This window comes from Peromyscus californicus, unplaced genomic scaffold, assembly GCF_007827085.1.
Source record: "Peromyscus californicus insignis strain IS unplaced genomic scaffold, ASM782708v3 Scaffold_8__1_contigs__length_139910024, whole genome shotgun sequence".
NCBI lineage: Eukaryota > Metazoa > Chordata > Mammalia > Rodentia > Cricetidae > Peromyscus > Peromyscus californicus.
The window spans coordinates 84,868,175-85,012,353 of record NW_026294606.1 but is presented as its reverse complement, the minus strand read 5'-3'; the positions used below and the strand labels follow the sequence as shown (position 1 = coordinate 85,012,353).

At 48.0% G+C, this 144,179-nt stretch overlaps 1 protein-coding gene and 1 long non-coding RNA gene across 4 annotated transcripts in view; one reads left to right on the top strand and one right to left on the bottom strand.

The window, feature by feature from the left end:
* The window catches only part of Disc1 (DISC1 scaffold protein), a 213,547-nt gene extending 210,378 nt beyond the window's left edge, over positions 1-3,169 (top strand). Inside the window, exon 14 of the mRNA XM_052728611.1 lies at positions 1-3,169. This exon is cut by the window's left edge and continues 280 nt beyond it. The gene's annotated coding sequence lies outside the window, so the exon portion shown is untranslated.
* A 78,989-nt stretch (positions 3,170-82,158) lies between these two features.
* Positions 82,159-143,881, bottom strand: LOC128103746 (uncharacterized). Of its 3 annotated transcripts, XR_008215766.1 has the most exons (6): positions 142,685-143,881; positions 142,183-142,548; positions 88,449-88,526; positions 87,959-88,152; positions 84,314-84,588; positions 82,159-84,171 (listed from the first exon to the last, which is right to left on the bottom strand). It is a non-coding gene; the product is annotated as an uncharacterized LOC128103746 (long non-coding RNA). The 3 variants fall into 3 exon arrangements; XR_008215765.1 differs by having other exon boundaries at positions 82,159-84,588; positions 88,457-88,526; positions 142,685-143,651; XR_008215764.1 differs by having other exon boundaries at positions 82,159-84,588; positions 142,685-143,650.
* Between the last annotated feature and the right edge of the window lie 298 nt (positions 143,882-144,179).

Here is a 144,179-nt window from a genome sequence, read left to right as displayed (position 1 = left end):
CCCCCCAAGTCTGCTGCTTCAGGTCTTTCTGAGATTCAGGCCAGTGAGGTGGGAGGTGGGAGGAGTGTGGGGTGGGGCAGGGTGCAGGTGGGGACAGGTGACTCTTTTGAGCCAGTCTTTCTAGTTCCTACTGAACCTATTGTTCCCTTTGGTTCCAAGGAGTCACAGAACAGTGGGGTCATTGAGGCCATGTGCTCCATAACGGCATACTCAGGTCCCCGGGGCTTGCTCCTTGGGCCCAGCTGAGACTCCTGCTGGTGGTTGTAGGCAGGTTGTCCAAGCGGGCTCACGAGGTGCACTAAGAAAGTGTGTTAGCTAGTTTTCAGTTGCTGTGAAAAACCATTGGACAAAAGTAACTGAAGGGAGCGGGGAGGGAGGAAGGGCTGGTTTACTGTGGCTCACGTTTGAGGCTGCAGTCTATCACAGTAGGGGATGCGTGGCGGCAGGAACATGGGGCGGCCGGTCACACCGCATCCTCAGCCAGGAAGCAGAGAGAGATGAATGTTGTGCTTTAATCTCGTCCTCCTTTGGATTCAGTAAAAAATCCCAGTCCATGTGATGATGCCACCCACATTGGCTGTGGGTATCCCTCAGTTAAATCTCGTTGGAAACACCCTTACAGACATACTCAGAGTTTTGCCTTCTAGGCGATTCTGAGTCCAGTCAAGCTGATAATGGAGATAAACTACCACAAGAGGATACCTCAGAGACACACGTCTGTATGATAAGAACCTGGACTCACAACTCCGGCTTGAGAGCCAAGAACAACTCGGCTAGCCACCCTGTGAGAGGGCCTGTGTGATGGAGCCTGCCAGCTTCCATGCATTCTCAATATCCCCAAACCCGATGGACTTTGCATTTCTCCATGCAAACCTGTTCATTCCCCCAGTCTTGGGGTACATGATGCTGCACCCTCTGGGATGACCCTAGTGCACCTGTCTGTATCTTGGAAATCAAGCCCAACTTTCTCAGCTGTTGAGCTTAGCAGAGTCTGACATGTCTGCCCAGGAAGGCCTCTCTCAGGTGCTCTGCTGGCCTTTGTGTGGACAGGGATCGAGACACTCTTGCCCCACTCCGGGCCCTTGGGTCCACAGCTTTTAACCCTTCCTAATCACTCTGCCATTTCTGGAAGGCACCTGCCGCTTCTCCAAGCCTTCCATGCTGAGGACCACTTTGCCCTTAGTTGAAGAGAAGCCTGTTTGAAGACACATTTTTGCATATTTGAATAAGAAATATGTTTCGTTTGTTCCCAGATTTGATGTTTTGATAATGAACCACATTTCTGAATCATTTATAATTGTGCCTCTGAAAGTCTGGTGAACCAGTCACATGACTCCCAGAGCCCCCGAATCATTGACTTAACTCTAGTGAAGCAAAACTTGAAATCAGGACCACCTCTTGTTGCCAAGAATGTTCTTAACTTTGACACTTGAAAAAGCAGCTTTCCAGGCATGAGGCGCCCGACAGTTACCACTGGCCTGAGTGGTTTATGTTATTCTGACACCGCCATAACATTCTATGAGGTCATGGTGCATTTGAAAGCTTAAGGAACTGAGAAATCTCTGGAGTCCTGAGTACAGGGGAGGGACAGCTGAGACTCCTGGGCAAAAACTGGTATCAGCGTCAGGGCAGGTGAGTGACACTTCAGTCACGTGTTGTACCACACCTCTAGTTGTCCTCTGGTCTTAGAGTACCATCCGGGTTGGGTGTTGAAAGGCTGGTGTTTCCTGTGGCCACACCATCTTCTCATGACAACCTTTCTCTCATTAGCCACTGGAGCCCCAGGAGATCCAGGACCTGGGTGGATCCCCAAACTATAGGACAGGACAGGTTTTTATGGGGCCACATACAAATGTCTGAGGGAGGTTGGGGCTTGAGTTTAGACTGTTATGAGATGACCAAGACCCCAGCAAAGATCTGTGTTGAAAGCGTCAGCTTCTCTTTTTTGTAACAAATGACACAATTTCATTCTTCTTTAAAACAACAGCACATACACATATATCTTATAAATATTCTGTATTTCCTTATCCATTCATCTGTTGATGGACTGATTTCAGAACCCATCCATGGGTACTATCTGATTTCACTGTGATGTTCGGCAAGGGAGGCAGTGGCACATGGCCACCGTGCTGCAAAGCTGGACCTCAGAGAGCAGCCAGCTTGAGCATCTTCATTACCTCATCATTGCCAGGTCTAGCTCTTGAAACTTCACGGTATTGATCATTCCCCGGATCAGGTGAATATGTCACAATTGATTCCAGTTCTGCCTTCCTTCGTAATGAGGCTGGCTCCCTCCCCAGGAATGGATGTGGATGGGCAGCACACTGAGCCCTTCACAGACAGTCCTGTAATTGCACCTGAGGAGGTAGACTTTAGAGATGGTGTTCATGGGCCTCAGGAAGGCAAAGTCCCCTTCCTAAGGCTCAGAGTTGGTTTCAGAGGAGGATCATGGGAATCCTAACTACCACAGGCAGCTGTTCCTAACCAATGTCCTTCCTAAGTGCCTTTGATGTCCTCTCTGCATTTTGAGCTGTGAAACTCATTCACCAGCTAAAAACTGTGACTTTCTTGTGAATTCTGCCTGAGAGTGAGAGACACTGAACTCAGAGCAACTCAGAACCCCTCACCGCCAGCAAACCCCACTATGTAGCCTGGGCTCTGATTGGCTACAGCAACCCCACCCTCTGTCCACTGTTCTGACCCAGTCCTTCCCAATCACCCCAAAGATCATCCCAGGAACTGCCACTCACAGCCTCATATTGGGTGGGTTTTCTGGAAGCTTCCTGCGTAAGTGGTGCTTCTCAGAACATGTCCATTTACTATGGGCAACATGAACATCATGTACATGTTGATGTGCTGTGGACAATAGCAACTATACATACATTGGTCAGCACCCTCTTGTGTACATATTTGACTTTTATTTTTAATACTACCACTTTATTTGATCTTTGAATTTTGTCATATAAGTTATTGCTTTATTAAGTGTCCTGCTTGTTATGTGAAATAAAAGCTGATATATCCAAGCCATGGTGCTCCTTGGGGTCATTTTGTATTCTGGAGTGTAGATGATAAGAATGGGTTGGATTGTCTCACCTATCTGTGACAAGATAATTAATTATGTTGACTTACAGGAACCCAAGTATTTGCAATAAAGTCTTGTTGTAAAATCGTGCATGTGTTTATGTATTCAGATGCTAACAAATCAGAAAATCCTGTCCTAGACTTCTTGACTGAGCTGAAGATAAAAGTGGCCTCAGCAAGCTGGGCGGTGGTGGCGCACGCCTTTAATCCCAGCACTCGGGAGGCAGAGCCAGGTGGATCTCTGTGAGTTCGAGGCCAGCCTGGGCTACCAAGTGAGTTCCAGGAAAGGCGCAAAGCTACACAGAGAAACCCTGTCTCGAAAAACAAAACAAAAAAAAAAAAAAGTGGCCTCAGCATATGGGGAACTAGACAAGAGCCCAGTACATAGCAGGAGGAGAATCAGACTGGTTCAGGTGAGAAATACGTGAGAGTCAGGACTGGGAAGGAAGAAACGTGAGCCTGGTGACATTGTAAGTGGATAGCTCAAGACTGAGAATGGGGAAAGCATTTCAATTAACTGGCCAGAATTAGCTGTTCAAGGGAGCATCTCCCGATAGTCGTTCCTTTTCAGTAGGAATGAAATAGAGGACATGCTGGGGCACGGTAGAGCATGCCTGTAATCCCAGTGCTTAGGACGTGGAAGCAGGAGATAAAGGTCAGCCTTGGCTGAGAGAGAGAGAGAGAGAGAGAGAGAGAGAGAGTCTTGAATGATGGACATAGTAAGATAGGAGACACTAGAGATGGTAGGACATGTAGCTGCTTTCTGCCTCCCACATCCCCTTCAGAGCCAGTGCTCAGTCCGTTTCTAGGTGTGCTCTGAGATGTCCTGTTACACACACACACACACACACACACACACACACACACACACACACACACACACGTTCCTACTGTAGAAAAGGCTATGACCTACACAGACGACAGCCCAGAAAGTTCCTTGACGATGCTGGTTGGTTTTGTCACTTTGATACAACCTAGACCTTTGTAAAGAAGGATGCTCAGCTAATGCCTCCAGCAGACTGGCCTGTGGGCAAAGCTGTGGCGCATTTGATTAATGATGGAGTGGGAGCCTGTGCTACTGCGGCCTGTGCTGCTTCTGGGCTGTATAAGAAAACAGGCTGAGCAAGCCAAGAGAAGCAAGCCAGCAAGCAGCGTCCCGTCACCGCTTCTGCTTCTGTTTCTGCCTCCAGTCCCTGCCCTGTCTCCCCTCCGTGATGGAGTGTGACCTGAGAGTTGTAAGCTGATAAAAACTCCTTCCTCCCCCAGATCCTTTTTGTCATGGTCTTTCTCATAGCAATAGAAACCCTAACTGAGACACTGACTTCAGGGCAGAATGACTCTGTGAATTCATTAGAACCTGTCTTTGTGGTAGGGATGAGCCTGTCCAGGGCTACTCATTCCCTCAGTCATGAAAATGTTGAGTGCTGACTCCTCGAACTCTTGGTTTTAAATCTCCATGATAGATACTAGTCCTAACACATGGAGAGACTCCGATACCCAATTAGCTCACTCTGAGCAAGCTAGTTATGATTTATTCTTTACTATTTTATCCATGACAAGAAGTAAAAAAAAAATTTACAAAGATTCTTATGCAACATATATGTATGTATGAAATCCACACAAAAATGAAATTTCACAGAGCTGTGACAATATATTTTATTTGTTTTGAGGCAGGGTCTCATGTCTCCCAGGCTGGCCTCAAATTCATCATGTATTGGAGGATGACCGTGAACTTCTGATCCTCGTGCCTCCATCTCCAGAATACTAGAGTTACAGGTGTGCACCGCCACTCTCGGGGTTTGCATGGGGCTGGGGCTTGAACCCAGAGCTCCATGCATGCTAGGCAAGCACTTCCTTGCACCTGCTGAGCCGTGCTCTATCCCCCACCAGCAGAGTTTGCGCTCTTCGTGGTGTGTGTATTTCCAGTTTGCGGTGTGAATGCTGTTATTGTTGTTTTCATTGTACACAACATTTCATCAAATTGATCTGGTGTAACTTAGATGTTCTCATGTAATTGCACATCGAATTTTCCCAGTATACTGCTGTCAGAATCAGTGCTGCAGTGGCAGTCTTGTGGGATGCCTTCCTTTGAACTGTGCCCTGAGAAGTGCCCCCTGCATTGGATACCATTGCAGACTGGTCCCTGTGGTTTCCCACAATGCATTTCAACACTACCCCTCGGCTTGGTGTTTTCCCCTCACCCCCACTCCATCTCAATGAACTCTTTTTCCTAATTTTTGAAACATCTTGCATTTGAAAATTTTACTAATTGTATGTCTTTTTCTTTCCTCATAATTTCCCATCCTCTGCAGAGGAGCAGGACAAAGTGGTTGGTCCTGTTCACCAGGCTCAGCTTCTGTGGGGAGCTGAAGGCCAGCTGCATTCCCTACAGTGGGGGTGTCAGCTCCTGAGGGACAAGTCCTGAGATACCCACACAATTGTGGGGATAAGGGCACAGGCCTGGTCCAGCTGTTGCCGAGCCTGTAGTAAATAACACCCCAGACTCCATCTTTCTCTGCCTTGATGGAACAGTGGGTGCTGCCTGGATCAACAGTCTCCTCACGTATGTGAACAGGAAGACCTGGAGGGACAGTGCTAGCTAATGCACGCTGTGGAGAGAAGCTTTTCCTGACATTTGAGGTCCTGTTTTTTGAAAACTGAAGATGAAGGCTGGGAAGACAGTTCAGTCAGTAAAGTAAATATGAGGACCAGGTGTGATGACACAGACCTGTAATTCCAGAGTTGGGGGCACGACAAAGTCGGGTCCCCTGAGCTTGCTGGGCAGGTTGCCTAGTCTTCCTGACCAGTGTCTCAAAAATAAGGTGGAGAGTGACTGGGTGATGACAGCTGAGGCAGTCCTCTGGCATCCACAGCCCATGTATATATCTACATACCAACACACACCCCTCCCTGCTAACCCTGGCGATAACAAGAAGCTGGTGCGTGCTCTCAAAATACAAGAGGAGCTGATGAGCAAATACAGTGAGGCCAGAGGGAGGCAAAGGTTACGTTGTAACCATGGGAGAAAAGATTAACATGGCTTTTGTGTGATGGCAAGTGTCATGTAATGCCCAGAAAAATTATCTCTGATTTATGTCCCCAAAGCAAAGGAGTTAATGTTAAGGGTGTGGCTGTATGTCTTGCCACGTGAGGTTTTAACTTTTAAGGCTGAGCAAAAGGGTGGGCGGCTCTTCCTGGCTCTAGGACCTGTGGGTCCGCAGGGCAGTCAATGGCCACCTTCGAGGGCTTTGTCATGAATGGCAGCATCTGACTGTTTCATGCGCAGAAGGATCAGGGGTCTTCCAGACCGTGAGCAGATGCAACATAGTGTGTTGGTTTAACTTTGACCTCAGGTCATCCCTGGCACCACAGTAAACTTGTCCCTTGAACATTCTGGGGAAGGTTTCATGTGTCTGTCCCCTTAGCAAGAAGCAGGCCTAGGACACAGAAGGGTACAGTCACCAGACCTATCCCCAAGGTCAGACGGAGCCAGGTGCCGGGGCAGCTACAGACAGGCACGCTGCTGTAGGCTTGATCTAGAGCAGAGACCTCTGTGGGATTCTGGTCAGCCACCTGGGGAAGAGAAGACCGTGGGTGGGGAGGACTGAGGCCAAATCCAGCCACTCTCACTCCAGCTCCACCACTCCAGCCTTCTCTCCGATTGAACCTCTTTCTTCTAGTACCATCTATTAACTTCTGACAACCGTGGACATTTGAAAATCACGGTCATTAACTAGAGCTCTGTGACGGCCCTCAAGCTTCCCTGAGCTTCAGTTTTCACTCTGATGTGCTAGCAAGGACACACGAGTCTCTCTTCCCTTGGTCATGATGAAGTTCCTCTCTCCTTAAGGCAGGAAAGATTTTGTTCAGGTTACTGAAAGGCTCCCCAGAGTAGGAGGCACACTGACAGAGACACACTTGGTAGCCGTCCTTCCCCAGACATGGCTGGGAGCCGGCCAAAGTGTGTGGTTGGGTGTAATTTATTGTTTGGTTTTGAAGCACCATTGACGGTTGAGTGAGATTTTAATAATGTATTTATCCCCTAATCTGATAGTAAATGCCCCCATGGATGGACATAAGGACTGAAGGGACTGACCAACACTGGCAGCACTCCTGAGGACACAGGAGTTTGGCTGTGTTGCCTCTGTGGTATTTTACAATCACTCTGTGCTGTCCAGTGTGCCCACGTTTAAGGGCTCTCAAATTGTGCCTCTCTGCATAGACTCTGTACATTCACGGTGATTTTTTGCTCCTGCCTCTTTTCTGATGTAAACTCTTATTACATTTTTACTTATTTAGTGTGGGGGCTTGCATATGACGCAGCACATGGGGGAAGTCAAAAAGGGCAAATTGTGGGAGTCAGTCTTTTCCTTCTGCCAGGTAGGTCCTGGGGATTCAGCTCAGGTCAGCAGGCTTGGCAACAGGTGTCCTTACCCACTGAGCCAGCTTGCCTGCCCCCACCTAGTCATTACAACTCTCCTGGCTTTGAGAGCCTCTGGGAAGGACTGCACTGTGGGAGCTGACCTTCTGTGGAGCTCCCCTGCTGTCTGGGGATGGCTCTGCCATCTCCTTCCGCTGCTATTTCTACCTCGTTGCTGCTGGGAGCTCTCACAGTGCCCAGCACTCCCTTTGTCTCCTGATGCCACGGCCAGCCTTCCAGTTCGGCTGCTCTCGGAATGGCCACTAGAAAGGTCTTGTCCCCTCTGTCTAAGGCTGCTTTGGATTCTTGAACGGTTACAATAGGGTTCTCATGGTTTCTCTGCTTCAAATTTCTCAGACTTGGAGTTCACAGTCAAAATTACCTTTCTTGCAACCCTGTTCACAATAGTGAAATTATGAAACACATAAGCACTCACAAACACACTCTCTTACACACAAACATATACATGTACACAGTTAAGTTGTTTTTGTTCTATGTTTAAGACAGGGTCTCATTGTGTAACTGTGGCTGGCTTTGAACTTGCAGTGATCTGCCTCTCTGTGCTGGTGTTACAGGCATGCACCACCATATCCTGCACACATTATTATTATTCAGCTATAAAGAAGAGCACAGTTATGCTTTTTGATGGACAATAGCTGTATCAGAGATCATCATAAGGGAAATAAGCCAGACTCAGAAAGGCAGATACCACACATTTTTTTTTCTCATTGATTTTTTTCAGAAACATAAAACTATCTGTGTTTATATAGAGATAGATACATCTGTCTAAAGTACATAATGTGCTTGAAAGAAATTTTGTGTGAAACCCAGTAGTACTGGCATCTCACAATAGCCAAGTTATGAGATTAGTCTAGGTATCCATCAATGTGTGTATATATATATATCAATAAAAATTAATTAAAAACATCTTTCTAAATCAATGGTTAGATAAGACTCAAAACTCTTCACTACAGGAAAAAGTGCTGTTTGCTGTTGATCATTTCTGTATTCACGCCACCCTTGGACTTTCTGCTCGAGGTGTTCGTATCCCTCGCTGTTCCTCAGTGGTCCATCTGTTCTGTGGCCTCTGTTCACAGTTGTGCCATCCACTTTGAATCTCGATGTCCCAGTAGCTTTGCCAGGTTCCTTCATCAAGAGCGCTCAGAAAGGAAAACAGTCAAAGAAGTGGATTCTTTATATCTTCCTGCAATGGCTCTGGTTTCTCCTGGAACTAGAATACATAAAATAAGAAACGACAAACTTAGCGGGGAGAAGAATTCCTCCCCACAGGGGAGCCTAGCTCAGCGTAGTTAGACTCAAAGAAATCCAAGCATCTCAGGGAATTACATGGCACACACAGTAGAGTCCAAGTATAGCGAAGGAGCTGTGGTCGGACCTATGGTTAAGGTTTTTCAGTTTGACAAGCATTTTTTGGGTTCCCGTGAGGCACTGAGTGCTGGAGTCACGGGGAATCACGGTTGCATGCACTATCTCTGTGGTCTCTGCTTTCAATGCCTCAGATGTGCTATAAGACCCCCTCCTATACTTCATGATTATCCTCGATCATCAACTGTGCTGCACTGGCTTTAGGTATGCTTAGGAGACACACCTCTCTGTGTGTATCTGAGAGTGTTTTTCCAGAGAAGTTTAACGGAAGGGGGAAGGAATGCCCGGGGTCCTGTCTTGACAGAAAGGCGGAAAAGGAGAAAGCGAGCGTTCATCTCTCTTTCTTCCTGACTCTGGATACAACACGAACGGCCACCCAAGGAGCCTGAAAAAGGAGGAGCTTCTCCCAGAATCTACCAAAAGCCAGTAGCTTAGCTATAAAGGCTCAGCATCCATAAGCCCCTCTGCCTTCCATGGCTGACTGTTGCTGGGGCCAGTCTTGTGTGGGCCCAGCACAGGAGGCCACAATTGGTGCCAGTTAGTGATGGCAATGGTTGGCATTGAGTCTGGAGGACACCCTGTGACTCAGCGTCTAGCACTGTCTCTGGGCTGCTGCTGCAGTTCCCATGGAGGGCTGTTCTTCTCTCTGAGCCTGTCTGCCCTTGCCCACTTCTCCTTCGGCCTTCTCCTGTGGCTCACACGTGCTTTGCTCTATTCTGACTTTCCCTCCTCAGAGCCAGGCAGCTGTCCACACCAGGTGTGGCCTGGGGAGTGCATGGGCCGGCCCAAGTAGGTTTACACATGTGGGAGGCGGGGGGGGGGGCATTTTTGGGTGTGTTTGTGCAAGAGGAGAGGAGGGTGAAGGTGACTCCACATCCCAGCTGTGGACCCTCCAGTCCCTGGACCCTCCAGTGCCCTGCCCCATCCTCAGCAGCACATGACAGGAGGTTGGGAGGCACCAGTGCCCTCTTTGGGTCTGATGGCTCTGTCAGGAGGGTACTGGCATCATTCGGCTGGCACTAGGGTCCAGAGCCTCAGACCCTGCTTTCCCTTGCCCACCTCACACAGAGCATCATGTACGTGAGGACACGTAGAAGTTGCTTTGAAAATGTGAAGGTTCCATTAGATATATAAGGCAGTCTGCCATCTGAGAAGGGTTTCTATGTCCCCATAGTCATTACACACACACACACACACACACACACACACACACACACACACACACACACACACACACCACACCACACTCCATGCTCAAAAGGGTACTTTCAACTAGAAAATACATAACAGTTACATTTTCGGAGTTTTTTTATCCTGAGTTTTTGTTTCTAAAGCCAGGCTACCCTCTTCTTCCCACCCATCACCTTTCTCCTCCACTTGAATCTGTTCCTTCACTAGGCACTCTTTCTAACCTAGGTGATTGATTTATGCTTTAGACACCAGAAACAGTGAGCAGTGCCAGGCCTTTGGAATATCCAGCCTGTGACTGGATTTTACTCCAAGGCAAAGAGAAATAGGAAATACAGTGACGAAACAATACACCTAGTGACAACCCACTGAACTCATGACAAATAGTTTCTTGTCGACTCTTCTGGCTTAATCCTCACAGCCATGACGCATGGCACCCTCAGAAACCAAGACCTAAGGAGAAAGCCTTCCTTTGCGCTGCTTCTCACAGGTATTTATCACAGCAGTGAAAAGCCTGATACATTTTCAGACAACCAACATGATTGTCAATTGAGAAAATCACAACACCATCCCATCTCCGAGCGGGTAAAGGAACAAGAAACACCAGCATGGAGCATGGAGGGTCGGGCCATCACTTTTAACACATCTGCCTAAGCACACAGCGTAGCCTTCTTGTCAACCAGCAATCCTGCGGTGGGTGAATGCATGACCGTGTGTCCAAAGAGCAGGTGCAGCTGTGTGTGTGTCTGCATTATTTTGAATGGATCAAAGCTGCAAGTGGGATTGAGAATACCGCTGCCTCCATAGATGGCTTGTCCTGTGTGCATCGGGCCCTGGGGTCAATCTCAAGTCCTGTGAAAAGGCAAAACCCATCAAGAGTAGAGCAAATGCCGTGCAGTTTAGGGAACTAATCTCTATTATACACAGGAGTGTGGAGGAGTTTCACCAACACACCATCTCACCGTGCCGATACCAAGGTGATCGATGCTGCAAGACTCGCTGTCCACACCAAGCTTGAAATTAGTCGGATCAAGCGTGTGTGGTAGGAGCTGGAAAACAGATCTCTTTTGTGCTCAGGAGGGATTAATGACTGCACACTTATGATTCATGCACCTTTCTATATGAACATTATACTTCAATTAAAATCTTATTTAAAGGAAGCTTTTCCATGGTGAATACCCCCCCCCCCCTTGTTTTCATCTCTGAATTGATGAGCAATCAACACTAGGTCATCATCATCAAACAAACCCAGAATTCTCCATCTGCCTCTTCTCCTGGGAGTTTTTTTTCCCTCTCAATTGCTTCTATGCATGAATGATAATGTTAAGTATTTCATTTACATTTGATAGCATGGTCCTCACTTTTGAATATTTACATCCAAACTTCTGCTAGTGTATGGTATGGAAAGAATGTTAACTAAATTTGTCCCCCCCCCCCGACCCCCTTGACTAACTTGTTAATGTCCTACCCATAAAGATTCAGCACACAGGGCTACCACTGCCTGGGATCTGTGTGGTCCCCACCTCTAAACTTCTGTTATGATTACATTCAATGTGTTCACTGCTGAGTGACTTCTGCAACTGAAGAGTCTTCTCCCACTATTGTCTTAATATTCTTTCCTATTGATTATTCTGATTATGTTCAATAATACTTGAACTCTGTCAATCTAAAAGAATTCTGTCGATAGCCATTCCATCGTTTGTAACGTATTAGTATCATTATAGCCTTGAGTCTTCGAGTGTCTGGAATAGTTTCCATGTTTGCTAACTTTAATTGCTATTCTCATGACACTGTTCCACTGGTCTGTGCACCTGACCACCAGGGTGTTCTGTTTCTGCAGTCTGGCTCCTGTGTGATGATCACAAGCGTCCTGTAAACACTGCACTGTTGGGGGCTTACAGGTGATTTTCCAACCAACTTTCCCGTGTAATATCTGTGTGTAAATGAGAACCAATCATCTATGCTGTCTGCCTGACAGCCCAGGAGAGTCAGAATTAGAGAGCAGAGCAGTGGTTGTACCTGGTCAAGTGAACAAGATGAGGCGGTGGGAATGTTCTAGATCCTATTGGGTGTAGACAGCACTGAGAAAACTTGTAGTATGTTGGAAAATCTAAATTTTGTTCTTACTCTTCATCAGAATAACCATGTGGCTTGGAGAAGTCTCCACTAAGAGATAGTACACATTTTTCTTTGTGGTTTTGTATTTTTCTCATTTTTCCTTTGAAATGCTTTTTTTGTTTTGTTTTGTTTTGTTTTACAACATCTGTAACTATAATAGGGATGATTGCTGGAGGGCGTCTTTCTGTATGCTGTGAATATATGTTGCTCCCATTGGTTAATAAATAAGCTGCTTTGGCCTATGACAAGGCAGCTTAGAGGCAGGCGGAAAATCCAAGGAGAGAGACAGGAAAGAGAAAGTAGGAATGGCGGAGACACCAGACTGCCATCCTAGGAGCAACATGTAATGGGATGCAGGTAAAGCCACAGAACACGTGGTGATACACAGATTAATAGTTATGAGTTGAGTTAAACTATAAGAGCTAGCAAGAAGCCTGCCATAGGCCATTCACCTGATAATTAATATTAAGCCTCTGAATGATTATTTTATAAGTGGCTGAGGGACCATGGGGCTGGGCAGGACCTGAGAAAACTTACAGCTACAGATGATACTTGTCCATACCTCTTAAATGTATACAGATTTTTTAAATATATAACTGATTTTCATTTTAAGTTGACTCTCCCAGGAATTTGCTCTATGGGGCCAGGGTCTTACACATGCTAAATAAGCCCTCTATCTTTGGCCATGTCACCACCCTTTAATTTAATAAATCATTAGCCTGTTATTTTTTGGGTGTGGAGGGGGGGAGAATGCTGAGTGTCTTTTCTTTTACTTTTCTATTGCCATGACAAAACACAACGACCAAAGCAACTTTGAAAAGAAAATGTTTGATTTGAGGCTCACAGCTGCAGACTATCATGGCAGGTAACAGGCAGGCAGCAGGCAGCAGGTAGGCAGCAGGCAGGTAGCAGACAGGTAGTAGGTTATAGGCAGCAGGCAGGTAGCAGGTAGCAGGCTATAGGCAGCAGGCAGGTAGCAGGCTATTGGCAGCAGGCAGGTAGCAGGCTGTAGGCAGCAGGCAACAGGCAGGCGGCAGGCAGGTAGCAGACAGGTAGTAGGTTATAGGCAGCAGGCAGGTAGCAGGTAGCAGGCTATAGGCAGCAGGCAGGTAGCAGGCTATTGGCAGCAGGCAGGTAGCAGGCTATAGGCAGCAGGCAGGCAGCAGGCAGGTAGCAGGCTATAGGCAGCAGGCAGGCAGCAGGCAGGCAGCAGGCAGGCAGCAGGCAGGCAGCAGGCAGGCACAGCACTGGAGTTGGAGCTGAGAAGTCACATCTGATGATACAACCACAGGGCAGAGAGCAAGAGCTAAAACTGTATGAGCTTTTGAAACCTCAAAGTCCACCCCCAGTGACACACCTCCTCCAACAAGGTCACACCTCCTAATCCTTCCCAAATAATTCTATCAACTAGGCAGCAAGCGTTAAAATATTTGAGCTCAAACCACCATACTGAGTTTCCTATTTTTATGCTTTTGTTGGAATTTAACATATTCTGGATACACATCCTGTGTCAACTAAATAAGTGAACTTAGTCTTCTTATCTGTGGCTTGCTCATTTTTTTAATCTGTGTGGTTGTTTTGTCTGCATGTATGTATGTATACCAGACATGTGCAGTGCCCACAGAGGCCAGAAGAGAACACTGGATCCCCTGGAAAGTACTTGTCTGTACTCCACCCACCCCCAATTGTTCTAGAATAATGTCTAGGAGAATCTTCTCCAGCTAAGTAATTATGCTGCTTTGACCTAAAATCAATCACAGTGTGACCAAGCTATGCCATAAATACATTATGTTATCACTGTGGCTGTAGTTCAGTTTGTCTTTCGTCATTCTGTGTGTCCACATTTCCTTCTTTAAAAACAATTTATTTATTCATTTATTTGAGCAAGTGTGTGTGCACCTGAGTATATGTATGTATGTGCACCATGAGCACGAAGATGACCTGCTCCACTTCCCTACAGAAACCCCATCTGGATCAGAAAGAGCTAGAGATGGAGTCCCATGAGGGCGGAGACTCAGGCTATGTCCCCACAGGTCAGCATTCCTCTTGCCTCCCCACCTCTTTTTAAATTTAAATTTAAAGTTATTTATTTATTTGTTTGTTTGTTTATTGATTTTTTGAGACAGAGTCTTATTCTACAGGCTAGCCTGGAACTATGTAGCCCAGGCTGGCCTCAGACTCAAGGCGATTCTCCTACTCCAGCCTCCTAAGTGCTGGGATTCTAGACAAGTGTGAGCCACAGCTGGGCCAGGCTGATGTCTTATGACTATAAATAGAAACTAGAAAAACTACTCAGAAACATACTAGCTGCCAGTGGCTCTCTGTGTTGTTCCTAGGCCACATGGCATTAAATAGTCAAGCTCAGCAAAAGCTGCCTTGTCACATTGTCTGGCCTGTGTACGTGGAAAAGCTGGAGCATGAGAGCAGAGCCGGTGGCGATGCTGTGGTTCTGATATCAGCATCCTTGCACATGGGGTTCCAACTCCTGGATCCCTCCACTTCCCCAGAGGATGCTTTCTTATAGCTCCTTCGACAAGAGGATTTAGTACGCATTATCATCTTGTATTATCTGCTGGATAGTATTACACACCACCGCCCCCCGAATCTAAAAGGAAGCGACCACGTGGCTGCGAGGGCGGAGGCCAAGTTGGGGCCACTGGTGTAAGTGCAGTAATTTCTGCTACTAATTGAAAGGCATGGCGCTTGGAACTGGTGGGTAGGATCAGATGGCACTCAGTCCTGGGAGACAGTTTGTCACCAGATGCTCAGGATGTGACCGGATTATGGAGATGCTGTGGTCCAAAGAGCTCTTGCTCCAAAGAAAATCTCTGCTGGGGAAAGGGAATCAGAGTGACAGACTGTCATATTTCAATCTGAATATAGAGGGGGTTAAGAAATGTGACTTCTCTGCCACTCGGACACAGATAGACCTAAGACCACAGTTGGACCCCTGATTGTCTCATGGGGCTTTAATTTTCCCTGTACCTCATCTTTTCTACTTCTTTTCACTTTGTTCCTACTCCTTCAGAATGTTTTCCTCCACACGTTCAGTTCCTCTTACCTACCAGGTCCTCACTCCTCTTCTTCTCATCCTTCCCAGTCATTCCTCTCTGTCTTCTTCCCTCTTCCCTCTCCCCTCCCCTTCCCTTCCTCTTCCCTTCGCATCCTTCTTCCCTTCCCTCTGCTCCCCTTCCCCTTCTTCTCCCCTCCCCTCCCCTTTCTCCCCCTCCTTTTGTGTATGGGATGTGCTGGAGATTGGCTGGCTCACACATGGTAGGCAAGTGCTCCACCTCTAAACCCCACCCCCACCCCCGCCGTCTCTATTTTATAAAAAGATCTTCTATTCCTTTGTTTATCTTTGAGATAGAGTCTCATTTATCCCAGGGTGGCCTCAGACTCACTTGGTAGCTGAGGATGACCTTGAATTTCTGATGTTTCTCCTCCATCTCCTGAGTGCTGGGATCATAAGCTTGAGCTACTGTGTGGGGCTTCGTTTTAGAATTTTAGCTAACATTTTTCTTGTATTCTTTAGAAAATTACCTGATATTTCTCCTTCTAACTAAGAGGACAAGGATTTTGTCTTGTTCACCACTCAATTTCCTATACTACTGGCACTGTTGCTGCTCAGTAAATGAGTTACATAAGCGAATTTGAAAATAAAAAGCCCTGAACACTCATGGATGGTCTTGGGGGACAGTCATTGAGGGACCTGCCACTGCACTGTGCTGCTCATCCCCAGCCTGACCTTGCTGTCCCTGTCTGACCTTTTGTCTGCTGTACTGGTCCCCAGCCTGGTGGCCTTGGGAAAGGCCTCTCACCTCCAGCATTATCTCCCCGAGGCTGAATGAAGGAAAGCCGCCCTTCTCATCAGCACTTTGGGCTGTGAGACTCACACTCTATAGGGAGGTGACAGACACTAAGTTACCCTCTCCACTCTGGGGGACCCTAGACACTTGATTTAGGAGCCTGGGGCTGGGCTTCTGCAGATAAGCTGCTCTCTGAGGCTGTTTACAGACTCATCTCCATATTTCCAGCACAATCTGCTATCAGGCCTGCAGGATGCTCATAGGGCCTTTGTTCCCTGCTTTCTTTGACTTGCTAAAATCATGCTCTAGCTGGGGCCATCTTTCTGATGCTCTACAATGTGTCAGTTGCCTCCTGTGGAGTTTGGTGACTACCTGACCCTGTCCAGCCAACACTGGCTCATCTCCATCTCCCCACAGGGCTTTGGGGATCTTTTGTCCACCCTCCTGTCCCAGGAGCTCACCAGTAATGTTCCTAGGCTCTGTCCTTTCCATCACATGGCTGGCATTGGGAGGCTGTATCTCTCCTCTGCTTAGGGACTTCTCCAGTGCATTTTGTTGATGGAGGAAGAACTGGCTTTCTTGGCTATGTCTCTGTGGAGCTTTCCCCAGGATGGATTGAGTTGTCTTTACATTCCCAAATCTTTTCTTCTGTTCACTCTGGATAATTTTGGTCTACATTCTGGGGCTTATGATGTTGACAGTCTCTGCAACCCTTGTACTGCACTTTTCTTTCTTGGCTGTCATTTTCAACTAAACTGTGAAGCTGTCTCATTTTCCGATCACATTTTTCCTCCTCCCATTTCCAAACACAGTGACTCATGACATCCCTGGCAGTGACATATATTTTTGTTCTTTTTTTGTTTTGTTTTTAACAGGACTCATGTATCCCAGGCTGGCTTTGAGTAAGCCCTGTGAGTGAAGAAGACTACTTATTTCTTGGTTCACCTCCTGCCTCACCACCTGAGTTCGGGGACTTGAGCTATGCACCTCCACAGCTGGTTGGTTGGTTTATTTATTTATTTATTTATTTATTTATTTATTATTTTTCTGCTCCTTTTATTAACTTTTTTACTAACTTATTAACACAGTCTCTCAGTTTCTCTGGGTGTTGCAATATTGTTTCATTCTTGGCTTTTTGGACTATCTTGTGATCCTTAGTCATCTGGCATCTGGTCCTGAAGTGTGACATAGGGAAATGGGCCTGCCATTGGTGCCATGACTTCTGGGTGAGTACTTGGATGCCACGGAGTTGTCTGTGGATGCAAGAGCATTCAAGAAGCTCCTCTGCACACAAATTTCCCCCCTTTCCTCTCCCTTCAAGCTGATTCTCCCAGAAGCCCCCCAAAGGGAGGTCATGGACAGTACTGAGCCAACTCTTTTCTCCATGAGGTGTCCTCAGGAGTCTGTCTGCTCAGGGAAGACGGGCAGGATGACCAGGCCATGGACAGGCAGGGTTCCAGGGGAGGTTTGGTCTTGGAGAATTACCCAAGACACACGCATAGGGAGATTATGACTTCAAGGTCTGCCCTTCCTCCAAGAGCAAAGATACTGAGGTTTTTGTATAGCTGCAAGGCTGAGTGCCCTGGGATGCTGGAGATGTGCGTGCAGCCACCTGCTTCTAGGTTTTTCCATTTGAAAGATTCCTTTACTTTTTCCCCTTTATGTTATCCTAAATAAGAACTGTAACTATAGTCAGACTAAGAGGGTAGGGTAGGTCAGGAGAGGGGATGATAGCCATCAAAACACAAACACATAGTACCAACACTGACTAGTAGTAGCTTCTTGTCTGTGTGTGAACCCAGAAGCCAACTGTGCTAGTTCAAACAGTGCTTCTTTAAATGTCCAAGGTGTAAGAAGGGCACCCTTGGTGCCATGCCTATTGGGACATGAAGCTTTATTCTTAAGAATTTAGTATGTTTCATGAGTGTGCTAGGTAAAGTTAGTAAGATGAACCTAAAATCATACAAAGAAGTACTGTTTCATTCAAGTTATAGAGAGAATCGGGACTGTGCCCACACCTGTAATCCCAGCATTTAGGAAGCTGAGGCAGGAAGCTTGGGCCTCATAGTGAATATCAGGCTGGCCAGGGCTACATAGCAAGACCCTGTCTCAGAAGCTCCCCAAACAAGCCAGCCAGCAAGCAAACAAACAAAAAGGAGACAATGCTTGAAGCAACCAGAGATAATGTGTGGTAGGGGCTGGAGAGATGGCTCAGTGGTTAGAATGCTGACTGCTCTGGCAGAGAACCCAAGTTAAGACCCTGGAACTCACACCAGGAAGCTGTGACCACCTACAATTGCAGCTCCAGGGGACCCAATGCCCTATGCCCTTTGTGGGTACCGGTACACACATGGTATACACACACACACACACACACACACACACACACACACACACACACACACACAAACACAAACTAGGAAACTCAAGGCAGGCTGACTCCTCTTTAAGCAGACAGCCAAGCAGAGAAGGTTTGAATAACTATATAACTTTTTTCATTGCTGCAATAAAATACCTGAGAAAAACAACTTAATAGAAAAAGGGTTGATTTTGGCTCATAGTTCATGAATACAGTCCACCATGGGGGAGGGCATGGTTCATGAATACAGTCCACCGTGGGGGAGGGCATGGTTCATGAATACAGTCCACCATGGGGGAGGGCATGGTTCATGAATACAGTCCATCATGGGGGAGGGCATGGTTCCTGAATACAGTCCATGGGGGAGAGCATGGTTCATGAATACAGTCCACCATGGGGGAGGGCATGGTTCATGAATACAGTCCATGGGGGAGAGCATGGTTCATGAATACAGTCCATCATGGGGGAGGGCATGGTTCATGAATACAGTCCATGGGGCTGGGGTGGGGCGTAGGCATGGCGGCAGAAGCATGCAGCCACTCATCACATTCTTAGTCATGAAGGAGAGAGAGGTGAGTGCTAGTGCTCAGCTCACTTTCTCCTTGTTACTCAGCTTATACTCGAGCCCATGGCATGGTGATACCTGCTTGTAGGGTGGGCCATCCATCTCAACTAATCTAATCCAGAAAATGTAGAGGTGTGTTTCTATGGTGATTCTAAACCCCGTTAGATTGAAAACAAAGATTAACCATCACACCAACCCTTTTCTCTGTTTGAAATTCTGGTATACTATAAAGGAACAAGGTCTCACTAGTCTACAAGAGTTGCATTGGTGATACCCCAAAGAAAGGAGCACACAGAACAGAATATGGGGCCACATCGCAGTTTAACAGGGCAGCAAATACCTGGCTCTCCAAGCTGCTTGGGGAACTTGTCAACCCAGCTCCTGGCAGTCTGGCCTCTGGGGTGAGCATAGTGTGTCAGAAAACATTAGTCCAGGGGGGCTGTGTTTCAAGTGTCCTTTTGTTTTCTATACTGAAGCCTTTGCTGAACATATTTAAACCATCAGAATCTTATTCCAGTGCCTCTGACAAGAAGTGTTTAGATATATCAGAGGATATTCCTAAGGCGAGACCAATCTGCCTCTTTTCATGTTTTGTAGACCTCCTAATTCCAACCATTTCCCTCTGTCCACATTAAAGTGGTTTGCTGACTCCAGAAGGGGATGTGGCTAATCAGCATGGCCCTGTCCATCATGATTCTTCTCATCTTTCTTAGAAGAAACATACAAAAGTGTCAAAATTAAGCAGGACCCCCAGATGTTTTCAGTCAAACCTAATCGAGAAAAATGCAGAAGTGTGTTTCCATGGTGATCTCTACCAATCCTGTCCAACAACAAAGAGGGAAACTGAGCCACAGAGATGAATGGAGTTGTCCAGAGTCACCTAGAGAGTGACAGATGTCAAGACAAAGTCCAGATGAAGGTGACCTTGGAAAGACATGGGTGTCAAAACTTTTGTGTTCTATCTACCAGCGTCCAGCTCTCTCAAGCACAAGTAGATGTAGGCAAAATCATAGAATAAGCTGAAGTACAAAAAGTTTTCCTTTTTGTCTATGATAACCATTTTGATTCTTCTGTCTGTTGTTGTTTTTGTTGTGATTTTCAACTACCAAAGAATAATAAACTTGGAGTGATCTCTATTTGAAAGTAACGTCAGCCAACCTAGGACTGCCAAACACCAATCAAAACCTATGTTCTTGGTTCTTTAGTCAGTTCTTGACATCCAGCTGTCCCACCGACAGTTGCCACCGTTTCTCTGTCGTTCTGGCCTTGGCCTTGGATCTGACTATGGTGCATCTAGTGGCGGTGTTTCTTGCAGAAGAAGTTGGGTTGCTTTTCACAGTTCAAAGCAGCCTTCTGCAGAGTGGGCATGCCAGGCCTCCAGCCTCCAGGCCACCAAGACTGGCCTCATCTGGAAAAACAGTCACCTCTCCCTCTCATCAGCCTGCCTAAGAAGCTGAAATAGCACCTGAACTCTGTTTTCATTGATTAGATTATTTGTCCCCTAAGTTTCTTTGTGGCTGTCCCCCTTGATCAAGGGAGAGACATCCGAGACCCTGGAAGAGGAATTGGCGTCTCAGCTTGTAAAAACAAAAATAGTGAACAAGATGAAGGGAAATCAGAGTGCTTACTGTGCTCAAAATAGCCTGGCATCTGGAGAGTGTGACGAGGGGCAGGTGTTAAATGCCAAGACTGTCCCCGGGCCGCACGAACGGAATGGGACCACAGCTGTGGAGAGCAAAGATAATCCATTCACCCTTCGCGACACTGAGAACCAGAGGGAGGAGAGGCAGGAGGCAGCTTTGGGTCTGGGCTTCTGAGAGGATGGTGCCCTTTGAGGAACCTTTCAAGTTGAAAGCTCAGGGGCTTCAGTGAGTGTGACAGAAGCAAAGGAATAAATATCTGTAGACTCACACCAGCTGGGCTAGGTACCCCGCAGCTCTTCCAACCCCTGCCCCCAATCTCAAAGCATAAAACCCCAAGGAAATAACTCCCCTGCAGCCTTGCAGGTGAGTTCCAGAGTCACTTTTGTCCCTGTGAAACAAAGGCAGACATCTGGACAGCCAAGCAAATATGCTCTAAGGTTGGCCTGCTGATAATACAGGATCTCTCAAAGTTGCCTTTCTGGTTTTGTCCTTTCTAGAAGGTCACAGGCTTCCACTCAGGCAGGGTGGGGTCTTGTCTGATAGCCTTTTCAAGCAATTAGGCACAGCAGTAGACCAGTCACTACATGGGTGATCTTGGGTGAGCCAAGTAACTTTTCTGAAGCTTGTTGTCCTGCCATGCATGGGAGCTGGGGATGTAAGAGTGCTTGCCACCAGCGGGTTCGTTGAGGATGGAAGGGGAGCTGATGAGGAGCAGGGACCAGATAAACCTGGGGACCAATGCGTAGGGCTTAAACACTTGGTGTTATAATCTGCTTTCTTCCCTTCCACTACAATGACATTGATTAAATCAGCGTCAACAAGATGACTTAACAACCTATTGATTTGGGCAAGTCAGTAAAAGCAATCTATCATGCTGGTTGCTTGACATTTAACGGATGAAAATTGACCTTTTCCTCCTCGAGTTTCAGGCAATGATGTCACCTACATAATCCTAAACCCATGGCTTCTGCTGGGGTCAGAAAGAATAATTCATGAGAAGCACACTGTGGTGGGGGGTGGACGAGTACAGCCCAAAGCCCTGAGTGCTCCAGGGGCACAGTCTGGAGGGAGATGCTTGAAGCACTGCCTGTGTGCATAGACCCTGCACATGCGGTCCTCGGCCATGGGTTAATACAGTCCGTGTACTTTCCTTGTCAAAGCATCCACCAGCACAAGTACAAAGCCATAGGCCAGGCTATGCTCCAGCCTGGTGCCTCCTAAGTTAGGGTAAAATTTCTCTCCATGGAGGGCTAGCTACAAACAGTCTAAAGCCTTAGCTATAAAGCCTAAAGTTATAAACCTTGCCCACCTGAGAAAACTCTAGAGAGGGAATGAACTCTAAGACTATAAAGTGTTTCCCAGCTGTGGGATTCCAGGGAAGGCTAATCCAATGGGCTCAACTTGGAAGACCACATAAATGTCTATTTGGAACGGACCTCAATGGCTTCAGGCAAGGGAACTATTCCACCAAATCCTAGTTCCTACATGTGTTAAAGATGTAGTTAAAGAGCGGTTAACTGACTCAGAGAACATATGTTAGATCCCTACTAGGGTTGACACTGGCCTAATGGCTTAGGATTCAGCAGTGAACAAAACATAACCCAAGACCTCTGCTCTCCTGGAGTGTGTGCCTTCACAGGAACAGCCTGCATCCTAAGTGAGGCACTGGCATGGTGAGGGGTGATGCCCAGGGAAGTAAAGAGATTGTCAAGAGGATCCAGAGGTGCTGGAAGAGAGGGCAGGTACATTCTGAACAGGGCGGTCACAGTAGGTCTAGAGCCAAAGGAACAGTTGGGCAAAGTTGTAGAGCAGGTGTGGGGCAGACCATGCAGATAGGGTAGGAGGAGCCGTGGAGGAGACCAAATTGAGTGTGTGGAGGCCAGGCTGGAGAGCAGACAGATGAAGGCAGGGGGAGGCACTGTCAGAGGTCAGAGGGCATGTGTGAAGGGGCAGGGTAGTGAGGGAGAGCAGGCCAGTTGGGGCAGGACTCCAGATTTCAGGAGCTCTGTTTTCACTCTGAGTTGAACCAGGAGCTATTGGAATGCTCTGAGCAGAAGCAAAATGTGGTTTGAATTATGTTTTAAAGCATTACCCTGGCTGCTGAATTCAGTTCAGACAGAAGGAAGGCAGAGGATGAAAGGGGAGCCTGGTCAGGAGGCTACTGTCAACAGCCTAGGCCAAGCACACGTAGGCATTGGCATACAGATGTTTGTGCATACCTGCAAACACATGTGCACCCTCCCATACATGCACTCATACTTACAAACATATGTCTACCCACTGACACATGTACATACACATACACGCACAAAATAAAATAAGCTTTTGGGTGTTGTAGAATATTATTTTAAGGTGTGTTACTTTTGTTTATGTTGCATTTGTTTAACTCTGTGAAACTGTGTTAACTATGCCTGTCTAAAATACCTAATGGTCTAATAAAGAACTGAATGGCCCATAGTGAGGCAGGAGAGAGAAATAGGCAGGGCTGGCAGGCAGAGAGGATATATAGAAGGAGAAATCTAGGAGGAAAGGAGAAGGAGGAGGACATCAGGGGCCAGCCACCCAGCTACACAATCAGCAATGGAGTAAGGAAGAAAGGTATACAGAAATAGAGAAAGGGAAAAGGCAAAAGAGGCAAAAGACAGATGGGTTGATTTAAAGTTAAGGAAAGCTGACTAGAAACAAGCCAAGCTAAGGCCAGGCATTTATAATTAAGAATACACCTCCATGTGTGATTTATTTGGGAGCTGGGTGGCAGGCTCCCCCCACCCCCAAAAGAGTAAAGAAAACAATGGACAACATTTGGGCTTGTTGTTTAGACTTGTGAGTGACATGGAAAACCTTTTTCCTATATAAATGGTTAGAAACCAATAGCTACTCCAGGTTGAATGCCAGGGCATGTTTCTTTAAGAGCCACCCACCAAATATGTGGGGGTGAGCACTGTTTCTATAAGTCCCACACTCTTGCTGAGCCCTTGATGGGCATGGAGAATGGTCAAAGGAGACAGAACCTTGGTGGCCTGAGAAGCCAAGGGAGACCCTCAGAAAAAAAGGGCCTCTGAAGAGCCAGGAACCACAGTGGCTGTTACTGTTGTTAGCACGGTTGCCATTAGAATAAGGGCTGGTGACATCAGTGACGGGTCAGAGAGAATGTTTCCACTTCCTGTCTCCAACTGCCTGCACACCTCCCATTGAAGCTGGTCATGCAGATGGCTGACTGGCCTTGTGTCTCCTGCTTCTCTTCTGCTACCTTTTGCCAAGCCCCCAGAATGCTTTTCAGTCTTCTCTTATTTCTTCACTGTTGAGCTTGAATCGACTCCTTCACAAGCTCGGCTCCTAATTCTCCAGCCACCCATCGGTCACCTTATCGTGGAGTGGGAAGAACATTTATAAATAACATACTGGAATCACCCAAAGTAGCCTGACGAACAAATGCCTCCAACCTCCCACCCCACCCCTGCAGACATCTACATCTGGGCCCCACATGGCTGAAATAGCAATGTCCGAGTTCGAGTCCAACCACCAGAAATGTGAAACCAGGAAAAAGTGGCCCCAGGGCCAGCCAGAAGCAGCTATTACCTCAGAGCAGCGACTTAGAATAGCTGAGCCACAGGAGGGAGCTGGTCCCTCAGACCTCAGGGCCACTTTTCTTCTAAGGGGAGAGTGTAGTCTGGAACCACCCAGCAGCTGCTGTTTTAACCCCTGTGTCTCCCAGCAGTGGTCAGGGGGACCATTCCTACAACTCTGACTCAGTTGCTTCACTGAGGAGAGTGAATGTTGCCTTTGGCCTCCTGAGATTACCAACTACGCCTGGAGTTGGGGGTAACCCTGGGGTAGTGGAAGAGAAGGATGAAGAGGAGGGGAAGTGGGTGATCCGAGGACCCTGTGGAGATATTGCCCTGGTCTTTCTTCTCTTGGCCACTGAAGCAATTTTCTTCCCAGCTATGAGTCACTGTCCACTGCAGAGCACCCTGGGCAAAAAGCCAGAACCCTGAGGGACGGGGTGTGAGAAAGGCAAGCCTTCACTGTGAGTGCCACACCATGTGGTGCCTGGGCTTATGAAGAGCAGAATGATTCCGAGTCCTCAAGGACCTAATGACTTGGCCGTGGGGCTTCAGAGGGGCAGGAATTCAGCCCATGCTTTTCGTTGACCCGGCACAAGAAGTTGAGCGTGGGAGGACAACAAGGAGATACCCAATCGTTAATAAAGAGGTGCTGGGAAGCCGGACTCAGCCCTGAGAGGTCTGGCAGACAGGGGACAACTCTGGAGGCTGAGGGAATGGAATGTTTGTCCAGTTCTGGGGAGATGTTCTCTCCAGAATACTTCACAGAGAGAAGACACAGAAGCCCCGGAAGCTGAATAGAGAAAATAGAGTTCACTTGTGGAAAAGGAAGGCCACAATCCTGATGCACATGCCTCCAACTCCAAAGCTTGGTCCGGGTCTTCCCTCTTTTCCTCTTCTTGGGTAGCAGGGAAGGGTGTTTCCAGGTTAATGCCTTCAGAAGACAGCTGGACCCAGCAGTCACGTGAATCCCAGGATTCATGTTCCCCAAGAAGCAAACCCTGATTTGTTTTTTGACCTTCTGGAATTCCTGGTGGGTTCCCTCTGTACTCAGCTGGGTAGAATATCCCCCAGAAGTACTTTCTACTCTCCACATGGAAAAATCTTCCTTCTGAATTTTTTTTTCTTGTTGTTTCCTGTTACTTCAGGAAAGGAATTTTTCAACCTTCCAGGCTTGAGGGAGCCACCATTGCTAATGGAACTTACGAAGCCAGAGGCTGTTTATCCAGTGAAAGATCTGCCTCTTTGTTAATCCTAATTGCCCCTAATTGTTGCTGGAAACCTGGTCCTAGTGATGAGGAGGAAGCTGTGGTTGAGCTGTGACATCCCAGGAGGATGTGAACCTTTCGCCAACTATCTGGATCAACCACCACCCATTAGGCGCAGTGTGGTGTAATTACATTTTGGAAGGGCTTTGGACAGATGGATTTGTTCCTGTTTATAATCGAATTCTGCTCCATAAAACCTGAATTTATTTGATATCATCCTAAGCATGATGAGATGAACTGCCTGTTCATTTTTTTCTTTTTTCAAATTTTTTTCTCTGGAATCCACCCGCACTCCTCCTCCCCCGGCCCGATTTCTGTTACAAAAACATTCTAGGATGAAAGGCCAATAAGTCAGCTTTTAAATCTGGCTGTAAACCCAAAAAACCAACCAACATGAAGAGCCAGGACACTGGAGCTTTTGTCCACGATGACAAGATAACCCCAGAAACAAATTCTGCTCTAGTGCACGTTCAGTGTGGACAGATTTTAAAAATAGCGTGGACTGAGGAGGGGCTTCATTGACCTAACTCCAAAGCAAGAGGCATGATCTGGCCCAAATTTTAAAAATAGAGGACTGTCCAAGAATAATAGTACCTCGCTGGGAAAGACTTTTTATCTTAGAGAGTCATAAAAAAAAAAATAGAAAATAACATTTCTGCCAACATCTCCGGTTGCATGCAGGGAGTGGCTGGGTTTTATTGGTTCTTCTGTAAACCATGAGCAGACAGGGATGGCCATGGGTCAAGCAGGCTCAGGGGAAGCCGTGGGAAGGTGGAGACATGGAGGCAGAGGCGGACATCGCCCCTGAAGATTCAAGCATGGTTCAGGACCATGTGCGCAGATCCTCTTGGAACTTCTTTCTGGAGCAGCCCCGCTCTGTCCCCACAGGACCCTTGCAGGTGCCATCCCTCTGACATTGTCTTCCCCAGCCATGATAAGATGCCCCCCAAATCCAGTTCAGGAGGGATTTCTCCAGGATCCCACCTTTCTTCCTGAGCGAGTCAATGACTACCTTTTGTTTTGTGTATGTGGCTCCCTCAGACCATCTCCCACTGCTATAGTTCCTCTAACTCTCTCTCTCTCTCTCTCTCTCTCTCTCTCTCTCTCTCTCTCTTCTCTCTCTCTCTCTCTCTCTCTCTCTCTCTCTGTGTGTGTGTGTGTGTGTGTGTGTGTGTGTGTGTGTGTGTGTGTCTTTCTTGGACACTAGCATGTAAGTCCTGAGAGAGCAGAGTAGCAGACCTGGAGACGTGGAGACATGCTTTGGGCCATGCCCGCCAGGGATTCTGTTCATGATGTTAACTGCAGTCAGAAGGCCCACACTAAGAGTGGGAGGCATCATTCCCTGGGCTTGGGTCCTGGCTGCCTGAAATCCTAGCTGAGCACCAGCATTCATTGCTCTTTTCTTCCTGACTATAGATGTGATGTGACCTCATCAAGGCTCCTCAAGTCTTGACTTTCCTGACACAGTGACTGAACTTTGAACTGTAGCCCAAGGAAACCTTCTCTTGTTTACACTGCCTATCAGAATATTTTACCACAGCAACAGAAAAAGCAGTAAAGACAATGCCAAAGCCTTGAGTACCCAATAACTTGTCCAGAATCCCACCTCCCAGCACCTCCTCTTCCTTCCTCCTCCTCTTTTTTCTCTGCCTCCCCGCACTCAATGTGTGTAGGTCAGAGATATTTTCCACAATCTTTTCCACCTTACATTTTTTAGACAGAGCATCTCAGTGAACCTGGCGGTTTGGGCAGAGAGTCCCAGGTGTTTCTCTGTCTCAGCCTCCCAGCGCAGGGAGTGTGGGCATATGCTGCTGTGCCCAGCTTTTCTCTGGGTGTGAGAGATGAGAACTCAGGTCCTCATGCTGGAGCAGCAAGCACTTTACCTGCTGAGCTATCTCCCTGGCCCATCATTCTGCTTCTTGATAACCCAGTGACAGCAAGCTAAGGACTTTCTCCATAGATAATTAGCATGTAGCAAGCATGTGTTCTCATGCCAAGAAGTTGAGATAGAACAAACAAGAAGATACAAACTCTAAACTCACAAAAGACATCAGATATGGAAGGACATATGGCAGATGGTTTTAGGTTGTTTTCTCTGGTTTTAGGTAGTTATTTTGAATTTTATATATATATTGGTTTTTCGAGACAGGATTTCTCTGTGTAGCTTTGCGCCTTTCCTGGAACTCACTCTGTAGCGCAGGCTGGCCTCAAACTTACAGAGATCCGCCTGGTTCTGCCTCCCGAGTACTGGGATTAAAGGTGTGTGCCACCTCCGCCCGGCTTGAATTATTTTTGTATTCACAGGCTACTGATTCAGACCTACAGAGAATATGTAGTGGGATGTCTGCTTCCAGACCAAGTTACAGTGAGGGTTATCAGGAAATCAAAATTATTAACTAGGATCACCAGTGACAGTAGGAAAATTATACTCCCCAAATACAACCAGATGTGTCTACATTCTCTAGGTAGATGATGTTGACATTCACAGGCTAACTGTGACCGTGTTATTTTCTTCTTATTGATTATATATACACAAATGTATATTTCTTAGTTGGGGTTTCTATTGCTGCAATGAAACACCATGACCAAAAAGCAAGTTGGGGAGGAAACCTAAGGAAGTCAGAACAGGAACTCAAACAGGGCAGGAACCTGGAGGCAGGAGCTGATGCAGAGGCCATGGAGGGTGCTGCTTGCTGGCTTGCTTCCCCTGACCCGCTCAGCCTGCTATCTTATAAAATCCAGGACTACTGGCCCAGGGATGGCCCCACCCACCATGGCCTGGGCCCTCTCCAATTGATCACTAATTGAGAAAATGCCTTACAGCTGGATCTTATGGAGGCCTTTCCTCAACTGAGGCTCCTTCCTCTCTGATGACTCTAGCTTGTGTCAAGTTGACACAAAGCCAGCCAGTACAGTATGGTTGATTTTAAAAAGAAGCTACTGAGAATGGTATATTTCTTGTCAAAAGATTATCTTTTGAGATAGAATTCATATAAAATTAATCACTTGAAAGCAGATGACCCAGTGGCACCTCGTACATTCACACCATGGTGTCACCACTTACTCCATTTAGTTGTATGCATTTCATCATGCACCAGTGGATCCTATAACTAACAATCTCCATGCCAACAACCACAAAAAATCTATGTTTCATCTCTTTGAGTCTGTCTATTCTGGACATTATATGTATTTAATATATGGAGTCATATAATGTGGGAACTTATGAACCTAGATACTGTCATTCATCATACATTTTTTTTGAGGTTCGTCTGCCTTATAGCACGCATTGGTACATTTCATTCATGCCCAAATGATAGTCCATTGCGTTTATGTATAATGTCTTTATTGACCCTTTGATGGATAGCAAGCTGGTTCTGCTTCGTGCCTTTTACGAACAGTGCTGATAGAAACATGTGTCAACATGTACTTGTTTCACTCCATTTTTAACTTCTTGAGGTATGTACTTTGGGAATTAATTCTGTAGTCAGATGGAAATCCTAGGTTTATATTCCTCCTCTGTTGGGGAGGAGGCATATAAGTGTGTTGTGCATATGTATGGGTGTGAGTGTGCATGTGGCAAGTGTGTGTGTGGTGTATGTGTGAGTGTGCATGTGCACACACTCTCTTTCATTTGTGCATGCACTTGTGGAAACCGGAGGTCAACTTTGGGTATCTTCATCTGATTCGAGATCCTAATTAGTCTTAACAATAAAAGCCCAGAGTCAGATATCAGGGTGAAAACTGAAAGATCAGAGAAACGGAGCAGCCAGGCACTGGAGTTCTTACTTGTACAAAATCTCAGACCAAAATGGGGAGATCTTGTCTCTATGAATCCTCAGATTGAATGGCAGGACTTCTGTCTCCACCACCCTTTATTCCTGTCTCCACCTCCCAAGTGTTGGGATTAAAAGTGTGAGCCACTACTACCCGACTCTCTTTCTCGTTTAGACTGGTTCAGTTTCCTGTAGCCCAGGGTGGCCTTGAACTGCTGATCTTCCTGCTTCCCCCTCCCAAGTGCTGGGATTCAATGTGTGCCACCACTGCCTGGCCTCTGTGGTTAACTAGTGGCTAGCTCTGCCCTCTGATCTCCAGCTTTATTTGTCAGAACATAAAATATACACAACATTCATCTCTCACTCTCCACCTTAATTTCTGAGACGAAGGCCCTTCACTGAACCTGGAGCTCACTGTTTCGACTAGATTGGTTGGCCAGGAGCCCCAGGGACATTCCTGTCTCTGCCCCTAGCACTGGGCTTACATAATGCACACTACGAGGCCTGGCTTTATATGTGGGTGGGTGGAGGGTCTGAACACAGGTCCTCATGCTTGCACAGCACTCACTTGACTAACGGAGCTGCCGTCCTAAGCCTTGTGTTTAACGTCTGAGGCCAACTGCTGCATCGTCTTCCGCAGCCGCTATGCTATTTCACATTACCCCCAGGAGCATCTCTGTATCTCTGTATCCACGTTTCTCTATGTATCCATGCCAACATTCTTGTTCTGTTTTCTTTGGTTTAGTGGTCCGGGCTTGTAAGACTCATCACGGTTTTGATGTGCATATATCCAGTGACTGACTGTGCTGAGTATCTTATTGGCTATTTCGATACATCTATTTTTGGTAAATGTCTCTCAGCCTACTACCCATTTTTTAATTAAGTCATCTTTCTCTTTTTAAGTTCTGTTTTTCATCCATTTATTTGTTTGTTTGTTTATTTGTTTATTTATTTATTTATTGTGTGTGAGCATCCATGGAGACACACATGTGTTACGATGCATGTGTGGCAGTCAGAGGACAGCCTTTAGGAGTTGGTGGTTCTCTTTTCCAGCCATCTGGGCGCCAGGGGTTGAACCCAGGTCCTCAGGCTTGGCAACAGGCACCTTTACCTGTTAGCCACCTCACTGGCCCCTGGATGGTAAATTCTTACAAATTTTTGTAAGTATTTTCTTACAAAATTTGCAAGTATTTTCTCCCAGTCTTTATAACAGTGGTTCTTCACCTTCCTAATGCTATGACCCTCTAATACAGTTCTTCATGTTGTGGTGACCCCAACCATACAATTATTTTGTTGCTACTTCATGTCTGTAATTTTGCTACGGTTATGAATTTTAATATAGATATCTGATATACAGGATATCTGATATGCGACTCCTGTGAAAGGGTTACTTGATCTGCCCCCCCCCCAAAGGGGTTGTGACCCACAGGTTGAGAACCACTGCTTTATGGTCTGTCTACATTTTTGATTATTTCTACTTATTTCGATCAGTCTAACTGTGCTTCTAATGGCTTTACTGGAGTGTCCAGCCCTTGCCAGGGATGGCAGGCCCTGCTTTGACCACTGGGAACTTTCACCATGCTTCTGTTCCCCCGCACTAGCTTGGAACAAGGGGTCTGTTGTCCTCAGCCTCCTGGGGAGCCCCGCCCTGAGCCAAGGCTGGAAAAAGAAAGCACAGGCAAGGCCCCGCCCCCACAGGGGCATGCTCACTCTCTCCTGAGGTCTGAAGACTGCCCTACCCTCCTTCCCACTGGATGGAGCCTAAGTCACCACCCTGTTAAAAGTGAAAACAGCAATTGCAAAGAATCAGATAGGGGATGAACACTTTCCCACGCTCAGTCTGCCCTCTGCAGTGGACCTGAGGTCCACTGGGCCCCCTTGGTTCAGCATTAGGAGTGGCATGGAACAGGTTTCCTCTGTAGATTGCAGTGCTTGAAAACTGTCCCTGTGAGATAAAAGGGCACATGCTTCTACCATTTCCCTTCTTCCTTCTCGTCGCTTTCCACACACCCCACCATCTATGGTGCATCCATGTATGTGTGCATATAGATGTGTGTGTACACACATGTACACATATCTGCATGCCTGTGAGTCACTCCGCATAACTGCTTTTAACTGTTTAACTTCCCAGGACAATGTGAGCTGCTCCAGAGACAGCGGCAGGTGGGCTGGGGTCCTTTTCTTTCTCTTCTGTTTGTCTGTCTGTTTGCTTGTTTGCAGGTGTCACCAAAGATCAGCTGGGTCATCTCTAAATCACCAGAGAATGACCGAGGGAACAGACTGCTCCACTCTTCTCCCCCGAAGCACTCTGTTCTCTGCACTGGCTCATAACTGATGCCTCCAGGTCCCCCCTGCTCCTGTGTTCTGCCATTGTTCCACCAGGCCTGTTCATTTGGAGGCTCCTGGCCAGTTTGAGAGCCTCATTTCCCGGACCTCTCTTCTCTTCCTGCCTCAAGGTGGTGTCTCAAGACCCTTGTGGGCCTCAAACCATATTCACAACTTCTGGATTTATTTCCCACCCATAAGCTGAGATAAATACTTCTAATTTTAGACAGGAAGTTCTTAACTTCCCCTTAAAAATATATTGTACTTTGCTCATTTCCCTGAAAGGAAGGCCTTGATGATGCTTTCTAAGAACCTTTATAATAAAGTATTAAAATGGTAACTAGAAAACAAAGCAAAACAACCCAGGAAATCCTCCGTGGGGAATTCCATACAATCCTGACACCATGCATTTCTGAGAACAGCCAGGCATCTGGAACTCATAGCATGCAACATCTGCAGGTGCTGGGAAGGCCATCCTAGAGTGCCCGTGACAAGTCACTTTTAATGGAATTGCTTGGCTGCTCCAGGCACTCTTTGGGTAAACTGCACACGCTAAAAAGGTCTCCTGGACTACTGCTGCAGGATGAAGGGAGTTTCTTGTTGAACTTTATTTATTATGAACTTCATTCTCTTTTCCAGAAAGCATGTATCTGGCTTCTTCCAGGGCCACAGCTCACAAGGAGGGCTCACTATGCACTTTGGGAAATCCCAAGTGAGTGTCCCCAAATTCCACAGCCCAAGGAAACAAGAGCCAGCATTTGGCTGGCTGTGGATCAGGTACTCTGACCTTGCCCAGTGTGGGAATCAGACATCAGGGACTTGAAAGTTGTGTTGACGATGCATGCTGGTGATGGTTGCCAAATGGTGTGAAGATCTCTGAGCTGTGTGCTCAGAAGTGGCTGAGATGGGAGCCCAGTCCAGTGGGGCATGCCTGTAACCCCAGACTAGGGCAGCAGAGGCAAGATGATCAGAAGATCAAGGTTCTCTGCAGCTACATACATAGTTCAAGGCCATCTTTTGCTACATAAGACCCTGTCTACACACAATAAAAAAAAATGTACAAAATACAATTGTCAGTGCTGATGGGGACATTGGTGGGATTAAGGTGAAACCATATCTGGTTGTTCACAGATGTTTCCATCAATAAGGGGCAACCAATCAATTCTCATGTTTCCATCAAAGAAATCCTGCAATTTGGTCATCAAGATAACCAAGTCCAGGATGAAAGAAACATAAAAGGAAGCAGTCTAATGGGAAACAGGGGATGGTGTCCATCATACAATCCCACAGAAAGGCATAAGTGAGGAGATAGATATGCAAATGTATGTACGCATGTGTTCGGAATTTTCCAGAAGTATATCTAATGAAATGGGCATTGTGGTTACCTTATCTGTCTTAAGATCTGTCATGATGAGTTCCTATATTTAAAAGTGAGGTATAGGGAACTGGAGAGGTGGCTCAGCAATTAAGAACATGTCCTGCTCTTCCAGAGGACCCCAGTTCCATTCTCAGCACCCACGACAGGCAGTTTACAATCCCATGACTCCAGCACTAGAGAATCCGATACCCTCTTCTCGTCTCTACAGGCACCTGCATTCATGTGCACACACATGTGAACATAATTAAAAATAAAATTTAAAAAGTTTAAATGATAATAAGTAGAATGGAACATGACTTGGTTGTGGAGTGCTTGCCTAGCATGTTCAAGGCCTTAGGAGTGCTTGCCTAGCATGGTCAAGGCTTTAGGAGTACTTGCCTAGCATGGTCAAGGCCTTAGGAATGCTTGCCTAGCATGGTCAAGGCCTTAGGAGTGCTTGCCTAACATGTTCAAGGCCGTAGGAGTGCTTGCCTAGCATGGTCAAGGCCTTAGGAATGCTTGCCTAGCATGGTCAAGGCCTTAGGAGTGCTTGCCTAACATGTTCAAGGCCGTAGGAGTGCTTGCCTAGCATGGTCAAGGCCTTAGGAATGCTTGCCTAGCATGGTCAAGGCCTTACTTCCTCAGGGAAATAAAATGAACGAAAGCAATGGTAGACTTGGAAAATGAAGAGGACTACACAGTTGACTGATGCGTTCCCCTTCCATGGCTTTTTGTTTGAAATATTTGATACCAAATATGAAAATAATTACAAAATTCAAAATTTTTACAGCTCTTTTACTGTTTTCTAGAATATTTCCATCAGGAAAAGGAAAGTAATGATAAAATCAGATGCAGAGACAAGGACTTGATGGAACCTGGGGTCAACAGACTAGAGGACAATTCCAAGACCTCATGGCTTCAGGTTGCTGCTGTGGGATTCCCACACTGGGCAAGGTAAGAACACTTGACCCACAACCAGCTGAATGCTGGCTCTTGTTTCCCCAAGGCTGTGGAATTTGCAGACACTCTCTTCTGGCTTCCCAGAGGGGTTGGGGGAGCCTTCAGCATGAGCTGTGACATTTATAACTCCCGCTGGAATTTCCATGTCCCCAGCCTTCGCCTAGTCCAGGAATGAATCATGGCTTCTTAGAATGGTGAAGCCATTTTGGGAACAGCTGCCAAGGAGCAAATGCACTTAAAAATAGCTCTCCCTCCCCGAAAAATGAATTGCTTATTTTAAGAAGAAAGAGTGGCTTGAATCTGTCCTGCTTGCGTCTTTATCTTCCGGGCACAGTGCCAGGGCATCCGAAAAGGGCCTGCTGTCAGATGGGAATGCCATGTGCAGTACATAGTAGTGCCCATGATGGGGCTGGCATCTCTGGGCCAGGGCCAAGGGGTGAGGTCTGAATCATTTTCCTGAGACTTGTATCCCAGGAGGCCTGGACTGTGGGGTATGAAGTTCTGCTTCCCCAGTAGAACTGGCTTACATTACTTTCTTGTCGTCGTGACCAAACATCCATCAGGGAATAGCTGGCAGTGGGGGCATCTATCTACATTAAAGTGCTAATCAGGAAGGAGAGAGACTCGGGTGGGAAGTGGGACCAGGCTATGGCCCATAAGCCCAATGCCCATTTAAGTCTAGAAGGTTCCACAATGTCCCTCAAATAGCGCCACCAGGTGAAGGCCAAATGTCCAAACACATGGGGATGGCTCACCTTAGAATACTTCAGACTACTGGTCCCCATCGTGGACATGTGGGGTGGGCACAGTGGCCCAGAAGCATGCAGGAGGAAGGCACTGGACTTTGTTCTATCCTTAAAAGGGAAGCTAAGCTCTCCTGCCACAGATGAATGGGTGATGGTGTCTTGGCTCAATCTGTCAGGCAAGAAACTCCACTTGGCATCAGGGGACGCCCCGCCCCCAGCCCCACTGTATTTGTTTTTGTGTTGTGAGCGCTGTAGCCAAGCCATCAAAGAATGGGTACAAAGGACTGATGGCAACCCTGCTATACTGTGTACTGTGCGGTGGTGGAACATCCTGCGTGAATGCAAAAGGAACTGGGTGTCTTAGAAGGATGGGGAGGGGACAGTGGGATTCAGCAAGGTCAGGAAAGTAAAAAATGACCAAGTGGGAAGGAGTCCCGGTGAACTCTGGGTATTCCAGCCAGGCTCCTACCCTGAGGCCCCTCTATAGTGTGTCTGGAATAAACAGCGTGTTCTTCAGTGAGGCCTTGGGTTCTCTTGGGCAGGCATGTTCAGGGGCAGGGTCATTCTGAGCTGTGACAATTGATGTTGATGCCAGTGTTTGCTAATGTCTTTAAAAGGCCAAGACAAGCCCCAGTGGCCCGGGTTCCCAGGGACCCAACTGGGGTTTGGTCATAGACACAGTCATGGCCTTTTTTTCTTTTCTTTTGTTTTTCTTCACTTTGATTCTTTTCTTGCTTTCCACACTTCCACCTCCCCTCCTCTTTCTCTCCTTCCTCTTTTTTAACAGAGGCTTACATACCCCCCAGCTGGGGTCAACCTTCACTGTGTAGTGAAGGACGGAGCCCCCTTGAATTCCCCTTGCCTCAGCCTCCTCAATGCTGAGGTTGCAGACACCACCAGACCCATTTTATGCAACAACTGGGGTGGGACCCAGAGCCTCACACACGCTAGACATGTACTCTGCCAACTCCACTATCCCCAGCCTAGGTGGTTTCTTAGACTCATTAATTCATTGTAAGGAGATGGGGAAGTGACCTCGAAAACAGTCCAGTTAGAAAGAGCTATGGAGTTTGATCAAGAGTTAGAAGTGCTCCGTTTACAAAGACGAGCACGCAGAGCTCAGAATCTCTGACTTCGTGGCATCAGTAGAATCTGATGGTTTCAAAACAAAGCAAAGTTTACACACAGGACCAGCCAACCCACACACCCAAATGCAGTGACCTGAGAAGTCCACAGAATGGAAGGCAGTTCAGAAGTAGCGAGAGTCCCTGTGGCCTGGGACCAGGATTAGCACCTGCTGGTTCCACACAGAGAAAACCAGCTTGTAAAGTGTTTTTGTTTTAAAATTCTAAATGAAGTAAGAGTCACAGCTGCTGAGGGCAGAGCAGCCCCAGTTCAGCGTACCATGTGTGTTCTTTAATGGCACACCCTGTACCCTGGCTTCTGGCTTCTTCCTAGGCCAGGCTTGGCTTGCTGCAATGATGACATCTTTCTTACCCTTGTGTGCTTCACTGTGTGACTTGGCCTGGACACTCACTCACTGAGGGCCCTTCAAGGATAACAGCAGGACCCTGGGAGGGTTGAGGACTTGGTGACTGTCATGAACAGATGGTGGTCCTGTTCTTTCTTTGGGAGCAGTAATGACTTCTTCCCCTCCTTGGTCTGTGACTGTCCTGGGGAGGTCCCTGTCCCATTATGTTTGCAGACACTGGCATAGTGACTGCTGTTTTGGTTTTTTTTTTTTCCCTTCCTACTAAGACATGAACTAAAATTAAACCTGGAACACCGGAACGGGTAATTATTGAATGAGTTCTATGGAGTTACAAACACACATATCTGCTCGCCTAATGAGCAGACGGCCTGTCTGCTTACACAGCCGCGCAAAGACTTAGCCATCCCTGACTACATGAATAGAATACACTGCTCCTCCACTGGGAAGTGCACGGCGGGAGCTTTTTCACGGAGTGAACTTAGGTAGAAAAGGCATTTCAGTTTGGGATACAGAAAGAAAGAAACAATGGCCTAGGGTGTGGATCAGCAGGTGGCTGGCCTAGCGTGTCCAAGGCAGGGGGGTCCCAACTCCAGCACAGGAAAAAAAAAAAGTCCAAAAAAGAGATGCAGAAGTGTCACACCCAGGCCTGGAGGAGTGGCTCAGCAGTTTAGATCAAGAGCACTGGCTGCTCTTGCTGAGGACCTGGGTTCAGTTCCCAGCATCTTCATCCGGGCTTTACAACCATCTGTAATGCCAGTCCCAGGAAACTTAGTGCTGTCTTCTGGCCTGTATGGGCATCAGGCACACATATGGCACACAGACATGTGTGAGGGCAAAACACTCATACACACAAATAAAAATGAAAAAAAAATCTTAAAAAAAAAGAAGTGTTGAACTCATGTGAATAATCTAGGGAGATACATCAGAATGCAGCCTGCGGATCAGAGTGGGTCCATTCATGCTGACATGGGTGTCTGAACCAGTGTTGTGGCTGGAGATGAGAGATACAGCTCTTTGGTGGGTTTCAGCTCTTTGCCAGCTTGACTATCTAACAGCAGGGTGAACCCCAATTCTCCAATGATGATAGCCACGTTCTCTTACTTTTTACCTGGGGCATCCTAACAGCCACATGAGGCAGAGGTATGAGCCCTAAGCTTCTCAGCTCTCTAGCTAAATGAACAGAAGCCCAGAGAAGTTAGATCCTGAACAGAGATCCCATGAAGGAAAGAGGCAGCTTTCAGAGCACAGCATCTGAGCTCCAGTGTTGTGTGGTCAGCATCCCGTACATTTCACCTTTTTTTTTTTTTTTTTCTGGCTTCCACTATTTAAGAAACCAGTTTACTTCTTTTCATATGTATATATATATTTATTTATTTATTTATTTTATAATTAATTTAATTTTACATATCAGCCACGGATTCCCCCGTCCTCCCTTGTCCCACCCCCCAGCCTTCCCCCCCCAATTCCCACCTCCTCCAAGGCAAGGTCTCCCCTGGGGAGTCAGCTCAGCCTGGTAGATTCAGCTGAGGCAGATCCAAGCCCCTCCTCCCTACACCAAGGCTGAGCAAAATGTCTCAGCATAGGCCCTAGGTTCCAAAAAGCCAGCTCTGCATGCATCTAAGGACAGGTCCCGGTCCCACTGCCTGGGGGCCTCCAAAACAGTTCAAGCTAATCAACGGTCTCACTTATCCAGAGGGCCTGATCCAGTTCCATGGGGGCTCCTTAGCTATTGGTTCATAGTTCATGTGTTTCCGGTAGTTTGGCTATTTGTCCCTGTGCTTTTTCTAATCATGGTCTCGATATCTCTTGCTCATATAATACCCCCCCCCCCCTCTCTCTCTCTCTCTCTCTCTCTCTCTCTCTCTCTCTCTCTCTCTCCCTCTCCTCTCTCTCTCGCCGATTGGACTCCTGGAGCTCCACCTGGGGCTTGGCCGTGAATCTCTGCATCTGCTTCCATCAGTCACTGGATGAGAGTTCTATCATTTTACCTTTAAAGCAAGCATTTTCAAGTGTGTCTCCTTTAGGGTTTTCTCAGTTTAAAAATGTTCCATCTCTGTTGTAAACCTCACAGGAGTAGTAGAAAGTAGAAATAAAGAGGTTTTGGTAGTGGAGTAGTGTGGAGTAGAAAATGAAGAAATCAAGGTTTGACCAAGCTACATCCTCCCGAGGAATTCCCTTGAGACTACTGTGCTCAAGGCTTGATCCCTCTGCAGAAGCTCTTATTGGACATCTTTGGACTCTTTTGTGTAGCATGAATCTTAAAAGTTCTTATTAATAAAATCAAACCTGAGGTCAGTTATTGGGGTGAATGCTGGTAGATCAGAGAGACAGAACAAGCCACAGCTAACCTCACCTGGCCAACTTCTCAGCTGGTCTTGTTTCCTCAGACTGGAAGCATCTGTGTCCTCATATCCAAATGGCTCTCAGCTGAACTGCTGCTCGAAAGCCTGAAGCTTAAACAGCTAAAAGCTTAACCAGCCAAATACTTCTAGTTTCTGGTCCTCACGCCTTATATACCTTTCTGCTTTCTACCACCACTCCCTGGGATTAAAGACTCGCTTTCTGAGATTAAAGGTGTGATGAGTCACCATGCCTGTCTGTATCCTTGAACACATGGATTTCTGCCTCTGTAATGCTAGGATTAAAGGCATGTGCTACCACTGCCTATCCTTTATGTTTAATATTGTGACTGCTCTGTCTCTGACCCCAGATAAGTTTATTAGCATGCACAATATTTGGGGGAACACAATACCACACTTTTGAGTGAGAACAAGAAGCCAGGGGCCTAGAGAGCTGGCTGAGCAGTCAAGAGCGTTGGCTATGCAGTCGTGAGGACTGGGATTTGAATCCTAGCACCTGCATAACAAGCTGAACATTCCTGCACACCTGTAACCCAGGCTCCAAAGTAGGCGGAGACAAGGGGACCTCTTGAGATTGCCAGTTTCCAGCACAATCGGGAAAGCAGAGGCTGCAGGGTTCAGGGAAAGACTTCCTCTGCCTCGGAGGAGTAGATGGAGAGTGACAGAGCGGGACACCTGGTGCCCTTTTTATGGCCTCTGTGTGCATGCGCTCACATACAGACACATGGTGGTGGCAGCAAGCCACATAAATAAATAAATAAATAAATAAATAAATAAATAAATAAATAAATAAGAGAAGCTGAATATTCCCAAGCAGGGAAAAAAAAAACATCAAAATGCTGTCACATTGATGGAAAAGGAAAGTAAGAGATGAAAGGAGAGAGAAAGTGAGAAAAAAGAGAGGAGGGGGGATTGAAAGGGAAGGAACAGAAAGAAAAAGAGAAGGGAGAGGGGAGGGGAGAAGAGAAGAGGGGAAGGGAGGGGAGGGGAGGGGAAGAGGAGAGGAGAGGAAGGAGAGGAAAGGGGAAGGGAGCGGAGGGGAGGGGAAGGGAGGGGAACGGAGGGGAGGAGAGGGGAAAGGAGGGGAGGAGAGGGGAGGAGTGGGGAGGAGAGGAGAGGAAAGGGGAGAAGGACGAAGGGAGGAGGGAGGAGGGAGGAGGGAGGAGGGAGGAGGGAGGAGGTCCCTGGCGGCAGTTCAAGTTCAGCAACACTAATAAGGAGCAGATTGGAAGGCTTTGTGCCGTTTACATTTGTAGACGCTCTGTAATCACTTGTCAAACACAAGACTCTCCCCCAAAGCCAAGTTTTGCACATTTCCTAAACACATTTCTTTTTCTGGAGATGAATAGGGACTTTGGACAGGTGTAGAGTTTTGATAACTCTGTGGACTGTTGTAAAGCTTTTTATTTGTTGCCAAACATCAATCTGTCCAAGTTGGAGTTGGTTTTTCTCTTTTTTTTTCCTTACAAAACCTGAAATTTGAGGTGAAACTGTTCCCCGTCTTGGATCCTACTCCCTCAGGCTTCCTTGTTTTTTCCTCTCTCTTGTTTTTCCTCTTACCTGTGTTTATTTGTTGTGTTGCTTTGTTTTGTTTTGACACAGGGTCTCCCTAAGTGGCCTAGGCTGGCCCCTCACTCAGGATCCTCCTGTCTCAGCCTTCCGAGTACCGGGACGGTAGGTGCGAGCCACGATGCTGCCTTTTGCTGCTTCTTCTGTGTGCACTTTACCGATCCCCCTTGCTCTCTGCGCAGCTAAAGCACACGCGAGAAAACCACTGTCCTTGGCCTCGGGGAGGAAGGTGGAAGACAAGGGGAGGCGTGAATGTGCCACACACCCCATGTGCCTCAGCATCAGCCTGGAGGACGTGCCTGTGGGTGCAAGGATGGGATCACATGTGCCAAGTCACCACAGGCAAGACAGACATCCAGGAAGCCAGGGTGTGGACACAGAGGCCATTCCTGAAATGAAGTCATGGGCCTGGGAACGCTGTTTGAACTGTCCCACTAGGGACGTGGGGCTCAGGAACTTCTACCTGGAACAAGGCCAGGGCTGGCCACTCACCTTCCTGCTGTACTCCAGAGAGACCCTTTGGGGCACTTAGCTCCCCTCTTAGTCTCCTTTCTTGATTCTCTTCCTCTCCATCCACCACCCCACCCCAACGCTTTTAACACAAACCTTTGCAGTTTCTCCACTTCAGGGCAACTTCCCAAATTGTTCTTGGCACCCTCCCATGTGGATGGCATAGATCTTAATGAAATTTTGAGCACGTCTGTCCCTCCACTAGAGTCAGTCTTGGAGGGAGATGCCATTGGGTGACACAGTGATGGTGCACACCATCACACATTTGTCAAACACCATAGAGCATACAGTGCTAGGCATGAGCTCTAATGTACACTCGGGGTCTTGGGAGATCATGATATGGCCATGTGGACCCACTGGCGGCCACACACAAACCTCTCTGCTGAGAGTTGTCATTATGTGTGTGGCTATGTGTGTGCAGAGGGGCTGGGGGTATATAGTCACTCTCCATATTTTCTACTTGAAGCTAAAACTTCTCCGAAAAAGGAAATCTATTAAAGACCCCCCAGTCGGTGGTTCCCCATTGCTTATCAGTGTCAGTGCGGTGAGGATGAGGTCCTGAGTCCCAGACACCCAGCTTCCTGTGCTTGGAAGGTTCTGTTCTTCCCACTTGTAGTTCATCCTCAGCTCAACCTGTGCCAGCTCCTGAAGCTTTCCCTGCTTCTGGACTGGGCCAGGGAAGGGCCTCTCCATAAAGATTTCAGAACTGGGCGAGGGGGATGGTTAAAGCATGAGGATGAGGACCTGAGTTTGGAGCACCCCCATAAAGCCAGACATGGTAATGCCCCTCTATAATCCCAGTGTTCTTCAGGATAAATGGGAGGTGGAGACAGGAGAATCCTTGGAAATCAAAGGCCAGCTAGCATGGCACACATAGCAATGAAATAAGAGATATTGCCAGATGGTGGTGGCACACGCCTTTAGTCCCAGCACTTAGGAGGCAGAGCCAGGCGGATCTCTGTGAGTTCGAGGCCAGCCTGGTCTACATAGCGAGATCCAGGACAGCTCCAAAACTACACAGAGAAACCCTGTCTTGAAAAACTTAAAAAAAAAAAAAAGACATGAGATATTGCCTCAAACAAGGCTGAGAATGTGGATCAACACCCAAGGCTGTCCTCTGGCCCCCACATGTATGCTGTGACATCCCCCACATGCATACACACATCATACGCACACAAGAGAGAGACAGAGACACAGAGAGAGATAGACTTCAGAATCAACCAAACTATACACTGTACAATTAACTATTGAGTGTCTGTCTTCCATCCTGATGGCTGTTTCCAGCATTTAATGCAGAGATACTGAGTGGACGTGTGAGGAATACCTGAATAATGCAGCTTGGTAGTTACAAAGAACAGCCACATTAATTTCCTATTTAATCCAGTCAGTCACACTTGGAAGACAGGCGTATTTACTTTCTTTTATAAAGAAAGCTGAGTCTCAGGAATGCTAAGTAAGGCTGTGGAAGGTGGCGGAGCCAGGATTAAAGTCTGTGTATGTCAAATTCAACTTGAAAAATCCCTCCCACTATGCAGCCATGTCAATCTCCACCATTCAGAATTCATCTGGCACTTAAATACATTCTACACACTGGTTCTGAAGCTTCTGTGGGTGGTCGGGGACTTGCAAGTCAAGCTATTAGCTAGGGCACCTTGCAAAGTGTCCACATCTTCCACGCAAGCCTCAGGCACTTTATTATGAAGGTATGCCCATAAACGCGCAGTGTGTATACGCATGAGTGAAGACAAGTGGTGTACTGGCTTGTGGTTTTTAATCTACAAAGATATCATAAACATCCTGTGTATGTCCTGTGGATTCACAGTTGGCTTGCAGATTTTGCTAAGCATACTCCACATGGCAGGGGCCCCTTTTTTACAAGGTAAAAAATGATAGTCTGAGGGTGTTTAGACATACTGGGGAGGGAGGGAAAGTATGGAGCCCTCACCCCACCCAAGGGTTCAAGTAGAGGCCGGAGCAGCAGCAGCCTTGCAAGGGGCCTCTATGGAGGTGGATTGCAGCCAATGAAAGCTATCCATAGTAACAGTGTAACCATCCCGCCAGAGGAAAGACATTCCGGGGTGAGACAATGTGCTCCCCATGTGTCTATCAGACTGTTAAGACAATAGAATTTTCCCAGCGATCTTCATGTTGGGAAAAGGAAAAGGGTGAAGCCTGGTGCCAGCCAGAGGGGGACTTGTCTCCCAGGAAGAGATGTCACACAATTCTGACGACCTGTCAGAGCACCATGTATGCCAGACTGGAGCTGAGAGGATGACGCGTCAGGGACAGGCAGGCCCACACCTTGACCAGCACTGCTTAGCCACGCACACCTTCTCTATTTAGAGCGAAAACCTCTTTCAGGGCCTTGAAGAAGAGCTAGTGTATGTGTCAGTGGACCATTTGTTCCTCTTCCCAAGGTGGCCATTGAATAGATCTTTTCTGTTCTCATGATTGCTCTTCTCCTCTGGGGGGCTGTTTTGCTCAGGTGCCCACCCCTTGAGAAAGCACCCGAGTGGGCAGGAGAGGAGACTTATTTTGTCTCCTTGGATTTCTGAGGGCTCCCTGCAGAATCACATCCCAGCTCCGACCTTTAAGCACCCCTTCCTTAATACTAAAACATGTAAAGAGATCTAGGACTGTCAAAAATATCTTAGTTCCCACGAATCTGCATGAGTCACGGTGTAGCAAATCATCCTAAATTAGTGGTTTAAATTAACATATGTTTAATTTAAGCATCTCATAGTTTTTCTATGAATCTAAGGGTAGATTAGCCATGTGCCTCTGATTCTTTCATGAAGTTTCAGCTACACTAGCTGCTGAACTCTGGTTTCATTCAGGCAGGAGGTAGGGTTATTTCCAACCCATCATTTTCTCACTGAAACTCAGCTCCTTGATCAGAAATGATGTCATTGTTGGTGGGCCCTGGAATCCAACCACATGGGCCTCTCCATAGGGCTAACAGGTCATATGGCTTGCTCCAGGTCAATCATCCAAGAAAAGACGAGAATCACATGAAAAAGAAGCTACAGTGTATTTACAGCCTAAGCCAGGAAGTGACATTTCATCTTCTCACCAGATTTCATTCATTTTAAGTAAGTCAATAAATAAAGTCTTCATTCAAGGGGAGAGGTTGCTTAGGGAGTACCAGGGTAGGCATGTAGGTATACGAGTAGGGATGTACACTAGTGATGGAGGTGTAGAGACATTAGGAGGTCTGAGTATGGGAGTGGGGTATGGATACTAGGAAAGGAAGTGTGGACATTAGGGGGTTGGAAATGGAGATACTAGGGGTGATGGTCTGTGGGGGCATCTTGGGGTACACCTACCAACCCTGCCTTTAGTTGAGAGATGTCTTTGTTTCCTGCATTAGGCTTCCCAGCAACAAGAGGTAGACAAGCCACATAGGTTCTGACATTTCTGTGTGCGTGTGCATAGAAAGTATGTCATAGTCAGAGGACAACCTCGGGTGTTGGTGCTCATCTGCCTTCTATCCTTTGAGATAGGGTCTTTCATTGAACTGGAACTTCAGGTAGACTAAGCTAGCTGGACTCCACGCCTCAGTGATTCCCCCCATCTTTGTCTTCCATCTTGCCATTGCTGGAATTATAGGCAAGTGCCACCACACCCGGTTTTTTACGTAGGTCCTGGGGATCTGAACTCAGGTTGCCACATTTGCAAGGCAATCACTTTACTGGCTGAGTCATCGCCTAGCCCCATGAGTTCTGCACTCTTCCTATTGGGCTATAGCAGGAGGCTGGCCTTTTGTAGCTCTCCACTTCCAATGAGCACAGACAACAGCTTAAACTAGCCTGTCACCATTACATCCCACACATTGTCTCAGCTCCTGATATTGCCTGTATCCCTAGCTAACCAACCCCAGATTCCCATTTGCCTCAGCCTCTATTCCCACAGCCATTTCTGATGCTACCTGTGGCCTGCCTTATGCTTCAATTGAATAGGGCAGACTTAGCAAGAGGAGACAGAGTTACTTGTTAGGGTTGAGGATTTCCAGGAGTGCCAGAGAAAGGTGCTCATCAGGTGAAATGCCCAACACAGCACAGGACTGACCCACTGGAAACCCAGTTGACATCTGCCCGGTAGCACAGCCTGGCATCTGCTCCAGGAAATCCTGCTGTGCCCACCTGTAAAGGTGGAGAAAGCATGGCTTTACTGAGGTAACTGGCTTGAATTGCTCACAGGACACTTTGTTTATGTTAAGATGCTATCAAAAGGTGAGCTGATGGGCAGAGAAATCTCATTTGTAGAGTGAAGGTCTACATCTTTTGTGGGATGCTGAGTGTTTAACATATCCTGGCCCTGTTAGGACAGGCCTGGAACCCACAGCATCTCACTGTGCTCTTTGGGCAGAACTTTGGGGACCCACCTCTACCTGAACTGAATGTTATGCTCAACTGAATCTTACTGCCGGAATCAAGAGGGACTGAAGGAAGCCTTCTGGGGTCATCACATGTCCCAGTTCTCCCACGAGGGTTAATCGCCCACCTCTCACCTGATTGTCATCCCGACATGACCAAGGTCACTGAGAATAATGAAAGATTTAAATCCAGGCAGCTCAGAGCCTTATTTTGTACGTGACTTTACAGGGAATTCAGCAGCTTGGCTCTGCTAACGTGACGATCATGCTTAAGCTCTAATTAAATTTCAGATAGTTAACTATGGACACTCAGGGAACACACACACACACACACACACACACACACACACACACACACACACACACACACACAAAGCCATACCAGGCTTGCCTCAATGAGCTGGTCTTCAGGGACAGTCCCTTAAAGCTGTGTCTGAAGGTGATCTCCTCAGAGCTGTGTCTTGAGGTGACCCCTTAGAGCTTGGCTTCAGAGCTTGAGGCACCTCATGTAGACCTGAGCTATCTAAACTGTATTTTGGAAACAGGAACAAATGTTATGGGAAACAGATCCTCAGACTCTTTAAGACTACCAGATGGCCACCTAGGACATCCATAGCAACCTCCTCAGCTTCCCTAGTGTACCATAGGAAGCAGTCTCTGTGCCAGGTAATGTCAGGAGGCCAGAAAGTCCTGGCTTGCCTTTGGTTTCTTTTGCTGAGGAGTAATTTTTACCTATCTCCAGCCTTAGACTTCCTCCTTCCTTCTATGGGAGTCCCAGAGACGTTGCCAAATTGGGAACTGTGTAGACTGGTTGGTTGAGAGGGGTGAGATAGAGAGGACTGTAAGTGCTACCACACAGAGACATCCTTTCAGATGAATGTAGTGGCCCACAGAGGCTTCCTGGTAAGACCTTACTCAGGGTCAGAGAATCTGAGCTTGCTTTACCCAGCAGGGCTGCATAATGGGATGATTTGGCCACGGGCATGGTTACCAGGTGTCTTGAAGGGTCTACACTTGGCTGTACATTGTGCTTTGATCTTGAAAGGGGGTCTTTTGCCTCGCCCCTTGGCATTGTATAAAGAGCTCTTTGGAATAAACCTCGAGGCGACTGGGTATTGACCCAGGGCCCTCCCAAAGCTATCCTGTGTCTCTGTCTTTCTTATTGTCTCATTCTAACTTTCTATCTAATACTTCCTCATTCCTCTCTCCTCCCACTAAGAACTCTTCAACAGGTCGGAGCTGGACTCCAGACTCTCACAATGAAAGTGGATTAAAAATCATCTTCTGTTGAAGTTCAAATGTGAAATGTCCCCCACAGGCTCATGTTTTTGAACACTTGGTTCCACAACTGATGGCACCATCTTGGGAGACTGTGCAACCTTCAGGAAGTAGATCTCTGCTAAAGGAAGTGGGTCATAGGGGAAGGCAGGGGCGGGGCCTTGAGGTTTTATAATGCAGACACATTTCCGGTTCCCTCTGCTTCCTGACTGTTGATGCAATGTGGCCAGCCATCCCCCCTCTGCCATTATGACTAACAGCTATAATGGACTATATCTTCCTGAACTGGAAGCCAAAATAAGCCTTTCCATCCAAGCAACAGATAAAGTGACTATGACGTCTTCCTTAATGATTACCCTGATCCTTTATGATATATGCACCAATAAAGTTAGTCTATTTTCTAGACATAGTTTTCCTAAAATGTGTAGTGTTGCTATACCTCTCAGTTATCAACTTGGCACATCCCGTAGTCACCAGAGGGAGTCTCACTTGGGTGATTGCCTTGATCAGAATGGCCTATGGGATGTCTAAGGGGCATTTTCTTGATTGCTAGTTGCTGTGAGTCCACTGTGGGCTGTACTACTCCTGGGCAAGTGGTTCTGTTTTGTATAAGAAAACAGGCTGAGAAAGCCAGGGGAAGTAAGCCAGTTCCTGCCCTGACTACCCTAAGTGCTGGGCTGTAACCTGGAAGTGTAAACCAAGTAAGCTTTCCTCCTCAAGCTGGTTTGGTCATGATGTTGATCACAGCAACAGAAAGCAAAGTTGGGTGCTGCCGTGGCTCCCTTTGTCCTGCGTGCGTGCGTGGTTTCCATGGCTTCTCCTTCTGCCCCCTCCTCTGGAACAGCTGCTGGACTGGTGATCACTAATGCCTACCTCTATGTCAAAGTACCTAGGAATTCACACGAAAGCTTGTGAACATCACCCATGTACCAAACCAGGAGACAGAACAGTGGGTTCTGAATGGACCTAAGGGCTCTAACTGAAGTTATGAACTTTAATAGGGACAGATGATGTCCTTGAAGAAGATCATGGCTTTCTGCTCCCCTCAATCATGGTAATCCTTCTAGAAGCCTTTCTCCTCTCCCATGACTTCCTCCTTGGACAGTGTGAGGAGTTATGGGCTCATTTCCCTCATCCCGCCTTGTTGATGGCATTATTCATTGAGTATTTAGCATCTAAATTAAATGAATGCGTTATCACTGACAAACACATTTGTTTTACATCTCAGGCAACATACTGTGGCATTAGCATTTATAAAACATAAATAGCGCTGACATTCCTGTTCATTTGGTTGAGTTCAGGAAGGAGGCAGAGGAAATGAAATGGGGTTGTCAGGCACGGCCTGGCTCTGGAACTGCGTGCCTGCCTGCAGCAAGACCGCCTGCCACCCCGGGAGCGCTAGAACCCTGACACTATGAATCCGGTGGTGGAATTTAGTAAAAGGGCAAGGACATTTGCAGTCAGGAGACTTCACATTGGCTAGCAAGGAGGCCACAGAGTTCTGGTCCATATAATATAATACAGTGGAAAAAGGGTACCAGGACTCGGATTTAAGTCCTTGTTCAAGGTCTACTTTCAGGACCTCGGGCGATGACTCAGTCTATGAGACCTGAACTTGACCTCCAGAATCCATGTTTTTTTTTTTCTTTTAAAAAAAAGCCAGGCCTGGCAACATGCATTTGCAATCCCAATTCTAAGGCAGTAGATCCCTGGGGCTTGCTGGTGAGCCAGCCTAGTTTGCTTGGTGAGTTTCAAGCCAATGAGAGACCCTGCCTCAAAAACAAGGTGAGTAGTGCCTGAGGAAAGACAGCAATGGCTGACCACTGCTTACATGCACACATGCATGCGCGCACATATGCACACAATACAACAGAAAAGGGGAATTACGCACTCAGATTTAAGTCCCTACACACCGGTCTGTGGAATGTTTACTGCTAGTCCCTCTTCAGAGACATTGAGCATTGGATTTGAGAGGGTGGAATCCATTTTTCTCCCAACTGCCATTTGTCTGGTATCTGTATTCCAACTGTGAACGAAGCAGGCTGTCTACTAAAGAAACTGTGGACCAGTAGGATGGCAAAGGCAGGGGGAGGGAGACCTGCAAGTTACAGCCACCCCAAGCTTACTCACTGGGGCCTTGGCATCCACACAGGTGAGGACGATGATGAAAGGCAGGTATCCAGGAGTGTAGCTGTGCAGAGCAAGTGCTTCCCGCCTGTCTTGCAGTCATATGGTCCCCTCCTGGAGTGGAAATATTGTGGTGGGGGAGGGGAGCAGGTGTGTGATTTATCACAGGCGTTAAGTGAGATCAACCATACAGATAGCTGTGGAGCTGCAACTCCTGCAACTTTGCTTCATTGCTGGTGTGGATCTAGTGATGGAGTCGTTGGTTGTCTGTTTACACCCGCTCCGAGGGGTGCACAGGCTGGGCTGGGTAGCCGCACATTCCAGAGATTATTTGGAGAGTAAATATCTATGACGAAAGCATAAACAGATCTGGGACCCTCCAGAGTGGACTGTGGGAAATCTCCTAGTCCCTCTTTGGAGGTCATGTAGAACACATTGCCCTAACCACCTACCAGTTCTTCAGCTGCTGCAATGGAGAGGCCACCGAGCCATGTAAGGGTGCTTCATCCCTGAGAGGGAGATGCCTCCATGTCTTGGTGAGGAAAGGGAAAGGGACATCGACGACAAAAGAAACCACAGTCCATGAGACTCAAGCTCCCAACTCTATGGCCCTTGTCTGAGTTCTGCTTTGCCAGCCTTGGGAACAGTATCTTTTCATGTACCATAGAGAGGATAACTCCTACAAAAGGGAAAGACACATTTGCCCCTGAGGGCAGGGAGTATAGGATGCTGGGAGCTGTGGCTATGTCCATACCCCGCTGTCCTTGATGGACCTGATCTGAGGTGGAGAGCACTATTCTGAAAGTGGGATGATCCTGCTTGCTCAGAGGAGCATTTTACCCAAACCTAACCCTGTGGCTCAACATTCTGTTCTCCAGGTATTGTCTGTAGTAACAGATCCACTTGCGCTTCTGGAAGTCAGAATGCAGAGGCATCTTATAGAGGAGGGAAGAATGAGAGGCTGCCATTTCCCCCCGAGAAAGCTGAGCAGTGAGTGATCGTGGGGTCTGGCTGGAACCTCAGCACTGCACCATGGGTACCAAGGGCACCCCTTTATTTCGGGGCATCCCAAGAGACTCTTAGCCTGGATTTGGGCTCCTGAAACTCTTCATTGTTTTATCCTCTGAGACTCTGAGGGAAAGGGAAGCTCAGGAACTAAAGGGGAGAGCAGGGAGGTGGAGGTAGAGAGAGAGAAGTCAAGGTACAATGTTCTGGGCTGGTTCCTCCTGAGTCCACAGGGCTCTGGCCACTATGGAAAACTATGCCAGTGCCTCAAAAAGTGGAACAGCATTTCCACAGGATCCTACAGGCCACATCCATGTCTTCATCTTCCAAAGTAGGAAGCAGGAACTCAAACAATCTGTATACCAAAGTTCACAGAAGCATGGTTCCGGAGAGCACCACGGTAAAAGCAAACCCACCAATCCAACAGACCATAGCACAGTATAAGTGAGATGTCATAGGTATGTATGGTGGAATATTATTTGACCATAAAAAGCCCTGGCAGATAGATGAAGTATAACGATGTCATGATACTAAGTGATGTAAGCCAGACATAGAAGGACAGATGTGTTACAAACACACACACACACACACACACACACACACACACACACACACACACACACACGAGAAAGAGAGAGAAACAGAGACAGAGACAGAGAGAGACAGAGAAACATAGACCCAAATCAAATCATAATGGTTTCTTGCTCCAGTCATGGTAAACTGGTAAAATAAAATCTCAAATTCAGCATACCTTGGCTGGTGCCTGGCATAGAGACTGATAAGTATTAATACACACCATTGTTGTGGAATATTTAACTATGTGAAGATGTGTTTGGTTATGCTGCAGAATATTGCTTTAACTGTGTAAAGTTGTGTTACATTTGTTTATGCTGCATTTATTTAATGATGTAAAGATGTGTTGCTTTGCCTGCCTAAGGCACCTGATTGGGCTAATAAAAAGATGAATGGCCAAGAGCTAGGCAGGAGGGGCAGAGGTGGGGCTGGCAGGCAGAGAGAATAAATAGGAGAAGAGAACAAGGGAGAAAGAGAAGGAGACACCCAGGGCCGGTCAGTCAGCCAGGCAGCCGGCAGACAGACAGACATGGAAAAAGCAGGAAAAGTAGGACATACAGAAAAAAAAAGTGAAAGGTAAAAAGCCTCGAGGCAAAATGTAGATGAAGAGAAACAGGTTAAGTTATAAGTGTTGTTTGAATCTTAGATGGTCTTTTAATAAAAAAAAAAAAACCCAGAGCCAGATATCACAGCGAAAGCTGAAAGATCAGAGAAGCAGAACAACCTTACCTCTTACCTCTACGAACTCCTCAGCCTAAAGAGAGTGAGTTCCTGTTTCCTTACGCCTTATATACCTTCCTCTGCCCAGACATCACTTCCTGGGATTAAAGGCATGTGTGCTTCCCAGTATTGGGATTAAAGGTGTGTGCCACCACTGCCTGGCTCTGTTTCCAGTGTGGCCTTGAACTCACAGAGGTCCATATGGATGTCTGCCTCCCGAGTGACAGGATTAAGGGTGTGTGCTACCACTGCCTGACCTCTATGTTTAATATAGTGGCTGGCTCTGTCCTCTGATCCTCAGGCAAGTTTATTAGGGTACACAATATATCACCACAATAAGACCTAGCAAGAAATGAGCCTAAGCTAAGGCCAAGCATTCATAACTAATAAGATGTCATGATTTGGGAGCTGGTTGGTAGCCTAAAAGAAAGCCTGATTCACATTATTGTTCTGGCTTCTTGACTACTATTATTTATTTTATTTTATTATCACTTGTGTGTCGGGGGGTACCCTTCTTTTGAGTCAGGATTTCTCTTGTTCTTTCTGCTGGTGAGCTGTATAGTTCAGGCTAATGCACCATGAGCTTCTGGACCGTTCTTCTAGCTCCCTCCTGTTTCACCTTAGGAGTTCTGGGAGTACAGATGTGCACCACTGCACCTGGCCTTTTTATTGTTGTTGTTTGAAGCAGAGTTTCTCTGTGTAGTCCTGGCTGTCCTGGGACTCACTCTGTAGACCAGGCTGGGCTCGAACTCAGAGATCCACCTGCCTCTGCCTCCTGAGTGCTAGAAATAAAGGTCAGCTGCAGCTGCCTTTTAACACAGGTTCTGGGGATTGAACTTGGGTCTTCAAGCTTCTGTGGCAAATGCTTTCTCCTGTTGTCCTCCTCCCCCGCCCCTCACAACTGGTTTATTTTTATGTAGGGGGTGAACTGCATTTGATCTTTTATGTATAGAAGATTTATTTAAAAGTAAATTGCCCCTTTAAGAAAAAATAAGGTCGGTTATTAGATCAAAGCCAGAAATATAGATAAGCAAAAAGAATAAAGCTAATGCCATCTAAAATCTGATTAAGCTATCATAACCATTGTAATATTTGGTATTATTCTCAACTCTGCCTACTGTTTATGTATCTAGAAAATAAGACAATAATTTGTATAGTTTTACAATTGATTTTTTTTCCAGTTAGCTCATTTATTCAGCAATCATTTGTTGAGCAATTGCCATGTCAAGTTTTCCAGGCAAAAAGAACAGAAAATGCAAAGGCCCTGAGGCAAGTGACAGCATTAGAAATATCTTTTCACATTTCAGTGCATTTAGAAGCTTTTTCTATTTCAGCCCTTTAGAGTCAACACTTTACTCCCCTTTACAGTTGTAGCATAATTTATTTAACTAGTCTCTTACTTGGAGACATCCGGGTTGTTCCCAAGTTTATCTTGTCACGAACAATATGGCGTGGAAATTCTTGTTTACAAACCCTTAGTCACACCACTGTTTCGCCGGTTTACTGAGTGTGGAGCAGCATGCCCAGCAGATGGTCAGAGCTCCCACCATGCTTGTTGAGTAAGTAAATAAACCAATGATCAGCACCCTATTTCTAGAAAACACTAGGAGTGGAATTACTCAGAGTCCCTATAAGGCAACTCTGCTCTAAAAGCTGTACGCATGCTAATGTGCATTACCCTCCACCTGCTCTAAAAAGTGCCTATTGCATGAGTAGGGACCAGAGGCACAGAGTGACTGAGCACCTTGCTCAAAATCACATGGCTAGTATGTGGCAACGGGCTTCAAACTCCAGTTGTCCACCCCAGAGGCTGCGTTCATGCATTCAACCTACTCCCTGCATGGTGCAGGGGCCTGGGACGATCCAGCCCCTAGGGACTTACACTCAGTGACCTACCTCCCCTAGCTAGTGCTGGTCTCACTTCCCCATAGTACCATCAAATTATGACTCCAAAGGGCATGAGTCCATTGATTAGGTCAGAGCCTCACAAGCCAATCACGTATCCACCAGCTGGAAACCAAACTTAAGAGCCTTTGGGGGGACACTTGCTGTTCAAACCATAACACTTCCCAGTTGTTGAAGTCCAGGAGCTCTAGGAGGTGAGACTAGAGCTCTTTCTAGGACTCTTTGCAGATCCTCAGGATCCAGTGGGTTATGATTCCCAGTGTAAGCTGATGCCACCACCTGTGAAATATGTAATATGGACCAGGCTCAGCAAGAACATGACAAGGCTTCCATTCACAGTGACTCTCCAGACTGGCAGGCCAGAGCTACTATGGGAGAGGTTCCTAGATTAGTTGTGGGCCTTAGCCCAGCTTCTGTTACTGTGATAGGCTAGCTGAGACTGGTTAATGTCTAAAGAAAGTTTAGTTATTACGAAGGGTTTAATTAAAGATGGGCTTGTAAATGAACATCGGACACTGAGTTGTCTGTTCTCTCCAGGAGTTGGCGAGCCTGGAAGGGGCGGTCCCTCCAGAGTCATCGAAGCCTCAGAACACAGAAGACAGAAGATATGGTTAGCACATGGGGCTGCCTAGACTTTGTCGTCTACTCAGATTGGGGACAAAAGTGTTCTGTCTTTCTCCACAAATCAAAGGCCTCTGGTCTGAACTTCCTGTTTCTGTGACAGTGTACTTCTCTCAAGCAGGTAGTATCATCCTCACTGAAGACCTGAACTAGTAGGGAGGACCACCAAGCCCATCTCAGTGTCACGATGCTTAGATGCTAGTCTGAAACTTGGTAACTGCATCTGGACCACAAACCAAGTCTGTAACTTGGAAGACTAAGCAGCCATTGCTTGGCTCATTGCTCATTATCTGGAGTCTCTAACTTTCTTCTTCTTCTGTTTTAACAAATAAAATAAATATTCATTAGTTATTTGCAAAGTATGCATTATGCAAACCCAGTGGCTGTGTTTCAAGAAATACATTTAAGAAGCAGAATAAGCCCTCAATTGGCAGGGCTTCTATGTACAGTACTGTTAGCTTGGCTGGAAGATCCAAATGCTATCATTGTTCATGCCGTCAAGGCAGCAGCATTCCAGGCTTGAATATTCGCTGTAAAAGGGATGTGAACAGGAGATAGGAGCACCATGGATCTCAGACACAGATTCCAGGCTGCTTCCCTCCTTCAGACATTGCCTCGGTGTTTGACTTTGTGTGTAGATTCCCACAGTCCACCTCAGAAGTCTTTCCTTTGAGGGCATTCTCCTTCTCTCGTCTTGTTAAAATCTAGCCAGCTGTTCACAGGCCTTTCTTAACACGTCACTGAAGTTTCTCACAGTAGAGCCAGCAGATCACCTGATCTCCTAACACCACTATTCCTGGAACTTGGGGCACAGGAAGCATGTCCACCAAATGCTTGCCATGACAGCAGAGCTCACCAATGACCCAGCTACAACCCAAATTCACCTTAACCCTAACCCTGACCTGCCCTAGCCCTGACCCAACTTAACCCTAACCCTAACCCTAGCCCCAACCCACCTTAACTCTAACCCACCCTAACCCTGGCCCCTCTGTCTCCTTCCACCTGCCACTCAGCCACGGAGGCATTGTCCCTCGTGTTTTCTTTACAGCAGCATTGATTTCTTAGTCCTCGTTCTCAAAACCTCTCACAGGCAATGCTCACTAGCTGATTGGCAGATGAGGCTCCATCCTTGGTGGCTTAAGACAATTTCATTTCTTATCTATGAAGAATACACACATGAAGAGAGAGACCGTTGAAGGAAAAGGACCAAAATTCTGTGCCTATAAAATAGAAATGAGATTATTTATGTATTCACAACAGGCCACCTATTTTGAATATCATTAACATTTTAACTCCATTGTACAACTACATGTGTCAATTCAACAATCACTGAACAGAAATCTGATTGGATTTTCTCTCCTCTTCCTGGAGCACTGTATTAGAAGCCCTTTGGGGAATCTCTGGAGAAGCAAGGAGGAAGGTGAATAGTTTTCCCTCCTGCTCTGAGGCTTATGAAATGCCAGGCTTAGTCCCAGTATTGGTTTGAGAGGGTCAGCTGGAGCTGGCCCCTGATGACCATGGTCTTAAATAGCTGCTGACCCAGCTGCAGAGCAAGCTGATGCCATGTTCCAAGTTCTATGGGGTGATGTGTCTCTTTGCTAGGAATGCAAATGCATCTCTCACTTCGGGTATGGTTTTGAGCTTCTTTGCTAATACATATTCAAAATCCTGAATCAGGGGGTGCTCCATAGCATCTTCCTAGTTGTAGACCCTTGATGGGTCTTAGGAGATGTTAAAAAGCTGAGATAGTCAAAGTGGGGAGCAGGTACAGAAAGATGGAAAAAAGCAAGAAGCCTGTGGGTCAGCACAGGGAGGCCTGTAGTAGACATGCTCCTCATGGCCGTGAAAATACATGGCGAGAAGCAGTGGAAGGAAGGAAGGGAGGGAGGGAGGGAGGGAGGGAGGGAGGGAGAGAGGGAGGGAGGGAATGCATCTCCTAGGTGATTCTCAATCCAGTCAAGTTGACAAGGAAGACTAACCATCATATGGGAGCCAAGAACTGCCCTTTGTGGAAAGATAATGTTTTTTAAACACGAGGCAAGGTAAGACATGCCTCTGGTCCCAGGACTCAGGTGGCTGATGTGGAAGGATCATTAGGGTCCAGGGTTCCAGAGCAGTCTAGGCAACTTACAGGGAAGGGGTGGGGTATTAGGTTAGAAATGGGCCCAGGGGTAGACCTGCCCAACAACCCACTTTCTCTTGGTAGGCCCACTTCCTAAAACAGCACCACCAAATGGTGACCAAGTGTCCAAATACATGAACCTGTGGGGATGCTGCACATTCAAACCACAGTACCAAGACATTGTGTTGTCAAAAAGAACTCAAGGGAAGCATCTAAAATAGCCAGATGCTTCCCTTTCCTCCTCTGACTTTATGACTGCCACACACAGTGATTTCTATAAATTCAACATCTTAACTCTATGTTAGGATAATTCTAAAACCAGATTCCTATATGGCAGTTACAACCAGCCCAGACATTATAGACATGTCTTTTCCATAGTCTTAAGACTGAGAATTCAGGTCTCTCAACTTGCTTATAAAAATGATGTGCAACCGGTGGCCTCCAGGAAAGGTCAACTGAGAAAAGAAAGAACTGGGCTAAAGGGCTTTAAGGCTCAGGTGGCTGCAGGAATTGCAGTCAGCTCTATGAAGATGGAGTTCTCCCTCCCAGAACCATCAGTGCTGCCCAGAGCGGTCTGCCCAGGCCTCCCCAGTCCCAGGCAAAAACAAGATAGAAGTAAGAAAAACAGCTCGCAGAGGAGAGAGCACAAAGCTGGTTGCTTCTTGGAGGTTTCCACAGCTCCTTCCCCATCCTCCTTGAAAGCTAATGACAGCAAACCGGAGTGTGAAGAATGAGTCTGGCATCTCAGCCATTTCAGGCCCATCATTAATTTCCTGTCCAGACTGATTAGTGGCCCTGCCTTCCAGTCCCTATCTCTCTCCTCTGGTGCACTGGTAAAGACGCCTCCATTCTTCTCACTCCTCTTACCAGCTTTATCTTGACAAGTGCCATGTGTCTCTGTTCAGTTCATTGTTCTTTCCTCTGCCTCCAGGCGTCAGCCTGCATCTTCCTTACCAGGAAATCCACACAGAGTCCTTCCCCGAATCCATTGTGTGACTCTTCCTGAGGAGATGTGTACAAACATCTATCCACGGCAGGTGGGCACAGACAACAGACCAAAGAAGCCATTTCACCTTTGCCTCGCTTTGTGAAGCACTAGCTTATCGTGTTTCTTACAAGAGTATGGGTAAGGGCTTATAGGAGCATGGGTGACTCAGAAAGAGGTGCATAGCTGGAAATCCCACCCCAGAATTGTGACAGTGCATGCAAGCTGTGTCCCAGGAGCTCCCTAACTTGCAGTCAGTTCCATGGGTGTGTGTGTGTGTGTGTGTGTGTGTGTGTGTGTGTGTGTGTGTGTGTGTCCAACTTTTCCCTAGCAATCATTGACTGCTTTTGTAGCACAGGGGAGGGGCTTTGTGTACCTAGCAACTTTCTGAGCCTTCCAAACCTTGTACATTTCTCAGGCTTCCAGAGTCTTCTGAGCCAGCCTCTCTGCTTCCAGCAGAGCATGTTTTAGGATTTAGGAACAACCACCGCAGCAGGAATTTCAAAGGTCTGGGTTTTCTCTGGTTAGCAAGGTTGCAGTGCTTTTGACTGGGTTAGTCCAGAGCTGCGCTGGTCTTCCTCGAAGGCCTTGGCTTCTTCCTCTGCCCGCTCTACAGAAAGTGGTTAGTGTTCCTTCCAAAAAGGCTGCTTGGGGAGGGAGGATCGCAGGAGCAATGGGCTGTGGACAGGGCATAGGCAGGGGCCTTGGCAGAGTTAGGCAAAGTGTGTCTTCCTTTTGTATCCCACAAGCCAGCAGGCCCTGGCCCACCCATCGCTCCTGGAAGTAGCCTTGGCCAGAGATGATACACGATAGACACTGGTCCTTTTCCAGATTCCCCCTTCTAGAATAAATTCTAAAGAGATTCAGGGGTAGGGAAGAAGCAGGGAGAACAGTGGGTGAAGAATAACCACTGAGCTCAGGAGCAATGGGGGGGCTTCAGTTTTTCTCCTTGTCAAGGTGTTGACCCCACACAATGCCCAAGAGGACAGCTGGCGTTTATGCAGGCCTTCCGTGTTGGGTACTGCATAGCCTCGTTTTGTTCTCTCAGCAGGCCTCATAAGGGAAGGCCTTCAGTCAAGGCCACTCTGTGGAGGAGGAAAAGGCATCTACCCGATCTGAGCCCCTTTCTCTAGGACCCAGGACCAGAGAGCAGCAGAGCCAGCCTCCAGCAGACTGCCTAGCTCCAGAGCCCTGCTCCTCACCGCTAGTTCCCAGCCACCTTGGACTGCATGCTCCTTCCATCAAAGAAACAGCAAAACAATGCCACAGTGTTGACGTATGTGCTACTATGGACTTGGACCCAGTATCAGCAACACCACTGAGCTATAGTGACTCACTCTATGCCCGCAAAGAATAAGAGCCAGCGGATTCTGAGGTTGAGGGTAAACACAAGGTCTTGAGTTCAATCTGCAGAATCTAAGTTAAAAAAAAAAAAAAAAAAATCTGTGGTAAGTTTATAACCTCAGTGCTGGGGAGGTGAAGACAGGATCCCTGAGGTGCACTCTGCATGTGTACACATGCGCACACACACGTGGACATACACAGAGAAGAGGGCCAATTTCTGACACATTTCCCTGCCTGATAGATGTGTGTGACTGAGTGGGCACTCTCTCTCCCTTTGGGATACACTGAAGCCCTTTGGGGAAGCTACATCTAGATGTCATCTGTTCAGAGGCCAGCACCCTCTTTCTGGGAGTACGGTGCTGCTCCCCCCAGGAGTCATTGGCACTGGGGAAGGCAAGACCTCTTCCTTTTTCTGTTTCCCCTGTGACCTCACCAGGTACAGCATGGTACTTTATGGTTTCCGAGGCCTTGAGGGATTCAGCTGACCACTAGGACGCGTGCTTTTCTGTGAACTATCTAGTCAGGACTGAGAGGGGAGGAGCCCTCCCACAGGGATGGTAAGCCCTGAGAAGGTGAGGGATGCCAGGGCCCCAGCTGGCATACCATCAGCAGAGGTTGGCAATGACCAGGTGGAGCCACGTATGTGTTCACAGGGAGATAAAACACAGAGCCATCCTACTTCTGTGAGGTCAAAAGGCTGTGTTTGTCTAGCTTGGCAAGGTAGGGAGCTGGTGGAGAGAGCCAAGGCCATCTGGACTGGCTCAGTGTGCGGTGCCTGTCCCCGAGAGTACATCAGGATGTCAGGGAGGCAGGCGGTCGCAGAGTGTGCCAGCAAATCTTGGAAGGTGTCATTCATAAAATATTGAATGACCAAGGAGGTGGCACACAGGCCACATGGCAATGACAGGTTCTAGGGGAGAACAAGATGGGAAGGAGACCTCCATTCATTCCTGACTCATCCGGCATGGGCTGGATGCCCATGGGCTCTCGTCAGTGTGGACATGAGCCACGAAGCCAATCCAACAGTTCTGAGAGCAGAAGCAAGCCCTGGCCTGGGATGGCCACTCTGTGGACCATAAGCATTCTCTACAACAGTGTTCTGTGTTATTTCGGGACATAACTCTGGAGTCTCAGCTAAGAGCAAGATGATAGACTGTAATCCTACAGATATTTTCAGGGACCTCTAAACTTGTTGAGGCTATCAAGTTCATAGCCTAATCTTACAGGGAGAGCTGAGAGGGAGGGGTGAGTGACAGGCAGGAGACGGGAGCTGATATCAATTCTGTGAAGAGAGGCATGTCCTTGTGATCATGAGAACTCCAGTACAGACTTACCACCATATGGGAGATAGCCACAAACTGGACTAATGTAGACAGCATGCAAATTCATAGCCCCATGGAAACATCCCCAAGAAGCTACTGACCTGCTCTGCAGGTCTCCCTCTGATGCAGACTTCCTTTTTCCAGAACCTTCCAGAGTACTTGCAGCCAGAACAGAGGCCAAAGACACCTAGACCCAGAAGTCCCTGACATCCTTGAAGATAGCCCCCTTGATATCTTTCTCGTGGTCTGACATTGGGACCAAGGAATTGTGTGACTCCCTTTGGGACCTTCACACCTGGATGGGTTTATTATCTGTTCTGGATCTGAGCACACAGAGAAACAAGGATGGATGGCAGAGAGGGGGTCGGTAAAGAAGACGGGCAGGGAAGCCATGGAGGGTTAAACAGCTCGTGAACGTACATCAGGTTCCCCTGTTCCTGAATGGTCAGGCTCTTGCCCTCGCCCCTGTGGCTTGTGCTATGCTCTGCCTCTGGGTTCTATGAGTCGCCTTGGTAGCGGCCACTAAACACACTTGGACTTTCACAAGTAGGAACTAATGACCCCAGACATAACTCAAGCTAATGAACCCAGACAGAGATGGAAGGCTGAATGTGCATGCACATCCTGTGGACATTCCAGGGTCCAGTAACCCAAGAATTCTTCCCACCTTCACCTGTCACATCTTTCAAGTCCTTCCATGTGTTACACACCAGAAGGGGGCCTGGGACACCTAGAACATTCTTGCACACATATGCACCTGCATGCTTCATCTCAATTTCCCCAGTGCCACATTTTCATCAGTCATGATTCCCACATCAGAGGTTTCACAGCCTCCCCAGACAGTATCAGCAGCTGGAAACCAAGTGTTCAAAGGCATGAGCATGTAGGGGGCATTTCACATCCAAACGATAACAAAAATGCTACTTAAGGTTCTACTAACTTAACCATCAGATTTAGAGAGGGAGGAAGCACCTGGATTACTATGCCACTCATGATCGGAACCCCATGCTCCTCAGGGTGGCACTCTATAAGCTCTGTGAACCTTTGCTGCAGGTTGAACAATCCTTGGTATGCACAGGCATGGTCAGTGCAGCCAATGGGGAGAACATTATGTCTGTGATCTTCCAGCTGAATGAGTGTTGGAACATCTCAAGGGACTGCCAAACAATGGAAGGCCAAGTTTGTAATAAGAAAGCCCATTAGGGAAGACCATGGGGCTGGAGAGATGGTTCAGAGATTAAGAGCACTTGCTGCTCTTCCGGATGACCTGAGTTTGTTTCCTAGAATGTCAGGCGGCTCACAACTACCTGTAATTCCAGCTACAGAAGATCTAATGCCCTCTTCTAGTCTCCTGGAGCACCTGAACTCGTGTGCACATACTCACACACAGACATACAATTTAAAAGATAAAATTTTAAAAAGAGGAGGCTATAACTGCAGGCTGATAAAACAAACCCATGTAAGCTAGTTACTAGGGTCCAACATTCCACACCCTTCCCCAAAATGAGTTCTAGATCATGACTGGATCAATAAAGCCATAGTCTGAGCTAAGACCATTAGCGAAGCAAAGGGCTCATGTTCGCTCCCCAGAATTCCACATTTAGGCTCAACAGTTCAAGGGTCCTGGTCTTCAGTAGCAAAGCTAATATTCTGGCCAGCCAGCCAGGGTCTTCTCTGTTTGAGATCAATTTTTCCACAGCCAATACAAAAGTAGGAGTGTTGACAGAGTTCAACTTTGATTTCATAAAGTGTGTAGGAAGTGGCAGCAGGCAGGAGCACTTTTTCAGGGGGCAGCAATTAAGCAGGTGGAGGAGAGACTTGGGTAAAGTGAAGGGAACGGACCCTGTGTGAACAGAACCCTGGTTCATGCAGAGATTTGAGAAGCAACTAGAGACTAATGGAACACCATTCCTTAAACACCATGCTGAGTGACTGATAAGAAAAAGCCCTGGGCACCTTGTTAGTATGGCTGGAATCTTCCAGCTCTTAGCAACACATGTGAACCTGAGCCCAAGGTCTAGAATTTTCCATGTAATGGAGACTTTTCACTTTCCATTGTCCACATACAGAGTGCATGTGTATAAGTGTCCCTAGATGCAAGCTCTGTTTCCTCTGTGTCATGGAGGGATGAACCTAGGGATGTGGAATCTCCGAAGAGGGATTCTCCAGACCCAGGTTAAGGGGCCACTGCCTTAAAGCAAAGAATGAACTCTCTCCCACTCCCCTCCATCCTATCAGTTAAAGTACTAAGGAGGCAGAAGCAGGAGAATCAGGAATTGAGACCAGACTGGGTTGCATGAGACCTGTCTTATAACAAATTAATTAATTAAAAATATATCAAAAAAGAGGAAATAATTGTAAAGGGCTCACTGAGTGCGCTTTCTTTCTTACTCACTTTCTTTTCTTTTTGTTTGTTTCTGTTTTTTCCAGACAGGGTTTCTCTGTAGCCCTGGCTGTCCTGGGCTCACTCTGTAGACCAGGTTGGCCTCAAACTCACAGAGATTCCCCCTGCCTCGGCCTACCAAGTGCTGGGATTAAAGGTGTGTACCACTACCACCCAACTTTGTCAGAGTATTTTATCACAGTATCAGAAAAAGAAACTAAGATAGTTATACATTTCATGAGTTTCTTCAATTCTTGGGATAGAACAAGCCAGAATATTGTAGACTTTTTACTTAGTTGTCTCAGGAATGTCCATTTGCTCCCTCCAGTTACAAGGTAAGCTCTTTTAAGAACACAGACTGTGTCTTTAGTCAAAGATCCCCTCTTTCTTTGCTGGTCTAGTCGGGGTGCCAGTGACCAGGCAGCAGCATCTTCCCTGGGGTCCTCACCCTGAGCAGGGCTCCGTTCTGTTTACAGGAAACCTTCCCAGGTCTTCTCAGTGCCACTCGAGCCCTTGACAAGAAGCCATTTTTATTTCTGGAAGTCACTGTAGCTAGTTTGTCTTGGTCACTATGTACTCCCACATGAAATAGGTAAAGGAAATTTCTTAGAGTCAGTAGTCTGCTGGGGGAAGGGGACCCAGGCCTCAGGCTGTCACCTGGCAACAGTGTTTCCATTACTTGCATCCCTGACTGCCTATTCCTGTAAGCCACAAGGTAGTGACATGTGTCCAGAGACTGGAGACACCTTTTATGGGGTATGAGACTTGTCCTAAGGACACATTTACTGTATGGGTGTCCACACGGTCACACAGTGTCTGCTCTTTCTCAACTCCAACTCATGTTCCCTCCAAAGGCAATTCAGAGCTTTGTGGTGCATTGAGACTGCATGGCCACACAAGCATCCACTTTCCCCTCTATATCGAACATTTATTTACTCACCTGGAACAGTCTGAATCTGTGTCTCCTGAAATGCCATTCCTAAGACCCTAGAGGATGTTCTTGTATGGTCTCTGAGTTGGAATAGAGTTGGAATGGACAAAAGAAAGACTCCCTCTTTGTCCTTGGCTAGCTGTTACTCTGGTCCAAGGTGGCCTTCCTTTCCCCACATTCTCTTCTTCCCAGAAAACAGTTCAGAGAATTAAAATGGAGGAAAATGTACAATATCATTGTTACTGTTCTGAATTTGGTGTCCTTCTTAAGCCGAGGTGGTAAATTCGTCACTACTCCGCCCAGTGTCTAAAGCTCTTTGGAATCTGTTGGATATAACAATGGCCTGCATTTAAGCCAAGAACAGCAGTGTTATTCTTTGTTTGGTGTTCTATAATAATTCACTAATTAGAGGAGACTGTTTTAACATTTAGAAGGAAAACCTTTCCCTGCTGATAATAGTCACAGTCTGACTTTCAACGGCCTACTGTACACAGGTCTAATTGTCCCCTCAAAAGAAATTAGATGGTGAGAACCTACTTTTCAAGGGAATTCAATAGTTCTCATTATAAAATAAATAGTGTGGTCAAATGCTATTAACAAAGTGCTATTTATCTATAAAAGCAAACTAGAGCCAAACTGTACAAGAGAACTGTGCTTTTCCTACAGGGTGGCCATAATGTCAGGGCTCTTGTAGGGTGGGCTGGGACTTGCAAAGGCAAGGTCTGAATTCAGTCAGCAACAAAGGGCAAGGTTTCATGCCAGGATTGACAAGCACTGGGTAAAGAGCCAGAGAGTAAGTACATTGGGCTTACTGCATTCTGAGACCTCTTCTGCAGACTGATCAATCCCACTCTATAGCAAAAACTGTATTCCCCAGCAATCTGGGGGGACACAGTATGGCCACGAGCCAAGAAGACTATTTGGAGAACGTAAAAGTTAAATTCTATAGAATTTCCAAGCACTGTGAACTATTGTCCTTCTCTGGTTTTTTCTTCGACCCCTTAAAAATGTTCATGGGCCATTTAAGAATGAGTGGCAGCCTGGACTTGGCCTGGGGCCATGGATGCTGACTGATGCTGTGGACCTTGAGAAAGATTGTTAAACATTAGCGGTTTCCAGAAAGAAAAGCTAAGGGATTGTTGGGATTGCTCCAACTTCGTTCTGTTGCTGTGCTGAAACATCCTGACCAAAAGCAACTCAGGGAAGAAAGGATTTATTTGGCTGACAGTTGGTTACAATCCATTAATGGGGGAGGGGAGAGGGGGCGGAGTCAAGGCAGGAACTTAACCCGTACCCACAGCAGAGCAAGACAAAGGTGCCCATGTTATCTGCTTCTTTGCTGCTTACACTCTGCCAGCTTTCTTCACTGTTAACACAGTTCAGGGTCTGACCCATCAAATAATGTCACTCAACTTCAGGGTGGGTCTTCCCACCTGAGTTAACAATCAAGGCAATCCTCCACAGGCATGTCTGTAGGCCAGCCTGTATCTCTTCAGTCCTTCATTAGGGTTCTTCCTAAGTGAGTTTAGGTGGGGGTGGAAAGTGAACATTTAAAACTATTTCAGGGATTAACTCTGTAACAACTATCTTCTATATGTATTGGTCACAGAAAAATCTATTGGGGTAATCCCCGTGCCCCCAACCTGACAAGAAACATTTTATAGATACAAAAAGAAGAGACAGAATCGAGGCCCGTATGTGTTTGCAAGCATGATACACCACATGAAGTAACACACAACAGGGTGGGGTGTCGCTCAGTTGGTAGTGTGCTCGCTCACCCAGCTGGCCTTCCGGGAAGCCCAACGCTGCAGACACCAGCTGTAGCAGCGCACAGACTACACCTGTAATCCAGCACTCGGGAAAGATGGTGAATGAGCTTTCATCACAGCCTCCTGCTCCTGCAGGTGAGATGTGAGGCCGCGCCTCCTCAGAACTGTCAGCAGTCAGCTCCCAGCGAGGCTGTAATTGAGTCAGTGAGACTCCAGAGAACAGTCTGATGGACTCCACTATCCTCACGATCTTGTCACTTCCCCGGGGGCGCTGTCTGTTTGAAGGAGCTGTTTATCCAGCTCCTCTCAGCCTCTTTCAAGCCAAGTTTGGGCATCATTAGAGTCTCAGGTGACAGTTGTTCACCTCCTTCCGGGATGTGTCTAAGCCCTGCCTGGGACTTGTCAAGAAATACAGGTGATTTTAATTTAAGAGAAAGCCTCTGATGCTCTTCAGATCCACTTGTCATTTTGGCGTGCTGGTGCTGGGAGCCCCCCAAGTCCATGCTGAGTGTCTGGGCACTCTCATTTAGGACACAGGAGAATTGTGTGCCGTAACTATAAAGATGTGGTAAAAAGCCATTGAAGAGACTTGGGATATGGACTGCTGGTAAAGTGCCTTGTGTGCAAGCAAGCATGGGAGTCTAGGCTGGGATCCCTGGAGCCTGTAGAAAAAGGCTGGGCATTGTGGCACACGCTTGTAACCTCAGCATTGGAAAGGCAAAGACGGGTGGATCCTCAGCACTCACTGGCCAGCCAGTAGCAAAATCAGTGAACTCTGGGTTCAGTGAGAGAGTCCGTCTCAAAAAATCAGGTAGAGAGTAATAGAAGAAGACATGAGAAGTCAATCTCTAGCCAAGTCAATCTCTGGCCTCCATACTTGCATAGGCAAAGTGCACACACAGATGCACACAGACATACAGACTCACATACACACACACACACACACAAACACACACGCACACACACAGAAAGAGGAGGAGAGGGAGGGAGGCCTTTGAGTGGTTTTGGGTCAAATAGTGTGGGATAGAGGCAGCAGTGGGCTCCTAGAGGCTGCTTTGGCTGAGGGTCCAGCCTCTTCACTAGCTGCAGGTGTGATGAGTCCCTGGATCAAGCCTAGCTTCTCGGTCTCCACACTGCCTGTCTGCTTTGCTCAGGTTCCAGCTCTACTTTAGAAAGATATGTTAGCTGTCTAAAGAGTGTTCATCTAACATTGACGCGTGTGTGTGTGTGTGTGTGTGTGTGTGTGTGTGTGTGTGTGTGTGTGTATGTGCTTGTATGTGTGTTTGTGTATGCTTTGTGTTCCATATATAAAAGGAAAACCAAAAAGCAAGTGGTGTTTGTCTTTCTGAGCTAGGCTTTTTTAATTTAATATGATAATCTCCAATTCCATCCATTTTCTTACAAATGACATAACTTTGTTATTCTCTTTGGTTGAATAAAACTTCCACTCTATTCACGTCCAACATTTTCTTTGATGGACATCTGGCAGTTTCCAGGTCTTGGCTGTTGTGACCAGTGCAGCACTGAAGATGTGTGTGCAGATATTTCTGTGGTATGCTGAAGGAGATTCCTTTCTTATCAGTGGTGAGGTTCCCCACAGCCATCCCGAGCTAATCATGTACCGGACTGTGGCCTGACCACGCCCCCAGCTATGTTAGCCCTGACCTTTCTCTTTGTCTCCCTTGTAGAACCTTAAAGCTTTGTCAACGCTCTTCAGATAGGCCTTGTGACCATGGTCCTTTGTCCCTTCTTAGTATGACCACACAGAGTCACCACCACGTGTCTCTGGTTAGACCAACCAGAAGGAGAGACTGAGCCCACTTTATCAGAACACCAGAGTCGGCTTCTAGCCCGGGACTCTGGTAAGGACACCTCCGAGGAGCAGCTGACAACACAGGACCATTTCTTCTCAAGGCTGCATTTCAAACTGCTTTTGCTTCCGCTTCCTCAAGGCTCCATTCTAGACTCGGTTTTCGATTTCTCTCCTAAGACAACCTCTCGCAGTGGCCTAGCCACAACAGACAAGAATTCTGAACACATTTTCCATGGGTAGAAAGTAAGTAAGCTTGGGATGGGAAAATAACTCAGCTGGTAAAGTGCTTGCCCATAAGCACGAGGACCTGAGTTCTGTCAGGTCCAAACCGGGCTCCCAAAGTGGCAGTGCAGCTCCCAAAGTGTCCTGAGTGCCAGTCTGGGCTCAGCTCAGGCTGAACTCTGGGTAAGCAGAAGGCTCGCTATCAGATAAACAAAGGCCTGAACTCAGCATTCCTCGGAAACTTTGTGAATCAGGTTTCTGTTTGTGAGGAAAAACCATTACTTCCCTTATCTGTCCCTACAGCCACCTCTGGCAATGGGGCATCCGGTTCCCTGTGAACTCAAACAAACCCTCAACAAAGTCCCAGGCTGGCCTAGCCGCCATGCTCCTCCCGCTCCTCTAACTTCCAGACTGTTCGGGCTTATAGGCTCCCTCCCACCACAGCCTGCTCTTATGAAACAGGAGAAGCTCTTTCCATCATTTGCTGTTCTCTCTGTCCCCCAACTCCAGACAGTCCCAGCAAGTTGAACTTCCCAAATGAATGTTTCTTTCTACCCTCAGAGTGGTCCAGTTCAGTGGTTTCACCGTACCCTCACTTACAAGTTTAATTTTCAGAACCTATATTAAAAAAAAAAAGTCCCAGGAGCAGGGGAAGGCACTTGTAATCACAGTGCTGGGGAGGCATGGACAGGCAGATCGCTGGGACTCACCACAAGTCTGCCTTTCCATCATGGCGAGCTTCAAGTCAATGAGAGATGCTGTCTCAAAAAACAAGGGGAGGCATGACACCCGAGGTTGACCTCTAGCTACTACACGCATGTGCATGCACACCCACACACATATGGACCCAACATACATGAACACACACAGAGAAAATAGTTTCCATCAAAAACTCACAAAACTTCATCTTCCCCCAAGATTCTGATCTCTCCCCTGCAGCCTGTCCTTCAAGAAGCCTCCTGCTCCCACATGGAGGTTTGAAGCCCAGACAGTTCTGCAGTAGGGGGTCTTCTGCTGCAGCCATTGGCTCAGCTTTTTGTTCCTAGCAGGTCACTAGCCTCATATGAGCTGATACCAGAATGAAGAATGATACCACATTTTCCCATGAGGATTTCTTATTGGCCACTGTGCTGGCTGGTCTTATATCAACTTGACACAAACTATAGTTAGTTACCTGAAAGGAGGGAACCTCGATTGAGAAAATGCCTACATAAGGTCCAGCTATAACGCATTTTCTTAATTAGTGATTGATGGAGGAGGGCCTAGCCCATTGCGGGTGGTGCTATCCCTTGGCTGGTAGTCCTGGGTTCTATAAGAAAGCAGACTGAGCAAGCTAGGGGAAGCAAGCCAGTAAGCAGCACACCCCCCATGTCCTCTGCATCAGCTCCTGCCTCTAGGTTCCTGCCCTGTTTGAGTTCCTGTCCTGATATGAACAATGCTGTGGAAGTGTAAGCCAAATAAACCCTTTCCTCCCTAAGTTGCTTTTGGTCATGGTGTTTCTTCACAGAAACAGAAACCCTGACTAAGACAACGACTGTCAGAATACAAGAAGAAAACAGATATCTGCCTTGATACAAAACCCTTATCAGGGTCCAGTTAACTCAGAACACAGCCGTCAATTTCTCAGTATTCTGCAGAGATAACTGGACTTCATTTGTACATTTCCAACAGAAAACTGGAGGACCTTGGGCAGGTTAAGGATCAGCATACTGTGGCTGGCCTGCCGGGCAATCCCAGGCCAGCAGACCACACACCTTGACCCCATTTTCATGTTAACTCAGCATGCCATGGCTTGTCTGGTATTTGAGGAGAAACACTCCTCATCATGGATGAAGAAGCAAGTCTAGAAAGCTTTAGTAGGACATGGTAATCCCACCAAGACAGCCACCATGTCGAGCAGATCAGCTGGGGCTGCTTGGGAGAGTCAGCCACTCTAGGGCCTGTGGACTGTTGATGTTCCCTCATAGAAGGGCAAGGAGGGTCACTGGACCTTTATGTAAATATCTAGACACTCCTCCCAGCCATCTGTATATAATTCTGTCCTAATGGCATGCAGCCTCGGGAGCTCAGGGAAGGGCTAGAGTATACAGGCTAGGGGTGAGTAGAGGAAGAGGGCTCCCCGATGTGGTTATTGGGAATTCACCGTGCTGGATGAAAACTTTACACTGCTCCCTTGGGTCACCTGGGTTCTTGCTGGTAACCCCTCACCCGTGCTCTGTAAGCCTACTAAACTTACTTGTTCCCCGGGGTGAACTTTGGCTCGAGTTTGGACTTTCTGAAAAGGGGTAGATATGTTTCCATTTCCCCAGGGAACAGTTCTCCCAACAGATGTAACTCTGACCTAAGCCATAAAGCTTGTAGGAAAGAGACATGAAGCCCAAGTAAAAACAGCTGACCCACAGTTTGCCTTTTGTAATGTCCCCCAAAGGCTCTCATGCAGATCGCCAAGCACCAAATTCTACCAGCACTGGGCAGTGTGGTGCATGCTGCCGGGCTGTCCAGGTCTCCCTGGAAGACTGGAACACCACTTGCTTGCTGAGCTGCTATGGAGAGTTGACAGCTTGATGGCTCTACCCCAGGCCGTCTTCTCTCAAAATCAGGGTGCACCCAGCATTACTTAACAAGGAGGATGGAGAACCCATCCCTTAGTCAAAAAGCATGACCGCTCTGAATGACATCGGCTCCCCGTGGATGGGCTGAGGCTTTTTCTGTGAATGTGCTAAGTGAATTCCCACCTCTCTGTTCTCGCCCCCTCCTCTCCACTCCATCCATTCACACTGACATTCCCAGCAAACTTTCCTTCTGGAAGTGTCCATGTGGCATCTCTTCCCAGGGAGTCCAAGTTGAATCAAGCAGCTGTGTTCAGACAAATTGGTTCCTTTTCCCATCATTCACTCTCTGTTCACTGAGGTCATCCTCAGGTAGCGCATTAACTTTGGGCAATTACACAATGAATAAATGACGTATTTGGCCCTTAAATCGCTCACGGTCTATTCAGGGAGAAGAATGTGTTTAAAAATAGTGCAGAGGATCATCAAGGCTTCTGTAAGAAATGTTGGGCCCACCAGAAACCCTTTAATAAGAGGGTCAGGTTCCTTTTTCAAAGCAGCCCGCACTCAATAACTGCTCACACATGGATATAAAGATCCACCTGCAGACCCAGTGCAGGGCATCCCTGAAGGGCTGGCTCAGCTTCAGAAGCCCCACAGCACTCGACAAAGCCAGCTTCTGTGTTACAAAATGCCCGGACCTGTTGGCTGTGAAGCTGGCTGGGTCAGCAAAGTGTCTTCCATACAAGCACGAGCACAGAAGAACTGATTCCCCAGGACCCAAGTGAAAAGAAGCTGGGTCGGGTGGGGTACATCTGTAATTTCAGTGCTGGGAGGAGGGAGCAGGAGGGAAGTGGGAGGATCCGGGACCTGGAGCTCCAGCACCAGCCAGTCCAGCTGACTCAGTGAGCGCCAGGTTCTGTGAGGGATCCTGTCTCAAAAACTATGATGGAGTGAGATTGAGGAAGACACCCAATGTCAATCTTACACACACACACACACACACACACACACACACACACACACAGAGAGAGAGAGAGAGAGAGAGAGAGAGAGAGAGAATGCCTGAACCTGTCTCTGTCATATCCCGATTGCTTCTCTTTCCCCCACAAATGGTGCTCTTATGAGCCTTCCCATCTCCTTTATGCATTGTAGTCCTCTGGCTCAGGTCTGCTCCCTGGACAAACTCGACCTGAAATTCATTCAAATCATCAGGAAAGTGGGTCACCCTCTTTCCAGCCAGGAGTGAGGACCTCATTGTAGTTGATGGCTATGGCACCCGATAATTCCCTGGCCCAACATAGCATGGAGATTGTTAGAACTTTGTTCAGAGGTTAATACACCACCAGAAGGAACTACAGTGCTTAATGTTTTATGTCTTTGAGAAGAACAGGGAGAAAGTACGGGATGATGTGTTGGGTGGCCGCTGCTTAGGGGAGCTGAAGCTTTGGGGAAGTCAATGAAATACCCACAGTGTTGAGTCAGTGAAGGGCTAGGGACAGAAGCCTGGAGTCAGCAGTGTGGAAAGAGGGAGGGATTTGGCAGGAAGAGGATGCCAGAAGCTAAGGACCAGACCCAGACTGCAATCACAACAACATTCTAGAGAAGTTTTAGCTCTCCAAGAATGGACAGGCCAACCACACCAAGGCCAGGACCCTCTGGGGAAAGCCTGGATCCTGAGAAATGAGATGGGGACTGGAAAGTCATGAGTCTTCCCTTTCCCCCGAGCCATGAGACTCCTCTGAAGCTGGGACAGAGGAGTCTGTCCTGTGGGGCAATGGATGCCCCTCTGGAGGTCTTAGCCACCTTCTTTCTGGCCACAGATCAATAACTAGGCTAAGTCACCGCACAGTCCACCAGGGCAAGTTGCTTCTGTGGAAAAGGAAAAGTCCAGATTCCAAAATAGCTTCAGGACATGGCCAAGGGCACCAGCAGGAAGCGGCTCAGGGTGGGGTGAATTTTGTGGTTGATTAGAAAGACTTTATCAAGATGAGAGCAGAGGCCAGCACCCTGCCTAGGAACCCTGGGATGATTCCAACACACCGTTTGGGTGGCTCCTGGAATTGTAGAATACATGGTGGCTCACACTCTCAGGGAATGCTGGGACTGTCCATGCAGGGGGTAGAAAAGATGATCAAGAGCTTCGAAGTAATCAAAACTCCCAAGGGAGTATTGTCTGCAAGGACTATGGACTGCAGAAGAGCCTCAAGGGAGAGAGATGAACAACATCTACCCACTCCTTCGAAGGTCTCTACAACAAACCGAAGCAGAATTGCGCCAGACTTCACCCTGAGGGGCCCATGAGTTAGCCTTATTTACAGAGCGTATGTGAGGGGTCACTGGCAGGAATGTGGGTCAACCCAGAGCAGCGACTGTGGAAAGTCACCATCTACCACGGATGACGGCTTCCCCGGAGCCGCATAGGTGGAGCTTCCTCAGCCCCTCTCCAAGACCCCGAAACCATGAGCAGTTGAAGCAGAATTGAATATAAATGACAGGGAGGGGCAGCTGGGTACTTAGGAGTCCAGTGACCTCCCCCACCCCCCCATGAGGGAATGTTGTTCATCCCACAGGCAAGAATATAAAACCACCACCACAATTTAAAGCCAAACTTAAAGCAAGCTTTAATTAAATACTGGCCACGTTGATGAACTCTCTGGCCAGGTCCATCTCCAGATTTTAAGAAAATGGCTGCAAGTCATACCTTGCAGAAGCTTAAAAAAGCAACCCCACAAGGCCACTGTATTTCCCATCAGGTCCAATCAGGGGCAAGCATGTATCCTGACATATTCCCTGCCCATCTACCTCCCACCTACATACATGTGATCAAGCACATCTGTGCAGATGGGTCAAACAAACTTGTTTAGGGGAGCGAAAACATAAATAGCCTCTCGCGTTTAACTTTGGTTCTCACAATGTCAACAGCCCACAGAGCTGCTCAAGACTGAGGTTTGCCACCAGGCACAGCTGATCCGATGAAGATGGCTGCTGTTTTGTTCAAAGGACACCATTCTACAATAAACCTGCTAGGTTTCAAACCCCCAGACAAATAGCTGAGGTGCCTATTTAACATGTCAAAGCGGACCTGGCTGCCAGGGTCTCCCAGCATCCCTTAGTCCCTATCTGTTACAAGATAAGGCTGGCATACCTTGCCCTCTACCCTGAACTCTACAGCCCAGGGGCTGAGCTGCCCTTTCCCCAGAAAGCTCTTCCCTATACAATCCAGACACTTTGGTTACCTGCCACTTTTTGTACCTTTGGCTCCTGGCTGCTGCACCGTCCCCTCTCTATCCGCCTCCCCCTCTCCCCACATGGCTCAGGGTCATGACTGATGTAGAATATTATTTTTTAAGATGTGTGACATTTGTTTATGCTGTGGAACATTTGTTCAGTGAAGTGTTGCAATCTTTTATGTTGCATTTGTTTAGCTCTGTGAAGCTGTGTTGCTTTGCCTGTCTAAAACACCTGAATGGTCTAATAAAGAGCTGAATGGCCAATTGCAAGGCAGGAGAAAGGATTGGTGGGGCTGGCAGGCAGAGAGAATAAAGAGGAGGAGAAATCTGGGAAAGAGGGATCCAGGAGCAGGATAAAAAGGAGTGTGAAAAGAAGAGGCCAGCCACACAGCCAGACACAGGACAAGAAGGAAAGGAAAGAAATAAAGAAAGGTAAAAGCCCAGAGGCAAAGGGTAGATGGGATAATTTAAGAAAAGCTGGCAAGAAACAAGCCAAGCTAAAGGCCGGGCATTCATAAGTAAGAATAAGACTCCTTGTTTGATTTATTTGGGAGCTGGGTGGTGGGCCCCCCAAAAAGCCAAAAGAGTAAAAAACAGCCAACAACACATAACCACTCTGGACTCTCCCTGTGTTGCACAAATCCTAATTAATAAATTAATTAATAATCTTAATAAAAACCCGGAGCCAGATATCAGAGTGAAAGCTGAGAAATCAGAGAAGCTGAGCAAGCCACAGCTACTACCTCTTACCTCACCAACTCCTCAGCCTCAAAGAGTGTGAGTTCCTGTCTCCTCCCGCCTTATATTCATTTCTCTGCCTAACCATGTCACTTCCTGTTTCAACCTTCCTAGTGCTGGGAATGAAGGTGTGTGATCCCAAGTGCTGGAATTAAAGGTGTGTGTCACCACTGCCTGGCTCTGTTTCTCTTTTAGACTGGATTAATCTCATGTAGCCCAGTGTGGCCTTGAACTCACAGAGATCCAGATGGATCTCTGCCTCTGACTCAAGACTGCTAGGTCTAAAGGTGTGTACCACGACTGTCTGACCTCTATGGCTAACTCTGGCCTCTGATCTTCAGGCAAGCTTTTCTGTCCTAGATTACAAACAATATATCACCACATCCCTGATGTGTCTGCCTCTGGCTATGCTCTCCCACATCTCTATAATGGACTTTCTCCTCCACCATACCCAGGAGCTATCATGTCCTTTTCATTCCTTTTTTCCATTCAACATGAAAATAAGGAGTGAGCTAGAAACATGGCCGAGGTATTGCTGAGAAGTCCTGAGTTGTTTCTCCTCTGTCCACAGGGAGTTAGCTGAGGGATGCTCTCAGAGAACCAGGCTTGAAGACTCTCATGAGATGCGACCCCTGACAGTATGGCAGATAGCAGTACTTCACCACCAGGAATAGGCTCAGTACTCATCATGAGAGCAAGCTTACAGCACCCAACCAGAGCGTGGGCCCACACTGAGTGATGGTGATTGGTAGACCCTCATCCCTCAGTCAGCGAGGCTTCTGAACCACCTCTGTGACCAAAAGAAATAATGAGTGGAAAATTTCAAGGTCTAAGGAAGTTTTCACAAGGAGTCCAATCCCCTTCATAGCTTCTGGACCAAAGCAGTTTTCATACCCAGAACCCACACTCATACTCAGAAACAACCTTGCAACATGGTGCTGTATTCAAGTATGCGCAGTATAGACCTTCCTGATGCCTCCCTGAACAACGAACAGGTGGCTATCTCCTTAGGAGACTGTCCATTCAGAAGGGGCAAAGAGCAAGCATTCCAAGAGTGTTGGCCAGTAGAGTCAAGTAGCACAGTATGGGGGATCAGACAAACTTTCCTACCAAGATAGTGGACTTGGGGCCAGTGATCAGTGGGTTTGGGCCCAGATCATTCTCACAGGAGCCCCACTGGCTCTGTAGACCCACCCTGTGTTGTCTGTCTGCTTCTGACTCAGTCATGGACAAGGGAATGCTGAAAACATTCCCAGTCCTCACTAGCTGCTGAAGCATTGGGCTATCATGGTCTTGTAGAAGGCCAAGCTGTGTTATTGGGTCATGCCCTACCATGTCTCAGATGGGCATGCATACGTTCCCTCCTGGGGATAATGGCAGAGATCATCCACACATTAATGACTTGGCATGGAGTGGATGCTGGGGGGGCCATTAGCCCCCAGCAGACTCTGGCTGCTTTCTGTGAATAGCCTCTAAGTGGTTACCCTGGAGACCTTCCTAATTAATCGAAATCCTTCCCACACAGCTGCAGTCTTTCACTGGCCCAGAGAAGCTGCCTTTCCTGAAGGTTTGGCCCAAGGCCTTTCTCTATCTAGTGGACTTGCCTTTCTCTATCTAGTGGACTTACCTTTCAATATGGTTCCCTGGTGGTATTGATCGACATCTGTGTGCCTTCAAGTGCCAGGCAGACTAGTCCTATGAGCCTAATCTCTTCTTGGAGGCTTTCTATTCATCCCAAACCCAATATGAACAAAATCAAATACCCTCTTCCATCACAAGCACAGCTAGGTCTGTGTGACATTCTTGTCTGATTAGGACCTTGCAAGTACTTGGTTGTGCAAGCCAGAAGGCTAAGGGTTGCCATGAACCCCTGACTCTGCCTCACTCACCTCCAATCATCCCTGTAGCCTGTTTTGTTAAATTAATTATCTCTCCCATCCATCTACCTCTTCCTCTGAGCTATCTCAGAGGTTATCTCAGCAGTGCTGGGAGATGGCAAGCAGTGGCCTCCCAGCCGCTCTCTTACATCTACACATGGCCCGTCCATCTATCCTCACCACCTCAGCAAGAGCAATCTCTTCAAAAGGCAAATCTGATTACTTCATCCCACTGTAGCCAACATGACCTCCGTGGATCCTGACTCCTGGCAATCACACCCATTGCCGTCATCTCCCACACTTAATTTGAGCTGGTATGTGTGACCAGTAGATGGAGGATCACCTTCAAATCTAACATAAACATCCTTCACCCATCTTGGGTGCATAGAACTGAGAAGGCCCAAGGAGAGGCCCACAGAGAAGAGACCACAATACCCCTTTGCCCATGAGATTATAGAAGTGGATCTCAGCCACAGTCACACCTGAGATGGTGACAGGCTTAGCAGACAGTTTCACTCTGGCTTTATGAGGACCCTGAGCCTGAAACACAGTCTTCCTCACACCTGGGGTCGGACTCACTGACCAGGGAAGAGGCTGTACTTATGTTAAGCTACCAAGTGTGAGGGGTTATTTGTACACAGCAATGAATGACCAGCACATCACTGTTGTAGTTTAAAAGTGAAATGCCGTCAGTCTCGTGGTTTTGAACACTTGGTCCCCAGCTGATGGCTCTGTTTGGGAGGGCTATAAAACCTGGGGGATGTGGAGCCTTGCTGGAGGAAGAGCGAAGATGGAACATGAGGTAGGAGAGGGGAGGGGCGACGGAGGGGAGGAGGAAGGGAAAGGACGGAGATGAACTGAGGAAGGCTGTCTTAATAATTCGGAAGAGAACAAGTGGGAGGTAGTGAAGACAGGAAGGAGGGGTGGTGTCTTAGGGTTTCTACTGCTGTGAGGAGACACCATGACCACAGCAATGTGTATAAAGGAAAAACATTTAATTGGGGTGGCTTGCTTCCAATTTCAGAGGTTCAGTCCATTATCATCATAGCAGGGAGCATGGCGGTGTGTAGGCAGACATGGTGCTGGAGAAGTAGCTGAGAGTCCTACATCTTGCAGGCAACAGGAAGTTGACTGAGACACTGGGTGGTGGAAACCTCAAAGTCTGCCCCCACGATGACACACTTCCTCCAACAAGGCCATACCTTCTCCAACAAGCCCACACCTCCTAATAGTCCCACTCCTTTTGCGATTATAGGGGCCAGTTACATTCAAACTACCACAGGTGGTAACTGTTTGGAGTGAGTAGCTTGCCATTTGTCTTTTGACTCCCTCAGCCAACCACCACTGGTTTATAACTCTAACTCTCCACCTTCCCCAGGCTCACGTCGACTCTCCTGGACTTCGAGTCTGCCATTTCTGTCTGTCTGTCCCCACTTGGCCTTTCATTTTAAAACCTATTTTTTTTTTAGTGGCCTCCATTTCCCTTATTTGAATTTTCCTCTAAGCCCAACACATTTCCTAAGTTTGAATTCCTCATGGAGTCATTGGTCTCAAGACCTTGTGGGTGATGGCTCCGCCTCCTCCCTGCATCTTGGAACAGTCAGGGTTCCATCAGAACTGGTGGTGTTGAAGGTCATGGAGGGGAGGGAGAGTCCCATCCTGCACTCAGAGCACTTGCTGTCTGGATGGCTGGAGTGTAAAAGACTTTGCAAACGACTCAGTCTTCAAGCGAGATGTGAGGCTAGAGCAGAATTGGCCTTGGGGTGGGGGGCAGTCAGAGGAATCTGCCCTTCTCCTCAAAGCTGTATCACATCTGTGCACAGAGGTGTGGCTGTTTTTAGATAGTCCAGCAGCAGGAATCTGAGAGACGAAGTCCCCACTCCCTGGACACAGCAACTTCCAGGCCAACTGAGCTTGGTAGAAGGCCATTTCCCAGGGAGAAGTGTTACTCTAATTGTGAATGGTCTTATAATAAAAACCTGGAGCCAGATGTTGGGGTAAATGCTGAAAGATCAGAGAGACAAAGGAACAAGTCACTGCCACGTCTCACCTCGCCAACTCCATGAATCCTCTGACTGAATATCTCTGAGTCCTCAGCCTAAAGGGGTCCAGACAAAAAGTGTTTCAGCTGAAAAGGGCTTTAGTTCCTGTCTCCTCACACCTTATATACCTTTCTCTGCCCAGCCATATTACTTCCTTCCTAGTGCTGGGATTAAAGGCGTGTGTGCTTCTCAAATACTGGTAGCAGAGGCATGAGATCTCAAGTGCTGGAATTAAAGGTGTGTGCCACCACTGCCTGGCTCTGTTTCTCTCCTAGACTGAATCAATCTCGTGTAGGCCAGGGTAGCTTTGAACTCACAGAGATCTAGATGGATCTCTGCCTCCTGAGTGCTAGGATTAAAGGTGTGTGCCAACACTGCCTGGCATCTATGTTTAATCAAGTGGCTTGTTCTGTTCTCTGATCTTCAGGTAAATTTTATTAGGGTACACAACATATCACCACAGAGGAGGGTCTTAGTGGGTGTCTGACTCCAGCAACAGTTTTGAAAGGGAGTGGCTGTGGTTTCCAGATGAAAACTGAACAAAAACCCACCAGCACAGACTCTGAGAAGATGGCTCACAGTGCTTCTGCCATGCAAGTCTGATGGCCTGAGTCCAGATGCCCAGAACCCACGGAAAAGCTAGACATGTTAACAGAAGTGTCAGAAACCCCACAGGCCGGTGAAGAGACAGGAGGATTCCACAGCTTAAGACCAGCTAGCCTTAAAATCAAAATCAAAGACAAAACAAAACAAAAAAGAAAACAAACAAACAACAACAAAAAACAGCCACCAACATAGTAGTCTGGATGAACCACATTAATATGTTAAAGACAAGGCAGGGAGAGAGTCCAGGCTGCCCCTGGGGCAGGACTGAGCTCTGAGAGGGCTGTCCGACTCTTCCTGTGCTGACCTAGCACTTCAAGAAGATTTTTTTGGTTCTCAGTTCATAGAGTGCCTAATGTGCACAAAGCCCTGGCTGTAATCTCCAGCATTAAAGACAAGGTGGGGTGGTGCAGGCCTATAATCACTGCACTTGGAAGGTGGAAATCAAATGATCAGGAGTTCAAGGTCATCCTCGGCTACACAGTGAGTCTGAGGCTGGGTCTCAAAACAAAACACAAACAAGCAAAACTGGTTTGTTGCCCAAAGGCTGCACTGGAGACCCACCCTTCTGTTTTTTCTAGGATAGTACTTAGGTTATAAACTTGTCTGTTTGAGGTTTTGTTCCAGGGAATCAGAACCTGGGACACCGTACTCCCTGCCTGCACAGGAAGAGAGCTGCTCCTCTGTTTGCTCTGCCTATAAGGCAGGAGGGAGATCAAATGAGGATCTAATTGACATGCCCCAGCCTGCTCCCATTTGGATACATCTCCCTCTGATGTTTGAAAGCATCTCCAAAAACCTCTTCTGTGGATGATTCTCAAGGACCCTCACAGGGAGAGATGAGTCCTTAACTGTAATGGGAGTGGGCGCCCGTCCAGATTCATAATCATTCTGCCTTCTACACTGAATGTTGAATTCAGGCAGGGTTGAGGCTCTGATTTCTTACAGTTAAGATCCTAGGAGTGGAACCAAACCAAGGAGGGTCAGGAAAGGAAGCCCTCGTTCCTCACTGTCCCAACAATTATAGCTGCGGGGCCTTGTGGCACATGCTTATAACCCCAAGACTTGGGAGGCTGAGGCAGGAGGATTGGGAGCTAAAAGCCAGCTAATGCTACAACAGTGAGTTTGAGACCAGCTGGGGGCTATACAATGACACCGTCTCAAAACAAACAAACACACAAACATGTTTGTCCCCGGAACTTGGATGGTGTTCAGAAGAGAGCTTCTGGTAGTTGCTGGGCACAGAAACAGAGCACTGAAAATGTCTTCTTTGAGAATCTCAATATTTCATTTTAGCTAATTCTAATTCAGTAATGAATAATTGATTATTTAATTTCGTCTTAAGTAGCCACACGTGGCGTAGCTGCATGCAAGGCAGCAGAAGCCATGTGTTTATAAAGGTGATTCGTTAGGAAGAGGAAGGAAAAAGAAGAGCATAATGTGAGCATGAGGCCAAGATTGGCATCTTTCCTGAGCAACCTTAATGAAATTTCTGAAGAGCAGAGGAGCCGAGTGATAGTCACGCATGAAAGAACACACATGTGGCTATGGATGCAAAGCCCTCACTACTGGACTTCTGAATAACTGTCATCCACACAAAAGATGATGTATTTTATTTCAGTCGATTTACAGCACAGAAATGGATAATCACTTGTGTTTTTACTCTCCTCCTCACTCTCCTTGTGTCTGTATATGTCCAGGCTGGTGTGTGTGACTATCAGGTTAAGCCTTTGGGATGTATAAATGTAACAGACTCCACAGCTTACACCAACTCAAAAGCTCAGAATGCCATCAGGTAGTACCTGAGACATGTAGCTGAGTTTTCCCTGATTTGCTATAAACAACCTATCTGACATTTCCACTAATGTATTTTCAAAACTGCCTTGGCTTACAATTTCCTTTTGCTCAGTTTTCCTAAAACCCTTCCCACATTAGAACATGTTATTTGAGAATCTCTCTTCTCCGACTATGTTCACTGTGAAGACTATTCTTGGTTGTCAACTTGACAAACCTAGGAAGCATGACTATGAGACATGTTCTTGATTGCTCGTCGATGCAGAAAGGTCCAGCCCACCAAGGGTGGTGCCATCCCCAGGATGGCGGTCATGGGTTGTAAAGAAGCAGGCTGAACATAAGCCAGAGGAAGCAGGCAAGTAAGCAGCATTCCTTTGTGGTCTCTGCTTCACTTCCTGCCTCTAGGTTCCTGCCTTTGCTTCCTTTGATGGTGGACTATATAGTCTGTAAATAAACCTTTGCCTTCTCCAATTTCCTTTTGGTTATGGTTTTTACCACAGCAACAGAAAGCAAGCAGGAAAGTCACCCACATTTGGCTTGACATTAGCCTGTCTTTTACTCTTCCTAAAGACAGAGCTGTGTTTTGGGTCAATAGCTATGAGGTGAGATAACACAAAACAACAAAAACTGAACAAAGACATGGTCTTGTATGGACTCACGTTCAAACTTGTGACATTATTCTTGTGTTGCCAAAGAGAAACATGAGACACTCTGGTCTGGTGAGCAAGCATTGCAGAAATTAGCCTTCTTGCCCCAGCGCCCCATGATGTAGAACTCTGTATCTGTTACCTCAGTCCCTGAACACACCAGTAAACTTTGATGTGAGGAAAACCGGATACTAAGAAGTTCACACTGTAATGTTTGTGTTTGTTTAGCTGTGGCACACGAGCTCCCCTGGGACTCCCAGACACATTCTGAGGACTGTGACTTCCAGCATTTCAGAATACCTTCAGATACCCATCTTTCATCCTGGGGAGTCTTTCCCGTAGCTTTTGGAAATTTGTGATTGCTGTTTGCAAAGCACATCTACAGAATACAGTGTGGTTAAGATCTCACAAAAAGTGATAGGTAGTGAGGCAGAGCTGAGTCATCTGTGATGGACAGCGTAGGCGTTGCTTCCATTACGTTTAAATACCTTCTTTATATTGGTTTTATTTATGGGTACGTACACTGGCAAAGAACAGCTATTAGGGCTGTAAATTGCAACTGATACGGAGATTGATAGCCTTAAAAATAGTCCTTGAGGGAGTTTGGGGTCTGGTTTAACCATCTCGGAAATGTCTCTCCTCCAACATTCACAGGCGTTCTAAAATTTATAAACCTGTGCTCACACTGCCCACGTGGCTCCCAGAGGCAGGACTGGAAATTTGTCCCAGAGTCCAATGTCTGAGAAGAGCTTCTCTGTGACATTCTGGGTGTTACCCATAACATGTTGCCTGAGGGTCACGGAAGCTAGACTCAGAGCTGGGTCCTGGGGCTCAAACCATCAAAAACAGTTATCATCTTCAAGAAGGGCAGAGAGGGGAGAGGGGTCTGGTCACTTCCTTCATAGTGGCAGGAGAGAAGGGAAGGACTCCATGGGCAGGGATGGAGCTCTTCCACACACAGGTTCTGCAGGCCAGCAGGAGCTTGTTAAATTTCAAGGAACTTTTCTATTCTGTTTTTATACACAACTGCTATTAATCCAGCTGGGTGCACACCTGTGACCCCAGCACTCAGGAGCTAGAAACAGAAGGATCAGGAGTTCAAGGCCAGCCTTGGCTACCTAGCAAGTTAAAAGCCAGCCTGAGCCACGTGAAAGCCTACATGGGCTTGAAAAGTAAACCAACAACCCAATCATGAAGTTACATCACACAAAAATATATTTTAAAAGCAAAGTTAATTCTTGCTGAAACCTCTGATTATGGGACCGTTACTAGGCAGGACCTAGCTGGTAAAAGCAGGTCACTGAGGGCAGACCTTTGAAAGTTCTATCCAGCCTCTAGTCCCAGACACTCTCCACCTCCCAGCCCACCATCATGTGAGGAGGCTCAGCCATGTGCTCCCTCTGCCTCGCCTTCCCTGGCTGTGATTGACAGAGACCCTGAGCTATAAGCCCTCCACTCTTAACTTGTTCCTGCCCAGTGTTTCTGTCACAGTGACGCAAAGGTCAGTAACATGGAGGTCAGGCAACTTTACCAATCTGAGCATTCTCTTGCGGAGGTTTGCTGAGCGTGGCTTTCAAAAGGCCCTGTAAGACCTTCACACCTATTTCCCTGGTCTATGGCCTTTAGGTTTTGGATAGAGGGGACAGGAGTCAAGGAAGACTCCACAGTTTGCCTGGAACTGTTTGTGACAGAAAACTACATCCCATGGTGCCCCTCTTTCCTTTAAACTGTGGTCAGATTCTTATCAAACTGAGTTGTTCGAAAGAGTTCATTCGTAGTGGAAGTTAACAGGCAGATAAGCAATTTCTTCCTTTATTTTCCTGCCCCTCTCTGATATCCCAAAGGTAGAATTCAGACAGGTGTAAATCACCGAACATTACAGACTCCATTGCAAGCTGGAGACTGGAGAGGATGTGAGAAAGTGCTTAGTATGGCAGGCCCTGTCTTTCCCAGCTGGGGTCACCTAATTAGGCGGCTGCTGGAGTCCATTTGCCCGGCCACCTGTGGTGAGCATCATGTAACGGAAGGACAGAGCCATGGTCCATGCAGCAAATTTCTACCCAGTCTTAACAATGAAATAGCCTTGACACCCACACGGCTCTACCTCCCGTGGGTGTGAGTGGCTAGGTTTAAATATGAAATATCACTGTCCTGTCTTCTGTTCTCTGATGACCTCGGGCCAGCTGACCTACGGAACTCTCAGCCAACCCTAATCCAAATGAGACTTAAATTAGACCAGCAGCTCCCTTTCTGTTGGTCTGATGACCTGGAGTGTCTACTTTCCCGGCAGGCTTAATAACAAATATAAACTATCTGAATGGCTACAGTTGCATCAGTTAAAGCGAAGATGGCTTGCCCATTTTGACCCAGTGTCTTTTTTATGTTTGATATACTTCCTTAATTAAAAAGGACGCTGTGATCAGAATTGCAGCGTTAGGTGGTTTTGTGTGTGTGAAGGCTGGGGGACAGCTCTTCGCAGTACTTACGCTTAGTGAGTCCGGCTTTCCTTATTTTCAACGCAATAAGCCAGGGTCAGAAGGGACACCTTTTGGTGCTAAAGTGGACCTTGGCCTCCGTCTCCAGGACTTCTGAAGCTGCTGAGGGGAGCCTGGAGATCAAGTCTTCTTCACAAGCAGATAAGATCTTTCTTCTCCTGTCTAGCACCCTCCAGGGCATGTCACTGCACAGAGAACAAGATCACTCTCAGGCTATGGCCATGGGCCCTGCTCCTGCCAACGGTGTTAGCTGTCTGTCCCTGGGAAGCGAAACCAGCCCGCCTCAGAGCCCCTTCTCTTGTCTCCAGAAACCATCTTTCTCAGCTCAGTTTAGAGTTGATGACTCTACCAGGCTCGGTTGCATCATCTCTTAGGAGAGTTTCCTGACTGTCTGTCTCCTTGAACCTCTCCATTGTCACTTCAGCACTCGCCCTCACGACCTCCTTCACCACACACAATGCTGTCAGAGGTCATCTTCCTTACCCATCACTTACTCACTGCAGATCGATTTCTCTTGACTTCAACACAAGCTCACAGATAGCAGGACAACCCCTTGTTATCACCTTGGATCCCAGGGCCTTGAACAGGGGTTCCACTCAGCATGTTTGTGATAAGTAGTTATTGAACTATCAGGAACATCTGTGAGCTTTAATGTAAACATGGGCTCAAAACAGCCTTGCCTGGACCATGCCTCAGGGAGAGAACCAGACTGTAAAAATGTTCTGGTGTCCAGTTCTGTGGCTCTCTATGCTTCCCAAGTCCTGCCTCTCTGGGAACCCTATCCCAGCACTCTGAGAACCATAGATTCCATGAAGGTTAGATTGTAGCAGAATCTCTTCTGAGGTCCCCTGAAAGAATACAGTGGGAATGGTTCTTTTTTCTTCTTAGTTTTTTATTGTGTGTAGCCACATATTTATGGATGATTATATGTTTGTGTATGTTCATGTATGATGTATGTGTATGTTCACGTGCATGGATGATGATGAGTGATGAGTGTGTGTGTTTGTGTGTATGAGTGCAGGTGACTGAGTGCCACAGAGTGCATGTGGGGGTCAGAGGACAGCCTTGGGTCTTTGCTTTCCATTTTGTGGGGGGCGGGATGTTCACCATAACAGGTAAGCCTCCCAATTTGCCACAAGAGTACAGGAAGTGTAAGTGTGGGCTGCTGAGTCTGGCTTTGTGTGAGCTCCGAGCATCAGAACTGAGAGTGTTACACTCACACGGCGAGCACTGTGCCCTCTTGAACCGTCTCCCCAGAACAAGATTGCTTCTTAACGTGACTGTAGACAGAAATGGTCTGAACTCAAACCTCAAGTCAAGGTTGTAATCACCATCGGCATGGCACATGCTGAGATTGCTACCTGCAGCAGTGACTAGTCAGAGCCTCTCTCCATGTTCCCTAGACTCGGTTTCCCCTCTAACAATGGCTGACCAGAAGAGCTCTCAGGAGGTGACATGTCGCTTGCAGGGCTCTGAGACTCAATAGACAGAAGAATAGAGCAGAAAATAGCCCAGAGCCACCATGCAATTGCGGGGAGTGGATCGTGCTTCCCTCTCCAACTGGCCGTGTGACCCTGGGCAAGCTCCTCGCCCTCTCTCTGCCTTAGGGTCTCATTTTTGTGATGTGAACTCTCACTGGCACACAAGCTGCTTAGGGATGTTGTGAATGAATGAACGCCAGGCATGCAGTCAGCACAGGGAGCAGGCCAGGTGCCTGTAAGTTCTTCCTTAGCCAGCACGGCCACCCAGGGGGAATTTGCTGTCTAGGGGAGGAAAAGGGTGGTTAGAGGAACATGGAGTGTGTCTGGGAAAGGCCTAGTGAACATTAGTGACTGCGGTTTCAAAGAGACTCTCAGCATGAGATTTAGGCTGCCACCTTGTAACACAAACAGCTATCTGGGGACCACCGATTGTGTTGAGTAAAACCTATAGATGAGTGATTACGTGTCCTGACCAATGTTTATGAAAATCTGGCTGCTGCAGAAAGGCTGCCTGATGGGACAGAGACACCTTGGGGTTCCTTGCCGACACAGAACCCATACTTCTCAGCACAGTGATGTCGTTGTTGTACAATTTTACGTTAGTTTGCTTCACTGGCTGACACATGGAGGCCTTGGCCAGGAGAAGGAAGCTACTGGAAGTCTTGCCTTCTTCTCTATATCCTTGCCTTCTTGGGACTGTCCTTGAAGTCTCAAATCCAGCTTTAGCTCTGTTGGCCCGCAAAGGAAGAGATGGTAGAAGGTGAACATAATGCATGTAAACCACTCTCCCCCTGCCTGGGACTGGGGGCTCCACGGCAACCTCCCTGCTCTGCTCCCCTTCCCCGGGTGGTGCAGGACTCTGTAGCTCACAGGTGCGGCTGCGGCTGCTTTCCTTCCCGTCAGGGTTCCATGCGTGGCTGCCAGTACACCAGGGTGGGAGAGGTCACATCTCTGGAATTCCTTTCCGTTTTGAGTCAGAGGAGCCGGCAACTGTTGGCTCCCAGGGCTTGGAGCCAGAGGTAAAGAGGAGCTTTGATCAGGCTTTTGTGGTACCTCCTGCTGGAGAAAACATCCGAGGGCAGCCGGGTTGCTCAGACCATATATCCACCCCGTGTATACACATATGTGTTTGTTATGGGACTTTCCTAGGGAGATATGAATGACATCAGTGCATCCCAGATAGAGGGGACATCAGCAAACCAAAGAGAAGTGTTCATCCAAGACTGAGCCAGTGAGTTTGTGCAGACTGTTTACAGGAGCATGGGCTACTCAAAGGCAGCCACGTTGAACACAGTCCCAGACCAAAGAACTCTTTATTTTATATATAATGGTGATCAGTATCTTGGGGAGAGGAGGGATTGTGTGAGGCTATCAGGGAGTCCTGTGTCTTCTAAGCCTGGTGAATTCTTCCTAGTCCTCCATATAGGAACATTAACAGGCCAGATCTCATAAAGGTCTTGTGTAGGTGATCACAACTACTCTACTTCAAGATGGAAAGGGTCCCATCCAGTAGAGAGACCATCCACATTACAATGATATAGTGTTATGATAGTGCGTACATACACATGTATGCGTGCAATATATTGTTATAATATATGCATATGCATTACACAGTATGTATTTACATGGGATAACCCTTCTGTATGCTGTGAATATATATTACTCTCATTCGTTAACAAAGAAGCTGATGGTCTCTAGCAAGGCAGAAGAAGGCTAGGCAGGAAAGCCAAACTGAAAATGCTGGGGGGTGGAGGGGAAGAAGGGTGGAGTCAGAGAGACGCCAGCTAGCCACCAAGCAAGCAGGACATGTAGAAAATGAGGTAACAAGCCACAAGCCACGTGGCAGAATGTAGATTAATAGAAATGGTAAATTTAAATGTAAGAGCTAGTTAGTAATAAGCCTGAGCTATCGGTCAAGCATTTATAAGTAATATAAGCCTGAGCAGCTTTTTGGGAACTGGCAGCAAGAGAGAAACATCATCTGTTTACTATACACACACACACACACACACACACACACACACACACACACACACACACACACACACCCCCATCTATTTCACTTATATACACCCTGTTATATAGTCCCCAAAGTTCAAGCCTTAGAAACCTGGGCCCCAGGGCAGCAGTGCTGAGAGGTGGGGTCTTCAGGAGGTGATCAAGGCACAATGTCTCCTCCATTCCTCTATTCCAACATTAACAAAACAATAGGTTGTCACAGGGCTGGCTTGGTTAGGACCCTCACCTCCTCTGGCTGGCTTGCTGTGTCTTACCATGTGACATCCTTTGCTGTGCCATAATAGAGCTTGGCTGAGCAGAGTAGATGTCAACACTAGGCTCTCAGACTTGTTAGTCTCCAGAACCAAGGGCCAAATATAGCTCTATCCCATATAAATTAATAAACTGCCCTTCTCAGGTACACAGCCATAGCCACAGACACACCTGTTCTTGTAAACAAATATGTGATACATCTAAGTTCTGGTCCAAATACTGAATGTTCTGGAAAGGTGTCAGATGAAAAGATACCTAGGGGAATCATGAACGTCTGTCTGTTTGAAGGGCTGTTGCCATGGCAGCCCGGCCCCCTTGGGCAGCCTCCTAATGAAGAGTTATTACTTCTTAGCTAAAACACATTGCAGGGAAGGATTAGTCATCAGCTTGCCGGGAGATACAACAAGTTATTTTTTTCTTTCGATTGCTTTTGGATGTAAACACCCTGATCTATGTGTGACAATTCATGCCCACGTCTGACTCACTCACCCCCACTCTTTCATCACTGAGCTGGCAAAGGAAGGGATGAGCGGTCTCTATTGCCCCCAGGGACCCCTCAAACAGAAGCTGTGGGTGGCAACTCAGATGCATCCTGTGGCAGGAGGGGTTCCGGCCAGAAAGTCTCCATAAAGCTGACAGACCCAACTGTCTAGCAGTCACTCTGTCTCTGGTGGGAATAAACCCTGGGCTCCTCTGAGCTGTGCATCAGAGCTCAGGTGCTGGAACAGTTCGTTGTTCGCAAGAGCTGTGGGAGGAGGTGCCTACCTCTGGCCCTCAGGTCTGGCCACAGTCCTCTCCTGGTCCTCCTGTAGTCCAGGGCCAGCCAGGGGAGAGAGGTGAGAGGATCAGAGAGGCGCTGAGCCTTCCAGGCTTCTGAGCTGTGTGGAAGGCTTACATTTCCCTCTCGGGATCTGGAGATGTGTCTGATAGGTGAAAAGCTTACACCCCTGTTTTTACTGCTGCTTCTACGTTCCCGAGATGTCCTTGTCCTCCTCCTGCATCCCAGTCCTCAGGCCAGCCCCCCAAGTAGATGAGCATCCACTGCAACATCCACAAAGGAAACCCACAGAAACACCCCACATACTTATGTGCCCCTGTGGGGATAAAAAACTTTAACTCCACAAACCCATATGAGTCATCTTTGATTTGTGGGAAAGATGTTCAGGCCATGTATGTGTCAGGCATAAAATATGTAAGGTAATAAACAATAGAAACAACTATAATAAATAATTAAGATGGTTTCTTCTGCTGCTCTGAACCCACAGGGAGAACCCAGGAGAGAGAGTGAGGAGCATCTCGGCCATTTTCTCAGCCACCCTCTTCCAGTTTTCTTTCAGTTGTTGTGACAAAACAGTTTGGCCAAGGGAGCTGGAGAGATGGCCCAGCAGCTAAGAGCACTAGCTGCTCTTACAGAGCACCAGGGTTCAGTTCCCAGCACCACATGGTGGCTCACAAACATCCAAAGCTCCAGTTCCCGGGGATCTGATGCTCTCTTGTGGCTTCCACAGGCACCAGGCAAGCACATGGTGCTCAGACATACAAGCAGGCAAATACTCATTCACATAAAATAGCTAATATATATAATCTGATATCTATTTCTATATCTACATATATTTTTACTGGCCAACAGCAACTTGGAGTTGAAAGGACTTATTTGGCTTATACTTTCAGGTCACAATCTGTTACTGAGAGAAATCAATGAAGGAACTCAAGCAGGACCCTGAAACAGAAACCACAGGCTATAACTCTATGGCACAGAGGAACCTGATTGTGGGCCTCACTCTCTGGCTTACTCACTCTGGTACTCAGCTAGCTTTCATATATGATCCAGGACTATCTGCCAAGGAATGGTTCATAGTAGGCTGGTCCTACCTACATCTTATTATCAATCGACACAATCCCCCAAGACATGCCTATCTATCGACCAATCTGATAAAGACAATCACTCAGTTCAGCAATGAAATGCAGCTCCCAACACTCATGTCACGTGACTCAACTGGTGTAACTCCAGCTTCAAGGGATGGGACTCCCTGTTCTTGGCCTCTGTGGGCACATGAATATACAACATAGGAATACCTACATACAGATCTACACATATCCACACACAAGTAATAACTTGTAAGTTATTTTTAAAGATTCCCTCTTCCTGGGCACAGGAAAGGAAAAACTGAACTAGTATATAGAAAGAAAAAGTGTAGGAGCTGAGGCTCTGGCCAGCAAAAGGGACATCACCATGTCACTTACCGCTAACGGGAAATTGCATCCTCTTGGAGCTTTGGGGATAAGATCATTTGGAAAAGCTTTACAAGGCACAGAGGCTGCTGCCATTTGTTGGCTGTCTGCTCTCTGCCTGTAAACTTTGCCTGATAAGAACATTCAGGGAAGGGGCCCTAGATACTGTCCCTGCAGGTCCTTGGCTCATGCTCAAACAGCAAATCCTGTAGAAGATAAGGAAATCAGTTGGTTCTTTAAAGTTAAAAGAGCATGGGATTTAAAATGTCATTTGGTGGATGGGTGAGTTTTCCCACAACCAGACACCCCAAATAAACCATATTATTTAGCAAATGTCCATGGGGAGACAACCAGACAGATGTTTAGAGAGTGAAGAAAGAGCTAAAGGTGTCTGGAACACAAAGACTTCAAGTCTAGGAAGAAAAAATGGCCTTATGGATGACAGGGATTTAAAGGTTAAAGGACCTGGCTCATATGGAAAAGAAACAGTTTTGAAACTCACAGACTCACAGTGGAAATCACAGGTGAACCAAGTGCAGGGCAGGTGTGAAGAAGAGTAGAAAGAAGGGAGAAATTCACCCTAGAATATAAAGTAGAGAGGGTTTGTTTTGTTTTTTTTAATGAATTTTTTAAATGACATTATCCCCACCCCACCCCTGATAGCACACACGCACAATGTCTGCTCTCTCAAGTAACCCATATGTCTTGTCTACCCCAAATAGCTCACACTTCTGATGCACTTTCTTGCAAATTACTAAGAGCCATGTTTGGCTCTGAGACTAGGCATCCCAACCCCTCCCAAGAAGTAGAACTGGTCCCTAAGGTCAGATCCAACTGTACAAAGTAGAAAAGAATTGCAAGAGCAATGTTTAAATTGGATTCGTTATTTGCTTGAGCAAATGCCTGGTGCGTTTTTTTGAGCTTCATTTCCGTTTTGTTTATCTCCAGAAGAAAAGATAATGAGACACAAAAGTCTGCAGCAGAGCTGAGGTGGGAGATGCTTGTATCAGAATCCTATCTGCCCACCTGGCCCCTCGGCTACCTCTGCAATATCCATTCCATGGTGGCATTCACTACTTCTGTGAAGGCCAAGGTCAGGGAAAGAGAGCGTGTGCCTAGCCTTCCAGCTTCATGTTGGGCCTGGGGAAATATTTTAAGTATTCCTTTAAAATATTAATGCAGACACAACGCTGTTGGTCATATTCAGGTACATATTCAGTGGGGGCATGGGGACATTTGAGGGGAGCAGCCGGATGCACTTGAACATGACAAGTGAGTGTGTCCCATCCATTCTGTAGAGTGGTGTTGTCACAGGGACTCCAGCCTCGTGATTAGAGCCGCACAGAAGAGACTTTGTCCCCACTCTGTGCTATAGGTCTAAGCCAGTGGCATTTCCAGTGACTGAGGAGTGGACCTTCCCCACACACCAACAAGTCGGACTCTTGGAGCCTCCCTGGGGGCCAGTACACATTTTGCTAAGAGCCCAGAGGTGGAGAGGTTGTGTCAGACCCAGAACTGCAGCAGGCTGGGCTGCCATGACAGCCTGGTGTAGGGGGTGAGGGCAGGGGGCGGACCCTTGCAGTCCCCAGGCCCTAATGCATTCATTGGTGGGACTGGGCTTTGATTTGCAGTGTGTCCCCTTGGTACTGCCCGTGCTAGCCTTGGTGTCAGGAGCCTCCATTGTTCCCCAGTTCCCACCTCATAAAAATCTGCCTTCCTTTGCCTCCCCAGTGCTGGGATTAAAGTCATACACCACTAGGCCTGGCTGGCTTTTCTTTAAATTAAATATATCTTCTCCAAGCTCTTCCTTAATTCCTTTCTTCATTTGTACCCTGCTTTGTGGCCCTTCCTTCCTTCTCTGCCCTGTCTCCCTTCCATCCCTCCCTGCCTCTGCTCCTTCCTTCCGTTTCTCTCCCGCCTCCCTCCACTGCTCTTCTCTCCTTTCTTCTCTACTTCCTGCTCTCAGTCTTTCTTCCCTCCATCCCTTCCCGTTCCCTTGCCCCCTTTCTTTACCCACCCCGGTCACTATACAAACACCCCGTTAAAGACTAGCCCCTCAGTCAGCTTCACATGTCTCCCAATAGCTTTCCTGGAAGCAAGAGCATATTAATTCATCGTATTAGTATGTCACGATCATATTAATTAGTCACTTCTCTCTGTAGGGGCTCAACAGTCTGCCTTTGGGCATAGAGCACAGACAGGAAAGAGCCATGCCAGCCGGCCTCCCTCGCAGGGACAGCTGCTGTGATGTCAGAGTGGGAGTGGCCATCAGGCCTCCTGGGCAGACCCAAAACGCAGCCTCCACAAAGTGTCACAGATCATGGGCCTAGAGCCTGGCCCTGGGTCAAGTGACTATACTGACTCTCAGATGACAGAGCAGACTGGGCCCGTGGGTCAGAGATGTGGCTAAAGGTTAGCCCATACCCATGGAACGGCTACGGTGGAGGAACTGATGTCTGCCACGTCACTGAGATGCTGAACATCACAAGCAATGAGTTGTGGTCCTCTCCAGAGCCTTTGTGAGGGGTCTCGCTCATCATTTGTGACTTTATTTCTCACTCACTAGAGAAGTTAGGGGTTTTGTTTCCTTCCCCTAAAAGTTTGCAGGACATGGGCTATTTTTAATCTCTTTATCTTAATCTCCAAAATGATCTGGACGTTCTCCATTTTCCCACAGCACGGCCCACTCAATCAAGAGGTGTTTTTCATTTTTTTTTTTTTTTTAAGTATTCTCATTATTTGTAACTCAGCAGCTTTTCCTGGCTTCCTGCCCCACAAGGCCTCAAGCCTTTCCTGGGGCTACTTCTTTGTTTTGTACGTGTAGGTGTGTATTGTGTGTGCACCTGTGTGTATGTGTGGGAGCACGTAAATGTGTGAGTGCGTGAACATTAGTGTATTGATGTGTGTGAGGGCCTGTGGGTATTGGGACTTAGCCTCAGTTGCTCTCCACCTTGTATCTTGAGGCAAAGTCTCTCAGTTGATCCCAGAGCTTTCCTGCATAGCAGGTCCAACTAGCAGACTCGCTCTGAGGCTTCCTGGTGTCTACTATGTGGGCACACCTGGCTTTTCCATGGGTGCTGGGGGTGCTCTCTAATCCCCCTTGTGGTGATATTGTGTTCCCCAAAATATTGTGCACCCTAATAAACTTATCTGGGGTCAGAGAACAGAACAGCCACTAGACAGACATAGAGGCCAGAAAATGGTGGCACTCACACCTTTAATCCTAGCCTTCTGGAGGCAGAGATCCGTCTGGATCTCTGTGAGTTTAAAGCCACACTGGAAACAGCCAGGCATGGTGACTCACGCCTTTAATCCCAGGAAGTGATGGCAGAAAGGTATATAAGGTGTGAAAACCAGGAACTAGAGCTGATTAAGCTTTTAGGCTTTGAGCAGCAGTTTAGCTGAGATCCATTTGGATGACGACTCAGAGGCTTCCAGTCTGAGGAAACAAGATCAGCTGAGGAATTGGCGAGGTGAGGTGTCTGTGGCTTGTTCTGCGTCTCTGCTCTTCCAGCATTCACCCCAATACCTGGCTTTAGGTTTGATTTTATTAATAAGACCTTCTAACAATTCGTGCTACATCCCCTGTTTCTGCTTTGTCCACTGAGCTGGGGAGGAGGCTGCTATCCCATGGCCAGCTTGGTGTTGGCTCTGGACATCCTCTCACTCTCCTGCCCATACTGAACACGCCTGCGTTCTGCTGCTGAATCATCTTTTTGCGGAAATAGCTAGACAAGTTTCAGTTTCATGCACCTGGACTCTAACCAGCACCAACATCTCAGGGCCTCTGTGTCTGGGGTCTGTCTGTATAAATTCAACCATTTACCTCCCAGTTGTCAAAGCCCCAAGCTTCTGCCTGCCCCAGCTTCTTGAATCTACTCAGACGCCTAAGACTAGTGACCCACAAAACCCCTCATGCCTTCTGCGGGCCGTTGGAAGCTAAAGGCCATCAAAGGTCCATTGTCAAAGGCCTGCTGGGTAGAAACTCTGCCTACTCACCATTTGCAATTCCAATATGGGAGGCAGGAGAATGGAGAGTTCCTGGCCAGCCTGTGCAATGTAGGGGGTCAGTCTTGAAAACCACAGTGAAGAAAACTCAATAAACCACACAAGTTCTACCCTAGCCTAGCTGGGCATGGATGACCATCCCTACCTCATCTGTTTATATGAATTTTGTCTGTTAGAGTGTCACACTACTTAAAGTTGAGGGACTTCCTTCTGCCTCAGTCATTTCTAGAGACAGTTTTCCCTTTTCGGTCTTCAAGGCCTTCTAGGCCTTGTGTTTGTGCCTGCCTATGTCTTAGAAGTACTTTTTACATTTAAAACGCTCGGGGTGTATGTGGGGGCGAGCAGGAGGGAGGAGACAGCGGGAGCTCCCTGCAGCATCAGAGACCCAGTTCTTCTCAGAATCTCTTCAAGATTGACACATACTTTGGGACAGTGACAGGTGAGTTTGTCCCTTGCAGGTCTTGAACCCTGGTGGGATTAGGATAGGGATGGGTCCTTGGAGAGCAACTAGAGACGGGCAATGAGAAGCAGGGCCAGCTGTAGAGCAGCAGTAAGATGGAGGTCACCAGGGCTATGGGCCCTGAGGTAGAGCCTTCCCTTGTTCAGATTCTAATACGGGTGAGGTAACCGGTAACCACTTCCTCGGGGTCACTAGATGCTGTAACATATGTGTTGAACATAGCATTCCCAGAACACAGGACTGTTTCCTATGTGGTTGATAACAGGGTTAGTATTTCATCGCCTGCCGACATCACAAGATCAAATGCAAACAGAATTACTGAGGGTTTGTGGAGGTGGTGGGGAGGAGCAACTGTCTTCTGTTCCCAGCAACAGTGTTGGAACCTCTACAGAATGTGAGCCTGATCCTGAGGTTAACAACCTTGTCTCAGGGTTGCTGAGTCACACAGATTTTTCTCTTAACCAGAGTGCAAGTGTTTGGAGCTCATCATTCAAAGCAAAGTTAATCCCCGAGGAGAGGAGCTTGGCTGAGAGCCCAGAGCCTGTTGACTGGAGCTCCGGAATGCTGGGTAGGAGGGCCAGTCTTGAGGGAGGAGCTGCACGCTCAGTGTGGTCTGTACACTTCTGGATCTGGTTTTGGCATCTCCAGCAGAAGGACCTGAGAAGATAGATGCTGGGGGGGGGGGGGGGCAGGACTCCCAAAGGTGTGTGTGTCCACCTAGGACCTCAGGGGGCCACTTCACTTGGAAATGGCTTCTTTACAGATGCCATTATTCACCACCAAGTCATGGTGAGTTAAGCTGGACCTAAGCCAGAGGTCAGTGTCCTTATAAAGAAAGAGTGCTTGGAGACAGAAGACAGGGAGCAGGGGGAAGGAAGTCTGGTGACCATGGAGACAGCAATCACCCAGGAACAGCACAGGGCTGCTGGCCATTGCCGGGAGCTGAGGAGCCACCGGTGAGGAAGGGAAGTGACCGAGCTGGCGCCTCCACGTGTGGCTGCTTCTCCTCCATGGAGAAATTCTTTCTGATTTGTACTGTCGCTTCGCTTCCAGCAAAGTTTCCTTGCTACTTTGCAATCTGCACAAGCTTTGATTTCATTCTTGAATAAGAGGCCAAGAACCTAGACATGCCCAGCACAGACAGACCAGGTCTCCTTTGAAAAAGAAGAAGCACAGTATATACATGATAACAGAAACACACAAACCTTAAAGTGTACAGGATGATGAGTTTTTAGTTGTTGTTGTTGTTTTCTTTCTTTCTTTTTTTTTTTTTTCCAGTTCTGGGGCTAGAACCCAGTGTCTCATACATCCTGAGCAAATATTCCACCACCAAGCTATATCCTCAGCAAACATTCTACCACCGAGCTACATCCTCAGGCCCCTTTTCACTTTTTATTTTCAGATAGGGCTCACTAACTCAGCCAGGTTTGTCTTGAGTGCACTCTGTGGTGAGTCTGAAGTAGTACCTCATGATAATCCCTAAGACTCCCCAGCTCTCCAGCAACCCACTTCCTCTGGTGAATCTCCACCGATTAAGGGTTTTGCAACCTTCCGAAAATACTATCGCAGGTAGGGACCAAGTGTTCAAACACAAGCCTGTGGGGGAACACTTTGCATTCAAAACATAGCAGCACCTGTGTATTTCTGTTCAAATAAGAGCCTGTGTCCACCAAGGTCTACAGCGAGGGACGGGACACCTGCCCACAGAAGGCTCACACTCAGTGCGGAGGCTGTGGAATGACAAGGAAGTATGTCCTCTATGACCACTGTCACCTTTGGAATGGAAAGAGGCTAGAATTGAAACAACTGGCAGAGCCCTTGTGCTCAGGGTTGACTCTGTACCACCCCGATGCCCAGCCTCAGCCTGCACAGTCTGGGGACAGCTGAGGTTGGCCATGGCAGGACTGACGTGTCTAGCACACTGCCCTGTTCATGGAGTCTGCAGACAGAAAGGAGTTGGGATGGCTCTACCACAGTATTCCGCTGAGGCTTCTGGGAGAGTCTGGGCCTGGGTCTACTTCTGCATCTGCGTCTTTAGGAAAACAATTTTTGCTTCATCTCAGCACCAGCCAGGAGTCTTGATTCTGCCTGTCATTTGTGCTTGAGTTCCATCTGTGAAATGGGATGATGTCACCTACTAGAGTCCAGTACACAGCTGCCATGGTGCTCTGTGGTTAAAGGGGGGCAATGTGGGAAAGGATGGGATGAGCTTAAAATGCGTGGATGATAAGGCAGTTTCCATCACTCATTTGAGTGGTGAATCTGGCTGCTGATGCCATCCGAGATTACGGACAAGCACAATAGGAAAGAGCTTGGGACAAAGTCTACGTCCTCCTGGGTTGGACAAAGTTGAATCAGCAACTATTCACAAAGCCAAACATCTGTGCCTTTTCTTTGCTGTGGGGCACACAGTGGCTTGTATCTGGCAAAGCCCCCCTGGTGGCTTCTCGTGGCTGTCTGCTCTGCTTGGCAGAGGCAACAGAGTAGTGTCCTGTGGATGGACTGGAAGAAAGACAGGATGCACAGATCAATCACAAGGTAACAGTGTCACAAAGGGGCATGGCAGCGGCTGACTTACTGTACCGACTAAAGATAGAAATGAAATCAACACAGAGACGAGAAAAACAGAGACGAGACAGACAACAAGAAAGACAGAGAGACAGGCAGAGTTACACACACACACACACACACACACACACACACACACACACACACACACACGAGGTCAGTGGCAGGGGCAGGGAGGGCATAATATCTTCACAGTGGAAAACAGCTCTTACGGAAGTGGGCAAGGGTGACAGAGCTTAACCTAGCCATGATTGGGTCCAGCCCGTCGTGTTTCAGATAAGAAAACTGAGGCTGGTGGTTGGTGAACCTGATCTGTTTGTAGCTGGTGTCAAAGCTAATGAGGATTGTGGCGGGCTTTGGAATCCAGTTCTAAATCTTGGAGGCAAAAACATGTCAGCTTATAAAATGTTTTTAAAATTAGCTCACAAGTGTTTGCTGTTGGTCGGAATCAGAGAATTCACAGACTATATTTGTTTTTATAGTGTATGTTTTATTGTGGGATGGCATCTATTGATCTGTGACCATGTGACTAAAGACCGCAGGGTGAAGAGGATGAATGTCCAAACTCCAGCTGAGAGAGAGATTGGAAAGAGAGAAAAGGAAACCAGAATCCACAGAACAACCAGCCGCACGCACACAAGCACCACAGAGGCCTTAGAAATTAGCCCCGTGAAACACTTCCCAAAGCATGGAGAAGAAAGAAATTCTAGTCCGGGCCAGAGCAAAGCCCCTGGAAGGAAAATAATGAGAACAGAGGAAAAACAAAGCCAAGCCAGACGAAAAGAAAGCTCTGAGGCTCAGACAGCGAAACTCAGGACCCAGCAGGAAGGTGACTTGGAGAGAGCCTGACAAAGTGGGGACAGTCACCAAGTGGACACTGGCAGGGGCCAGGGCTGCAGAGTGGGGGAGGCAAGGAGCTTCCCCAGCCACAGAGGGTGGTCTCTGATAGTGTGTGCAAATGAGAGCAGGTATGGCATGCTTTAGCTGGGGGTCCACTATTCCTGGCTGGCCCATGTGTGAGGCAAGAAGAGTGGGTTAGGCACATGGGGCTACGAGAATAAGAAAGTTAACTCCATGGGACTGGAGAGATGATTCAGGAGTTAAAAGCACAGGCTGCTCTTCCAGAGGACTTGGGTTCAATTCCCAGCACTACATGGTGACGTACAACCATTTCTGACTCCAGGTCCAGCCAATCCAACACCCTCTTCTAGCTTCTGCAGGCACTGTGCACATGTGATACACATGTATGTTTATACATGTGGACCAAATGCCCACACACAAAATAAAAGCAAACATTTTTAAAAGAAAGGTAACTCCAGGACCCAGCAACCAAGAAGTCCCTCACATGGATTGTCCTATATGAATCCCCTTGGCAAACCAAGAAAGTCTATCTCCTGCAGTCAAAATGGAGCTGCCCTCCCAAGCTGCTCCCTCTCCCTCCCCTGTTGATAAGAAAGGCCCCTGGACCTGGGAGGGGGTTGGGGGGCAGGGAGTCTCTTGAGCTTTCGGCTTGCTGGGAACATCACATCACAGGACTTTACGAACCCCCCTCCAGCCAAGAGGCTTAATAAAATGCAGCCTCCTGGGCTAGTATCAGCCTGGATTCTAGTACAATCTGCCCACAGTATGATGGGAAATTTGCGTTCGTGTGCTGTTAGGAGGGACAGTTCCCTCTCGGTTTAATAACCACTTCGAGAGCTATTCAGGCAGCGTGATTTGCTTCATGCTGGGTTGGCCCGTCTGAATGTGACCAGTGTGGTCAGCCATTCATTCTGTACGTGCTTATCAGGAATTTCTGCACTCGAGACGGTAGTATGAAAGCTGAAGGCAGAAATGCAGTTGAAACCAGCAAGATTCCTGGGTTCTGAAGTTCCTTATCACTTTCACTGAGATACTTACTTAGCCTATAGGGCTTTTGTTGTGGCATCTCCAGAGCATGTGTGTTAAATGGGTGGAAATGGGAGAATTCTAACAGAGGCACTATTCAGGGGATGAAACTGATTTCTGTAATACATCACCCCAGAGTCTTGGGTAGAAAGAAGGCCTTGAGGCCATCAGAGGAGCAGGTCACCCCAGGGAAGGAAGGCCGAGGTGTGAGCCTATAGACCAGAACCTCATGGTTCAATTTGCCCATGACCTGTGGCCTACTGAAGAAGCATGGTCAGTTCCACATCAAACATACGCCTGCCATGTCACAGCCTGGAACATACTAGCATTATGGCCGTATAGAGATTCTCTAAGGACCTGCCTGGTGTGAACTGAAGTTCCCAGAAAGTACAAAATGAAAAAGCAAGCAAACAAGCAAAGAGAAAGAAAGAGGAAAAGCGGCACCCATGTTAGAGATTCTACAAGGCCAAATAACGGAACTTCAAGATTATGAAGGGTTAAAATGTTGCAGACAGCCACGCTATCTCGGGCTATTTTTAGTTCCGTTAAGAACTGTCTATTGCCCATCCCTGTGTCTGACCTAACGACCGCAAGTGTATAGAGAAACCTTACGGTGTATGCTTAGCAGATCTTCTAGTTTTCAGCTGGCAACGGGACACAGTCCACAGTTATCTGAGGGAGTCCCAGCTGGGGGACTACCTGATCAGACTGGCCTGTGGTCATGTCTGTGGGGCATTGTCTCCATGGGTAATTGATGTGGAAGGCCCAGTCCACTCGGGTGGTACCATTCCTGGACAGGGGGTCCTGGCCTGGGCCGCTTAAGAATGCTAGCTGATGAGAGATGAGGGAGCAAGCCAGGAAGCAGTCAGCGTTCCTCTGCAGGTTTCTGCCACAGTCCCCGCTTGAGCTCCTGTCCCAGTTTCTTTCAGCGATGGACTGGGATTTGGAAGTGTAGGCAACTCTCTCCTCCCCACGTTGCTTTTGGAAGTGGGGTTTATCACAGCCGTAGCAAACAAACTGGAGCAGTGAATCATCAGTTTTCACCAGTGCAAAAGCGAGAAACGTCATCAGAGGCTGTCTGAAATCTGTAGCCCAATTCCCCCCACTTCCCGGTGCCCCACCCCGTGCACTCAGTGAGTGCTTTGATTTATGACTGTAACTGATGAAATCGTGACACCACAAACCACTCCCACTGACGGGACACTGGCCTGGGCACAGTGGGTCCAGTGTGAGGAGAAGCTGTGCAGATTGGCAGGAAACCAATTTGGACCCAAGGGTGTGTCACTTTCAAGATAAACTCAAGGCTGAGGTGACTCTACCAGAATGCCTGGAAGGGGGCATGTTTCACTTGAGGCTGCACAGGGACTTGGCTGAAGGCTTCCCTGTGGCTCCAGATGTGTTTCACTGCCCCATGGGGAATCACAAGCCTTCATCCAGGGGTTGCTGGGCAGAGTCTGCACCTTGAAAATAAACTTGGGGCAGGACTCAAGCAGCATTTCCAGACGTCAGTCACGGTCACCTTATCACCCTCCTGAGGTTCAAGTCGGGTTTTTCCTCTCCATCAGGTTTGTTTTAATTTAATTAGTCTGAGCCCAGTGTGAGGCATGTGGCGACCTTCTAAGACAGTCCTGGAGCCGGTAATTATACATCTGTGCCCAGGGCCAGATGCGGAGGTCTCAAAGGCCCTGAGGATTTATAAAGTTGCCGCAAGTCTGCACCTGGCTTCCCATCCAGCTGCACATCTCCACCGTAGCATCTCAGGTCAAGAAGGCCCAGCTGTACAGCTCCTGTTGCAGCTGGGCCATGGATCCAGCCATTGTGGTGACTACTGGCATGTACCTTGGCCCTATGCTCAGCATCCTGGGCACAAAGGACACCCTGCCTTTGTCATTACCCTGTCTTAGCGCTCGGAGCCACACAATGGACCCATGACCACTTGAGGAATATGGAATATATCTGGTTGTGATACTGGGGTTTGGTGGGTACCTCCAGAGGGGTGACAAGTTCTTGTGTTCTAGGTCAAGGAATTAGACAGAGACATACGAATAGTAGCAAATAGAGTGAGAGTTGCTAAGACTACATAAACTTAAAGGAGGGAGGAGAGATGAAAATTAGAAAAACTCAGCAGCAAGCGTGCTACAAAAGTTGGGGGCTTCTATGTCACATTCTCTGGGGTCTTGGGGATCATTTGCAAAGCATGGGCTTTCTTGTGCATATCCTGTTACATGGAGTTCTCCATACAGCCTCATGCATCCAGTGTCTCATTAGCTTATTAAGTCTCCACCCAGGGTATGCATTTTAATATTATAATGAGCCACAGGTCATCTCCAGTGCCTCTGCACTGCACGAGTTGCTCCAGGCTTGGAGAGTGTTAGTGGTGAGTTCTCATATGCTAATTTAGCCTTTGTGTAAGGTCCTCTGGACCTGGCCCTTTGACCTACTTTCCTGCCTCAACTGGACCATTTTTTTTTCACTTCTCCTGGAGAACTCTCCAGAACCTCAATACAGAACAGAAGCTACACTTACCATTACTTTTATACCCCCTTACCCCCCAACCTTGGCTCTAGATTTTAAAGTCCTGAGTCCTTGTCCAGAACACAGCTGGCTTGTATACCTGCACTTTGAAGCAAGGCATAGCTGTGGGGCCCCCAACAGCCTGCTCTGAGCACAGTGCAGATGGTAGGGATATGCAGTCCTTGTTTCTAGTTCCCTTCTGAGACTCTGGTTCCGGAGATCCTCAGCTGGCTGAGCTGAGGTCTGGCCCAACTAATGAGCACACACTCAGGGCTTGCACACACTCAGGGTTTGCACACACCCCACTGTAGGCCTCCTCTAGGCCTTGGCTTCATAGACTGCAGCTCAAAACTCCTCCCCTTTGTCTTGGGCTAAAGAGCCATGGTCTCCTCTGAAGATGTCAGAGAATGGCGCTATTGTTAGTAGGTTTCACTGCCGTGTCACAGATCAGCCCCCCATCTCCTGTCACAAGTGGGGAGGAGGTTTGATCTCATTGGCTGATGGGTAGGAACTTGTTCCCAGACTAGCTTTTTAGTGTTTCGTGGCAGCATCCAGAACTCACGGGCAGGAGAGAGCTCCACTCTGCTCTCCTGGTCCTTAGGTGTATTTCACCTCCAAGCCCTGCAACAGCATCACTGTGCTGCTGACGGGGCCCAGATGCTACTCCAACCACACCTCTGCTTATGCATCTAGTACCTGCTGCACAGGGCCACCGAGTGACAAGCTGGCAACGTGACAGGAGGACTGGGCAGATGGCTCCATTGATAAAGTGTTTACCCTGCCCAAGGACTTCAGTTCAATTCCCAGAACTCACATTTAAAAAGCCAGGCATGGTGGTACAATCTTATATCCCCAGCACTGGGGCTGTGGAGACAGGTAGATCCCTAGGACTCAGTGGCCAGTAAATGTAGCCTACTGGGTGAGTTCCAGACCAATAAGAGACCCTGTCTATAACTAACTAACTAAATAACTAACTAACTAGATAGATAGATAGATAGATAGATAGATAGATAGATGGATAGATAGATAAATGGTAGACAGTGCCTGAGAAATGAAGCTGGTTATTCTCTAGCCTCCATAATACATATATACATGCTTGCATGTGCATCTATACATCCACACATCCACCTGCACACACACGATACACATACATAACATACACGCACAAAGTGACAAGGAAGGGTTATACCAGCTGGGCGGTGGTGGCACACGCCTTTAATCCCAGCACTCAGGAGGCAGAGGCAGGTGGATCTCTGTGAGTTCGAGGCCAGCCTGGTCTACAAAGCAAGTTCCAGGAAAGGCACAAAGCTACACAGAGAAACCCTGTCTCGAAAAACCAAAAAAAAAAAAAAAGGAAGGGTTATACCAGAGGGAACATATTTGCTACAGCTAGTGTAGAAGTCAGAGGACAATCCCGGGCATCAGTCCTGACCTTCCACTGTGTTTGTGTGAGGGTCTCTCTTGTTCACTGTTGTGTATACTAGGTAAACTGACCTGTGAGCTTCAATTCTTGTCTCTGTTTTCCATCTCCCGTCATCCAGGAGGGGCATGCTGGGACAACAGATGCATGTGCTACTATCCCAGCTTCTGTGTGGGTTCTGGGGACCTGAGCTCCATTCATCAGACTTGCATGACAAACATTTCAACCATTGAGCCACTTATCTGCCCGCCTAGTGGAGAGGATTTTTGAAAAATCTATAATGAAAGTATGTGTAACCAAATATTCAAATTACAAAGGACACAGAAAGTAAAAAGCCAAGTGTAGAAGAAAGAGCAACACATGAGGCCATGTAGAGAGCAACATAGGGAGCAGATGAAGAGCAATGGATGGGGCCAGGTCAAGGGCAATGGGTGGAGACAGGTCAAGGGCAATGGGTGGAGACAGGTCAAGGGCAATGGGTGGGGCCAGGTCAAGGGTAATACATAGGGCCAAGTAAGGAGCAATGCATGGGACCAGGTAAGGAGCAATGCATGGGGTCAGGTAAAGGGCAATACATAGAGCCAGGTAAGGAGCAATGCATGGGGCCAGGTAAAGGGTAATACATAGGACCAGGTAAGGAGAAATGGATGGAGCTAGGTTAAGTGGGTTGTGAATGAGAACAGAAAAGATATGCAATGGGTCCAGACGAAGGGATTGAGCAAATCTTGAATTAAGTGTGTCTTGTTTTTTTTTTGTTTTTTTATTTGCCTGCCTCTGTCTTCTGAGTGCTGGGATTAAAGGTGTGTACTACCATGCCTGGTTGAGTGTGTGTCTTGATAAGTGGGAGAGTAATCCACGTGGGAGAGGGACTTCGGTGGACAGGTTGTAGGCCAGAAGGGAGCCAGCGTCTCCAATCTATAGCACCTCTTGCTCACACAGCTGCAGGGCACCGCCTCTGGTCCATGGGTGCTGCTTTCTCAAATGCTCACACTGTGTTTGCATTGCACATCCCTATTAGTGTGTCCTCCAGGGTGCCGGATGGCGAGAGTGCCTTGGTCTCCCGATGGGCTGAGTCTGTGCCAGGTCTGCTGCAGAAAGTGTCTTCTACTGCCCTGTCACTCACACTAAAATGTGTCTTGCTCTTCTCTCGTGCACTCTGCTGTCAAAAGCAAGTGATAAGTGCCACCTCAGCTCACCCCTCAGTGTGCCAGATTTAGCACAGCATAGTCAAGAACTCTGGTGTCACTCTGTATCAGCACAGATGGCAGCCTGCGGTAGAAGCAAGAGCAGTAGGTTGGCCATCCAATTTCAAGGTCAGGATCAAGATCTGCCTGCAACCATCTGCGTGACCTTGAGTTTAAGTTGTGGGTTCTCCAGCTCCTCCAGCTGTCATAGCCTATGAATGTATGCCCAGTATAATATCGTGTTTAATTTCCCTTTATCTCCACACACAACAAACTTGCACATAGCCTTCAATCAGCCAATTAAATAACGGCCTTAAGAGTTAGACTGTTGTGAGGCCGGGGTGATAAGGCACTTATCTAGAATGTATAAGGCTCTAGGTTCAAGCCCTCACACTGGAAAACAACAACAACAACCAGCCAAGTTAGACTGTGAAAGGAAGAGGAAAGCTGGTTCATGAGATGAGAGAGACAGCAACAGACAGATGGGGAAACTGGGCCCCAGAGCGTAAACTGCCACGGAGAACTAAGAAGGAACATTCCTCTAGTCCTGTGCATGTCTGCCCAACCCTCCTCAGGTAGACCCTTACGTTTAATTGGAGACAGAGACAACAGGCGGCAAGTTCTAGAGACAGGCTGAGATGAATGGTCCTTCAGGAGAGAGCATCATTAGGGGAATTACCAAGACCATAGACAGGCAGACAGCACCGAACAACGGGGATCCAAAGGCAAGGGCAGTTTTGGTTCTGCCAGACAGTGAAGTGGCCATTAGGAAAGGTTACCAAGGATGAGGAGATCCCATGAGGTAGCAGGCTTAGCTGGGAGATGATGGAGCCTATGTGACTTAGGCTTACAGGCTAAAAGCCAGGGGGCTGGCTGTTTCCACCCTGCAGTGCCTGTATCTCCTTAGGGTCTGGTTGCCTTGGTTACCTGGAAGTCCTGGGTTTTCTAACAAGGAGGACATTTGGGATACTATAGCGGTCCTCTCCTCTGTGCCACTGGGGTCTCTTGCTTGTGACATGCTGGCTTCTATGCACTGCAAAATGTGGCAAAGAAGAGTTAGATATCTCCACAGCTGCTCTTCTGCAGCTCTGTCCTCTAAGGAATCCAAGTACTTTGTGGAAGACAAGGTCTACTCTCTTTATATATATATATAATACCTTTTATTTCATCTTTGATGATTTCATTCATGCAGACAATGTGTCTTGGGCATACACACCACTTCAAGTCCCCATTCCCCACCCCCAGGTCCACCCAACGCTTCCCCTTCCCACCTTTGTGTTCTATTTTTGTTTTTTTCTGAGTCCAAAATGTTGGCTCATCTTGTTGCCTTGATCTTGAGCAAGCGACCATGGAGCCTTGGAGGCAGTGTGTGTGTGTGGAGTGTGGGGTGGGCCATGGTAGAGATGTCCTATCAGAGGCTGAGCAATCAATCGTCACTTATTCTCAGCGCTTTGACTAGTTCTGAGTTTGCATTAACTGTTGACCGCTGCAGAGTTCTCTGGCCAAGGTCGAGGCCAGCACTAATCTACAGCTACAAGAATAAATATTTAGAAGGCAGTTTGACAGCGTGCCATTTAGCAACACAATAGTAGCAGGTTCCTCCTTAGAGCCATGACCTCCCAGGCCATGGGCTTTGGGCCAGGTTGACAGCCCTAGGCTTGAAAGGATAATTTCTTAAACTAATGTTTCTTCTTCCTGGGGGACAGTCTGCGGGTTGGGGGTGGAATTTGAGTCCTGCTTATGACTCCAGAACTAAAGACTGAAGGACTACAGATACCAATCCAGCTGACCTGTCAGGCCAGGGTAGCCATTGAACCTCGGACTGTCCACACTCCCTGACAGTGTTTCACTGGAAATGGGGCTTTGTAAACTAAGTGTGCCCTGTGAGGGGTTCTCGACCAAGCCAGGACAGGGAGTATGTATTCAAGTTTTAAGAATAAGAGTAAGGAAGGGAGAATTAATGCAATTCAATAAGTTAATTAATTAATGCAATCCACGTCTGCTCTCGAGGTACTCCATGTTTACTTAATGGCTGACCATGACACAGGCCTGAGATGAAGCATGGAGAAGACAGTTGGCAGCTTCAAGTCAACTTTCACTTGGAAAACGCTTGTGTAACCATGTCAGTCAGCATCTCTGTTGGGTGAACAGTCAAGCCCACAGCCTCCTGAGTCAGATGGTAATGATTTCAAGGCCTTGGTCTGTGGTATCATGCTGGGCCAGCATGGTGAGAAAGGTACACAGCAGGGCACATAAATGGAGCAGCTAGCGCTGGGAAGACAGGGTCTCTTAACATAGGTGGGCCAGCATATGCATAGACACTCACCTTGCCCCAGCTCCATCTGGTCTACCCCTAGGAACATACCCATCGGAAAAAGATCAAGGCCAGCTTTCCCATTCCTGTGGTTGTCCCCTCTACCTATTTAATAGAAAATAACTGTACAAAAAGAAGGCACCTGGATGCTTCTAGACCTTTCTGAAGTATTACCAGGTTTAGTACCAATGTTTCTGTCTCCTTAGAAACAGCAACAGTTCTTTACATTAAGACTACTATCTCCAGAATTTTCCAGTAGCCACTTACAAAGTGGGACACCCATGGCCAATGTCAAGCTAGATATAGCCAGTCTGGGAATACCACCAGCGAAGATGTCACTGTCCACAAGGAATCATTGTCCCTACATGGCCAGTGTCAGCTGTGGACTTGCTGGAGGTTACACAGAGCTGAGAGGAATTTGGATGAAGAGGCCATGCTAGCTGGGTACTTGGGCAGGAGCGATGTTCCCTCAAGCACCTTGGGGCTTGCAAACCTGAAGCTCACATTTCAGCACTGAGGATTGTAGGTGACTGTAGAAATGGATACCGGCCCCTTGCACCCAGAGCTTGTTGAGTTACTTTTCCTAGGGAAATTTAAAGAAATGTCTGTTCTCCCCAAATAGGGCATTGGCGGACTGAGAAAGGACTCCATTCAAGCTCAGCTCTGTGAACCAGGGAGTTTACTCAAAGAGCATCTGTGACTCAAAAGCAGCTGGACCATTGAGAAGTCCCACCCCAGCAGGTGTGACTACACACTGAAGCTGCACTGCTGGAGTCCCACCCCAGCAGGTGTGACTACACACTGGAGCTGCACCAAGAAGTCCCACCCCAGCAGGGGTGACTGCATACTGGTACTGCACTGCTGGAGTCCCACTCTAGCAGGTGTGACTACACACTGGAGCTGCACCAAGAAGTCCCACCCCAGCAGGTGTGACTACATACTGGTGCTGCACTGTTGGAGTCTCACCCCAACTGTGTGTCTAAGTGTCTAGCCCCTGGTACCTTCCCCTTCTCCTTTTCTTACTCCTTGCTCTCTTCCCAAGATTTCTCTTCCTATTTTTTTTTTCTGTGCCCATCAGTCCTGCCTATTTCTCATTCCTGCCTAACTATTGGCCATTCAGCTCTTTATTAGACCAATCACGTGTTTTAGACAGGCAAAGTAGGTTTACAGAGTTAAACAAATGTAACATAAAGGAATGCAACACGTCTTTGCATCATTAAACTAATATTCCACAGTATAAACAAACATAACATATCTTAAACTAATATTCCACAACAACCTTCAAATTGAGTGCAGTTTTGTTGGAGGGAAGCCGAGGAAGTACAGGATGGGCTCAAGTCTTTACAAGATTCCTTACATTGTTGCCCCAAAAGCTCAGTTCACCTGCCGCCTCTAAAAATGCTGTCGATTCCATGGACCCAAGTACTACAGTCCAAATGTACATAGGTCAATCTTATGTCATAGGTCATGTACAAAATGTTTTTACTTGAAAGAGAGAGTTGGGTGGGGGGAGGAGGTGGGTGGGTAGATTAAAATAAAAACACCTACCTTGCTTTCCCTTATATAAAGCTTGCTCCCTCAGGACTCTTAAAGAAAAAATCTTGGGGGCTGGAGAGATGGCTCAGAGGTTAAGAGCACCAGCTGTTCTTCCAGAGGCCCTGAGTTCAATTCTCAGCAACCACATGGTGGTTCACAACCATCAGTAATGAGCTCTGGTGCCCTCTTCTTACCTGCAAGGCATACATGCAGGCAGAATACTGTATATATAATAAATAAATAAATCTTAAGAAAAAAATCTTAAACACATTTGCACCTGAGTATTTCTGCCCTCAGGAACATCCTCACTCTGAGATCTCCTGGGAGACTTGCAGCCTCCCTGTGTGCCAAGCGCAGACACTGGCCAGAGGAGAAAGTCAGTGATGCCACAGCTGCCCAGGCAGGGCTCATCCCTTCAGAGCACAAAACAGGAGTCATCTCCTCTGACTGGAGAAGCTGGGATAGATCCTAGGCAAACACCTAGGGCAAAATGACCTGAGGCTCTACTTTCCAAAGTCCCCACTAAACTCTTCCTTGTTTAATAAGCCTTCCTAGACCCTGTCACTGTCATAGGCCTGGATCAGAGTCCTGAGGACCCTGTTAGAATTTCCAGGTTTTTGTTTGGGAACAAAGAATTGGTCCAGGGACACATGGGGAGCAGTAGAAATAGTTTGAAAGAGAAAGTCATTCCTGAAAATGCATGTGGGCCAGAGAGCTGGGGAAAATCCTGGACTTAGGGGCCCTGGGCAGGAAGAGGCCTTGTTTGTTTGTTTGTTTGTTGGGGGTAATTTACATAGCTCTGCCTTCTGTTCACTTGAATCCTGTTAGGGACTTCCAGTCTTCCTCTGCCATTGGTTTCTTTCACATGCCAATCTTGATGCCTGTGGATCCTCACTCTCCATCCAGTCCTCCTTCATAATTCATCTACTATGAGCTACGCTGTTAATAGCGGAATTCAAACAGGAATCATCACAGGAATCTGGCCCCGGTGCTTGTTCCTTGAGGGTGAGAATTGTGTGCAGCGGGATTCAGCCTCAGTTGCAGAGAAGTGGCTAGAAGCAGAGCCGAGCACAGGCTGAAGGTCCGTCCAACTCACACCAGCGCCTACCTTCCTCATAGCTCTGTTCAGTCTCCCAAGAGGAGAGGAAACAAAAGATGGCCGCCGCAGTGCAGGGTGCTGCCAGCACAAAACATCTCCCTCCTGATCTGCAGGAAGCCTCGCAAGCCTGTTCAGAAGCTGCCTTCAGCTCTCTGTCAGGCCACCAGCTGTGGGCTGTGGCTCCCTGAAAAACAGCCTGATGAAGGACATGGTGTTTATTAGGAAAATGAAGGTGGACACTGAGCCAACAGTGTGGATAACTCAGCCAGCTCCTCCCACACCCCCACACCCACTGCTTTGGCTCTGCTCTCCCAAAGCAAAAATGGCCAGGGATGTACGGCAGAATTATTTGGGGGGAAAAACAGGAGCCTACCTGTTGAAAAATCTTGATTTGAAAGGTAACTCTTTTTGGTTGATTGGTTTTAGTTTTCCTTCAGAATCATGCAATCAGTTGGCCAATTTCTTCACGTAAGCCACTTCCCTTATACCTGTGACAACTTAAGACAACTCCACTGTCTATCTTGAGACACCCCAATATTCCACAGGCTATTTTCCTGCTTGCGTGTCCCATTACCCTTGTGTGAGCTACCCCATATTTAGATGTCCTCCCCATCCCCCCTCCTTTTTTTTTTTAATTCAGGACACTACTTTTTCCATTTAATATTCGGCTCTAAGAACTTTCTATAGTAAGTGTCTGTAGGCAAAACACTATCCACTCTGTTTCTTTAGAGGAACAAAACCAATACAGTGAATATATATCATAACAGGATTTTTTAGAATGGCTTACATGATACGGGCTGGGTAGCCCAGTAGCATTGGTCTGTACACTCGAGGGGCTGAGAACACTGTAACTAACTGCTCACTTCACAGGGCCAGGTGCCTCTGCAGTTTCAGTCTGCCAATGATGGTCTTTAGTTCAAGTTGGAAGGTCAAAGAAGTGGTGTTTTGACAGCGGCAGCAACGATGGGGTAGATGCGTCCATCAGCAAGAGTACAGGCTGGCCAGCAGCTTCCTTTCTTCCTAGGACCACATCTGGGCTGCCTGAGGACGGTGACACTTACTCCATGGAAGGGCATCCCTTCTCAGTTAATCCTTCCCGGAAATGCATCACAGACCTGGCCAGAGGTGTGTCTCTTCCTTAATTCTAGATCTACCAAGTTGATACTCATGATTGGCTATCACAGCCAGAGTGCAAAGCATGGATGGCACTCCAAGCTGCTGGGCTGTGTGCGGCTTAGATGTTGTGGTGGTTACTGGGGACAGTGTCTTCCATGGTGACTGGGGAAAATTGTTGGTGATAGAACCAAGTTTAAGCCATGTTTCTCTGGAGTGCGATCCTGTTTCCTCATCACTGAGACAGACAGCCACATTATCCCTTCACTATAGAGACAAAAATGCCAGTATGGGGGGCGCATCCCTCACCCCCACATTTCCCCAGAGTACTCTTGAGTAGAAACAGCAGGAAATGCTAGTTAGAAGGATAGAGGGGAGAGAAACAGATAGAAAATACAGGATCCTAAAAAATACGGGGCCTGGATCCTAATCCAAGGGGCCTGTCTCTGCCCTAGGGTATTTAAAGGAATACCAAGGGGTGGAGCAAAAGACCTCCCCCCAGCACAGCCAAGTGCAGACCGTCTCAGACACCTGCACTCAGGCTGGTTGTCCAATCATCCTCTTTATGCAGAACTGCTGGGTAAAGCCACTAGGAAAAATGGATTCCAACAGTATGGGTCATTGATTAACTCAGACCCTGCAGTGGATCTTGATTATTTTATCCCACAGAGGCACAGGAAGGCTGGAGAGCCACCTCAGATCTCCCTCAAAACCAACGAGTGACAATGCATGAGTACTGCAGATGCTCAGGACACCCTGCCACCTTGAGGTCTGCTTCAGTGGCAGAACACTGGAGAACTGGACGGAGCCAGGGTCCTATGGCCTCTCTCCTGGGGAGAGCGAGCAGGAGATACTTCTGCCAAGAGCAGCTGCATGTGGTGGGTGTAGAGGAGAGATGTATCCATGGAGCATAGCATCTGCCCAGGTTACCTTGGTCCTCTGCTCACAGGAAAGCCTGGTTCTGTCACTCAGAGAGGAGCAAAGGAGAGGTGCTGGAAGCCAAGGACTTTAAGTAGATAAATCACAGGTCGCCTATAGTAGTGAGGATGGGAGCCTGCGTCTTTCTGTCTTCCCTGGCCAAGGGTGTTCTGTAGCAGGGTGTCCACACCCTCATCCTGCCTTTCCCACCCACACTTGTTTGAGGAGTTCAGTGACAGACACAGCAGGGGCTTTATGGATACTGTGTCACCTGCACTTCCTGATGCAGGTTCTGGGCCTGGCTGTTTCCATAGTCTGTGACAGTTCCAAGTATTTGTGCCAGAAAGCCGAAATAAACAGGAACACCCTACCTAGAACAGATGGGCCAACATGTGGAAGAAAGAGTGTGGGGGAGGCAGGGGAGGAAAGAAGAAAAACAGAGAGGAGGCCAAGCCACAGACAGAATCAATTAGTTTATCATTATTCGGTTTGACTGAGAGCAGATACATCAAAGCCACCCCCAATGTCCACACAGAGTTTATAGGGCACTAAGAGGATCTTGCCTTCAAATGGACATGGGGCTTGAATTCCAACCTGCAGATCTCATCAAGACCCTGATCTTGGAGATAGTGAGATGGCTCAGTGCTTCAGAGTACCTGCTGATCTTGCACAGGACTGGAGTTTGGTTCCTAGCACCCAACTCAGACAGAGCGTATGGGATTGGATGCCCTCTGTTAGCATCTGAGAAACACACACACACACACACACACACACACACACACACACACACACACACACACACACCACAGTTCCAAAAAATAATAATAAAGAAATCTTGATCGTTTTTTGAGACAGGGTCTCGTGTGTCTTGAGCTGGCCTTGAACTGAACTGACTGCAGAGCTAAAAATGATCCCAAACTTCTGATTCTTCACCTTCCTAAGTGCTAGCACAAGAGGCAAAGCACATTCAGGCCTGGTTTATGTGGGGTTGAAATTGAACCCAAGGGTTTACACCTTAGATAAGCACTCTAGCAGCTGAGCTCCATGCCCAGCCAGAGCCCCGGCTGTCTGAAGTTCTCACCCACCCCCTGCTGGGGCCTTCAACCTCACAGAGCCCCCACTGTGTGCTGGGAGTGACAGTGTGAGCCCGTGGATGAGAGGCAGCATTATTATCTTCATAGACCTATCTCTTGCATTTTCCACTGACATCACCTGGCCTTCATGCTGATCTGTGAAGGACTCAGCAGGGTTATCTTATCTTCAGGGTGTGCAGCGGTTGAGTAACACCACCACTGTGGCTCCTTTCTTCCCAGCCCTGGCCTTTTCTGCTCATCTTTCCTTGTGGGTGACTTTAGAGCAGATGCCTCATCGGCAGGTCCCTAGGACAGGCTTCTGGCAATTGGTTCACAGTGGGAAAATAGAACTCAGACCACTCATGGCCACCTGAAGTGACCTTCAGCAACAGTCTCGTGGTTGGGAGCTTGGCAGCATCCTGGATCCCTGACAGTAATGATTGCTTCATTGATAGAAGCCTTATTGCCTTGACTTTCAGAATGGGGACCCTGGGAGGGTGACGTGAGACACCAGGAAGCCCTGATTCTAAGGAAGAGCTCTGTACATGGCAGTGTCCATCTTCAGTCAAGGCTCCTTCCCTTGGCACTTGAGTTTCTAGAATTGAAATCTTCTTGTCCACCAAAAGCTGTTCTTTATATTGAATCTAGAAGGGACAGACTTTGACTTGATAGCAAACGGCTAAAAGTTGCTTAATTTTTTAAATATGTATTATTTATTTATTTATTTATTCATTCATTCATTTATGGGGGGGGGGGGCTTGAGACAGGGTTTCTCTGTGTAGCTTTGTACATTTCCTGGAGCTTGCTTTGGAGACCAGGATGGCCTCGAACTCACAGAGATCCGCCTGCCTCTGCCTCCCAAGTGCTGGGATTAAAGGTTATTGTTTGAAATTTTTATGTTCCAGTTTGCTTTTCTGTTGTTGTGATAAATATTAGGACCCAAAGCAAATTAGGGGAGGGAAGGATTTATTTCAGGTTACGCTTCTGGTCATAGTTGATCACTGAGGGAGGGCAGGGCAGGAGCTGAAGCAGGAGCCACAGATGAATGCTGCTTGCTGGCACTCTCCCTGGCCTGTGTCACTGACTTTCTTAGCCTAGGTCCACCTGCCTAGAGACGATCCTGCTGGGCCCTCCTACACTAATTAACAATCAAGATGCCCCACAGACATGCCCACTGGCCAATCTGAGCGAGACAATTCTTGGATGGAGGTTTCCTCTTCTCAGGCAACTCTAGTCATGTCAAATCGATAATTAAAACTAACAGGAAGACAGGAGGACAATGTGCTTAGATCCACTACACCCTCCACTTCCTCCCCTCCCATAGCCCCACCCACTTTACCCTGCCAATTTCACGTGCTGCTTTTTTTTAACCCACTGATTTCACTTAGGCTGGTAGTATATGCCCGGGTATAGGGCCACCCACCGGAGCGTGGGCAAGCTCCTGAGATGCCACATCTCAGAAGAAAACTGACTCCTCCCAATAGCATTAACTGACAACAATTCCTCTCCTATCCATGCTGGAATTTTGGCCGGCTTAATCTCATGCAGGCCTTGTATAGTTATCCAACTGTCTTTGGATTAGAGCATGCCATAGCTTCCAGCCATACTGTGCATCCCTGGAAAAGTAGCACACCCCTCCAGCATCCATTCACCCAGCTGTGGAGCAGGGGCCTACGATGTCTTCTCCATTCTGCATCTGCGAGAAGATGTGATTTATACCTGCAAAGGCCAGGCCCAGTGCAAACCTTGGCAGGTGTCCTGGGCTGATGCCATAGTCATTGGCTTTCAAGGCTGAGGCTGCAGGCAAATAAGGATCTAACATGGGTGCAGGACAATGGAGGACAAGCAGTGACCTCAGCAGCCTCCTATGTGGCTGTCCTTCCCATCTCTCCTCTCCTCCACTGCATCTTCCTGCTGCAGTCCTAGAGGCTGTGATGCTCAGTAATGTCCCCTAGAGAAAGCAGTGGCATTGCTTACCTAGAGCCGAGTTAACCTGGCTGTGGGTCTGAGAATGAGGGGTGACCACCTGCTCTGTCCTCAGAGAGGACCAGAAACGGAGTGCAAGGTGGGGGGCATAGGAACAGGGTTCCAGGCAAGTGGGCTGGTCATAAAAGGGCAGTGACAGGAGGTCAGAGTGCCCAGCCTTGGATACCTTTAACAAAGCAATGCTAACCACTCAGCTGGCTCTGTTACAGTTGCTCAAATGAAGGACTGAGTTCCAAAGGTACTCTGCATGTTAGAATATGCTCGGGACTCCAAGTAAACTTGGGTGTGAACTCTCTCTCTCTCTCTCTCTCTCTCTCTCTCTCTCTCTCTCTCTCTCTCTCTCTCACACACACACACACACACACACACACACACACACACACACACACACACAGAGAGAGAGAGAGAGAGAGAGAGAGAGAGAGAGAGAGAGAGAGAGAGAGAGAGGGAGCTCAAGGAACATTCAAGAGTTCTGAGTCTCTGATGCAGTGAGGGTGTGAGGCAGGAGAACTGTAGCCTCTCACCGCAGCAGCTCTGCAGCTTACTCTGGTGTGTAAATCTAGAATTCACCGAGGGTAGGGGTCGGGTTGGGGGAGACATCAGCCTGCCAGCTCACAACGGACACTCCAGTGGTATTCCGAGCTGGTGCAGAAACTGAGCCTGCACCCAGTCCCATCTGTGAACTTGACCCTTCCTCTCCCAGGATACCCTCCCTCAGATCTCCACAGCTTGGCTCATCTCATCAACAAGGCTTGCTCAGCTTATGCAAGGTCGCTCCTCAGACTATGGCAGTGGCACCCTTGGTCTCTACAGATCTGTTCATCTATTCTATTGTCTGCCCTCCTCAGACTGTGCGACCCATAGGGCAGAATCATGTTCCCCTTGGCCCGTCATGCCCTCTGTGCCTTCAGCATCCATCTGATAAATGCTTGAGGAGACAAGGATGGAGCCGGCTTTCCTACTGTCCCGAAGCTGGGGAGTGAGGAGGCTTTGTTTTCTGAGGCACCGCTTTCCAGGGTGTTTAGGAATGCAGGCAATGTCAGGCAGGGTGAAGCTGTGAGTCCTGGGCATTCTGTGTTAAACCCTCAGCAGGACCAGGTGTGTTAATGACTTAGGTTGCTGTGACAAAATACTTGAGAAAGAACGTATGAGAAGAGAGGGTTACTTGGCTCATGGTCTCGTGGCAGGGAAGCCATGGTGGCTGACATGTGATCTGCGGCGGTGGGACCTTACAGCGTGCTTCTCACAGATGGCAGATCAGGAAGCAGAGACCTCATGTAGAAGAGAAAGGTGAGTATCCACCCTGCCCCACCTCCTAAAGGTCCCACAAAGTCCCCATACAGGACTACCAGCTGGGGTCCAAATGTTCTAACATGAGTCTGTTAGGGGACATCTCAACACCAGGCAAGCCCCTGCCTTTTCTCCGTTACTTTAGAACGCTCTTTTGACCTTCAGTTCCAGCATTTGTCTGGAAAGGTCATTCCTGGGGGGACTCTATTTCCAGCCCTGAGCTGCCTGCCAAGGACGCTTTATTTATGGCCTGTATTTTGATAGCGTTGGGGGTTTGCCGCCTCCGGGCATTTGGGTAGTGCTGGCCTGAGGCAAGCCAAGACTGGCTTCCCTCAGGTCCTCCCAGGAGCCAAGCTTTAACTTGGCTAAGGTCTGATAAGCCTCCAGGGCTGCCTTCTCTCCTTTCAGGATTGGGTAAGAGGCCAGGGCTCCAGACCAATTCACTTCCTGCTGGCCTGGGAGCCCCTGGGGCCTCCCTCCAGGGAACACCACATGCCAGAGAGAAGGCCTTTCTTTTACCTCCCCCATGCCTGGCTGTGCATTTCAGAGCTGGGCCTCTGAGGACAAAACACATCCCGTGCTTGCTCCTACTTGGCAGCCAGGCCAGTCTGTGAGGCCGCTTGGCGTCAGTTGGAGGAAGTCAGTCTCCAGGTATCTGTGAGAAAGTCAGAGACCCAGCTGCCTGGAGGGTACACTGCTGCTATCCCAGCCCCGGGGAGTAGAGGTACCCTCCTAAGCAGCAATGGGTAGTGGGAGGAGCCACAGCTGTGGCTCTCGGTGGAGCAAGGATGTCATAGGGTTTCTACTGCTGCGCTAAAACACCAACACCAAAGGAAACCTGAGGAGGAAAGGGTTCATTTCAGCATACACTTGCAGGTAACGGCCCATCACTGAGGGAAGTCGGCAGGAACTAAAGACAGGAACCTGGTGACAGAAACTGAGGCAGAGGCCATGGAGGAGTGCTGCTTATTGGCTTGCTCCCATGGCTTGCTCAGCCTGTTTTTCTTATATTATCCAGGACCACCTACCCAGGGTAGCCCTGTCCCCTGTGGGGTGGACCTACCCACATCACTCATTAATGGAGAAAATGCACCACAGACCAAACTGGTGGGGTCATTTCCTCACTTAAGGTCCCTCTTCCCAAATGACTCCAGCCCGTGTCAAGTTGACATAAAAACTAGTCAGGTCCTTGGGGCCGCCAGCAGATCAAGGAGAAATCCCCAGGACTTGAAAAGTTTCCTAGCCTGTGGGAAAGCACTACACAGCCGGTGTTTGCTCCAAGTCTCTCTACGGAGGACCAAGGCCGGGGCAAGGCTGCACTGCTGGGTCATTTTCTTTTGGAAGGGACCGGTGTGGAGTGAGGCGGCAGCCATTACCAAGACTCAGGCACGCATGGATTGACAGGTCTTGGAGGTTTAGAGTGGGTGGCTTAGTTCTCTTTTGTTCCTTACCCACTAGAAATAAGAAAAAAAAAAAAAAACTTATTCCCAGCCCTCCAGTGGCAGGGAAGGCAAGCTGCCAGGCCTTTCTCCTTTTGCTAAACAAAGGAGCTTGCACATGGAGGGCTCCCAGGAGCCTGACTCAATCCATGGCCAAGTCAGGGAGGGTGTGACCTTGAGAATCACAGGCCTTCTGGAGCTAGCTGACTGCCTGGTGTGTGCAGCTGAGTCGCTGGAAGACCCCCACCCCTGCGTGCCCCACCCCTGTCCCAGCCAGAGGGCGCCTCATCCCACCCTTGAGTCCCCTCCTATCCCTCAGATGCCCTCTGTCACTGAGTCTCCTATGCAGGGATCAGTGGACTGCAGAACCAGCAAAAAGAGCCCTCCCTGCCGGCCAAGAGCCAGAGCAGTTTATTTGGTTTGGAAGTCTCACGGAAGTGAAGAAAATAAACACCCTATCAATAATAAATGGAATAGAAACTAGAAGCAAACACATCCTCGAGGCAGAGTGGGGGGAGACAAGCCAACCAATCTTCCTTCAATTGCCCCCATGCCCTTTGACAACAGAGGACGGCAGTTCCAGACTGTTCCTCTTCTGCTAGAAGCCCAGGAAGACAACAGCCTGAAAACCTCTTGTGGGGAAGTGCAGAGCTGCCTGGGTTTATAAACTTTGTCTGGCTGAGGCAAACTGAGCTGGAAAGGGAACAATTAAAAAGGGAAGCTAGCTGCTAGCCATGGCAGCCTTTTCAAGTCCCCCAATTCTGGGACAGGGCTGCAGTTTTACAAACTGTCTCCATGGCACAAGTTGGGGAAGAACTTTTTTTCTTTTGTTATTTTTTTTGTAAGTGTTGGGGATGAATTCAGGCAATACAGGTTACCCAAATTCCATGTTGCAAAATGGTAACCTTTACATGACGTTTTTATGGTAACCAAACAAAGTCATACATCAAGATACTTTTCAAGTACATCGGTTGCTGCACACATCCGAGGTGGTTACAGCAGGGTAGGGGAGGTTCTTCTATAGGCTGCAGATGCTATCAGACAACATTCCTAGCTTTTGGGTTGGCAGCACTTGAGGTCTGTTTGTACATTCCAGAAGATTTACCTAATGGTCACTGTGCAGGGTAGCTTTATATCAACTTGACACAAGCTGAAGTCATCTGAGAGGAGGGAACCTCAATTAAGAAAATGTCTCCCTAAGATCCTGCTGTAAGGCATTTCCTTAATTAGTGATTGAAGAGGGAGGGCCCTCAGTGTGGATGGGGCCATTCCTGGGCTGGTGGTCCTGGGTTCTATAAGAAAGAGGCTGAGCAAACTAGAGGGAACAAGCCAGTAAGCAGCTCCCTTCCATGACCTCTGCATCAGCTCCTGCCTTCAGGTTCCTGCTCTATTTGAGTTCCTGTCCCGACTTCCTTCAGTGATGGACTATGATGTGGAAGTATAAGCCAAATAGACCCTTTTCTCCCCAACTTGCTTTTGGTCATGGTATTTCATCACAGCAACAGTAACCCTGACTAGGACAGTCACAAAAGATGTTAGATCACATACAGAGGAGGGCTTTAAGTGGCTCTAAGGGGGAGGGGGTGCTAATGATTGCACAAGATAATTTGGCTGTAGACCTGCAGCACTCCAACCTCTCTGTATCCCTGAAGTTCTAATCAGCCAAGCAGCCTTTGTGGGTGTGGTTTCTTCCTTTCATTCACACCAGAAAGACCATTATGGAGGGAAACACTAAAAGGGCAAGAGTGGATAGTGACCAGGGTGACCACTCTGCCTATCTTCATGCTTGGGAAGTCTTTATATCATTTGCTAAAGTCTCTGGACAGATAGTTCGCCCTGTAGAAGGAATGTTATGCCATCACATGTCAGGTGTGGGCACTAGGTATTGGCTTCCGTTTATGCCCCTCCCCTTTATTACCATGTTGGTTATTGACAGCACACACTGGGGTGTGCATAATGAGACTGAACATCAGAACTACATCACCATGTACTCAATCATCTATGTACTGAAAAACAACCCAGTGGGTACCTTCCATGTGTCAGAAATGATTCTAGATGCAAACTTATATTTTGGAGAATTATGGCTTTTCAAAAATTCATAGGCACATGCCTTGACATTATTCAAGATACACCCCCAAACTGAAATTTGTGGAATTTGGCTTTCATATCCACTAGGGAGGCACACAGACCACAAGTATTGCTTAACTAGGTTGATTCAAGGAACCTGATTACCATGAAATGCTTTTTACATTAAAACCACTCCAAAGGTGAGTGAACTGCAGACATAATGTTTTGCTGGGTTTGGGGAGAAATCTATATTACAAACAGGAAAAAGAAATACGACCTAGATGCATGTACTTCTCTGAGTCTTTATGTAGTCAGCATCTGCTCTCTGAAGGAAGACACTACAGGGCTGCGCTATGGATTTCACCGGAAGAGTATGGGCCAGGACAGAGTGTGGACCAGGACAGAGTGTGGACCAGGACAGAGTGTGGACCAGGACAGAATGGGAAGAGCACGGAAACAGAATGACGCAGAGGAGAATCAAATTTCCATAATCGTTCTTGAAGATGTTTTGTCTCCTCTCACCAGTCCCTCCTGAGTCACTGATGGCTCATTCACACTCCTAAAGATGATACACCAGTGCAACTGTGCTTGGACTCTCTCATACCTTTTCCTACTGAGTAGACTCTGAGGCCTCCATTCTCACCCAAGACACCTCCCCTGTAGGCATACCTGACCTTAGCTCCAAACTTCACACTGACAGGGAGAAATCGGTGACTGTGACATTTCAGACCAGCCAGTGGGGTAATAAAGGGTCATCAGGATGTACCCCTCAAACAATATCACATTTGCTTGTAAGAGCGTTCTCCATTCCACCACCACAGCTCATGACCAAACACACATCAACAAACTTTCCTAAGAGTGAGGGCAAGGTGTGGACTGTAGTAGTATCTGTCATACCTGTCTGTTTCCTGTAGGCAAGTTCAGACCAGTTCCTTTCACTTGCTAGTTGATTTGAGACCTGAAGTTGTGTTTCATCCTTAAGCTAACATTGGAAATCAGGTTTTTGTTCTTGGTCAGGATAGAAACTGGTACAGCCACTGTGGAAGCCGGTATGGAAGCTCTTAAGAAATCTAAAATGAATCTGCTATATGACCCAGCTACACCACTCTAAGTCAAAACACCATAGAGATCTTGTATGTCTGTGTGTGATTGCTGCACTAGTCATGATAACTAAGAAATGGGAGAAGCCTGGAGGCTGGGAGATGACTCATCAATTGAGTGCTTGCTGCATACATGTGAGAATTGGAGTTTGGAGCCCCAGAACCCATGTAAGTGTTGGGTGGGTGAGGCACCCTGCCTGAATTTCAACCTCAGAAGACAGAGATAGGGAATCACAAGACCTAGAAAACAGGCTAGCAAGATTAACCATATTGGTGAGCTCTGAGTTTGATTGAGAGACCCTGCCTCAATAAATAAGGTAGAAGAATGATTGAGGATATTCTCAACATCAACCTCAGGCCTTTAGTACACACACACACACACACACACACACACACACACACACACACACACACACAGACAAAAAAAATGGGAAAACAAACTAGAGTCTAGAAAGTAAAAAGAAAAGTAGAACGCAGATTATTAGGAGAGAGCAGCGGGTCAGGAAGAGGGGGATAAGAGAAAGCCACAGGGGAGTGACTTTAACCAATGTTCATTACATACATGTTTTAAAATGTCACGATCTGACTATCTTAGATAATTTCTATATGTTAATAAAATGTATAAAATAGCATTTTAATAAAGGATGCATTTGAATAAGATTTAACCTTTCCATGCTGTTTGAACATCTTATTGCATCAGTATTCATTAATCCATCAAGGATTTTTAAAGCTTTACTATTATTTTAAATTATATGTCTGTGTATATGTCTGTGTATCTCTGCATGTGTGCGCATGTGCCCCTGGAGGCCAGAAGAAGGTGTCCCCTGGAGCTGGAGTCAAAGATGGTTGTGAGCTGTTTGACATGGGTGCTGAGAATCCAACTCAGGTCCTCTGTAAGAGCAGCAAGCACTCGTAACTGCTGAGCTGTCTCTCCAGACCCTCAAGTACACACACACACACACACACACACACACACACACACACACACACCCCTACTGTGCATTCAGGGAAACAAAAAGAAGAACATAAGGTCTAAACCTATAGGGAGAGTTTGTCACACGTGTGGCCTTGTTTGTCACTGTTGGCTGCGAAGGGATTATGACGAGGTGAGGAACTCTGAGTTCTGTAGGGGTGTCCAACTTTGAACATTGTGATGCTGTAATATACAAATGCATCCAAAGCTAATCCAGTCAGATTAACCACTTGAACATCCCAGTCCTGATGGCTTAAAGTGATTACCCAAATAATTTAGGCAAACTAAGAGGAAATAACCAAAAACCTATACAACTGGTAAGTTCAATATCAAAAGCCAGAGTCCCTTTTTCCAGAATTTGATGGGTTTTAGCTGTGCCTCTAGAGAGTGACACAGTCCACCCATTCTTTATCTGGACCTGACATGGAAAGAGGCTGGCAGCAAAATACCAAAAATATCAATGATGACAGTGTCAAGCTTAGAGGGACAAGAAGGTTTGAAAAGAAAAAGAACCAGGGTTGGGGGGATGGCTCAGTGATTAGAGCACTTGCTATGCAATCATGAGGACCTGAGTTCAGATCCCAAGCCCCACATAAAGCCAGACACCATAATGCATCGGTAATTCCAGCACTCCTAGTGGGAGATGGGTATTGGAGACAAGAAAATCCCCCTGAACACTTGCAGGCTAGCTGCCCTGGGACACTAAGTAATGAAATATCGTCACAAACAAAGAGGACGGTAAAGACCAACAGCTGAGGTTCCATCGACCTCCACAGGCTCTCTGTGGCACAAGTGCACACACACACGAATTTTTTCTTAAAGGGAAAAAGAATGAGAAATCAAGACCTGCCTTCTCTCCTAATCCTCAGGAATGAATTAACTGCGGTTGGAGTCACTTAGTAAATATAAAACTGACGGAGCAAGGCAGGAAAGGGCTGGGGGAGGGGAAAATAATAATGACTAGGAAAGTAGGGGGGAGCACCAGAGGAGGATTAGTGGAGAAAAAGAAGCCTACAGGGAGGGGACTGATGGGCAGAAAGCAAAGATCAGACTAAGCTTCCCAGCAACACAGCCCCAGGAAATCCTATTAGACTTCAAACATGAGATTATTGTACTTTCGTTTCTCCACAATATGCAAATGACTCCATTTAGCTGCTAAACATGCTGTTATTGAATTCTGAGAAATCCCCTTCGTGAGATGTAATATTTTTGTGACAATATTGTCAGCGATGCCAGATTGCTTTTCTATTTCAGTTAAGCTTTTATCCGCGTCTAGTCTATGTCATCCACTCCCAGATCCAAAAGTGATGGCTTTTATGTAATTTTTTGTGTAAGCAAGAAGTAATAACAGGCTTGGAAATGTGAGAAATGTATTAACCTTCCCATTATTTTTCAATGCCCAAGAGAATGAGAGGGTGGACCACTGTAGAGGATGTAATTATTTCTCATGATGAGTTTTTATTTATGTTAATAAACCTGAGGGCCGACAGTGACTGTTACCAGCCTGGTGGGTGAGTCTGGTGCCATACGTCATACCCTCTACTTCCCGCAGCCTTCTGCATAACTTATGGACCCTTTAAAACCCTGACACATCGACCCCTCCAGTGTCGCTCACTCCAATTCTTCTGTTATTTTGTAAAGATGCTAGTCTTACCACGCTGTCACGTCCAAGGGGACCTGCAATGCTCAAGATGAACCTCACTTTATAGATTCGGACAACATTTCTGGTATAGAGAACTCCCACCCACACAGGGTGAACCCATGAGAAATAAGGGATGCAGGGAGCAAGGAATGCTCTAAGAATGTATGGGTCACAATAAAACACACCTACCTAGTCATAGCCACTGGAGAGGTAAATGGTCAGCCACTTGAGCCCAGACAGTAGCTACATAGTAAGGATCGATAGTGATTCCTGATTGATTACCTATTGATCAAGAGCAGATCAATAGGTAGCTGTTGGGCTGACTGGGGGCTCCCTTGAGGATCATCAGTGAATGCCTCACAGAAAGTACCAGATGTCCACGGGAGTCAGTCGAAACCTCAGGGATACAAGCTTCTCCCCATTTGCAGATCACACTGATGTTGGTCACATGAGGGCAGAGAGGGTCGCCGTGGCAGGTGCTGTCTGGCCCTCTGTTAGCATCAGTCTCTCTTTAGCAACTCCAGCCACGTTGACCCAACTGAGTGCTGGGAAGATTCATGCCACATCTTGGCAGGGGGAGCAGCAAGAGGCATTTGGGTCAAGACTGGAGGTTTGTGGTTTGTGGTCTGCAGTCTGTGGCACAGTTCTGCCTATCCCAGAAGACAGTCAGCGGTGAAAAGGTGGCCGGCTGTGCAAACCTTCCCTTTGAGAAAAGCATTAAAAGAAACAACAGAAACTGAATGGAAATTGTGGTGGTCAGAAGAGCCCAATAAGAGTTTTATTGTTTCTGTGGTTAGAGAGATGGTTTGGCAGTTCAGTGTTTATTGTTCTATCAGAGGACCTGAGTTTAGATCCCAGCACCCATGTCAGGATGCTCACATCAGCTCCAAGGGATTTGACATCCCTTCTCGCCATTGTGGGTACTGCATACACCTTTCTCTCTTTCAAATATAAAATTTTTTTTTTTTTTTTTTTTTTTTTTTTTTTTTTTTTTTTTTTTTGGTTTTTCGAGACAGGGTTTCTCTGTGTAGCTTTGCGCCTCTCCTGGAACTCACTTGGTAGCCCAGGCTGGCCTCGAACTCACAGAGATCCGCCTGACTCTGCCTCCCGAGTGCTGGGATTAAAGGCGTGCGCCACCACCGCCCGGCTCAAATATAAAATTTTAAAAAGGATTTATTGCTTTTATTTGGGTTGAAAAGGAAAGCTGAGGCACTGACTGCTCTTACAGAGGACACCGGTTCGATTCCCAGCACCCACATGGCAGGCAGCAACCATCTATAGCTCCAGTTCCAGGGGGATCTGACACCCTCTTCTGGCCTCCACAAGTACTGCATGTATATGGTGCCCTGACATATGCATAAAACAAAACAAACACAAATTTAAAAGGAAACTGAAAAAGAGCCAGTGCTGTGAAAGACCCAGGGATTTTAGCAAGGACTTGGATCCCTGCAGAAGAAGGTTCCTAGGGTGGAAACATCTTGACTCTCAGATATCACCCGGCTGCTATGTGGAAGGTGAGTGTGTGGGCCTGTCAAATGGTTTGAGTGGCCAGAAAGAGACTCCTGACCTCAATCTTTCTCATTCTGTGGCTGACTCAGAAAGAAAGGGTGGGATGCATACAGAGTTTCCCAAAGTCACTTCATTCCCTATCAGTCATTGCTTGCTTAAGAATGGTTTCTGCCTGTCTAAGGGGATTTGGGGTTTTTCAAGTTCATTACATTCTAGGTCCACTTATATCAGTCCTTGGTATTCAGCAGCTACTCTGAGGTCTCTCCGCTGCATTTGTAAGAATTGCTGGCTGGGGGTGGAGTGAGGCGATTGTCTCCCCTGCAGAGTGCTGTGAGGCGGTCTCAGAAAGCTTCCTTTGGAAAAGTCTAAAATTGGAAGCTAGAATCTGCCCTTTAGGAGCCCCCCAGGAGGCCTGCAGGTGGGTGGTAACAGAATACTGCATTAGCTGAGTTTTCCATCTCAGCTGTAGTGAGAGATTTCCCGGGGAGCCCTGCTTATGTACCTGTGTACAGAGGCATCGAGAGACCAAATCCAGCTTGGTGAACCAGTGAGTTTATTGGGCTACTTACAGGAGCATGAGAGTGCGGGTGAAGGGTTAGGATATGGTCTGAGTTCTCCTTCTCCCCAGGGGCTTATGGGAGGGAAACGCAGCCCCAGTGTGACCATGTGAGAAGTCATAGGCTCCTTAAGAGGCAGCACCCAGTAGGAGGTCACTGAAGGAGCTGCCCTTGGAAGATATTGATGGAATTCTTCTGGGGCCCCATTGTCCTGGGACAGCTGTGATAAAAAAAAAAAAAAAAAAAAAAAAAAAAAAAAAAAAAAAAGCCTGCCTGGCCCTACCCTCTCTCTCCTAGGAGCGCAGTCCCTGTCTTGGGCTTCTCTGCCGCTGTGCTGTCATTCTCTGCGTGTCCTGCACTAGAGCCCAGCAGTCTGATTGCACACCTCTGTTGACAGAGCAGGTTGGTGGGAGGTGGACTAAGGAAAGCGCAGAGGGAGCCAGGGTTTGTTTACCTGGGCTTGTGTTTGAGGAGCAGGGTCAGCTCACGGCTTGACTGGGTTTCTGTAAACAAAGGCACTGGCCATGACTTTTCAGGTCCCTCCCCAGCAAACACTGCTGAGAGCCTGCTCCTCCGAGGTTAACACTGAGTGTCACCCTGCGGCTTTCAGTGGCCCCTGCCTTTGGAAGGACACTTGAACTTGCTGGAAGATGCTTTGGGCTTGTGTGCTGGCTACTTTTCTGTCAGCTTCATACAAGCTAGAGCCATTGTGGACGAGGGAAACTCATTTGAGAAGATGCCCCTCCAGACTGGCACATGGGCAAGCCTCTGGGGGCGTTTTCTTGATTGCTGATTGATGTGGGAAGGCCCAGCTCATGGGCAGTGCCATCCCTGGGCTGGTAATCCTGGGTGCTATAAGAAAGCAGGCTGAGCAAGCCATGAGGAGCAAGCCCGTAAGTAGCACTCCTCCATGGCTTCTGCATCCGCTCCTGCCTCTGGGTTCCTGCCCTGTTTGAGTTCCTGCCCTGACTTCCCCGAGGGATGCACAATTACATACAAGTAAAAGCTGAAATAACCTGTTCCTCCTCAAGTTACTTTTGGTTGTGGTGTTTTATCACAGCAATAGAAACCTCAACTAACACAGCCCTGTGTCTGCTGAAGAAGAGAGGGCAGTGTACAGAAGGCAGAGTTTCGTCTTCCACCCCATGACAAGCTCCATGACCCTCAGACCCACCGCCATTGCTAAGGTAGTTACTAGCTGAACCACTGAGGTAGAGACAGAGGGAACCTGCAGCCTTTTTCTTCTAATCCCAGCTCTGGGAAGCAATGGGGGGCTTTGGGGGCTGGGACAAATGGGACTCCTCCTCCTTCTGCAGCAAGGTGGTAAGGTGTTGCCTACAAACGACTGACCGCGGGGTAACTGCAGCCTTGGCTTGTTGGTCTGTAAGACCAGCCCGGCCCACACCCTCTCAAGTCAGTGGGCCGTCAGATCCGTTAGGCAGATGTTCCTGTTCCTTCCCATCCCAGAGTCTCAGGGTCATGTAGAAAATGCACCTCTTTGGCTAGCTCAACAACTGGACAGCACTTAGATTTGAAAAGTAGCAGTGGATGCGCGGAGTAGCTCTGTTTTAGAGCAGCACGAAGCTCAGAATAGGCTTCAGTGACTCCAGCTCTCAAGGGAACCCAGGAGGGGCCGGGCTGCACTAACACTCACACGGGTACCATGCTGAGTTTTGGTCTGTACCAGGAGCCCACTTGTGGTGAATCCTGCTCTGGGCAGTGGGTTTTATATAGTATCTTGCAAAGTGTCCCTCCTTAATGTCCTGTGTGGATACACACTGCTCCGGCTGTTGAATGCGCCCCTCCCCCAAACCCTCGAAGGAGGATTGATGAACATTCCAGAAATGATTTGCTTGGAGGAGACCTGAGGGTGGAGGGAGCTGTGTTCTTACACTTGAAGAGAGGCCAACACAAACTGGGGCTTTCACATTCTCGTGCCTCCAAAGAACAAAGTCGGGGCAGATTGACTTTCCAGGAAAACAAACTTTCTAAACAACAAGAAACTAAACCATAACGGCCAGTGAGCTAAACATCGAATGCAGCACAGAACCGAGAAAGTCTCTGGGACACTCTGGTCCTCAAGGATAGACCAGGAAACTGCAAAGAAGGTGTTGCCAGGGTCCAAGTCTCACCAGCTGTGGACCTAAAGACCCTGCCACCCTCACATTCAAGACTCTGTGCCTGGCAGGGGGAGGACGGAGAGGAGGGGAGGGGAAGGGAAAGGAAAAGGACAGGGAGGATGAATGGGGGGGCAGGGAGGGGTGGGAAGGGGGAGGTCATTCCCAGCTTTGGCACCACCCTCTCTCCAGTTTGAGACTTCAGCTGATCTGCCAAGTGGTTGAGGTACCCAGCTGATCAGAGACCAGATGAGACCTTCACCTGGATGTTTCAAGACAAAACAGAAACCAGGCAGCTCAAGGGCAGCTCAAGGGCAGCTCAAGCACTTCCCTCCTGCCCCCTCTGGATGACCTTTGGTTCTGTCCACATCCCGTGTCTATTTTTACTCTGTTCATCAGACTTTAAAGTATAACCTGGAAATAACACACTCTTACAAGAGAATGCCTCTGGAATTGGCCCAGCAGGTGGCATTTGGAGAAAGTGGAGTCCCTGAGATTTGCAGAGTCACCAAGACTCCTTCTTCATGGGAAATAACTTCACCACACTGAGAGAGAGTCGGCATCCAAAAAGGTTATGCTAAGTGAGAGAAGTCAGACTTAGAAAGGCAACTGCCATGGTTTCTTTTATTTGTGGAGTGTGTGTGTATGTGTGCGTGTGTGCACATGTATGTGTGAGTGTGTGCATATGAGCATGCATGCATTAGTGTGTATTGTATGTGTGTGTGTGAGGAAGAGGAAAGAGCAGAGATAAGAGAATGTAAGGGGCAAAATACGAGCAAAATATAATGATAATCATGTTTGAAACTCACTGTTATGTATTCTTACTATTTTTTTTAAAATTCTGAAATCCTAAATAAAGGTTAAAATGTCAAATATAATGTTTTATATATAAAACATCATTTGCACACATATGTAATAATTGTATATAATAATCAATTGTCCAAGCACAACAGCAAAATTGTCCCAGAAGTCTCCACAGAGTGACTCTGCATGATTTGGGATTGGTGCCATAGATCTTTATTATTATTTTTTAAACTAACACATGCACTCACAGGAACAGATCTCAACACTTTTTCAGCATGCTATGGTGAGCACTCCTGGGCATCATGACTAATGCAGTAAAAACCAGGGTTTGCTCCGGTGAGGCAAGACCGTGGCATGACCAACCAAGCTCCCATGCGGGAGGGTGAGGCCCGCAGATCAGAGCAAGTCCGATTCTCTAGTTCTACTTTGCAATGATTCTACAAGCCTGATTCTTCTCCAAGAAGCCAAAGAAGCAGACAGGACTGTGTGCTGGACATGAGGTGATGTGTGGGAAGCCCCAGCAGGGTTTGCATGAGAAGGGATGCCCCACACGGAGAAAGTGCCTCGTGTGCAAGAATGCATCACTAATCACAGAACTGCAGGAACAGTTGAAGCTACAGCGCAGGAATTGTTCCTGCTCAGTCCTCAGACTCTCCGGAGTAATGGAACTGGCCTGGCCACAGGAAGCCACGCCCTGTCCATTCAGGCTCTCTCTCTCTCTCTCTCTCTCTCTCTCTCTCTCTCTCTCTCTCTCTCTCTCTCTCTCTCTCTCTGTGTGTGTGTGTGTGTGTGTGTGTGTGTGTGTGTGGTCTGCCTATGAGTGGACAGAGGGAGCCCGGTGTCCTGCTCTGTCACTCTCCTCCTCATTCCTCTGAGACAAGGTCTCTCATTACATCAGGAGCTAAGCTGGCGTACAGCAAGTCCCAGTGATCCTCCTGTCTCTGCCCTCAACAGTTCCGGGGTGTACACACACGGGCATACACATAAAATGAATAAATGGGATAGTTTTCTTTCTTTTTTTTTTTTTTTTTTTTTTTTTTTTGGTTTTTCGAGACAGGGTTTCTCTGTGTAGCTTTGCGCCTCTCCTGGAACTCACTTGGTAGCCCAGACTGGCCTCGAACTCACAGAGATCCGCCTGACTCTGCCTCCCGAGTGCTGGGATTAAAGGCGTGCGCCACCACCGCCCGGCCGATAGTTTTCTTTTTAAAGGAAGAAAATAGAAATACAAATGACCTGTGTTTCCCCACACACGTGATTCTGCCTCATGGTCCCCGAGTACCTGCTCAGGACACAGCATCCATGCTGACTTTAACTGATGCTGCTCCAGGAACCCCTGGGTGAAGACTTCAGACAGTAGGCACACTGAACACAGAAAACCATGAGTGGCTGTTCCTGTCATACAGGTTTTTGGGGTCTGTGCACACTACAAGGATGGCAGCTCTGACACCTTCTGGAGCAGTCCATTTCTAGGGCTACTCTATGGAGTTCATCTCCGGGGCACAGAGGAGGGACAGGGATACTGACTCCTACCTGCCAATCATGCTTTCTAATAGGGGACCAACCAACAACAGGTACAGGTCTGTTTCATCATTGAAGGACAATATTTTCAGAGAAATCTCTTCATTTTGCCCTGGAGGAGATGGGAATGGGGGGGGGCCTGGGGGGAAGGTGAGGGGGGCGGGAGGCGGGGAGAACAAGGGAATCTGTGGCTGATATGTAGAACTGAATTGTATTGCAAAATAAAAATTAAAAAAAAAAGAAAAAAAAAGTTGTCAAATCTCTTCATCGTGTAAAAATTGTCAAAATCAAAAGGGTAACACTTACGTCCACCATAGAAACAAACAAAAGAAGTAAGAAAAGGTCAGGTGGTCCTGAGGAGAGTTCCTGTACAGTGCAGGAGAGTGAGTGTCTACAGAGCCTGTGTGGGGGCTGTACTATAGACAGCAGCCCTGGCCAACCTTGGGAGGATGCTCATTAGTTCTTGGGCTTAAAAGTCGTCTCAAATATCATGCGATCTTCCTGAGTGTTTCCTGTTAAATGTGTCCTTTGTTTAAATACCTGTGAATATATCCAATCATTGTAGTATGTATATTGTCAGTTCAGTGTCCTACTGTCCATCACACTGCCCATCATTTCTTCATACTGATCTACAATTCATCATAATGCCACACTGCCAATCACACGGTCCCACTGTTCCTTCTCAGTGTCCCACTATCTGTAACACTGTCCCAATGTCTGTCACACTGCCCCACTATCCATCACACTGCCCCACTATCCATCACACTGCCCCACTGCCCATCACACTGCCCCACTGTCCATCAAACTGCCCCACTGTCCATCACACTGCCCCACTGTCCATCACACTGTCCCACTGTCCATCACACTGTCCCACTGTCCATCACACTGCCCCACTGTCCATCACACTGCCCCACTGTCCATCAAACTGCCCAACTGTCTATCACATTGCCCCCACTGTTCATCACACTGCCCCACAGTCCATCACACTGCCCCACTGTCTATGACACTGCCCCACTGTCCATCACACTGCCCCACTGTCCATCACACTGCCCAACTGTCTATCACATTGCCCCCACTGTCCATCACACTGTCCCACTATCCATCACACTGCCCCACTGTCCATCACACTGTCCCACTGTCCATCACACTGCCCCACTGTCCATCACACTGCCCAACTGTCTATCACACTGCCCCACTGTCCATCACACTGCCCCATTGTCCCATCACACTGCCCCACTGTCCATCACACTGCCCGACTGTCCATCACACTGCCCCACTGTCCATCACACTGCCCCACTGTCCATCACAATGCCCCACTGTTCATCACACTGCCCGACTGTCCATCACACTGCCCCACTGTCCATCACACTGCCCCACTGTCCATCACACTGCCCCATTGTCCCATCACACTGCCCCACTGTCCATCACACTGCTCCACTGTCTATCACACGGCCCCACTGTCCATCACACTGCCCCATGGTCCATCACACTGCCCCACTGTCCCATCACACAACCCCATTGCCCATCATACTGCCCCACTGTCCATCACACTGCCCCCATTGTCCATCACACTGCCCCACTGCCCATCACACTGTTCCACTGCCCATCACACTGCCCCACTGTCCATCACACTGCCCCCACTGTCCATCACACTGCCCCCATTGTCCATCACACTGCCCCATTGTCCATCACACTGCCACACTGTCCCATCACACTGCCCCACTGTCCATCACACTGCCCCATTGTCCATCACACTGCCCCATTGTCCATCACACTGCCCCACTGTCCCATCACACTGCCACACTGTCCATCACACTGCCCAACTGTCTATCACACTGCCCCACTGTCCATCACACTGCCCCACTGTCCATCACACTGCCCCACTGTCCATCACACTGCCCCATTGTTCATCACACTGCCCCACTGCCCATCACACTGTTCCACTGCCCATCACACTGCCCCACTGTCCATCACAATGCCCCCATTGTCTCATCACACTGCCCCACTGTTCATCACACTGCCCCACTGTCCATCACACTGCCCCACTGTCCATCACACTGCCCCACTGTTCATCACACTGCCCCACTGTCCATTACACTGCCCCACTGTCCATCACACTGCCCCACTGTCCATCACTGCCCCCATTGTCTCATCACACTGCCCCCACTGTCCATCACACTGCCCCACAGTCCCATTACACCACCCAGTGTCTCATCACAGTGTCTCACACTTTCTTCAAACTGTCCCATAGCTGCAGTGGGTGCTGAGAACCCTGGGGATGTCATGGCAGTTTACAGGGGTCCACTTCCAGCCAGCAGGAGCTAAGCCATCTGAGGTTAGGAGATCCAGTGGCCACCCAGATCTTGGTGGAGCTGTAAGTCTTAGGGCAGAGGCATACCTCTGGGATGACTTGGAGTGACATGTAGTGTCTTCAAGAGCAGAAAAGATCAGGACTGGACCTGGTATTCATCAAATTCTCTAGAAGGTTCCAAACCCACATCCCACACAGTGGGTACTCAGAGGGTGGGTGAACACAGCAAAAAATCTACCTAAAACAGAGTGGAGACAAGGGGCTATTTGTGAGGGAGATGCTTGTAATTTCTAAACTACGGCTAAAGAAAATGTCAGTATTTGGTGCAGTTCCCATCTGGCACCTTCTCAGAGGTAAATGAATTCCAGCAGGTTTTCTCTAAAGCCTCATCAGGAAGCTTCTATAGTTTGGTGTAATTCATCAGGGCTTAGAATTAGCCCAGCTTTCTGTAAATTCTTATTTTTTTCACACAAGGGTGGATGATTGTTGGTTTGGAACATTGAAATGCAAATGATGGGGGAAGCCTGACATATTTGCATGTGTGTCTGCTGAGGTTCGCATGTCACCTGGGGCAGCTGGGAGGAGACAAGGAAGCTATCCCCGCAGAGCTTTGGGGGCCGGCGGAAAGATTCTTCCTTCGGGAGCTCAAGGCCTTGCAACAGAAATCCCAACACAAGTCACAATGCAAAATTGTGCAAAAAAGGCAAAGATCGTGACCTGGCATGGAGACAAGCAAGGCTCACTGGTCCCTGACATCACCTGAGGTTCCTCTTGGCCTTGGGAAGCTATGAGGAGAGGTCTCTGATTGCAGTCCTCTCCTCTACCACTCACTCCTTGCCTGGTTCCACAGACATGTCTGCCCCCCAGGGCTTGTTGAGAGCTACTCTGGACTCCAGCTACCCAAGGAAGGACGAACAATGGGCCTTGGGCCTCAGGCCTTGGAGGATGAGATGGAGGGATTAGTGTTTCATCTTGACCTTGAGCCAAGATGAACTGGAGAGAAGGCCTTGATGTGCCCAACAGAAGGACAGTTGAAACCCTGCCCTCTGCCCACCCAGGCCTCATGCAAAGAAGGCCAGGCTGTTCTTGTTGGAAAAGGATGGCAGGCCTGCTCTTGTCTGACAGCTGGTGGCCGATGGCATGCTCAGTAGCCTTGTCAACCTGCATATCTTGTAGGCCTAATCTGTCCCTTTGGGTGGGCAGAGAAATGGTCTTGAATATTGGGGCCCTGGATGGAGATACCTTGATTTGATCTTACTGGTTCTGTGCGGTCTGATAAGCAAACACCAGGCTTTGTGCTCCAGGGTCACCCCTATGGTCACGGGCACGGAGAACACAGATCTTCTGAGGCCCACACCTTCATGCATGCTGAGTGGAGAACAACCCTCCATTCCCAGAATTAAGAAGTCCTGAGCACTGCTCAGTTAGGAAAGGTACTGGGCCTTGCCTTTGAGGACTTCTCAGAAGTAGCTTTCAGTTTACCTAGGACTGAGGAGTTGGCCCAAAGGACAGCCTAGGCTGGCAGCCCCTTCCTTGGCCTTCCTGCTCCATGTCTCTGCTGGATGCCCTGTCAGTCCTAGAAAACCACCAGACTTCTTTGGCATCCTCAGTGCCCACTGGGGAACAGATCATGGTTTGGACTTCCGTTTTCCTTTCTGTTGCTCTCTGTAAGGAAAGTCCCGAGGGTGCTGTTTGTCCTGGTGGGTTTGGTGTGCAGTGATGTGCAAACTCTCCGTCGCACTGTGTGCCTTCTCTCCCATCGTTACTAACACCCTCCCTCCGTGGGCAGCCCCTCCCCCGACTCCTGCTCGCTCTTTCTGCTCCCCCACAGTTGGCACAGCTATGACAGCAGCTACCTGGCACGTGCTTCTCCCGGCACTCCTGTCCCCTCCGTGTCCCACAACCCCCAGTTTCTGCTCCATGGCAGACAGTCCCCTTCTCCCCTTTTCAGGCTGTTTCCCATCGGCCTTCCAGAGCTCGCCTCGGCACATCAGCACACACATTATGGGCTCTCAGTTGGGACAAAGCCCTGGCCCAGCTAGCCATGGCAGAAGGAGGGATTGAGAGAGACATGGCTGCTTTGGCCAACTGTTCAGCAGATGCTGCGGGAGGCCCCTGCTCCCCAGCAGGCAGGGGTGGGAGGGGCATGATTGACATCTCCACCCACAGGCAAGGGACTGAACCAACTCTATAAAAGGGAGGCGCCTGCACCAAAGACCAGAGGAAGAAGGCCTGGTCCCGAGGGCACTGCCTCTCATGTTTTATCAGAACACATGGCTTGTTCAGGTTCTCTGAATTGACAGGGACCAATGCCAACCTCACAGAGTCCCTGGGTACACACACTATGCCATTTGTACTTTCTATACTGGCAATGATATTTACCAAGATGTTCGTGTCTCTGGGAACAGTCAGATCTTTCTAGAGCTAATCAAAAGTGCTACATTCTATTATAAACTCCTGAACAGGTGAGCATGTTGCCTGGAGTTCTTTTGGGGGTACAGGGATCCCAAGAAGGGAGTTCTTGGGTTACAAATACCTCTGCTCTACAAAGGCTTCTCTCTCTCTCTCTCTCTCTCTCTCTCTCTCTCTCTCTCTCTCTCTCTCTCTTTCTCATATGACTGAAACATCCCTAGCACTGTCTAGCAGGGGCTTCCAATGTAGCCAGGGGAGGCACTATCCAGAGGCTCCTATAGCTAAAAAAAAAAAAAAAAAAAAAAAAAAAAACCAGCAAGCAGGGGGTGAGGAGCAGAGGTGGGTGGGAATGGGGAGAATTGGGGAGAGACAGGGGAGAGGGGAGGGAGAAGAGAGGAATGAGTGAGTGAGAAAGAATATGCTGGCACTCAGTTCACTTTCTCTTTTTTTATTTAGTCTAGGATCCCAGCTAGTGGAATGGTGCGCCCCATATTCAGGGTGTGTCTTCCCTCCTGTTTAACCTCCCTGAAAACTTCGCAGACACACCCAGAGGTGGGTTTCCATGGAGATTCTAAATCCAATTAAGTTGACACTTAAGGTTAAGGATAACACATGGTTATGATACGTCACAGCCTGTGATGACTGCCTAAGTTGTGGATTTGAGAAGTTGATCCTGAGGGAAGCCTGGGTTCACAGTAGCCTGTGTGTATTCATTGTGCTTGGGCCAAGCCGGAAGGGTTCTCACTGCACAGATGAGGAGCTGGTGGTGGCCTCGTGTCAAGTACAGAGAATACTCAACATACACTCCCGGTCCTATGGTACCAGCACCCTGTCTGTTTTTTGGTGGGGGAGGAGTAAGAGAAATCAGCAAAACAGGCCCCATGAGCACAACTCTGTAGACAGTTAGCAGAAATTCACCAGAGGGCCTGTCTGCCCCGAGGAAGAGGTCCTGCTGCCCTCCAGCCTTCTGGGCTCCAGTGTGCTGGCCCCTCCCAGTGAGGTGCCTGGGAGAAGAAAATGAGAAGCCAGTGGGCACTGGAAGGAGGGTGGGGTGTACCATCAGAAGGTGGGGTGTACCATCAGAAGGTGGGGTATACCATCAGATCTCAGCCCTGCACATTATTCCAGCCTTGGGAGACAAGACTTTATCTTGCTGGTACTTGAGGGGTGGTGCTATGCATATTTCAGAGAAAGAATCCAGAAGCAGATAAATATAGACAGTTGAAAATAGGATTCGAGTTTGTAAAAGTTGTTCTTGGACACTGCACGCGCGTACACGTGTGTGTGTGTGTGTGTGTGTGTGTGTGTGTGTGTGTGTGTGTGTGTCTGCATATGGAGGCCAGAGGCTGACATTTCATGTCTTTTTCAGTCACTCTTCACATTATTATTATTATTACTATTACTATTATTTGAGACAGGGTTTCTCACTGAACCTAAACCTTGCCTCCATCTCCACCCCCCAGCACTGGTATCGCAGACACATACCGCTGTGCCTGACTGCTTATGTGGACTCAGATCCTCACGCTTGTGTGGCAGGCACTTTGCACCCTAAGCCATGTCCCCAGCTCCAGGTGTAGTCTTGAAGAAGAGAGTCATATTTGACACAGATCTTCCTCCATACCGTCAGCACTTTCTAGTCTGCCTTCCCAACTGAAGCCCCGTCTCAGGAAAACCCATGGAATAGATGGACAGAGTCTTGTTTATGGACATGTGTGTTTATGTACATGTGAAATGCTTGGCACTATAAAGTGGGTGCCCAACACGTCTCACGGGTACCATTACCCCATTACCCCTTCTAACTCCTGACTGCCTTTTTTGCAACAAGCCATCTGCGGGGTGGGTCTCCTGTCTCACAGCTGAATGCGTCTGTGGTTTGAGTGAAGGTCACTTGAGTTTGTGAGAGAACAGGCATATGCCATCATTTTTCTGAGAAGGTCTGAAGATGGGGGTGTTGTGGAACACTGTCCCCTGATCCTAACAACCATTGCCATCAGAGCAGCTGTGACTACTTACAAGAGGCCCTCAAGGTTGAACCTGCTGACTTTTTCTCATTGAAGGAGGGGTTGGGGAAGGTCATTAGACCCTAGCGAGATTTCAGCCAGTCCCTCCTGTGCTCCTTCCTAGCTGTGTGTAATCCTGACCTGGCGGCTCAAGGTCTCAGGAGGTGCTGGAGATTAGAGAGCGTGGAAGGCTAACTGAAGGGGGCCGGGGGGGTGGGGGGGGGCGGGGGAGGGATTCCATCTATGAGGAGGTTGTCACCCACACAGGAGTGAGACTGTTAGGGGGTCACCCATGCTCCTGTAAGGAACCTCAATAAACTCATGGCTGAGTTTGAACCAGCTTGGTTCACCAAGTTGGACCTGGGGGGGGGGGATCACTCCTCTGCTCTGTTGTTTGCGTACTACCTTGGGGGAGACGTGTTTGTTTCTACCTCCCCAGGAAAGTTAAAGGAGCACGGGGTTTCAAGAGTGTGTTTGATCCCTGGAGACTGGATGTTGCACAGGGAAAGGACTCTGGGGACTCTTGGAGGATGCTTAGACCACTGCCCTTTCTGCACTTGGTTCGGGAAGACTGGCCATTCCTTGTCAAGCGTCTTGTGGGTCATTTACATTGTGAATGACCTCCTTGCTTCAGATGGGACTGTGAAGGATAGTCCTCTCTGGGGCTTCCTGCCAGGGATGGGGACTGTCAGCTGAGCCTGGGTTCTGGCACCAGCTCTTCACTCCATTCCTTCTGGATAAAGCTGAAGAATAAAAGCCTGGCTCTTTATGGACAGTATCCAATTGTCCAGACGCACTCAACCATATGACTATGGAAACATTTGAGGTTGTGTTCAAAACAAGGAGAGCTGTCATGTTGTGGATCTGGGCACATGGCTTAGAGGTAATGACCCAGTGACATGTCAGGCCTCAGTCACAGGACACAAGCTCTCCAGGATGTTTGGTACTTGAGGGCAGACAGACATAGATATGTATGTCACTCTATACTATTTTTGACTGAGGGATATAATTTCTACTGTTGTTATTTCTGTAAGCTTAACATCTCTCAAAAGCTGGAGTGTACAGCCCCAGATGGCTCAGGGGCTGCCCCTCACTGTGGCCAACATGTGGCAATCAGTGAGGATGGTGTGTGAGTGTTCTGGGAGGACCAGGGGCCTGCTAGAGCATGGAAGAGACACACTGCACACAGGAATACCTGTTTACTTTCATTTGAAAAATAAAGCATTTATTTATTTGTGTGTGTGGTGCGTGCGTGCACATAGGTGCGTGTGTGTAGGCATACGCCACAGCACGTGTGTGGAGGTCAGAGGGCAATTTGTAAGAGTCAGTTCTCTCTTTCTGCCGTCTCGGTCTCAGGATCGAACTCAGGTCATCAGACTTGGTGGCAGGCAGGTGTCTTTTCTTGCCAACTTGCTGGCTCCTATTCACTTTCTTTTAACAAAATTATCCCTGCTTGAATAGTTCTAATTAATCCTTGTTTTTTCCACACAGAGTTTAGTAAAAGGAAACATTCATGTAAAAATCCCGATTTTCCTCGGCCTGGGCTCAGCCATCCCAGTACTAATTGCTGGCCAGGAAGGGCCCAAAATAGCAAGACTGCCAGTCCCTGCCTGGGCCCGGAGCCAGATTCCCAGTGAGAAAGCAGGAGGGAAGGGAGAGAAGACCCAGGAACAGCCGAGCTCTTTCTAAGGGCCTCCATGTCTGCAGAGTCAGGCACTACCACCTGTCCCCAGTGCTTCTCTTTAATTACTGTGAGGCTGCTCTGTGGTTGTCACCAAGGATGCTGCCACTGCTGTTTGTATAGTAGGGCCGGATGCAGGTTCAAGGAAGGGAGCCATTCCCGGGCAGCTGTAGCTCTGGCTCTCCTCTGGCAAACCCCTGCAGCATCCTTACCCCAGGATGCAGTACCAAGGACTTCTGGCTTGAAATAAACCTCAGGTCCGGGCATCTAGGCACAGGAGGAGCCTGCATTTTGGTACCTTGGAGAAGATGCTGCCTGGGGAGGCAGCACTGGATGGATGATGCATCAGCTGGAGCCCGTCCCCCCGGTGAGGATGCTGATGCTAGTTAATAACTAGCAGGATCCCAGAGGATGACACCATCTGCAGCTGAGCTAATGAATTAAAGCCTAAGCAGTAATGGCAAGGGCTAGAGAGAACATTCTGGAAACAGGGCTGAAGGGGATGCAAACATGAAGGGAATAGGCCTTCCGTTTTTGTTGTTGTTTAACTACCCTGCTCTCCAAGGCATTCTGTTCCAGTCAACTCTGCATGGCTGTGGCAGGTTCTGCTTCGAGGACACAGCAGCACAGTCCGCTGCCGATGAGTCTGGGACTGTGGAATTTCACTTCCACTTTAGCCTGAAATGGCAAAGCTGTATGAGTTTGGAAGAGGCTTCATAAAATTTCTGGACTTTGGGTGTGTGGGAGGGGCTCTTTTTTGTTTTGTTTTTATTTTTAATTGTTTATAAAATTAAGGCAGTGATATCTGTCCATCAAGATTTTTGGATTAACTTAAGATGATATGTGTGAAATCATCCTTCCCTTTTGTTTAAAATAGCAAGGTTTGTATTCTTAGGCAAAATAGGGGAGTGGTGTCTTAGTTGGAGGAGGGAGGACCGTGTCCCTGGGAGTAAGAAGAAATGTCGCAGGCTTGTTCCAGGGCTCCTGGATGCAGCTTGCAGCTTGCAGCTTGCAGCTTGCAGCTTGCAGTGTCGTGTCCCGCCCGACCTCTCTCCCCGCCCCCTCCCCCATTACTTGCCTTCCTGTTTGAGACTTCCCTCTCTTTCTCTGGAGAGGAACTTCCTCCACAGGTCAGCTCTCAACACTCCAGTCAAAGGCCAGCCCCAACTCTCCCATTCACTCTAATGCCCTTGTGGGAGGGGGAGTGGGGGGGCAATGGCCGTGGAGTTCCTGGTCCAAGCTGCTTCAGCTCTACCTCCTCCCGATCAGGATCTTTGTAGTCTCGTCTATCAAGAAGCCAATTGTCTTCCCACTGGAGCACAAACCGCTATTCTTCTCTGGTTGTTTTTCAGAGGAGTGTCTCTGCTCAAATTCTAATTGACCTTCAGAGTAGAGATTTGTTCCTGGTTCTTTCGTGGGGGTTGATCCATTAAACTAAGGACAGAGTGCAGCTCAAAAGGGTGGCAGTTCTCAAAGGCACAAGTCCAAAAGTACAGGGACCAGACATCTCCCTCAGGACCATGCCAAAGGGGCTGGTCTAATCATCACCCAGGCTTCATGTCCTATGTTCCCTCTGTCAGTGACAAAGCCCTGAAGAGAACAGCCTCTGCAACCATCACCCAGCTTCTGGGACATCATGTCTCACTTCTCCCAGGTGTTCTTCTTGCATAGGATGTATTTGGGTGTGACCTGATCAAGAATGAGCCAATCAGACATTTCCCCCAAGAACATGGGCAAGAGAAGAAGAATGTCGTCCTGTAGACAGTACCCTAATTTCTAATATCCACCCTGCAGAGGCCTTTGGAAGGGCATGGTAGCACCACCACGCACAGTGCCCAGCTCCCCAATATGCCCACTGAATTCCTTCCCTTTAGCCTTGACAGACAACAGGAAGTGGGCCTGGTGCCCAGAAGGGGTGAGACCTGTCCAACAAAACATGGCCTGCAGTAGGAACTGATAATTTTGGGCACCTGTCCTCACCCCACCTCCCCACCTGGACCAAAGGCTGTCCACAGAAGACCATCTGGACACTGTGAATTTATGTGACCACTGACACAGGAGAGGAATGGACATGTGAGAGGAAGAAAGGCTCGGAGAGGAGCGGCCAGCAACCTTGGAGAAGGTGGCAGCCAGACCCAACTGACATAAGGGACAGTGGGGCCCCAGAGAGGGCGCTCTCTGAGAATGCGGAACGACCGCCACACCGGGCTGCTGACACAGGATGGCTCTGTCACACCTCAGGGTCTGTAGAATGGCTGGTGGCTCTGAAGCTGTCAGGTCCAACCCTGTGCCTGTATACATCTCTCCCCGATAGTCACTTTTGTGCACTCTAACCCAGAGTGCTTCTGCCGCTGGATTTCATGACTGCTCTGGACCTTGAGCTGAGGCTTCCGAACTGTCTACGTTTCTGGAACTCAGATAGCCTGGTAATGGTGACTTTTCTATATTTCCTTATAATAGACACCCAAAGGAATATATGGTGACATAAAAAAGAATCTCTGAGGACTGAGGACATACCCAGTTTGTAAAGTGCTTACTCCATAAGCATGAAGACCCGTGTTTGATCCCAAGAGCCATGGAAATGCGTGGCATGGCAGCAGCGTGTGCTTGTAATCCCAGCACTGGGGAGGCAGAGAAGGGTAGATTCCTGGAGCTCGCTCATTGGCCGGCCAGCCTAGCCTAACCAATGAACTTTGAGTTAATGAGAGACTCTGCCTCCAAACGAAGTGGACACTATACTGAAGAGGACACCCAAGGTTGTCCTCTGGCTACCACATGCATGCAAACACACCACCACAGTATCCCATACACATATGAACATGGAACACGCACACACACACACACTCATGCATGCATGTACACATGAGGCAAAAACAAAATCTGAGTACATCACAGTAGCAGGGCTGTATACAATAAAACACAAATGGCAAAGTGAGATTTAAGCATGTTTTGTCTTCAAGATTCAAATGGGAATCAAGGCATGTGGAAGATACAACACTGAGGAACAGCACTTCCAAGTTCAGCCACACGGGGTGAAGAATGTCATAGAGAAAACAGGCCGAGGGAGAGCTGGACAGGCTGGAGGCATGAGCTATGCCAGCATTGCTTCCGAATGAGGAGGTCCGGTCTGCTGAGGACTCCAAGATCCCCTGCGGGCTGGAACCACGGGGGCTCAAGTGCTGCCCCAATTTAAACAAAGCCAACAGACTCACAACACAGCTGGTAAGCATTCTTTCAAAATGACCCAGGTACATGATATAACCCCAAGACCTAGAGTTCAAGGGCAACCTGAGATACATGGCAAGACCCAGTCTCACAAAAATCAAAAGTGAGCTGGAGTTAAAAGAAAGCACTTTGTGCTGACTGCACATCAAGCCTCAGGAACCCTCCTGTCTCTGTCTCCCCGGGGCTGGGATTGCAAGTGTGGAAGACTGCGCTACCACATCATGTATATGCATATATGTGTTAACACGGGTGCTGGTGATTGGAGCTCGGGTCCTCCTGCTTACTAAAGAAGCACATTATCAATTGAAACACCTCTCCAGTTTCTACAGGGTGCCGCTGAATTCAGACTCAACTGCAAATGTTCCGAAAGCTTGGGTTCACGTTTAGAATCCACATCCACACTTGTCAGCTCCACTTCTCTGGCTCACTTGGTCCTTTCTGCACCGGGAGCAGCCTCCTGTATGCTGTGTAAACACTTGGCTCATGTGGCCAGACCCCCAGACCTGGAGGTGAGCACACAGGAAGAGCCTGCTGAGGGTGACATTTCTAGGCATTGGGTCTAGATAGGCCCCAGATCAGCAGTTTTCAACCTGTGGGTCATGACCCCTTTGGAGGTCAAACAACCCTTTCGCAGGGATCACCTAAGACCATTGGAAAACACAGATATTTATATTATGATTCATAGCAGTAGCAAAATTACAGTTATGAAGTAGCAATGAAAATAATTTTGTGGTTGGGGGGTCACTACCACATGTGTTAAAGGGTCAAAGTATTGGGAAGACTGAGAACCACTGCCCGAAATGAAGACCCAAGGTTATCTCTGCAGGGACTGCCAGCGTCCTGGTGGTGGGCTGGTGGTAATGGGCATGGTCCTGGGGTCCGGACATCAGTTCCCCAGTAGAAGGCTCTACGGGAGAAGGGCCGGTGGCCTGAGAACATTTGCTTATAACATAGCAAAGAAAAAAGGGTGATGGAACTGCACATGTGCCTGTGTGCACAGACACACACAGAGAGACACACAGACACACAGACATACACACACACACACACACACACACACACACACACACAGACACACATACAGGTACACACAGACACACACACAGATACACACACACAAACATAGACACACACACACACACACACAGAGCCACATAGACACACATACAGGTAAACACACAGACACACAGACACACACACACACACACACACACAGACACACACAGAGAGACACATAGACACACATACAGGTACACACACAGACACACACACAGATACACACACACAAACACAGACACACACACACACACACACACACACAGACACACACACAGATACACACACACAAACACAGACACACACACACACACACAGACACACAGACACACACAGGGAGACACATAGACACACATACAGGCACACACACAGACACACACACAGATACACACACACAAACACAGACACACACACGACACACACAGAGATACACAGACACACACAGAGACACACAGACACACTCCACAAAGTAAACAAGTACCTTAAGAGTTTCCAAAGAAAGAGGTGTTACACACAGAGAGGGTAGGCATTCTCCAAGGCCACACTGTAGGCACTGAGGCAAGAGACTGGGACAAAGAAGACCATGAGCTACCTTACGACAGACTATCTAGAAACGCTTCCTTGCCTTCAGACTCCTCACCCTGGCTCTTTGCATCCCGGCAGCACAAAGACACCTGCAGCTGACAGTGAGGACGCCCCGGAACACACAGGGCTCCAGCTGCTCCCACAGTTTCCTACGATTTCGAAGCTGCTCTCTCCCATCCAAACTTTGAGCCAAGTGCTATTTTTTTGCTGCCAGTAACACGGAACAGGAATGATGAATTGTTTGGTGCCAGGAACACAAAATAAAGAAGGACAATGGCGGTGAAAATAGCCTTGCTGTGATTTATGGTCCATAGCGCCCTGTCTCCTTCCCACGCTCTTCCAACCTTTACGCTCTCCCCGAACACTCCTTCCACTCCGTTCTCTTTACTTTCCAAACTTTGTTTCAGAATAACTATCTTTTCCCACCACGGCATAACCCCACCCCCACCCCGCACGCTCATATGTGTGCCTGTGCGTGCATGTGTGCAGGCCAGAGGCTGATTTCAGGAGGGCTTCTTCAGTTCCTCTCCATCATAGTTTGAAGCAAGGTCTCTCACTGAGCTTGGAGCTCACGGATTGGCTATTCTCGCTGGACAACAAACCCCTAGGACCCGCCTGTCTCCACCCTTCTCCCAGCGCAGAGTTACAGGGCGCTGCCACCATGCCCAGATTTTTATGTGGGTGCTGGGGATCCACACTCAGGTCCTCACGCCTTACTCACAGAGCCGTCTCCCCAGCCCCACGGTACGCTCTCAGCAAGCCCACAATGACCCGTACAGCCAAATTTCTGCACCGTTCTTACTACTGCACTCATTCCTGTTCTTATTTTCAAAACTAACTGAACAGGGGAGATTTTCAATCATTCATTGTTCTTAAAGAATATTTGCTGGAAATTATTTCTCCCAGCAGACCCGCTCAGTATTCACTGTCTGGAGGGTCTGATAACCTGGTGGTAGACACGAGGAAAAAAAACACGGCTTGCTAGCTCATGGGAGAGACACGGGCAGTGTGGTGACAAGAGGGGTGTGCTTTCTGTGGGGAGGAAAGGCAGACGAGAGGATGGAGCAGACCAGCGGCTGCTTCTGCTGACACCTGAATGAAGTGTGTCCACGGGCTGAGAGCAGAGGAAAGAGCCTCACCGTGGGCAGAGGCACAGCCCTGAGATGTGATGTGATGGAGGAGCATCCGAGTGTGCCATGCAGGCTCATGTGCATGCAAGGGTTAAAGGTTAAGCCAAGGACAGGTGAGAGGGGGGGAGCGTGCATGAAAACTCCAACCCATACTGGATAGGCACCTGACAAAGTCAGGTTTCTACTGAAGGCCAACTTAGTGAACCGGGGCTTTACTAGGGCCACTTACAGGAACTACATCATGGGAAAGCCCACTCCAGCCCGAGTGAGCACTTCCTGTGGCTTCTGTATGATCACTGAATGTGAAAGAATAGCACTGACTGAGGACAAAGGTGAGGAAAGGAGGTTAGAGGTCCAGGATGAAGCAAAGACCCCAGAGACCAAGACGGCAAGTGGTTGGGACAACATCAGGACCCAGAGGGACCTACTTGTGTGCCAGGTCATGAACTTAACTAGATGCCTTTGTCCAGTTGCTCAGGTATACACAGGCTGTATCTAGCTTCAGCTGGTTTTCACAGGGATTCTGCACCAGGAAGACAGGATGACTGAGGGCCTGTGCTGGTTGCGGGGTGCAGGCATGGTGAAAGTGGTGGGCTGTAAGCCAGGGAGAGGACAGTGTGAAGATGAAGGCTGTGATGTTTAGTTTTGACTATCAGCTTGGTCAGCTCCAGAATCAACTAAGAGGTGCTCCCCTGGGCAGGCCTGTAAGGGTGTCTCCAGGAAGGGCTAATTCTACTCACCCTCTAGGTGCTGCTCCCTTTACAGATGTGGTGATGAGACACATATGGGTGGAAGAGGCAGCAAGGGCAGGGAGGAGCCATGTAAACCTCTGTTCAGGGACGACCAGAGTCCCTCCAGTCCTCCACAGGCTGAATCACAGACAGGAAGGCAAAAGCCAAGGGGGCCATGCTTGGCTAGGTCTGGGAGCAGCCAGAAGGCTCCAGGGTTCCTGCCAGGGGTGCTTCAGTCACCATGCACCTCAACAGGAAAGAGGCAAGACATGCTGCTACAGGTCCAGGAACTGGGGTGCCCCACCTGACACCCACAGATACTGCTCTCCACGCTGCTCAGGTCTCCCCGGCACTGCCGCTTGTCTGCCCAACGAACTGCAATGAATTATAAACAAAAGATGAATGCTGTCAGCTTAGTGTATTATGTACTCCACTTCCATGCATTGCCAGCAGGTAGTAAATCAGCCCCAAACCATATTTAATGGCACCTAGTAAAAGCCAATTTACTCACCTGCCAGCCGTGAAGAAGCCGATCGCTTTGTCAGAGGTGGGAGCCCCATTCAGTGCAGACTGCGGGGGCTGCTCCAGACGGAAGAATACATTTTCCTGATTTAGATCAGGATGATATATCAAAAATGAGCCGGAAGGAAAAAAAAAAAAAAAAAAAAAAGAACCCACCCAGGAGGAAGACGCCTGTGGTTAATAACAGCAGGCGTTATTATTTGTCCTCTACTCCAGATCCATCCACCTTGGGAGCTGGCATCCTTCCGGAATATTTAACCAGAGCCCTCACAGGGCAGGGAGAGGAGGTGGATGAAGGCAGACTTTAGGAAAATTACAGCTTTCCTTCCTGGATGTTTCAAAGAGTCCTCCGGGATCTGCCTCAGGGAAGCTTTGAGCTTTTTGGGTGACATGTTTCTATGTGGTGACTGTACTGCCTGGTTTCCGGAGGAACTTTCTACCGTGTGACTTCCGTATTGACCTGAAGGAAATGGTGGGATTTTTTTCCATCCCACCCACTGATTTTGGCCCTCTACTGTGTTTCTAGCATTTTTTTTTTCAACTTCACCCTCTACCGCCAATAAACCACTCTTCCTAAGAAAAATCTCCCATTTCCAGCTGCCTCCCAGATGCAAGAGCACTTTGAAACCGAAAGTCCGAACCTGATTGCAGCTGATTGCAGGGAGGATGCAAGGCCTGCTGCTCGCTGGTAATGGAGCGCCTGCTCTGTAGCTTGCTCTAATTTCCCTTCGGGTGCTGTGACAAACGCCATGGGTCAAAGCCACTTAGGAAGGAAAGGGTTTATCTGCCTTCTGTTTGCAGGTCCATCATTGATGGAAGTCAGGGCAGGAATTCAGCAGGAACTTGGAGTTAAGAACACCACTTAGCTGGTTTACTCAGAGGCTCCTGCTTTCTTACGCAGGCCTGGACCATCTCTCTAGGGAATGGTGCCGCCCGCAGTGGGCTGGACCCACCTACATCAATTAACCATCAAGAAAACCTTCTAACAGGCATGCCCACATGGCAGTCTGAGTTGAGCCCGCATTGGAGACACCCCTTCATAGGTGGCTCTAAGCTACATCAAGTTGATAGTTAAAGCTAACTAAAAAAAGCCTTTCCCATCTTGTCCTTTGATCTGTGAGCGTCAATTGTTCCAAGGGAAGATGGAATGCTTTCTGCTTCTGATCTGAGTCGCACAGCTGTAATAACTTAAAGGGTCCTGTCCCTCAGACCAGGAAGAAGTCTCAGACTGTAAGTGCTCCGCCCCTCCCCCCACCTGGGTTCCATCAGGACCTGCATCAAAGTTGGGTGTGGTACTGCACACTTATAGTGTTAGCTCTGGGGAGGTGAAGATACAAGGATCTCTGAGACTAGCTGTCTTAAAAGAGCAAAAAAGCAAAATAAATATAAAAAAAGATTGATGTCCTCTTGCTTCTCCATGCATGTGCACATACATGCATGAGCATGAGCAACTACACATATCTACGCAACACACACACACACAC